The sequence below is a fragment of the Ornithorhynchus anatinus genome, chromosome 5, assembly GCF_004115215.2.
Source record: "Ornithorhynchus anatinus isolate Pmale09 chromosome 5, mOrnAna1.pri.v4, whole genome shotgun sequence".
Taxonomy (NCBI): domain Eukaryota; kingdom Metazoa; phylum Chordata; class Mammalia; order Monotremata; family Ornithorhynchidae; genus Ornithorhynchus; species Ornithorhynchus anatinus.
In genome coordinates, this window is record NC_041732.1 from 77,184,738 (window position 1) to 77,328,916 (window position 144,179).

The 144,179-nt window shown below is 50.0% G+C and overlaps 1 protein-coding gene across 1 annotated transcript; it reads left to right on the plus strand.

Moving 5' to 3' along the window:
- The first annotated feature begins 10,363 nt into the window (after positions 1-10,363).
- Positions 10,364-97,514, plus strand: VWA5B1 (von Willebrand factor A domain containing 5B1). Its single transcript, XM_029065748.2, has 21 exons — positions 10,364-10,527; positions 12,546-12,707; positions 14,447-14,663; positions 15,782-15,927; positions 18,262-18,393; positions 21,939-22,063; positions 28,033-28,209; positions 41,963-42,073; positions 43,203-43,405; positions 44,872-44,986; positions 51,085-51,270; positions 52,603-52,798; positions 60,589-60,782; positions 62,726-62,960; positions 63,750-64,064; positions 68,332-68,469; positions 69,451-69,585; positions 88,545-88,619; positions 90,943-91,009; positions 93,357-93,483; positions 94,093-97,514. Exons 1-21 carry the CDS (start codon positions 10,389-10,391, stop codon positions 94,777-94,779), a joined length of 3,882 nt encoding a protein of 1,293 aa, XP_028921581.2. The 5' UTR covers positions 10,364-10,388; the 3' UTR covers positions 94,780-97,514.
- The last annotated feature ends 46,665 nt before the right edge of the window (positions 97,515-144,179 follow it).

Consider the following 144,179-nt stretch of genomic DNA (forward strand, 5'->3'; position numbering starts at 1 on the left):
TGTTGCCCCCGCAGACACTTGATGGCGTGCTTGACCCAAACCGCAGTCAGAGTGGTTCCATTCAGATGGGAGCCGCAGCCCGAGGCCGGCTAGGGAAGCTCCCGCCAGCTGCCCAGCTGCGCTTCTCTTGAGAGGATTAAGGAAGGGCCTTTGAAGGTGAGGCCTGGCTTGGCACTTGCCTCTTTTTTCTGAGGCCAACTTTGCTCCGGTCTGTCTGGCGGCCAGAGCCTTAATGCAGGGCCGATGAGGTGGCCTAAACTGGTTCCGAGCCCCTTGGATTAATCGTCCTGGGGAATTGAAAGCTTCCGGGCCCTCCTGGCTCAGAAGAAACAGGCCAGAAGGGGGGAAATCTAAAGCAACCTCAGCAGCCCCAAATAAGGTGGCTTAGTGGGTAGAGCACAGGCCTGGGAATCAGAAGGACCTGGGGCTGGTCTGCTGTGTGACCTCGGACAAGTCGCTTCACTTCTCTGTGCCTCGGTTGCCTCATCTGTAAGATGGGGATTGAGAATGTGGGCCCCATGTGGGACAGACACTGTGTCCTTCCTGATTGACTTTTATCTACCCCGGTGCTTAACTATGCCTGGCACATAGTAAGCACTTAAAAAATACCATTATTATCATTATTATTATGATCCAAGTCAAATTTTCTGAAGTGTGGGCAGGATCAAGTGTCTTGTACCCAGGGAAGGGGGTTTTCTCTGTGAGAATTAGAGCATTCTCCCCAAGATTTCCCCAGGCTGACATTAATTTTGGATTCCCCTGTTTCCACCTGGCTGAATTCCATTCAGTCTGAAGCTTTGATTAGAGAAGCAGCGTGGCTCAGTGGAAAGAACCCGGGCTTGGGAGTCAGAGGTCATGGGTTCGAATGCCGGCTCTGCCACTTGTCAGCTGTGTGACGGTGGGTAAGTCACTTCACTTCTCTGTGCCTCAGTTACCTCATCTGTAAAATGGGGATTGGATTAACTGCGAGCCTCACGTAGGACAACCTGATTACCCTGTATCTACCCCAGCGCTTAGAACAGTGCTCTGCACATAGTAAGCGCTTAACAAAGACAAATACCAACATTAGGACACCAGAAGGCAGGGAGACCCAGAGGCTAAGAAGCACTCTAGAGCTTTTTGAGTTTGAATCATACTGGCCCATGTTTTCAGAGTGGTACCTACTAAGTGCCTACCCTCTGCTAAACACTGTATTAAGCCTTGGAATAACTATATGATAATGAGGTCGGACACAGTCCCTTTCCCACATGGGACCCCCTGTCCAAGTAGGGGGGAGATCGAGGAAGCAGTGTTGCCTAATGGAAAGATCACAGGCCTGGGTGTCCGAGGACCTGGCTTCTAATTCCGGCTCTTTTACTTGTCTGCTGTATGACCTTGTGCAAATCACTTAACTTCTCTGTGTCTCAGTTTCCTCATCTGTAAAATGGGCATTAAATCCTACTCTCTTTACTTATACTGTGACCCTTCGTGAGGGACAGGGACTATGTCCAACCTGAATATCTTGTATCTACTCCACCGCATAGCATAGTGCTTGGCACATAGTAAGAGCTCAACAAATACCTTTTTTTTTTTTAAAAAAAAAGAAACCACAGGGATTGAATCCCCATTTCCCCTCTGCAAAATGACCACCCTCTGATCCATCATGCTGTGACTGAGGGATCTCCTAAGGAGTAACACACTTACGCGAAGAGAGCCAATTTCAGTGTCTGCACCAGAAATGATACTCTCCACAGTTCCAGAATGCCAGCACTGAAAAGGATCTCAAGAGATCCTGGTCACCCGAACCATCCCCCTCCCTCTGGGCAGGACTGTATTTAAATCTGCCCGGACAGATAATAATACTAATTGTATTTGTTAAGCATATTTGTTAAGCACTTACTATGTGCCAGGCACTGTACTAAGCACTGGGGTGGAAATAAGCAAATCAGGTAGGACCCAATACCTGTCCTGCTCCCAGTCTTAATCCCCATTTTAGAGATGAAGTAACTGAGGCATAGAGAGATGAAGTGACTTGCCCAAGGCCACCCAGTCGACAAGTGAGGGAGCCAGGATTAGAACCCATGACCTTCTGACTCCCAGACTCGGGCTGTGTCTATTAGACCACGTTGCTTCCCTAATTATAATTGCTGCCATATTTCGAAAGACCCACCCGAGAAGGGAACTCCAAAATCCCCGTTGTTCTTCTTCTTTTCTCTGCAGACTCGCATTTCCTCCCGCCTACAGGACATCTCTACTTGGCGGCCTGCTGCCGCTTCTAACTTAATTGTCTAAAGCAGAAATGGTCATCTTCCCAAACTGAATCCCGGACTTTCCCATCACTGTAGACATCACCATCCTTCCTGACTCACAAGCCTGTAACCTTGGCATTATCCTCCATCTTTCTCACTCAACCCACATATTCAGTCTCACTAAATCCTGTCAGTTCTACCTTCCATACGCTGCTAAAATCTGTCCTTTCTTCTCCATCCAAACTGCTACGATGCTGATCCAAGCACTTATTCTAGCCTGCCTTGACTACTGCATCTGCCTCCTCACTGACCTCCCTGCCTCCTGTCTCTCCCCGCTCCAGTCCATACTTCACTATGCTGTGTGGATCAGTTATCAACAAAAACATTCAGTTCATGTCTCCCCACTCCTCAAGAACCTCCAATGACTGCCCGTCCCCCTCCATGTCAAACAGGAATTCCTTACTCTAGGCTTTAAAGAACTCAATCAGCTCGCCCCATCCTTCCTCACTCACAGCCTGCACACTCTTCTCCTAGCTCCAGCTTACTCACTGGCCCCCGTTCTCGTCTATCTCGCTGCTGACCCCTTTCCCCCATCCTCTCCCTAACTTAGAACTCCGTCCTCCTCCATATATGCCAGACCACCATTCTCTTCCCCTTCCAAGCATTATTAAAATCACATCATCTCCAAGAAGCCTTTCCTCATTAAGCCCTTTTATTCTCCGGCTCGCTCTCCCTTCGGCTTCATCTATGAATTTGGATCTGTGACCTTTAAACATTTGATATTCGCCCCGTGCCCTCCCCCACAGCACTTATGTACATATCTTTAAATTATATGTTATAAATTATTCATTCATTCAATTGTATTTATTGAGCACTTACTGTGTGCAGAGCACTGTACTAAGCACTTGGAAAGTACAATTCGGCAACAGAGAGAGACAATCCCTATCCAACAACGGGCTCACAGTCTAGAAGGGGGAGACAACAAAACAAGTAGACACGCCAACAAAGCAAGTAGACAAATTATTTATACTAACTTAGACGGGTTACTTATACTAACGTCTGTCTCCCCCTCTAGATTGCGTATCTACCCCAGCGCTTAGAACGGTGCTCCAGTAAGCGCTTAACAAATGCCATTATAAAAGAGGGCAGGGAATATGAGTTCGAATCCCAGCTCTGCCACTTGTCGGCTGTGTGACTGTGGGCAAGTCACTTCACTTCTCTGTGCCTCAGTTCCCTCATCTGTAAAATGGGGATGAAGACTGTGAGCCTCACATGGGACAACCACATTTCCCTGTATCTACCCCAGTGCTTAGAACAGTGCTCTGCACGTAGTAAGCACTTAACAAATACCAACATTATTATTATTATTATAAACGGAAACTTTCTGAGGCCGGGATCTTTGTTAGAATTGGAGGGGTTGCAATTCATTCAATAGTATTTATTGAGCGCTTACTATGTGCAGAGCATTGTATTAAGCACTAGGAATGTACAATTCGGCAACAGATAGAGACAATCCCTGCCCATTGACGGGCTTGCAGTCTAATCGGGGGAGAATGGAATGAGAGGAGTGATCTCAGGGCTAAAACTGGGTCAGTAATGAGAAGGGCAACTAGGGAGGTGCAGTATGTTTGTGAGATCTTGGGTGGCAGGGTCAGGGACTGGTGGTGAGTCTGATGGCTTAAGACCTGCAGCATGATTGAGGAGTCTAGGGTGTTGGGGATGGGAAATTCTCCAAGTGAATAACAAATTGAATTCAAATAAGACCTGTTGTCCCTTCATATGTTCACCTCATGTTTTACTCTGTTCCCCCGGTTTGCAGATGGTGACCCTGAGGCCAGTGAGAGAAAGTGTCGTGGGTAATTTGCTTTTTTAAAATGGTACTTCACAGATGGGCATAGTGAGGCACAGAGGGGAAATTGACTTGCCAAAGATCACCCAGCCAATCCATGGGCTAGTTACTAGGCGCTTAACAAACACCATCATTATTATTATAATGCATAGAGCCCAGGAATCCCGAGTCCCAGCCCAACATCCTTTCTTCCTGACTACTCAAAGCCACTTTTTCTGGGTGGTCTCCCAAAGGCCTCCACTCTCTGAACTGCCCTATGGGCAGTAGGAGGCAGTGGCTGCAACCTCCTCTTGGCAGGTGGAGAAACTGAGGCCAAGAAGAGAAGCTGAGTGGCCTAGCGGAAAGAGCACAGGCCTGGGAGTCGGAGGACCTGGGTTCTAATCCTGGCTTTGCCATTTGCCTGCTATGTGATCTTGGACAAGTCACTTCACTTCTCCTGGCCTCAGTTCCCTCATATGTAAAATGTGGATTAAATCCGTCAGCCCACGTGAGACATGGACTGGGTCGAACATGACTAACTTGTATCTATCCCAGCACTTAGTACAGTGCTTGGCACATAATAAGCGCTTAACAAATGCCATTAAAAAAATAACGTGAGCCCCTTGTGGGACAGAGAAATGTCTGACCTCATTGCAGTGTATTTACTCCAGGTCTTAGTACAGTGCCTGGATCATCAATCAATCATATTTACTGATCACTTACTGTACGCAGAACTCTGTACTAAGCGCTTGGGAGGGTACAATACCACAATATAACAGCCACATTTCCTGCCCACAGTGAGCTTAAAGTCTAGAAGGGGAGACAGACATTTAATAAAAATGAGTACATTACAGGTATGGTAATAATTATGGTATTCGTTAAGTCCTCACTATGTGCCAAACATTGTTCTAAGTGCTGGGGTAAATACAAGGTAATCAGGTTGTCCCGCGTGGGGCTCACGGTCTTTATCTCCATTTTACAGATGAGGTAATTGAGGCACAGAGAAGTGAAGCGACTTGCCCGAGGTCACACAGCAGACAAGTGGCAAAGCGGGATTAGAACCCACTGCCTTTGATTCCCAAGCCCGTGCTCTTGCCACTAGGCCATGCTGCTCCTCTTCGTTGTGGGACTGGGCGGGGGTGGTGGTGAATCAAGGAGTCAGGGTTACGCAGAAGGGTGTTGAAGAAAAGGAAAAGAGGGCTTAGTGTAGGCCTCCTGGAGGAGTTGCGCCTTCAATCCATCAAGTGGGGGGAGAGTCATTGTCAGACATAAGTAAGTGCTTAACAAATACCATAAAAAGAATGAAGTGATTTGCCCTCTCTCTACTCCAGCTCTCACACCAGAAGCCGCAGCGCTGCCACTTGTAGGAGGAGAGACAAGAGCCCTGGCTGGAAGGTTTTTGAGGGAGCGTTGTCTAAAGACAGTGTGAAAGAGTGATTCCCAGAGAGAGTAATTGAGCCACTGAGAGTACCTCAAGAGTCCCGACAGCCAGCCGCACCAGGACTCAACAGCAGGGCAGGCTCAGGGAGCTGAGGCACACGTTTCACAGGGAAATGGCAACGACAGGAGAACTGAAATCCTCAGGCTACTAAAATGTGTGGGGTTTTTTCCAGTGGTATTTGTTAAACCCTTACTATTTGCCAGGCACTGTGCTAAGCACTGGGAAAGATACAAGCCAATCAGATCGGACATGGTCCCATATTGATTCATCTCTGGCTCTTGCCTATCGGGCAGATCATTTCATACAGGTAACAGTGACGCCGAGAGACATCCCAGGACCGGGGAAACTCCGGTAGGCACCTTCTATGGGAAACGGCGTGGCCTAGGGGATAAAGCAATAACCCGGGAGCCAGAGGACCTGCATTCTAATTCCGCCTCCACCACTTGCCTGATCGGTGACTTTGAGCAAGTCACTTCATTCATTCATTCAATTGTATTTATTGAGCACTTACCGTGTGCAGAGTCCTGAGCCAAGCACTCAGAAAGTACAATACAGCAATGAAGAGAGACGATCCCTGCCCACGGTGGGTTTACAATCTAGAAGGCGGGGTGGGGGAAGACATCAAAACAAGTAAATGGGCATCAATATAAATAAATAGAATTATAGATATAATATACATAAGTGTTGGGTGCGGGGGAGAGCAAAGGGAGCGAGCTGAGGTGACGTGGAAGGGAGGGGGAGCTGAGGAAAAGGGGGTCATAGTCTGGGAAGGCCCCTAGGAGGAGGGCTTTGAAGGGGGGAGAAGAGTGATTGTTTGGCAGATGTGAGGAGGGAGGGCGTTCCAGGCCAGAGATAGGATGGGGGGCAGGGGTCGATGGCGAGACAGGTGAGATGGAGGCACGGTGAGAAGGTTAGCAGCAGAGGAGCGGAGTGTGTGGGCTGGGATGTAGGAGAGAAGGAAGGTGATGGAGAGATTTGAAGCCAATAGTGAGGAGCTTATGTTTGATACGGACATTGATAGGCAACCGCTGGAGATTTTTGAGGAGCGGGGGTGACATGCCCTGAACATTTCCGTAGAAAGATAATTCGGGCAGCGGAGTGAAGTAAGGACTGAAGTGGGGAGAGGTAGGGGGTTGGGAGGTCAGAAAGGAGGCTGATGCAGTAATGCAGTCGGGATAGGATGAGTGATTGTATAACGTGGTAGCGCTTTGGATGGAGAGGAAAGGGCGGATCTTGGCGATGCCGTGAAGGTGAGACCGGCGGGATTTGGTGACGGAGTGGATGTGTGGGGTGAATGAGAGAACAGAGTCAAGGATGACACCAAGGTTGCGGGCCTGTGAGACAGGATGGCTGTGCCGTAAACAGTGACGGGAAAGTCAGAGAGAGGACTGGGTTTGCGAGGGAAGATAAGGAGCTCTATCTTAACTTCTCTGTGCTTCAGTTCCCTCAACTGCCAAATGGGGGATTCAATATCTGTTCTCCCTCCTACTTAGACCGTGAGCCCCCAGTGGGAGAGGGGCTCTGACTGACCTGATTAACTTGTATCTACGTTGTACTTGTATTAACATTGCTTAGAACGGTGCTTGATACATAGTATGTGCTTAATAAATGTTGTTATTTTTAGCAATAATAATAATATTGTTCTCTGGATCTCCAGACTTCCTTTCAGGGTCCAGTTGCCAGGGAGTCTGACAGCCACAAGGGGAGGAGATGAGCTTGGGATGAGATAAGACAGGGAGAGAGAGGAGCTGCAAGGACAACGTAATTAAAGAATCACCAGCAGTGGGGGGATGCGGGGGCGGCAGAACAACAAGGTATGCGCGGAAGAAACTGAGGATGAGGCAGTGAGCTGCAGGAAGAATCTCCAGCTCTGTGAGATGGTAGAGGAATCATTCCCTATAGCTCAGCCTTGCAAACAAATATAAAAATTCCCAGGCAACAATTTTACCAGCTCAACCTCCCTGCAGGAGGAAATCCAGGGAGTAAAAGAACGGAGATTGTTTGGGGGTTTTTTTTATTACCTAAAATCATCTCATTCTGAGCCACTGGACTTTAAGATTTTCACTATCGGATGCTGATTAAAGGAAGCCTTCCCACATGTCTGCTGTGTGACCTTGTGCAAATCACTTAACTTCTATGTGCCTCATTTACCTCATCTGTAAAATGGGGCTCAAGATTGTGAGCCTCTTGAGGGACAAGGACTTTATCCAGTGTGATAACCTTTTATCTACTTCATTCATTCAATAGTATTTATTGAATGCTTACTATGTGCAGGGCACTGTACTAAGTGCTTGGAATGTACAGTGTTTGGTACATAGTAAACACTTAAATACCACAATTATTATTATTATTATCTCGGGGAGTTGGTCCCCCTAGAAACTGGGGTCTTCCCCGCATCAGGGTCATCTCAACATTAAACAATGAATCATATTTATTGAGTGCCGAGCACTGTATTAAGCGCTTGGGAGAGTACAACACAGCGGCGTAACAGACACATTCCCTGTCCACAGGGACATAGTGAGGGCAGAGGCAGGTGAGGGCTCTGGTGGACCCTGGCCAGTGGGGAATGTGAGGGGCTTCCAGGTCAAAACCCACCTTGACCCTTGCTTTTCCTGGAACATGTATGCCCCTCAGCTCATTAAACCTGACTTCTAATAACGGTAACGGGGTGGAGCAGCTTTAAGTCATCCAACGGTGAATGACACCTGTTGTGTGAACAGAACTCAGTTGATCTGCCTGGATCCCTCGCAAAACTTTATTCCCCAGAAGTGAGCCCCTCTCTGTCGACAGACCCAAAGCCCAAGACACCCCAAGCCCCAGCAACGAGACCCAGGTGTCTGCTGAAATAAAACCACCATTTTTCGGTCTCACATTTTCATTCATTCAATCGTATTTATTGAGCGCTTACTATGTGCAGAGCACTGTACTGAGTGCTTGGAAAGGACAATTCAGCAACAAATGGAGACGATCCCTACCCAGCAACATGCTCACAGTCTACCTGCGATGGGTTCCCACGAGCTTTGCTCATAGGGCAGAGCGATATTGTCCACGTCTTTCTCTGTCCTCACCCTCTGCTGTGCAGGATTAGCGGGCGCTTGCGTGTTACAGACGGTTGGTGTGACCCTTCAGATGAATTTCTTGCTAGGTAAAAATCGTGGTAATAATAATTACGGCATTTATTAAGTGCTTTCTATGTATTAAGTACTGTACTAAGCTCTGCGTAGATACGAGACCCTCGGATCAGACACAGACCCAGCCTCACGGGGGGTTCACAGTCTAAGTAGGAGGAAGAACGGGAATCGAATCCCCATTTGGCAGGTGAGGGAACTGAGGCACGGAGAAGTGAAGTGACTTAATCCAGGTCATACAGGAGGCAGGTGGCACTCTTGAGATTAGAAGCCAGGTCCTTCCGACTTCCACGTCCTGTGCTCTTTCCACTAGGCCACACTGCTTTCCAGTGTTAGGGTTTAGGACTGCCTCCAGGTTGACCTGAAGGCTGACTGGCTCCATCTACATCCCAGCTGGGTCCTTGTCAATTTCCATTTGGCCCCAGCCGGTCTCTCTTGGCATTTTCGGCAGGCATCCCCAGCTCTCTCAACACAGCCCTGCCATTAGAGCAAGCAGCATGGCCTAGTGGAAAGAACACACCTGGGAGCCTGAGGTCGAGGGTTCCCTGCTCTGCCAACGTGTCTGCCGCGTGACCTTGGGCAAGTCTTATAACTTCTCTGTGCCTCAGTTACCTCATCTGTAAAAGGAGATCAAGACTGTGAGCCCCATGAGGGATAAAGACTGTGTCCGACCTGATTATCTCGTATCTACCTCAGTGTTTACAAGAGCGCTTGGCACGCAGTAAGTTCCTAATAAATACCACAATTAATATTATTATTATCTTGGGGGGTTGGTTCCCCTCGTAACTGGGACCTTCCCCGTATCGGGGCATCTCAACATTAATCAATCGTATTTATTGAGTGCTTACTGTGTGCAGAGCACTGTGGTAAGCGCTTGGGAGAGTACAACACAACAGTATAACAGGCACGTTCCCTGCCCACGAGTTTACAATCTAGAGCGGGAGACAGACATTAATATAAAAAAAAAATTATGTCTATGTACATAAGTGCTGTGGGGCTGGGTGAGAGTGAATAAAGGGAGCAAGTCAGAGGGACGTAGGAGAGAATGGGAGACTAAGGAATGAGGGCTCCGTGAGGGAAGACCTCTTGGAGGAGATACATCTTTAGGAAGGCTTCGAAGGTGGGGAGCTTAATTGTCAGACATGAAGGGGGGGGGCATCCCAGGCCAAGGCAGGACACAGGCGACGAGATAGACAAGATTGAGGTACTGCAAGTAGTTTGACACTAGAGGAGCGAGGTGGGCAGGCTGGCTTGTGGTAGAAAAGTAAGAGAGTTTCTTCCCAACACCAACTTTATTGTACCCCTCCAAGGGTTTAGTAGAGTGTTCTGCATTTACTATCTGCTCAGTAAATACTGTTGATTGACTGAGTTGTTTTGGTGCCTGCTGTGCATATCGAAGCAGTGTGGCTTAGTGGAAAGAGCACCGGTTTGGGAGTCAGAGAACGTGGGTTCTAATCCCAGCTCTGCCACTTGCCTGCTCTGTGACCTTGGGCAAGCCACTCCACTTCTCTTTGCCTCAGTTACCTCATCTGTAAAATGGGGGTGAAGACTGTGAGCCCCACATGGGAAAACCTGATCATCTTCTACCTACCCTAGTGCTCAGTACAGTGCTTGGCACACAGTAAGCGCTCAATAAATACGATTGAATAAATGAATGAATGTTGGGGTAGAATTTGTCAGGGTTTGTACTGGGGCATCGTCCCAGCTTCTCCCAAGGTCCTTCCTGTCTCCGCCAGGTTCCAGAGTCCGAGCCGAGCGGGAAGATGCCTGGTCTGGTTAACCGGAGCAGCGGTGCCTCCCTCCCACTCACGGCCTCCGAGGTCACATCCTGCGTCAGCGGGTACGCCTTCGGCATGACTGCCTCCCTGACGTACGGCAACCTGGAAACTCATCCTTTCGAGGGTAAGAGCTGGTCGCGGGGCTGGGAATAGCAGTCGGTCTCATGTAGGTGGGTCTCATTCAGGGTTAGATGGTCCAAACCTTCTCCTAAACGAGATAGTTGGAGATCAGCTGTATAGACACGTGGCTGGATCCAGAATCAAATGGTCGAGTCCTAAATCACAAATCCTGTATTTTCTCAATTTTCTCCTACAGTTCATATTCTAGCATCAAAACTATACTTAGCTTAATACAGATACTCTGGGCGGGATATGCGAGGACAATGAGTGACAGCAGGATACCCGAACAGCTTCCGTATGGAGGGCTGGGACTGGGGAATCGAGAGCAAGGAGAGCAGAGGAAGCATTTTAAAAATGGTAAAAATGAGGTCTGCATCCCAGACGAAAACTGGGAGTCATTTGCTGAGGATGGACTTGTGTTATCAAAAGGGGAGGGGCTCTCTTAGAGTAAAAACTTTGTGTGGGAAGAGAGGTAATGAAGTAAAATAGGCAAAAGCACCAAGCGCTAAGTACAGTAGTCACTCAGTGATATTTATTTCGGGCTCACTGGGTGCAGAGCACTATCCTAAGCAAGCAATAGAAAGGACAACTTTATTGTGTGCTAAATGTGGATGGGCCCGTGGATGGTACATGGACCTTTTCAGTCACTCATAGGTGAGCCTCACTGGCTCCTTTGAATAGGAAAGACAACTAAATACTGGTGGTCCTAGGATTCCTTTTCAATCAGAGATGTGGGGAAGAATAATTCTAACATGGCTTCTTTAATTCATTCGCGTGGTCATTCAATCATATTTATTGAGTGCTTACCGTGTGCAGAACACTGTACTAAGCACTTGGAAAGGAATTTTTATTAAGTGCCGTCAAGTCGTTTCCAATTCGTAGCGACTCCATGGATATACTTTCTCCAGAACGTCCTGCCCGCTGCCACAGTCCACAACCTTTCTAGTGGTTCTCCTGTTGTCCCGGAAAATTCATTCAATAGTATTTATTGAGCGCTTACTATGTGCAGAGCACTGTACTAAGCGCTTGGGATGAACAAGTCGGCAACAGATAGAGACAGTCCCTGCCGTTTGACGGGCTTACAGTCTAATCGGGGGAGACGGACAGACAAGAACAATGGCACTAAACAGCGTCAAGGGGAAGAACATCTCATAAAAACAATGGCAACTAAATAGAATCAAGGCGATGTACAATTCATTAACAAAATAAATAGGGTAACGAAAAAATACAATTCAGCAATAAAGAGAGACCACCCCTGCCACACCGGGCTTACGGTGATAGTCATCTGAGCAAACCCATGCCCTTTTTCCCATTAATAATAATTAAAAATAATAATTCTGATATTTGCTAAGTGCTCATTATGTGCCAAGCAGTGTTCTAAGCACTGGGGTAGATACAAGGAAATTCATTCAATTGTACTTATTGAGCGCTTACTGTGTGCAGAGCACTGTACTAAGCGCTTGGAAAGTACAATTGGGCAGTGAATAGTGACAATCCCTACCCAGCAAAGGGATCACAGTCTAGAAATCAGGTTGGACACAGTCCCTGTCCCTCATAAGGCTCACGGTCTCGATCCCCATTTATCAGATGAGGTAACTGAGGTAACAGTGAAGTGACTTGCCCTAGGTCACACAGCAGACATGTGGCAGACCTGGGATTAGAACCAGTGACCTCTGACTCCCAGGCCTGTGCTCTTTCCACTAGGCCATGCTGCTTCTCTACTTTAGACCATAAGCTCCCTGTGGGCAGGGAACATATCTAACAACTCTGTTTTACCATACTCTCCCGAGCACCTAGTTCAGTGCTCCACACAGATTATTCATTCAATAAATAGTATTGATCGATTAATTTCCATGCTCCGTGGAATGGTGGAATTGCAGAAACCTAGTCCCGAAAAGAATCTCAGGAAGTCACCTGGTTCCAGTCGGGAAGTGTCACCAGGTCGGGAAATTCCTGGGAACGGAGGGCAGATGGGCACCAAGGGAGCGGCTTGTACCAATGCCTGTGTATTTCCCTTCACAGGCCTCTTTGTGTACCCGCTGGATGAATTCACCACCGTGGTCGGGTTCGAGGCCGTCATCTCGGAGCGGATTGTCACCGTGCAGATCAAGGACAAGGCCAAACTTGAAGACGGCTATTTTGACCACTGCAGTCTCTCTGATGGCAGTGCCCTTGACGGGACCGGTAAGGAGGGTGGAACAAGTAGGACTTAGGACCGGTCGAGGCAGAGACAGCCCAGTGAGTTTCCTGGGGCCTAAAGCAAAGGATCTGAAAAGGTTCTTTCAAAGTCAGGAGGTCTGGTCTGCCCCTCCCCTCCTGCCTGGGATATAGTTTGGAAAGATGGTGATATAACAATAATAATAATTATGGTATTTGTTCAGCTCTTACAATGTGCCAGGTGCTTTAGTAAGCGCTGGAGTAGATACAAGCAAGTTGGTTGGACGTAGACCCTGTCCCAGGTGGGGCTCACAGTTCCAATCCCCATTTTACAAATGAGGTAATCGAGGCACAGAGAAGTAAAAGGACTTGCCCAAGGTCACACAGCAGTCAAGTGGCGGAACCGGAATTAGAATCCGTGACCTTCTGACTTCCAGGCCCATGCTCTGTCCACTAAGCCACGCTGCTTCCCAAATGATTGAAAAATGATGCCCGTCTTGCTTTGGGCAGGCGAGACATCAAAGCACCATTCTCTACTCTGAAAGTTCACAAGGGCCCGGGGAGCTGGTTCCAGCGGCAGAGATTTTCAGACGTTCCCTAAGACACAGGTCTCCTGCCACCTCTTTAGATGTAGCATTCCTTCCCTGAGGGGCCAAGACAGCTTTATTTTTTTTTTTTTATGTTTTCTGGACTTGGCTGGTAGGGCCCAGGAAGAGAATGATGCAGAGTTCTAATGGTTCAGTGAAGTGGAGTTCCCAAAATAGTATGTTTGGGAGAAGCACTCGGGTCCAACATGAATTCCTTGTCCTATCTCGAAGTCCATCCCTAACCCTAGGCCTCCTTTCTCCATCCCTTTATCAGCAGTGTAGAATGTGAGCTAGGGGGTTGTTGAGTGGTGGAGGGAAGGGGGATGGAAACAGCTTGGGGGTCGGTGCTGGAGGCGGTCAGGGAGGTGGGCCATGGAAAACAAGACAGGGAGGTGGGTGAGAGAGGTGGGCCATGGAGGGGGGGGCAGTGAGACACGCCGGAGAGGCAGGGCAGTTCTTCTAAAGAGCATAATAATAATAATGGCGGTGGTATTTGGTAAGCACTCTGCTATGTGCCAAGCACTGTTCTAAGTACACTGAGGTAGATAATAATAATAATAATTATGGTATTTGTTAAGCACTTACTATGTGCCAAGCACTGTTCTAAGCGCTGGGGCAGATACGAACAATCAGGTTGTCCCTCGTGGGGCTCCCGGTCTTAATCCCAATTTTACAGATGAGGTAACTGGGGCACAGAGAAGTTAAGTGGCTCGCCCAAGGTCATACAACAGACAAGTGGGGGAGCTGGGATTAGAACCCACGTTCTCTGACTCCCAAGCCTGGGCTCTTGCCACTAAACCACACTGCTCTGCACACAAGGTTATACAAGTGTTTATACAAGATACAAGGATATCAAGTTGGACACAGTCCCTGTCCCACAGTGGGCGTCCGCTCTTAATCCCCATTTTCAGATGAGGAAACTGAGGCACGGAGAAATGAAGTGACTTGCTCAAGGCCACACAGTAGACGAGTGGCAGAGCTGGGATTAGAACCCGGGTCCTTGTGACTCCCAAGCCGTAGGCAATCCACTAGGTCTCGCTGCTGCTTCTGTGTAGGTTGCTTGAAGGGGCTTTTACAGGCTTGCAGCAAGCCCCGGGATGGAATCACAGCGTTACCCCGGGGGTCGTTCTCGGTCTGCCCCTGAGCGCATCTGATCCATGAGGGATTTCCTCCCACCAGCCCGGATCGTTCTGGACGAGGACCTGGAGCGGATCGTGTTCGTGGCCAACCTTGGCATCATCACCCCCTTGGAGAGCGTGACCATCTGCATCAGCACCTCCTCGGAGCTCCAGACCCTGCCCAGCGGGGCGGTCCAGGTCGTCCTCCCAGCCGTGTGCGTCCCCCCCGTCCCCCCGTTCTGCACCGACAGCTCCGGCTTCTCCGCTCAGCTCCGAGGGTAAAGGACGCCGCGGCGTCGGAGAGGGTGGTGGCGTGAGCCGCTGGGGCGATGAGAGTCCTCTTCGTCCCCGGGAATCCGGAGGACCCTAGGTGGGAGGAATGCGAGGGTCGGGCGTCGGGGCCAAGAGTGCTTTTGGCATCCCCCTGCAGGAGAGGGTGCCATTTCTCTGCTGGGTGGGATGGATCCACCTCCTCTCAGGGTGGTCATAGTATTTATCTATTCAGTCGTATTTATTAAGCGCTTACTGTGTGCAGAGCCCTGTACTAAGCGATTGGGAAAGTAAAATAGGACAATAAACGTATTAGAGGATGATACTAGAAGAGAGAAGTGTGTGAGCTGGGGGATAGCGGAAGAGGAGCGAGAAAGCTAGTGGATAGAGCAGGGGCCTATAAAGTGCTTACGGTGTGCAGAGCACTTTACTAAGTACTGCTGAGCTCAAATAGGGCTGGCCGGGAGAGGGAAGGGGCCAGAGTGCTCATCTTGGTTGAGCCAGTGAGGTCTCAGGTGGCATCAGAACAATCCAGAGTCCTTGGCAGCCCAAAATCGGCCTGAAAGGGAAGGGAGGAAGGGCCCAGATCAGGGAGTTCATCTCGTCAATCGGTCGATCCGTGGTATTTATTGGACACTTACTGTGTGTAAAGCACTGAGGTAAGAGCTTGGGAGAGTACAACACAGTAGAGTTGGCAGACATGATCCCTGTCAATCGGTCATATTTACTGAGTGCTTACTGCGTGCAGAACACTTTACTAAGTGTTTGGGAGAGTACAATATAACCGACATAATCCCTGCCCACAGGGAGCTTACAGTCTAGAGGGACTGTCACTGACTCGAACCTCTAAAGTTGTCCTGGAGATTTACTTGCTGGGGAGTTATTTGACCTCTCTCTGGGGTCTGCCGGAGCGAGTCAGGGTGACGCAAAAGGGATTGGGAGAAGAGGAAAGGAGGGCTTAGTCAGGGAAGGCCTCTGCGAGGAGTTGCGCCTTCAATGAAGCTTAGAAAGGGGGGAATGTCTTTGACCTGGGTCCCTCTGCCTGGAATTAGAGTCTCTCTCGTGCCCTCCTTACTTTCACGCCACACCCTGGCTCTGGTCTAGCAGTCTGGTATCTCCTCATCAGCAGAGACAGAAATTACAGTGGACCCAAGACTCCAGATCAGAGCTCCAGGTTATGCCTGGCCCGGCTTCTGGAGAACGAGGTGGTGAACCCCATGGAGTACGAATTCAGCTTCCAGCTAGAGATCAGGGGACCGTGTCTTCTTGCAGGTGAGAGACCCAGTTTGGTCTAAACTGGCAATTTTTCCCTCCCGGGGACCGCTAAAGAAGAGAGATTCCGTCGAGGACGACGGATGAGTCTCAGTCGGCAGGACCGAGAACCAGGGCAGAGGATTCGATGCTACCGATGGCGATTGGCACAGCGCCGCTCTCGCTCTGTGGACCCTGGAGATCGTGTTCTCACTGGGGCACGGTGTATAATAGAAATAATAATAGCGATATTTGTTAAGCGCTTGCTACGTGCCAAGCGCTGTTCTAAGTGCTGGAGGAGATACAAGTTAATCAGATTGCCCCACGTGGGGCGCTCAGCCTTAATCCCCATTTTACAGATGAGGTATCCGAGGCCCGGAAAAGTTAAATGTCTTGCCCAGAGTCAAAGAGCAGACAGGTGGCAGAGCCGGGATTAGAACCCATATCCTCCGACTCCCCGGCCCGTGCTCTGGCCGCTAGGCCATGCGGAAAGACTAGGTGAGCGGGGGTGCAGCACATGGAGATGGGCATGCAAACATTTCTTTTTTTTACACACAGGTCCCAAATTCAGCTGGAATGACTGCAGCCCGGTGGCCAAAACAGTAGTGCCACGGCTTGGTGGTAGCCTCGGTGGCCAGGAGGGTAGAGATTGGCTCACTGTATCTCAGCAAATAAGAGCAGGAGTTGAGTCTGTTCCTATTCTCATTCTTTCTGAGAATTCTCATCGTTCTCGCTGATGCCTTGGCCGCTGACCTTCGGCTCTTGGGTACCAGCCTGGTGCGGGTGGCGGGTGGCATCCGACGGAGATGGAACCTGCCGAATTTCCGTGATGCCAAACCTATAGGTGGAACTCCTAGTGGGTGGGACTGCCAGGGTTTGGTTTTTTTGCTATTCGTGGTGCCAGTTAGCAGGCGGTGTTGGGATGAGCGAGGGAACGCTGCACTTGGCCGGACATCTACAAGGCTCTCAGAGGCCTCGGACAAATGATCAAATGTCTTCCGTGGCGGGATAACTTTGATCCCTATTACTTTGATCTGTTCCCCTCACCCTAACCCTGGTAAGCAGCATGGTTCTGTGGAAAGAGCAGGGGATTGGGAGTCAGAGGTCATGGGTTCGAATCCCTGCTCTGCCACTTGTCGGCTGTGTGACTGTGGGCAAGTCACTTCACTTCTCTGGGCCTCAGTTACCTCGTCTATAAAATGGGGATTAAGCTTGTGAGCCTCACGTGGGACAACCTAATTACCTCGTATACCCCAGCGCTTAGAACAGTGCTCTGCACATACTAAGAGCTTAATAAATACCAACATTGCAGAGTGGCTCAGTGGAAAGAGCACGGGCTTTGGAGTCAGAGGTCATGGGTTTGAATCCCGGCTCTGCCACTTGTCAACTGTGTGACTGTGGGCAAGTCACTTAACTTCTCTGTGCCTCAGTTACCTCATCTGTAAAATGGGGATGAAGACCGTGAGCCCCACGTGGGACATCCTGATTCCCTTGTGTCTACCCCAGCGCTTAGAACAGTGCTCTGCACATAGTAAGCGCTTAACAAAGACCAACATTATTATTATTGTTATCTACAGGTTTGCTTCCCTCTCTTCTGCATCTCTCTCCTTCCTAATAACAAAATGGTACTTGTTAAGCACTTACTATGTGCCGAGCATTGTTCTAAGTACTGGGGAAGATACAAGCCAAGCAGGTCGGACACCGTCCCTGTCCTAACGTGGGGCTCTCCTTGGCCCTTGACTCTTTTTTTCAAAGGTATTTGTTAAGTGCACGGCATAGTGGATAAAGCACAGGCCTGGGAGTCAGAAGGTCATGGGTTCCAATCCTGACCCTGCCACTTATCTCCTGTGTGACCTTGGCCAAGTCACTTAACTTCTCTGTGCCTCAGCTACCTCATCTGTAAAATGGGGATCGAGACTGTGAGCCTCATGTGAGACAGCGACTGTGCCCAACCTAACGGGTTTGTATCCACCCCAGTGCTTAGTCCAGCGCCTGGCACATAATAAGCGTTTAACAAATACCATAATCATTATTATTATTATGGGCCAGGCACCGGACTGAGCACCGGGAAGATACAGCTAATCCAGTTGGACACATGCCGTGGTCCACATCGGGCTCCCTGTCTTAACCCCCACTTTACATATGAGGTAACCAAAGTCGGAGGCTGTTAAGCGACTGGCCTAACGTCGCACGGCAAACAAGTGGCAGAGCTGGGATTAGAACCCAGGTCCTTCTGACTCCCAAGCCCGGACCCTATCCACTGGGTGATTACCGTCACCTGAGCTTCATTTCCCTGAGCTCTTATGCCGAGACGTGACCCCGTGCTTCTCGTTTATCATCTTCCTGTCTCTTCAGGGGTGGAGAGCCCCACCCATGAGATCCGTGCTGATGCTGACCCTTCCGCCCATTCAGCCAAGAGCATCGTGATCACCCTGGCCAACAGACACACTTTTGATCGTCCTGTGGAGATTCTCATCCATCCCAGTGGTAAGTCAGCTTCTCCATCTCCTCGGAATTTTTTAAGTGCTTCCTATGCGTAAGCACTGTACTAAGCTCTGTAACAACCTGGGGCTCACAGACTAAGTAGGAGGGAGAACAGGAATTGAATCCCCATTTTGCAGATGAGGGAACTGAGGCACAGAAGTGAAGTGACTTTTCCAAGGCCACACAGCAGATAAGCTGTGGAGCCGGGATTAGAACCCAGGTTAATCAATCCATCAGTGGTATTTGTCGAGTGCTTACTGGGCCGAACGCTGCACTAAGTGCTTAGGAGAGTACATCTTAGGTACTCTGTTTGCAGTTTACAGGCTCCTCCTCTGCCTTCCATCCTCTAGCAGTGGGGGTCCCTCAAGGCTTAGTTCTGGGTCCCCTTCTATTTTCCACTTACTCCCACTCCCTTGGAGAACTCATTTGCTCACTCACTCATTCACTCGATCATATTTATAGAGCTTACTATGTGCAAAGCACTGTACTAAGTGCTCGGGAGAGTACAATATAGCAACAGACACATTCCTGCCCACAGTGAGTTCACATTCTAGAGGGGGAGAGAGGCATTAATATAAATAAACAGGTAAATAAATGAATTACAGATATATACATATGTGCTGCGGGGATGGGAGGGAACATAAATGAAGGAGCAAATAAAAGCAGGGCAGAAGGGAGTGGGAGAAGAGAAGAGGAGGGCTTAGTCAGGGAAGGCTTCTTGAAGGAGATGTGCCTTCAATAAGGTTTTGAAGTTGGGGAGAGGAATTATCTGTCGCTCCCGTGGCTTCAAATTCCACCTCTCTGCGAGCAATTCCTAAATCTACAACTCCAGCCCTGATCTCTCTACCCCTCTGCAATCTCACATTTCCTCCTGCCTTCAAGACTCGGATCTGACACCTCAAACTTAACATGTCCAAAACAGAACTCCTTATCTTCCCACCCAAACCCTGTTATCTCCCTGATTTTCCCAAGACTGTAGACAGCACCACCATCCTTCTTGTCTCACAAACCCATAACCATGGTGTTATCCTTGATTCGTCTCTCTCATTCAACCCACATATTCAATCTATCCCTAAATTCTGTCGGTTCAACTTTCACAACATCACTAAAATCCACCCTTCTCTCTCCATCGAAACGGCTACCATGTTATTCCAAGTACTTAGCCTATCCTGCCTTGATTACCGTATCAGCCTCCCTGCTGACCTCCCTGCCTCCTAGAACTGCCCACTCCAATCACTCTGCTGCCCAGATAATTTTTCTACAGAACCGTTCATTCCGTGTCTCCCCACTCAGTAACCTCCAGTAGTTGCCCATCCACCTCTGCAACAAACAGAAACTCCTTACTGTTGGCTTTAAAGTATTCAGTCAGCTTGCCTCCTCCTATCTAACCTTTCTGATCTCTTACTACAACCCGGTCCGTACACCTCATTCCTCTAATGCCGACCTGATTCACTGTACCTCGATCTCATCTATCTCACCCCTGACGCCTCACCCACATCCTACCTCTGGCCTGGAACTCCTTCCCTCTTCATATCCTATAGATGACCACTCTCCCCACCTTCAAAGCCTTATTAAAAGCACATCTCCTCCAAAAGGCCTTCCCCGACTAAGCCCTCGTTTCTTCTTTTCCCACTCCCTTCTGCGTCACCCTGATTTGCACCCTTCATCAACCCTCCCTCAGACGTACAGCACTTAATAACATTCATAAAAATGTGTGTCTCCCCCTCTAGACTGTGAGCTCACTGAGGGCAGGGAATGTGTGTACCAACTCTGTTGTACTCTCCCAAGTGTTCAGTACAGTGCTCCGCACTCAGGAAGCACTCAATGAATACCGTTAGTTGATTGATTGAATTATCAATGCATTAAACTCCAGTCTGGGGGAAACTGCTTTAGTTATCAGGGAAGGGCAGTCTTCCCTAGACTGTAAACTCCATGAGTGCAGGGATCGTGCTGCCCGTAAAGTCCCCTGTATGACCAAGCACTCAGTACAGTGCTCTGCACAATAAATACTACTGATTGATATTCTGCTATATTGTTCGCTCCCAACGTGGCTTATTGGAAAGAGCACAGGCTTGGGAGTCAGAGGTCATGGGTTCTAATCCCGGCTCTGCCACTTGTCAGCTGTGTGACTTTGGGCAAATCACTTAACTTCTCTGTGCCTCAGTTCCCTCATCTGTAAAATGGGGATTAAGGCTGTGAACCCCACGTGGGACAACCTGATAACCTTGTATCTATCCAAGCGCTTAGAACAGTGTCTGGCACATAGTAAGTGCTTAACAAATACCATCATTATTATTGTGCACACAGTAAGCACTCAATAAATACCATTGGTTGTTGCCTCTAAGAGACCATCCTCTACACCCCATCTTTTAGGCAAATTCCAATAACATCTCTGTTTTCACTGCTCCTTTCTCACTGTAACTTGGCCCCTAGATTCATTCATTCAATAGTGTTTATTGAGCGCTTACTATGTGCAGAGCACTGTACTAAGCGCTTGGAATGTACAAATCGACAACAGATAGAGACAGTCCCTGCCCATTGACGGGCTTACAATCTAATCTCACCTCTGACGTCTCATTGACAACCACAGCCATATCGACCCAAGATGTAATAATAATAATAATAATGAAAAATCTTAGTTTTGCCAAATACTGAACTAAGCACTGGGGTGTATGCAAAGTAGTCAGAATGGACACCGTCCCTTTCCCACATGGGGCTCCTAGGCTAAGAAGGAATGGAAAACAGACATTTCATACCTATTTACAGATGAAGACACTGAGGCCTAGAGAGTGAAGTGGCTTGATGAAGGTCACACAGCAGGCAAGCCGGGGATCTGGGATTAGAAGCCAGGTCTTCTGACTTCCAGGCCTGAGCTCTTTCCATTAGGCCACACTTCTTCCCATGCCCTTCCAGCGGCCATTTTGTGTCCCTCCCATGTTACGTGGGTACCTACTACATGCTCACTCCCTCTCATACCTGTCCTTTCAACCTGTGCCTCACTGCTGGTGGGCTCAAGTTGCTGGCCTAGGTGTGAAAGCTTTATTTAGCCTGGCCCAGGCCACATTTCAGAGCAGACCCAGGAAGTTCTGTATTTGGGCAGTCAGACCAGTTATAAAACTAAATGACCCCACACCTTTCCAAAACAGTAATAATAACTGTGGTATTTGTTAAGCATTTACTATGTGCCAGGCACTGTATTCATTCATTATTCGATCGTATTTATTGAGTGCTTACTGTGTGCAGGGCACTGTACTAAGCGCTTGGAAAGTAAGCTCTGGGGTGGATACAAGCAAATCGGGTTGGACACAGTCCCTGTCCCAGGTGGGGCTCACAGTCTCAATCCCCATTTTCTAGATGAGGTAACTGAGGCCAGAAAAGGGAAGCGACTTACTCTAAGACAGACAACAGACAGGTGACAGAGCCAGGAATAGAACCCCTTACCTGCCGATTCCAGGCCCGTGCCCTATCCGCTACGAAAACCTTCCCCCGCATCACGACTCCTACATCTCCAGGTTGACCTTCTGACCGTTTGATCTCTGACCTTTTAGAACCCCACATGCCTCACGTCTTGATGGAGCAGGGGGATATGACCCCGGCAGAGTTTGAGCAGCACTTGAAGGGGAGAAGCGATTTCATTAAAGGGACCAAGAAAGATGCCAGCGCGGAGAGAAAGGTGAGACGGGGATTGCCGCTTCGGTTTCATCTACCACAACCTACAGGGCAGTCGGTCAGCCAGTCAGTCGTATTAATTGAGCGCTTACTGCGTGCAGAGCACTCTTCTAGAGCTTGGGAGAGTACACCATAACAATAAACAGACACATTCTCTGCCCGTGGTGTGTTTACAGCTTAGAGACTAGGGCTGGTAAGGTCTTCGGGAAAAAGAGCGACAGGAAAACTGGACAGCGGCACTAAGGAGCCAAGACTGAGGGCAGAGGAAGAGCGGTCCGGGGCCTAGATGGGTTCTGTCCCCACCTCTGTCACTCACTGCTGCCCCTCTCTGTCGTTCACCCTAGGTGGGTGGGAAAACGCCTACTTAGCCAGGTTGAAGACCGCTGGGCAGTGGGCACCTTTCCAGCTCCCCCTTTGACTATTCTTCCAGTAGGGAGGGGAGGAGAAGGCGGGGCATTGCAGCAGAGAGCAGCAGGTAGGCAGAAAGCACGATGGTGTCCTCAACTGGTGGTGTTTATGGATCCCTCAGATCTACCCTCACTTCCTGAGCCTTGGGATGTCCATTTAGTAACCGGGGTAATCGTTCCCTTCTCCAGTCTCCCTCATCTCCCTCTCCAAGATGCTGCAAGAGCATGGCCTAGAGGAGGGAGCGCAGGCCTGGGAGTCAGAAGGACTTGGATTTTAATCCCAACTCCACCACTTGTCCGCGGTGTGACCTTGGACAAGGCAAGTCACTTCTCTGGGCCTCAGTTACCTAATCCACAACATGGGTTTTAAGACTGTGAGCCCCATGTGGGACAGGAACTGAGTCCAACCTGATTAGCTTGTATCTCCCCCAGTGATTAGAACTGGGCTTGACATATATAGTTTAACAAATACCATTATCATTATTACTATTATTATTATTTTGTAAGAATGATGATGATACTACCTTAAATAGGCCTGGCCACGCACGTTCTCTTGGTCTGGTTTAGCGAGAGGGAGAAAAAAGATGCAGTGTCCTACTTGAAGCCAAACACAATAAGCTTTGCCACTTGATGCCCCGAACCGATTTAGTTCTTCCATGGGCAGTGTGCCCCAGGGGGTTTTGGGCGGGGGCTGACTATCCAAAAGACCCTTCACCCCGAGGAGTCATAGGAAGCAGGTCACACTAGATGGTTCAAGGGAGTCTTATTAAAATCCCATCTCCCCCAAGAAGCCTTCCCTGACTAAGCCCTCATTTCCCTTTCCCCTCTCCCTTCTGTGTCACCCTTACGCTTGATTCGTATCATTTATTCACCCCACCCTCATTCCCCCAGCACACATATACATATCTGTCATTTATTTTAATGTCTCGCTCCCCCTCTAGGCAACAAGCCCTTCTAATACACTGTACTCTCCCAAGTGCTTAATACAGTGCTCGGCACCCAGTAAGTGCCCAATAAATACTATTGATTGATTGAGGCTAGCTTGCTGTTCCATCGACAAAGGGCAGTTTGGTCTGGGTTCTCCCAGGAGATTCTCTGAGCCATAGAACAGTGACCCAAATCCCCGCCAGGACCCAAAATCGACCCAGAACTGACCCTGTCATCCTTGACCCTCCAGGCCCATTCCTAGTGAGTAGAGCCTCAGAGGCTGGAGTGATCTCCCCCATACCCCCCCACCCCAAACCAGATTGTTTGGGCAGTTCAGACCTTCCTTGGGTCTGCAGGGAGCTAAACAACAACCCAATAGCAACTGTCTCTTTTTTTAAAAATGGTATTTGTTAAGCACTTACTATGTGCCAGGCAGTATACTGAGCACGGCAGTAAATGCCAGCTAATCAAGTTGGAAACTATCCCTATTCCCACGTTGGGCTCACAGTCTTCATCCCTATTTTACGGATGAGGTAACTGAGGGTCAGAGAAGTGAAGTGATTTGCCCAAAGTCAGACAGCAGACAAGCAGCAGAGCCATTCATTCATTTCATTCATTCAAACTTATTTATTGAGCGCTTACTGTGTTTAGAGCGCTGTATTAAGCGCTTGGGAGAGTACATTATAACAATAAACAGACTCGTTCCTTGCCCACAATGAGCTTACAGTCTTGAGGGGGTGAAAGTCATTCATATACACAAATAAATTACAGATATGTACATAAGTGCTGTGGGGCCGGGAGGGGGGAGGAATAAAGGCAACAAGTCAGGGTGAAGCAGAAGGGAGTGGGGGAAGAGGAAAGGAGGGCTTAGTCAGGGAAGGCCTCTTAGAAGAGATGTGCCTTCAATAAAGCTTTCAAGCCGGGGAGGGTAATTGTCTGTCGGATTTGAGGAGGGAAAGTGTTCCGGGCCAGAGGCGGGACGTGGGTGAGGGGTCAGCATCGAGATAGATGAGGTCGAGGAATAGTGAGAAGGTTAGCTAGCATTAGAGGAGTGAAGTGTGTGGGCTGGGTTGTAGTAGGAGAGTAGCGAGGTGAGCCAGGATTAGAACCTTTGACTTCCAGGCCCTTACTCTATCCACTAGGCCACACAGTTTATCTCTGCCTCCACTTCCCTATGATTCAACCAGGCAAAGGACCATTAGGCCACTTGGTGGTGAGCAGGAGGGGCCGAGGGGCGATTCATGATTTCAGTTGACGGCAGACCGAGTCATCCGTGGGAGCATCGTGACACCTAGTTGGTTCCCCAAGGATGAGTCCCTGGACTGCCGGGAAGGATCGCCGGTGTGGATCTCCAGCCCCGGAAGCCTGACACTCCCCACATCGTTGCTTAAATTAATTAGCTCAGAAACTTCGGCAGCAAATGAGAATTAATTCGCCGTCTCTGGTTGGTTATGCAAATGCTCTGATTTCTCATTAGCTTGAAGGCTGCCAGGCCCTAAGGCCGGACTTTAGAAGCCACCGCCAGCTGCTGGATGGGGCGTTTATTGTAATCGGATTAGGCTGGGCGGAGAGATGTCGGCAAATGTTAAGTGTCGTCTCCTCCCCGGCTCAGTTCTGCTGGGCCCTCTGAACCCTTTTCCTATCCTGTCTTGTCTTATGCCGTCGAGTCGTCACTGACTCTTAGCGACACCGTGGACACATCTCTCCCAGAACGCCCCATCTCCACCTGCAATTGTTCTGGTAATGGATCCATAGAGTTTTTTTGGTAAAAATACAGAAGTGGTTTACCACTGCCTCCTTCCACACAGTAAATTTGAATCACCGCCCTTGACTCTCTCCTATGCCGCTGCTGCCCAGCCCAGGGCAATTTTGACTTGTAGCAAATTGCCTTCTACTCTCTAGCCGCTGCCCAAGCGAGGAATGGAACAGTTATGCCTCTGCTTGACTCTCCCTCCCGTAGTCAAGACTGGCAGAGCCCTGGAAACTCTCCTGGTGCGACCCTGAGAGGGGGCTTTTCCTTTCACAACCTTTTTTTTTGTGTGTGTGTGTGGTATTTGTTATGTGTTTACCAAGTGCCAGGCGTTGTACTGAGTGTTGGGGTAGATACAAGCTAATCAGGCTGCACTGTGTCCCACATGAGGGTCACAGTCTTAATCCCATTTTACAGATGAGGGAACTGAGGCTCAGAGGAGTGAACTGACTTGCCCAGCGTCACACAGCAGACAAGTGGTGGAGCAGGGATTAGAACCAAGTTGCTTTTGACTCCCAGATCTGTGCTCTATCCAGTAGGCCACGCCGCTTCTCGTGGACTACTTGGAGCCTGGAATACCATCTTCTCTGCTGCTGCCCACTTGATGAAATGGATGTTGTGATTCCTGGGCATTATTTTTAGAGAGAGAAAGGGGAAAGGGAGTAGTTTTTAGGTACAGCTCAAAGGCCTATTTATGGAAAGCTGAGAAAAGGGTTGATTTCCATGCTGGGAGCTCTGCCTGGGCCATTGCAAATCCATGTTTTTTGGGTCCTAGAGGAATCCTTTTCAGCCCAGATAGATTCCTTCCGTCACAAAGCCCAGCAAGGAACCTGGAAACAGACAACCCAGAAGACTTCCGCCATTTCCTCACTCTTGTGATGGGGAGTACATTTTGACCAGTCCCGATCGGATCGGTTTGGTAACAGACTGGCTGAATCTGGGTTGTTTGCACTGGCAGGCAACGGGCTTCGGGGTTCAGACTGGCCCGGCTCACTCCAGGCCTAAGTAGTCCCGACGGAGACCAGATGGAACTAAAAATGATGGTATTTAAGTACTTACTATGTGCCAGGCGCTGTACTAAACACTGGGGTGGATACAAGTTAATTAGGTTGGACGCAGTGCCCATCCTACAGTCTCATTTTACAGATGAGGCAACTGAGGCCCAGAGAAGTGAAGAGACTTGCCCAAGGTCACACAGCAGACAAGTGGGGGAGCCAGAATTAGAACCTATGACTGCTCAGGCCCCCAGAAGAGTGCCAAATCAACCAGCCCCTGGGGGCGGAGGGTCCCTCTGGACCAGTTCAGATTCTCTTCTTCCCCAAGACCAAGTTGGTCCAGTTCCCACCCCAGACCAAAAGTCTGGGCTAATCAGCTGGACAGGGAACATTTACTGGGGTCAACCATCTTGCCGAATCGTACATTCCAAGCGCTTAGTTCAGTGCTCTGCACATAGTAAGCGCTTAATAAATACTACTGAATCTGGCAATGTGCAGTTTTTTTGTTTGCTTATATTTTACAGTATCTGTTAAGTGCTTACTGTGTGTCAGGTCTGGCACTAAGAGCTGGGGTAGATACAAGCTAATGGGGTTGAACACAGTCCTTGTCCCACCTGGGGCTCACAGTATACATCTCCATTTTGCAGATGAGGGAAGTGAGGCCCAGAGAAGCGAAGTGACTCGCCCACGGTCACACAGCAGGCAAGTGGCGGAGCTGGGATTAGAACCCGGAGCTGACTCCCGGGCCCGTGCTCTACCCACTAGGCCACACTGCTTCTCGTGATAGTTCTGCGATAGTCTCCAGAATCCTCTCCTCTATAATATAATATATACTTATAGTATATTATCATAATACATTATAATATAATAATTATTAGATAAGTATTATTATTATGGTATTTGTTAAGCGCTTACTATGTGCCGGGCACCGTTATTATTATAAAATAATAATATTAAGGAATGGAGGAACTGTGGGTTTTATTCCGGGTGCTGAATCAGAGCCAAGTAAGGGTCATCTGGACTCAGGAGCGTCAAAAAGCACAGAAATGCAAAATCTGCCCCGAACTGCAGGGTAACGAGCAGCTTCCCTCTCCTCTCCCACAGAGCCTTGACAGAGCTGCTCAGGGTGAGCAAATCCGGCCCATTTGAGTTTCATCCCCTTCCCATTGGCCCGCTTCCCCTAGGGTAGAGACAAAATAGAGAACATCCCTGCTGCCGGAGGGAAGAGAAGCAGCGTGGCCTAGTGGAAAGAGGACGGGCCTGAGAGTCAGAAGGAGAGAATCTGAACTGGTCCAGAGAGATGGTTGATTTGGCACTCTTCTGGTTCTTATCCCAGCTCGGCCAGTTGTCTGCTGTGTGACCTTGGACAAGTCACTTCACTCCTCTATGCCTCAGTTACCTCATCTGCAAAATGGGGGTGAAGACTGTGAGCCCCAAGTACCCCAGGGACTGTGTTCAACTTGATTATCTTGTATCTACCCCATCTGTTTAGAAGAACACCCGCCACGTGGAAAATGTTTGACAAATACCATTAAAAAATAAAATAAAAGGCCAGGATCATCCAAGTGCTGGATAACAAAGAGATGGTTTATTATGCAAAACGAGCCAGATCCTCAGCAGGTCTTCCATTTCTCCGCTGGCCCAGCGGCGTGGGCTAGTGGATAGAGCGCGGGCCTGGGAGTCAGCTCTGGGTTCTAATCCCAGCTCCGCCACTTGTCTGCTGTGTGACCGTGGGCGAGTCACTTCGCTTCTCTGGGCCTCTGTTCCCTCATCTGTACAATGGGGATGAAGACTGTGAGCCCCAGGCGGGGTGGAGAGCGGCAAGGAAGTAGCTGGCGGGGGCTCCTCCGGCTTCGGCAGGTCAAGGGAAATACCCCTTTCCCTTTCATTTCAGACGGAAATCATCAGGAAGCGCCTCCACAAGGATGTGACCCATCACCCGGTGCTCATGCTGAACTTCTGCCCCGATCTGAGGACCGTCCAGCCGGACCTGAGGAAGACCCAGGGAGAGTTTCTGTTCCTCATAGACCGGAGCGGCAGCATGAGCGGTGTCAACATCAGTCGGGTTAAGGTAACGACCGACCCGGGGGCCTGGGGAAGGATCGCTTAAATAAGCTCGTCCTCCAGACTGTAAGCTCGTTGAGGGCAGGGAACGTATCTGTCGACTCTGCTCCGTTGTACTCTCCTAGTGCTTAGCACAGTGCTCTGCAAACCGTAAATGCTTGATAAATATCACTGAGGGAGGGAGGGAGAACAGGGGAGGAGATACAGATTTGCGTGTCATCTGCGTAGAGGTGGTAGGTGAAGCCGTGGGAGCCAATGAGTTCACCAAAGGAGTCGGTGTAGATGGAAAATAGAAGGAGTTGAGAAGCAGCGTGGCTGAGTGGAAAGAGCCTGGGCTTGGGATTCAGAGGTCATGGGTTCTAATCCTGGGTCCGCCGCTTGTCAGCTGTGTGACCTTGGGCAAGTCACTTAACTTCTCTGTGCCTGTTACCTCATCTGTAAAATGGGGATGAAGACCGTGGGCCCTATGTGGGACCACCTGATTACCTTGTATCTCCCCCATTGCTTAGAACAGTGCCTGGCACATAGTAAGCGCTTAACAAATACCAACATTATTATAGCCAGACAACCGATCATTCTGGGAAGCAGCATGGTTTACTGGAAAGATGATGGGCTTGGGAGTTAGAGGACCTGGGTTCTAATCCTTGCTCTGCCATTTGTCTGCAGTGTGACCTTGGGCAAATCATTTCACTGTCTGGGCCTCAGTTACCTCATATGTAAAATGGGGAATAAGGTCGTGAGCCCCATGTAGGACATGAACTGTGTCCAACCTGATTATCTTGTATCAACCCCAGTGCTTAGTACAGTGCCTAGCACATAATAAATGCTCAACGAATACCATGAAAAAAATAAAGTAAAAATCAATCAGTGGTATTCATTGAGTACTGAGTGTGTGCAGAGCACTGTACTAAGTGCTTGGGAGATTACAATAGCCAGAAGAGAGCACTGACATGAGAAGCAGCATGACTCAGTGGAAAGAGCCCGGGCTTGGGAGTCAGAGGTCATGGGTTCAAATTCCAGCTCTGTCACTTGTCAGCTGTGTGACTTTGGGGAAAGTCACTTAACTTCTCTGTGCCTCAGTTCCCTCATCTGTGAAATGGGGATGAAGACTGTGAACCCAATGTGGGACTACCTGATCAACTTGTATCCTTCCCAGCGCTTAGAACGGTGCCCGGCACATAGTAAGCTCTTAACAAATACCATAATAATAATAATGACACGGGAGCCAAGAAACCTGAATTGTCATCCCAGCTTTGCTACTGACTTCCTCTATGGCCTAGAACAAGTTAAGGGCTAACTATGTTCCAACCACTGTTCTAAGCGCTGACCACTGTTCTAAGTGCTGGTACAATTCAGCAATAAGGAAAGACAATCCCTTCCCACAATGGGCTTAGAGTCTAGAAGGGGAAGACAGACATCAAAACAAGTAAACGGGCATCAATAGCATTAATTGATCCGGACCTTTAACTCTCTCCTTAGGCCCCCTGTTCCTCCCCCTCCCCCATCTCTCACCCCTAATGATCTGGCCACCTATTTCCTCACAAAAATCAACACGATCAGGTCTGAGCTCCCCAAAGTCACCCCTCCGCCTCTCCCCTCCCCCCCAACGACCCCCTCCCCTACTTTCCCATCCTTCCCCGCAGTATCCTCAGAGGAGATCTCCTCCCTCCTCGCAAGTGCCACCCCCTCCACCTGCGCCTCGGACCCCATTCCCTCTCACCTTCTTAAAACCATCGCCCCTGCCCTCCTCCCTTCCTTAACTTCTATTTTTAACCACTCAATCTCCAAGGGCTCCTTCCCCTCTGCCTTCAAACATGCCCACGTCTCCCCCATCCTAAAAAAACCCGCTCTTGACCCCACTTCCCCCTCCAGTTATCGTCCTATCTCCCTACTACCCTTCCTTTCCAAAATCTTAGAACGAGTCGTCTACAATCGATGCCTAGAATTCCTTAACTCCCATTCTCTCCTAGACCCCCTCCGATCTGGCTTCCGTCCCCTCCACTCTACTGAGACTGCTCTCTCTAAGGTCACCCGTGACCTCCTTCTTGCCAAATCCAATGGCTCCTACTCCATTCTGATCCTCCTTGACCTCTCTGCTGCCTTTGACACTGTCGACCGTCCCCTCCTCCTCCATACCTTATCTCACCTTGGCTTCACGGACTCTGTCCTCTCCCGGTTCTCCTCCTACCTCTCTGGCCGATCATTCTCGGTCTCCTACGCGGGAGCCTCCTCCCCCTCCCATCCTTTAACTGTTGGAGTTCCTCAAAGGTCAGTTCTTGGCCCTCTTCTGTTCTCCATTTACACTCACTCCCTCGGTGAACTCATCCGCTCTCACGGCTTCGACTACCATCTCTACGCAGATGACACGCAGATCTACATCTCCGCCCCTGTCCTCTCCCCCTCCCTTCAGGCTCGCATCTCCTCCTGCCTCCGGGACGTCTCCACCTGGATGTCGGCCCGCCACCTAAAACTCAACATGAGCGAGACTGAGCTCCTCATCTTCCCTTCCAAGCCCGGTCCGCTCCCAGACTTCTCCGTCACCGTGGATGGCACGACCATCCTTCCCGTCCCGCAGGCCCGCAATCTCGGTGTCATCCTTGACTCGTCCCTCTCGTTCACCCCACACATCCTATCCGTTACCGAGACCTGCCGGTTTCACCTCTACAATATCGCCAAGATCCGCCCTTTCCTCTCCACCCAAACGGCTACCTTACTATTACGGGCTCTCGTTATATCCCGGCTAGACTACTGTGTCAGCCTTCTCTCTGACCTCCCTTTCTCCTCTCTCGCCCCGCTCCGGTCTATTCTTCACTCCGCTGCCCGGCTCATCTTCCCGCAGAAACGATCTGGGCGTGTCACTCCCCTTCTTAAACAACTCCAGTGGTTGCCTATCGACCTCCGCTCCAAACAAAAACTCCTCACTCTAGGCTTCGAGGCTCTCCATCACCTTGCCCCTTCCTACCTCTCCTCCCTTCTCTCTTTCTACCGCCCACCCCCCACGCTCCGCTCCTCCGCCGCCCACCTCCTCGCCGTCCCTCGGTCTCGCCTATCCCACCGTCGACCCCTGGGTCACGTCCTCCCGCGGTCCTGGAACGCCCTCCCTCCTCACCTCCGCCAAACTGATTCTCTTTCCCTCTTCAAAACCTTACTTAAAAATCACCTCCTCCAAGAGGCCTTCCCAGACTGAGCTCCTCTTCCCCCTCTACTCCCTCTGCCATCCCCCCTTTACCTCTCCGCAGCTAAAGCCCCATTTTCCCCTTTTCCCTCTGCTCCTCCACCTCTCCCTTCCCATCCCCACAGCACTGTACTCTTCCGCTCAACTGTATATATTTTCGTTACCCTATTTATTTTGTTAATGAATTGTACATCGCCTCGATTCTATTTAGTTGCCATTGTTTTTACGAGATGTTCTTCCCCTTGACGCTGTTTAGTGCCATCGTTCTTGTCTGTCCGTCTCCCCCGATTAGACTGTAAGCCCGTCAAACGGCAGGGACTGTCTCTATCTGTTGCCGACTTGTTCATCCCAAGCGCTTAGTACAGTGCTCTGCACATAGTAAGCGCTCAATAAATACTATTGAATGAATGAATGAATGAATTAATATAAATAAATAGAATTATAGATATATACACATCAAAACAAGTAACCAGGCATTAATGTAAATAAATAGAATTATAGATATATACATATATACACAAGTGCAGTGGGGTAGGAGGGTAGAGCATAGGGAGCGAGTTGGGGCAATGGGGGTGGGGGAGGAGCTGAGGAAAAGGGGTCTCTATCCGTCTAGCTGCTGGTCTGCCTCTTCACGTTTTCCCTAGACTTTGGCTCCTAGCATCGAGTGTCTTCTCCAGAGAATTAGTCCTCCCGATTTTGTGTCCAAAATATGCTAATATAAATCGAGTTAATCTAATCTAGACGAGCTAGTCCAGCTAATCTAAATCTAAATCTTCCTCTGCCCAATCCAGGCTATTTATTCCTTTTCTCAGGCTTTTTCACCCCCATGAAATAACAATATAGCAATTCAGCCATCTCCTTAGGACTACTCGGAATACTGGACTCCTCCCTCCCCCGTGCCCCAGGAACAATTCAACTAGAGTCCCAGGGCTCCCCTAAATCATTGGTCTTTTTGCACTGAAAGGCCCAAGGACAATTCAATCATCTCCTCTGTGTATCACTGGATTATGTTGTTACTGCTGATTTATATTAAAGGGTAATTGATCTTATTTACCTCGCCGACCTCACCGTGACCCTTCAATCCCCCTGTTCCTTTCTGTCCATCCCAGTCCTCACCTCCCCCACACCCTCTGCCACTCATCTCCTCATTCATCCATTCAATCGTATTTATCGAGGGCTTACTGTGTGCAGAGCACTGTACTAAACCCTTGAGAAAGTACACTACAGCGATAAAAAGTGGCAATCCCTACCCACATTGAGCTCACAGTCTAGAGGGAGGGATCTATACAATACAATACAAATTAACAGACATCAATCTAAATAAATAAAATTTTAGATATATGCATAAGCGCTTCCCTCCCTTTCCTGGAATCCCTCTGTCCCAGCACCACCCCTTGTCTTCCTCCCCCTGCCCAGGCCCCTGTCAATTTACTCCCATACAAACCCTCCCCCCACCACTCGCCGTCCCCCCGACACTCTTCCCCCTCCACATGGGCCAAGTGTGGCCTGTGGAACCCCCAGCTCCATCTTGGGGACGCTCCTCTTCATCCTTGACCTTTTCCTGTTTCAGTCAGTCTTCCTCCTCGCGGTCTCTGAAACCTGGCTCCCCCCAGATGACATGGTCTCTTCTGCTGCTCTCTCCAGCAGAGGCTTCTTCTCCCACTCCCCCAGACTCACTGGGAAAGGAGGAGGAGTTAGTTTCCTTCTCGTGCCCCTGTGCCGCTTTCGCACCATCCCGCCTGCCCCTTCCCTTTCTTTCCCCTCCTTTGCAGCCGATATCATCCTCATCTATCGCCCCCTCCAGATTCTAGTAGCTGTCACCTGCCACCCCCCAGGTCCCGCCTCCAACTTCTTTATCCATTTTAATTCCTTTCTCACATTCCTTCCCTCTTTCTCCATGCCCACTCTGATCCTTGGGAACTTCAGTATCCACATAGATGTTCCTATGACCCCTCTGCCACCCGCCTTCTATCATTCCTCAAAACTGCCGACCTCCTGCTCCACCCCACCTCTCCCACTCACCAACTTGGACATTCACTTGATCTCATCCTCTCTAACCGCTACACAATCTCTACCCTCACCGACTCTGGAATCCCTCTGACTACAACCTTCTCATTTGCCTTCTCTCCCGTACTCTTCCTCCCCATAAATCTGTGCTATTCCCCCACAGAGACCTCCAATCTCTTGACCCCATCCAACTCTCTCAACTCATCACGCCTCACTTAGCCTCCATATCCTATCTACCCACTCTTGATGACCAAAAAGATGTTCTCAACACCACCCACTCTACTGAACTCTAACTCACTCGCTCCCCTATCCCTTGGTCGCTCTCATATCACTAACCCGAAGCCCTGGATCACCTGCACAGTCCACTTCCTTCACTGTTGCTCCCGAGCCGCAGAGCGCTGCTGGTGAAAATCTAAATATCAGGCCTACTTCCTCCACTTCAAATTTATCCTTGCGTGATTTAACTCTGCCCTCTCCTCTGCCTGCAAAACGAATTCTCTTCCTTTATTGACACCCATGCCCATCACCCTCGCCAGTTGTTCCCGACATTTAACTCCCTCCTCAGGCCCCTTTTCCCCCTGCCTCCCCCATCCCTTGGCCCCAGTAATTGGCCATCTACTTTATTAAGAAAATTAATACCATTAGGTGTGAAGTCCCTAAAATCACCTCGCCACTCCTCAGTCCCTCCCCATCCCGGCCCCCTCTTCACCTTTCCCATCTTTCCCAGCAGTATCTCCAGAGAAGATCTCCTGCCTTCGCTCAAATGCCACCCCCTCCACATGCGCACTGGACCCCATTTCTTCGTACCTTATAAAAACTCTCACCCCCTCCCTTCTTTCCTCCCACTGGCTTATTCCCTACCGCCTTCACACATGCCCATGTCTTCCCCATCCTAAAAAAACCCTCCCTTGACCCCACAGCTAGGTCCAGTTATCACCCCATCTTCCTCCTACCATTTATCTCCAAACTCCTTGAGCTAGTCATCTACACCCACTGCCTCAAATTCCTCTCCTCCAATTATCTCCTGGAATCCCTGCATTCACTCCAATGAAATCACCCTTTTAAAGGTGACCTCCTTCTTGCCAAATCCAACGGCTCCTACTCCATCCTAATCCTCCTCGACCTCTCAGCTGCCTTCAACGCTGTGGACTACCCCCTTCTCCTGGAAATGTTACCCAACCTTGGCTTCACTGACTCTGTCCTCTCCTGGTTCTCCTCTGATCTCTCTGGCCATTCATTCTCAGTCTCCTTCCCGGGCTCCTCGTCTGCCTCCCACCCCCTAACTGTGGGGGTCCTTCGAGGTTCAGCTCTCGGTCCCCTTTTATTCTCCATCTACATCCTTTCCCTTGGAGAAATCTTGGCTTCAACTACCACCTCTATGCAGTTGACACCCAAATCTACATTTCCAGCCCTGATCTCCCTCACTCTCTGCAGTCTCCCATTTCTTCCTGCCTTCAGGTTATACTGTCTTGGATGTCCTGCCATCACCTCCAACTTAACATGTCTAAAACAGAAGTCTTTATTTCCCCCCCAAACCCTCTCCTTCCCCTGACTTTCCCATCACTATAGAAGGCACCACCATCCTTCATGTCTTACAAACCTGTAACCTTGATGTCATCCTTGACTCCTCTCTCTCATTCAACCCACGTATTCAATCCATTACTAAATCCTGTTGGTTCGACCCTCACAACATTGCTAAAATCCACCCTTTCCTCTCCAACCAAACTACTATCACTTTAATACAATCAATCATCCTATCCTGCCTAGATAACCGCATCAGCCTCCTTGCTGACCTCCCAGCCTCCTGCTTCTCCCCACTCCAGTCCATACTTCACTCCACTGCCCAGATCATCTTTCTACAGAAACGTTCAGGACATGTCAACCCCCTCCTCAAAAATCTCCAATGATTGCCGATCCACCTCCGTATCAAACAAAAGCTCCTCACCATTGGCTTTAAAGCGGTCCATCACCTTGCTCCCTCCTACCTCACCTCCCTTCTGTCCTTCTACAACCCAGCCCGCACACTCCACTCCTCTGGTGCCGCTAACCTTCTTACTGTGCCTCCATCTCATCTGTCTTGCCGCTGATCACTGGCCCATCTCCTGCCTCTGGCCTGGAATGCCCTCCCTCCTCAAATCCACCAATTACTCTCCCCTACTTCAAAGCCTTACTGAAGACACATCTCCTCCAAGAAGCCTTCCCATACTAAGCCCCACTTTTCCTCATCTCCCAGTCCCTTCTGCGTCACCCCAGATTGCTCCCTTCATTCCGCCCCACCCCCAGCCCCCAAACACAAGTATATATCTGTAATTTTATTAATTTTATTGATGTCTGTTTATTTGTATTGATGTTTGTCTACCCCCCTCTAGACTTTGAGCTCTTTGTGGGCAGGGATTATCACTCTTTATTGTTGTATTGTACTTTCCCAGGCACTTAATACAGTGCTCTGCACATAGTAAGTGCTTAATAAATACAATTGAATAAATGAATGAATGTGCCAAGCACTGTTCTAAGCACTAGGGTAGATACAAGTTAGTCAAGTTGGACTCAGTCTCTGTCCCACATGGGGTTCACAGTCTTCATCCTCATTTTACAGATGAGGTAACTGCGGCCCAGAGAAGTTGAATGACTTGCCCAAGATCACACAGCTGACATATAGTAGAGCTGAGATTAGAATCCAGATCCTTTTGATTTACTGAGTGTTTATGCAGAGCACTGTATTAAGCTTTGGGGAGAGTACGATGCATTAGAGTTGATAGATAATAATAATAACGATGATGGTATTTGTTAAGCACTTACGATGTGCAAAGCACTGTTCTAAGCGCTGGGGGGGATACAAGGTGATCAGGTTGTCCCATGTGGGGCTCACAGTCTTAATCCCCATTTGACAGATGAGGTAACTGAGGCACAGAGAAGTGAAGTGACTTGCCCAAAGTCACACAGCTGACAAGTGGCGGAGCAGGGATTAGAACCCATGACCTCTGACTCCCAAGCCCGTGCTCTTTCCACTGAGCCACACTGCTTCTCATTATACATTCTCTGCCCACAAGGAGCTTACAGTCTATAGTCCAGACCTAGATGCAGCTAGACCCATTGATCAACAAAGAGCAGACAAAAATAGGATGAACATGTAGGTCGTATTAGATGTATTTGATCGTATTAGATGTCTGGGTGTCCAAAAAAGGAATTTAACACCCCGGATTTGTCCTATCCTTAGCCTTGGGATCAGCAGGAGCTGGTTCAGACCCCTGAAAAGAGACCCTTTAAATCAGTTCTATTCTGACTGGGCCCTGAGACAAACCTCAAGGGATTGGGGTGAACTACGTTAGACGGGAAATGGCAACCTACCACTCACCACTTCTCTCTACCTACACCATCCCACTAGGCAGCCATACCTTGATCTTGCCTATCTCACCGCCAACCCCTCACCCACATCCTCCCTCTAGCCTGGATCTCTCTCCCCCCTCATATCTGACAGACGCCCACCCTCCCCTTCTTCAAAGCCTTACTTAAATCACATCTCCTCCAAGAGGCCTTCCCCGACTAAGTCCTCACTTTCTCTTCTCCCACTGCCTTCTGCATCACCCTGATTTGCTCCCTTTATTCACCCCCCACCCCCAATTAAAAACCCACAACACTTATGTTCATACCCAAAATGTATTTATTTGTATAATGCCTGTCTCCGCTCTAGATTGTAAGCTCCCTGTGGGCAGAGAACATCTCTACCAGCTCCATTATATTGTATTCCCCCAAGAGGTTAGTATAGTGCTCTGAGAATAGCTCAAGCCCATTGTGGGCAGGAATGTGCCTGTTTGTTGTTATATTGTACTATTCCAAATGCTTAGTACAGTGCTTTGTACACAGTAAGCAGTAAATAAATACGAATGAATGCGTGAGTGAATAAATTTCATTGATTGATATTTAGAGAGCTCTGGGAGCTGCCTGGGATTCTGAAAGGCTTTTCATACCCGCTATACTAACAAGGACTGTTTCAAGTGACTTCTTCCTCTATCAGTGTCTCTGTAGCAGGAAAAGGGAGAGGTTAGCTATAATAATAATAATGGTATTGGTTAAGCACTTACTATGTTCCAGGCACTGTTCTAAGGGCTGAGGTGGATACGAGCAAATCAGATTGGACACAGTCCCTGTCCCACATGGGGCTCACTGTCTCAATCCCCATTTTACAAAAGAGGAACCTTAGGCCCAGAGAAGTGAAATGACTTAACCAACATCACACAGCAGACAAGTGGTGGATCCAGGATTAGAACCCATGACCTTCTGACTCCCAGGCCTGTGCTCTATCCACTACATCATGCTCCTCCTCCCTAGGCCCCTCTGTCTTCTTTAAGAAAACCCGTTAGAAGACGATGTCTCCCAGGCCCCATTCAGGGACTGATCATTTCCCTCTGTCTTTGATCTTTTGGAAAGAGCCAGAGAGACTCTGGGGCCAGTAAACTTGCAGGGGTGGGCGGTCCTCGCTCTCAACAGCGGAGTAGGGGGCTTTCTGGAGCTCTCAAGTAGCCTCCGTGTGGTGCCCTGGAAACCGGGCTCCCAGGTGAGACTGAGGATGGAGCGGGGACGAGGGAAACACAGGCAGAAATAGCTGGGGCGGAGGCAGTTCAATCAGTTTAATTTCCCGCAGCTGGTCCCGCTCTCCTGCTTCTGCTCCCTGCCAAAACCATGGCAGAGACAAACACTAATCGGCGTGAGCAGAGACAATCTGTACAGATCTGCAGAAGTGAGGGTAGCGAGAGCATACGTCAGTGACTAATGGAAAAATAAGCAGATATCGACTTCTTTGGAAGTGAGAAACAAGGTATGTTGGCCGACTCAGTGAACAGAAGAGAGGGAAGGCTCAAGTCAGTATTTCCAGGGGAGGAGGGGAATAAATAATGGTACTGTTCTAAGGGCTGGGGTGGATACAAGCAATTCGGATTGGACACAGTTCCCTGTCCCACATGGGGCTCACGATCTCAATCCCCATTTTGCAGAGGAGGAAACTGAGGCTCAGAGAAGTGAAGTGACTTGCCCAACATCACACAGCAGACAAATGTGCAAGACTAAAGCGTAGTCTGGCTGGGGATGGTTCTGAATGTGGTCACTTGGCATGTCCAGACGTCTTTCACTCTATGGGTTGATGGTGTTATCGAACACCTAATCGATCAATTAATTATATTTGCTGAGTGCTTACTGTGTGCAGAGCACTGTACTGAGCGCTTGGGAGAGTACAATATAACAGAGTTGGTCGATGCTTTCTCTAACCACAGTCAGCTTAGAGTCTGGAGGGGGATACAGGCACTATTGTAAACTAATAAGTTATAGATAGGCACATAAATGCTACGGAGCCGAGAAAGGGGTAATTAAAAGGTGCAAATCCAAGTGGAAGGCGGACCCAGAAGGGAGTGGAAGAAGATCTCTAGGAGGAGATGTGGTTTTACTAAGGCTTCCGGCAGGGACATTGCGAAACCAGTAACTGCCATCGTTGTCCATAAGGAGATGCAACTCTAACTGGGTAGACACGGCATGAAATTATTTGAAAATACAGTAATAAGAATAAATGAAGAATGAGGAAAAACAAAAATGCACGAATGCTAAAGGTGGCCTTTAGGTCGGTACGACTTGAGATGTTGGGAGCTAATCAGGGAAGGCTTTTCGGGCGAAGTGGGATTTTAGGAAGATTTTGGCAAGAGAAGAGATGTAGTCTGTTGAATTACTGGAGGAGGGCAGAGTTCCAGGTCAGGGAACGGCGAGAGTAAGGAGTGAGGGTGGGAGAGTTGAGAGCGATGGACGGTTAAACGATGAGTTTGGAAGAACAAAGAAAAAGCCTGAGAGTGGTGGGGGAAGAGAGCTGAGATCTAAGATGGGAAGAATTGATGGAGAGCCATGAAGCAGATTGAGAGGAATTTTTCCTTTATACAGAGGCAAATGGGAAGCCATTAGAGCATTTCCAGGTGAGAGGAGGTGTGTGCTGGTGACCCTGAAAGATGATCTGTGCATCAGCATGTAATATAGGTAGGAGGAGGGAGAGGCTGGAGGCAGGGAGGCCAGCGAGGAGACTGATGCAGTAGTCACATGGTGGTATGACAAGAGCTTGGATTAGGGTGGTAGCAATAGGGTGGGGAAGAATGAAAAGTAGATGATGTCGCGTGTGTCTGTGGCTTTGGCCGCAGGCTGACTGGGGTTTGGCCGTTAATTCAGTGTTGGGACCATCTTCCAATGAGGACGAGAGCCTTGGGCTCCCAGGATCCTACGCTCTGGCTCCAAGCAAGAGCACTGCACTGGATAGAGAAGCAGTGTGGCTCAGTGGAAAGAGCACGGGCTTGGGAGTCAGAGGTCATGGGTTCGGCCGCTTGTCAGTTGTGTGACTTTGGGCAAGTCACTTCACTTCTCTGGGCCTCAGTCACCTCATCTGTAAAATGAGGATCGAGACTGTGAGCCCCATGTGGGACAACCTGATCACCCTGTATCCTCTCCAGCGCTTAGAACGGTGCTTTGCACATAGTAAGTGCTTAACGAATGCCATCATTATTTCGACAACTGAGTCCAGTTCCCATCTCTGCTGGAACGTCATCTCAGGCGGTCCATTGTCTTTCTCTCCCTGTGATTTGATTTTCTCATGTGTAAAATAGAGGTGATGCTCCCTACCTCCCCCACTGCCCCCCAAACCACGTCCCCAGCTCACAGATGGCGTAGGGGTGGATAAGATCTTTCCCATCATGGGGTTTGGTGCTCTGGGAAGCAGCGTGGCCTAGCGGAAAGAACGCAGTCCTGGGAGCCCGAGGACCTGGGTTCTAATCCCGACTCCACCACCTGCCTGCTGTGTGACCTGGGACAAGTCACTTCTCTGTGCCTCAGTTTCCTCAACTGCAAAATGGGGGATTCAATACCTATTCTCCTTCCTACTTTGACTGTGAGCCCCAGGGGGACTGTGTCCAAACTGATTCATTTGTATTTACCCCAGTGCTTAGAAGAGGACTTGCATTTGCATCCTTTATTCACCCACCCTCAGCCCTACGGCACTTATGCACTTATCCATAATTATGTTAGACACGTAGTAAGTGTTTACCCAATATACTTATTAGTATTAATAATGATAATGATAATGATATCTGGTTCCTTTGCTTTGACAGTCCCTGCTTGTAACTAGAGCAGTGAGGGAAAACTCCCAAACTCTTCCAAAAGTGTGACTAATGGGTTGGCCGAAGTGATTTGACAGCTGCCTCAGACAGTCTGGAGAGATGTTCTAAAAAGAACTCTCATCACTCAACTGTTCTGCCTCTCTGGAAACCCAGCTCCCTTTGGGAAAGCTGCCCAGTGGAAACCCCCTCCTCTTATTGCCACTGTTCAGCTAATGACTGGGAAACTGGGGTTTGGGGCTGTAATGAGGGGACATTAGTGGGGTGGGAAAAAGGATGGAGGTAATGGGGTTCTTTCAAAGATTGGAAAACTTTACCAAGGGAGAGCCAGCGGGAAGATTAACTGTCTGTGTGGCACAGTGTACGGTGACGGAGAGAAGGCAGGAAAGTCCCACTGGAGTGTCCGTAGCATGCCCTCTCGGTTCAACTTTCACATCATTGCTAAAACCTGCTCTTTCCCCTCCATCTAAACTGCTTCCCTGTTGATCTAGAAACTTGTCTTATCCCACCTTGACTACTGCATCGGCCTTCTTCCTAACCTTACTGCCTTCTGTTTGTCCCCACTTCTGTCCATACTTCACTTTGCTGCCTAGATCGTTTTTCTGCAAAATCATTCAGTCCACGTATCCCTACTCGGGAACCTCCGGGAGTTCATTCAATCGTATTTATTGAGCGTTTACTATGTGCAGAGCACTGTACTGAGCACTTGGAATGTACAATTCGGCAACAGATAGAGACAATCCCTGCCCAGTGACGGGCTCGCAGTCTAAACGGGTTGCCCGTCCACCTCACAACGAACAGAAACTCCTTCAAATCGCCTTGCCCAAAAAGCCTTCCCTGATTGGCTCCCAACACCTCAAAGTCATACCAACCCAACAACCACCTTCAAAGCATTTTAGTCTTTAAACTATTCAGTCACCTTGCCCCCTCCTACCTTACCTCTCTTATTTCTTACTACAGCCCAACCCACACAGTTCACTCCTCTAAGGGCCACCCTCTCGTCGTCATTTTCTCTCATCTGTCTCACCGCTAACCCCTCACCCTTCCTGCCTCTCTTCTGGAACTCCCTCCCTCTTATCTGAGTCACAGTCACTTTCCCCACTAAAAGCACATCTCCTCCAAGTAGCCTTCCCCGACTAAGCCCTCATTTCTTCTTCTCCCACTTCCTTCTGCATCACCCTTGCACTGGATTTGCACCCTTTATCCCCCCCACCCGCAACCCTCCAGCACTTATACACAGATCCGTGATTTATTTATATTAACGTCTGTCTCCCCCTCTAGACTGTAAGCTCCCCGTGGGCAAGGAATGTGAATACCGCCTGTCTTATCGTACCTGTTTTAGCACAGTGTTCTGCACACCGTAAGTACCGAATACGATTGATCGATGTCCTCTGGGAACCCGCACCTCGGTTCTCTAATGACTTTTTCCCTTCCCCTCCCAGGATGCCCTGCTTGTCATTCTGAAGAGCCTCATGCCGGCTTGTCTGTTCAACGTCATCGGGTTCGGCTCCACTTTTAAGACTCTCTTCCCTTCGAGCCAGACCTACAGTGAGGTGAGGGACAGATTGTACTAGCTCCCGAGGCCAGGCTTCAGATGACCGTGGCGGGACTGAGACTGACCTGACCGGTCAGGAGGAGATACCGGGGTGGACCGGACCTAGGATCTGAAGTCCCCTGTAGGTAGGGGGATGGGGATGGGACAGAGGAGGTGGGGAGCTACAGACTGGCGGCTCCATTCACTAGCTACTAGTCCAGCTCCTTCCATTTCCTACCCGGCGAGCTCCTCTGGGTCCTTGCTGGCAACAGGGATTACTTGAAGCAGATGAAAAGTTCCTTAGGGAAGGGACACCCAGAGAGTTGTCTCTGAGATCAAGGAGAGAACATGGGAGGAGTGGGATTCGTCTCCGCAGTGTAAGCTCAGGGATAAAATCCGTTCAAACCTATTTACTGAGCGCTTACTGCGTGCAGAGAACTGTACTAGAGAAGCGGCATGGCTCAGTGGAAAGAGCACGGGCTTTGGAGTCAGAGGTCATGGGTTCGAATCGCCGCTCGGCCACTTGTCAGCTGTGTGACTTTGGGCAAGTCACTTAACTTCTCGGTGCCTCAGTTACCTCATCTGTAAAATGGGGATTAAGACCGTGAGCCCCACGTGGGACGACCTGATTCCCCCGTGTCTACCCCAGCGCTTAGAACGGTGCTCGGCACATAGTAAGTGCTTAACAAATACCAACATTATTATTATTATTACTAAGTGCTTGAAAAGTACAATTCGGCAACAGATAGAGACCATCCCTACCCAACAACGGACTCGCAGTCTAGAAGGGGGAGACAGGGACAACAAAACAAAACAAGTAGACAGGCACCAATAGCATCAAAATGGATAAATAAAATTATTGATATATACACATCATTAATAAAATAACTAAATGGGAAAGCCTCCACTAGGCACCTTTGGGACGTGCCGTTCCTGGGGTCAAACTGGCTGGTCAGCCTGATCCCATGGGATTGACTGGGGAGACCCTCAGCGTCTTCTGTTTCTTCCCCGCTCGGCTGTTGGCGTGCTCCACGCTCCCTGGGAGGGGGCGGGAGATGGTGACTTGGTATCCGAGAGTCCGGTCTCAGAGATCTCTGCGTCTTAAGGCCGAGTCTCCGCAGGGTCTGTCTGTCCCCCTCCCCCCGCAGGAGAGCCTGGCCACCGCCTGCAAGAACATCAAGCGTCTGCGGGCTGACATGGGGGGCACCAACATCCTGTCCCCGCTCAAGTGGATCGTCCGCCAACCCATCCACCGGGGTCACCCGCGCCTGCTCTTCCTGCTCACCGACGGGGCGGTCAGCAACACCGGGAAGGTCCTAGAACTGGTGCGGAACCATTCCTTTTCCACCAGGTGGGGACCCCCAGTAAAACTCCGTCCGTTCGTTCGTTCGTTCATTCGGCGTGGCTTAACGGAAGGAGCCCAAGCTTGGGAGTCAGAGGCCGTGGGTTCTAATCCCGGTTCCGTCACTTGTCTGCCGTGTGACCTTGGGCAAGGGCAGGTTCTAGAGAAGCAGCACGGCCCAGCGGCCAGAACATGGGCTTGGGAGTCGGAGGACGTAGGTTCAAATCCCGGCTCCGCCACTTGTCTGCCGTGTGACTTTGGGCAAGTCACTTAACTTCTCGGTGCCTCAGTTACCTCATCAGTAAAATGGCGATTAAGACTGCGAGTCCCATGCGGGACAACCTGATTACCTTTTATCTACCCTAGCGCTTATAACAGTGCTCGGCACATAGTAAGCGCTTAATAAATACCATGATTATTATTATTATTACCTCATCTGTAAAATGGGGATTAAGACTTGAGCTCTACGTGGGAAAACCTCATTACCTTGTATCTACCCTAAGGGCTTAGAACAGTCCTTGACAGATAGTAAGCACTTAACAAATACCATAATTATTCAGTATTATTATCACTCATTCATTGTAGTGTTTATTGAGCACTTACCGTGTACAAAGCACTGCACTAAGCTCTTGGGAGAGTATAATAGAACAACAAACCGACACATCCCCTGCCCACAAGGAGCTGACATGTCCGGGCCGGGGCTGAGGAAGGAGTGGCTCAGAGTCCAAATCGACCGTGGCCTTCGTCTGACCGTCCCCACTGCAGAAATGAAGGTGGATTTGGGGAGTGTTGGGGTAGGAGGATATGGAGGGAAGCACTTGGGTTGTGAGCTCCATGGGGGCAAGGACTGTATCCAGCTTCAGTTACATGAAGCTACTCACTGGATAGCGAGTACGGTCCAGTACAGTGCTGGACTCATAGTAAGCACTTAACAAGTACCATAAAAAAAACCCAACACTGGTAAGAGAAGGCCAGCGATTTTTGAGGTTCTGTAGGGGTCCCTTGGATGCTTAGATTTCCCTGTTCTCCCCTTGGTGTCCAGAAAGGAGTTGGCTAATGACCTCTTGATCATCACCCCCATGCCTTCCCTGCCAAGAGTTTCCTGCCTGCCAGATTTTCACTTAAAATCCTAGAGGCCATCTGGTCTGGGCTCAGGTTTCAAGCCAGGTGAGTGACTCGACCATCCAAAGCGGGGTTCATTCCAACCTCTCCAGGGGAGACAGAGCTCCCCCCCGACAGCTTTCTCTCCCTCGCCCCCACCCCCTCCCCAGCCTCCGGACGAAGGAGCTGGAGAATGGCAGAAGGCCCGGGCGAGGGCAGAGGGCTGGCTGTTCCTCGGGGCCCTAGGTTAAAGCTGGGAAACTAGAAGAAACTGACTCCGGGATGACTTTTCAGAGTCGGGGGTCTTCGCCGTCCTCCTCCTGAGCAAGAGGGGTGTGCCCAGGAAACACCAACCGTTCTCCGTCCTTCCCCAGGTGCTACAGCTTTGGGATCGGGCCGAATGCCTGTCGGAGGCTGGTCCAGGGGCTGGCGGCTGTGTCCAAAGGAAGCGCCGAGTTCCTGGCGGAGGGAGAGCGACTTCAGCCAAAGGTAAGCCAGGGTGGGCCGCTCCCCCCAGTCAGCCCAAGGATGGGCAGGGAACCAGTCTACCAACTCTGTTATATTGTACCCTCCCAAGCGTTCAGCTCAGTGTTCCACACAACAGTAAGCCTCAACAGAAACCAAAAATCATATTTACTGAGTGCTTACTCTGTGCCAGCCACTGTACTAAGCACCGTCTCCCCCACTAGCCCGTAAACTCGTTACGTGCTAGGAACGTGTCTGCTAATTCTGTTGTACTAAACTCCCCCAGGGCTTAGTACAGTGCTCTGCACATAGTAAGCACTCAATAAATACGATGGATCGACTGACTGGGGCAGACACAAGCTAATCAGGTTGGACACAGTCCATGTACCACGTGGGGCTCACAGTCTTCATTCCCATTTTCCAGATGAGGTAACCGAGGCACAGAGAAGTGAAATGACTTGCTCAAGGTTGCACAGCAGAGAGGTGGCAGAGCTGGGATTAGAACCCGGGTCCTTTTGACTCGTACTCTATCCACTAGAACCCGCTGCTTTTTAATTCACTGATTGATGGTGATGATGGTATTTGTTAAGCACTTACTTCGCGCCAGGCACTGTACTAAACGCTGGGTGGACACAAGCAAATCAAGGTGGACACAGTCCCTGTCCCCTGTGGGGCTCACAGGCTCAACCCGCCATTTTCCGGATGAGGTAACTGAAGCACAGAGAAGTGAAGTGACTTGCCCAAGGTCACATAGCAGACAAGTGGCAGAGCCACGATTTGAACGCACCACCTTCTGACTCCCAGACTCGTGCTCTTTCCACTACCCCATGCTGATTTGTAGTGACTGCTGTTCTAGTAGGGTTTGGGTGACTTTGGGCAAGTCACTTAACTTCCCGGTGCCTCAGTTGCCTCATTTGTAAAATGGATTAAGACTGAGAGTCTCACGTGGGACAACCTGATTGCCTTGTACCTACCCCAGCGCTTAGAACAGCGCTCGGCACATAGTAAGCGCTTAACAAATACCAACGTTATTATTATCATCATCTCTTCTGGGTAAGCTGACTGATGCCTCTTGTAGTAGTCTCTGGAAGAAATTGCTCTCCCACATTCTGCCTTTACCCCACGTCAGATGGCTCTACCTAGCCCCCATCACAAGGGCAGATCTTTGGTGCACTTGACATCCCTCCTCTCCAATCTCAAAAATCCACTTCCTATAGGGGGAAACCGAGACTCAGAGCAGGAAAGGGGTTGGGCCTAGATCTCAGGGGGAACGAGAAAGAAAGTTACAAGTATGAACCCAGAATTTCCGATTCCCTGCCGGAGAGATCGTCGACGCACCTCCTGGGCCTTGGTGGCAGTAAGTGAGGGAAGCAGGGTGGCCTAGCGGAAAGAGCATGGGCTTGGGAGTCAGAGGACGTGGGTTCTAATCCCAGCTCCGCCACTCGTCCGCTGTGTGACCTTGGACAAGTCACTTAACTTCTCTTTGCTTCAGTTACCTCATCTGTAAAATGGGGATTAAGACTGTGAGCCCCACGTGGGACAACTTGATTACCTTGTATGTACCCCAGCGCTTACAACAGTGCTTGACACATAGTAAGCGCTAAACAAATACCATCATCATTATTATTATTAATAGATTTGGTTGATTCGATTGACTGATCCACAATCTCAGCAGAGATCTCTCCTGGAACTCTTCCTCTTGGGATCAAGGGCTAGCGTTCTTCCCAGACTCGTCCCCGTCAGACACTAAAGGTGGGGAATGAGAGGTCAGTGGTGCCCGGCTCCTGGGAAACCAGCCTCAGTTGGCCCCACGTTCTAAAATACCCAGATCCCTTTGCAAACCCACATGGCATCTTGATAACAGCTGGGACTTGGATCCTCCCATTCCCTCTTCCTCTCCCTGCCTGGATTTTAAACACAGCTGGGTTCGCCGTGCCCCGTGTTCCACTGCTAACGAGGGGGAAGCCACGATCAGAGCAGAGCGGGACCCTCTCCCGACTCCTCCCCGCCTCCTGCTCCCCCCTCCGACGCCCCACATCGTACCACACATACTCTCGCTCGTCCCAGCTCGGCCTCGTGGGACCTCGGCGGGGAGATAAAAGCTGATGTCCGTCTTTCAGCGGTTGTTCCTGACGGAAGCCTCTCTCGGTCCCCCGGACGGATGACTCTTTGAGATCAGGGTCCCAGACCCCGGGTCGTCTTATGACATTGTTATGTTATGCCTCGTACAGCCGAATGCCTCCGGCCACGGGGGACGGGGCTGAATAATCCTGAAAATATGTCTGAGTCGGCAGTAGGAGCCGCTAACGTGAATGCTGAAAAAGAGAAGAAGACGTTCCGCTTGGAAGTCCGTCGGGCTTTCAGACCTGAAAATAACCCGCGGAAGAAAGGGGGAACTGCAAAATCATGTAGAAATGTTTACTCCCCAAAGCGAGTGGGTGTTTGCATCCGGTGTTTGTGTGGTCTACATTGTGTTTATGTCATCCTTAGTGGCGTGTGCCGCCGTCTGACCGTGCTGTGTGTATCCGTTGCCGATTCTGCGTGGGTGTGGAGAAGCCTGGGTGCCTCTCTGAATGAATGTATACCGCGCCGCAAAATCCACTTGGTGTGTCTCCCTGATGGACCGTGGGTCCGGATGATGACTCGATCCAGTGGGGAGAATGGGCGGTCACGATCCAAGAGGTCTGGGTCCGGGGTGGGAAGACGTGGCAGGTTACAAGGCTTCCACTGTTCCTTCGATCCTAAAGGCATTAGGAGGCTACGAGCCTAGAGCCAGCGTGGCCTAGTGGATAGAGCACGGATCTGGGAGTCAGAAGGTCACGGGTTCAGATCCCTACTCCACCACTTGCCTACTGTGTGATCTTGGGCAAGTCACTTCATTTCTCTGGACCTCTGTTCCCTCATTTGTAAAATGGGGATGAAGACTGTGAGCCTTATGTGGGCTCAGATATTGTGTCCAACCCAATTATCTTGTATCCATCCCGGTGCTTAGAACAGTGCCTGGAACATAGGCAAGCACTTAACAAATACCATGATAATAATAATGATAATAATAGAGCCACCTGAGTCCTGGGACTGAGTTTTGCTGTCAAGGTCCCTCTGGCCCCCGGGGGCCACCTGGACCATCAACCCGATGGCTCGCCCAGGTTCCGCTCCTCAGCCTGACAGCCCCGGGGCCTGAGCTTAGGGAATTGCTGGGCTTTTCCACTGCAGATCTTCATCTGATGGACAGAGGTCATCACCCTGCTGACCCTCCAGCTACCTCCCCTGCTTACTCCCCTGCTCTCTTTCTTCCCTCCTCACCCTCCTGCTCCTAGTGGAAAGAGCCTGGGCTTCGGAGTCAGAGGTCATGAGTTCGACTCCCGGCTCTGCCACCTGTCAGCTGTGTGACTGTGGGCAAGTCACCTAACTTCTCTGTGCCTCAGTGACCTCATCTGTAAAATGGGGGTTAACTGTGAGCCTCACGTGGGACAACCTGATGACCCTGTATCTACCCCAGCGCTTAGAACAGTGCCCTGCACATAGTAAGCGCTTAACAAATACCAACATTATTATTATTATTATTATTACCCCTGCTCATTTCTCTGCTCTCTTCCTGCTCATTCCCCTCTGACTCTCCAGCTCCCACTCCCGCTCTCTTCCTTCGCTGCTCTTTTTCTTCCTTGCTCACTCCCCTGCTCAGCCTCCAGCTCCCACCCCTGCTCATTCCCCTGCTGACCTTCCAGCTCCTACCCCTGTTTATGCCCCTGCCCTCTTTCTTCTCGGCTGACCCTCCAACGTCCTCCTTTCCTCACTCACCTGCTCTTTCTTTCCTGCTTTCTCCCCTGATGACCCTCAAGCCCCCAGCCCTGCTCATTCCCCTCCTCTCTTTCTTCCCAGCTCGCTCCCTCCCCTGCTGACCCCTGCGGGCCGGGTGCCATGGAGGCCAGCGGATGAGTCCTCAAAACCTCCTCGGTCGGTGCTTCTTCTGTCTGCTTCTGAGGAGCCGCTGGGGAGACCCCGATCCCCGGGCCCTGGGCAGTGCCCGTCTCCCTGGATCGGGAGCAGCCGTGGGATGGGGCAGCCCAGTTGCAGGGCAGGAACCAAGCTACCGTCAATTTCTCTGGGCCTCGGTTACCGCATCCGAAAAATGGGGATTAAAACTGTGAGTCTTAGGTGGGACAGGGATTGTGTCCGATTACATTGTGTCTGCCCCGCATTTGGTACGGTGACTGACGTACGGCACTTAACAAATACCATTATCATTACTATTATTATTATTTTGCGGGGAGACCCACGGAAATGACGTTCCAGACCCACCAGAAGCAGAAATCATTTGACGAGCATTTCCTGGAAGAAATCGCAGTCCTCATGACTCATTCCCACCCTCGCTTTCCCCGACCGTTTATTCGGATTTGCCAAGTGGGGAAACGGGGACACGGCAAATGGGGACCTCTGGCGCTAGCCACTCTCATCATCCCTGATCTCCTGGCTGTGGGGGGAGAAGTGTTTTGTGATGTAGTTACCATTCCCTTCTCCCTTCAGCACCCTCTCCCCTCCACCGTCCACCAGCCGATGATTTTGGCAGGAAGAGTCAAGGGTGGGGGGGGGGGGGCCTAACAAGGGCAGGTCTCCCACAGGAAGGCAGTTTTATCACAGAGGCATTATTGCTATTGTTCTTGTCTGTCTCCCCCGATTAGACCGTAAGCCCGTCACAGGGCAGGGACTGTCTCTATCTGTTACCCATTTGTTCATTCCAAGCGCTTAGTACAGTGCTCTGCACATAGTAAGCGCTCAACTGGGAGTCAGGGGAGCAGGGTTCTAATCCCGGCTCTGCCACTTGTCTGCTGTGGGACCTCAGGCAAATCACTTAACTTCTCTCTTCTTCAGTTACCTCATCTGTAAAATGGGGATTAGGACTGGGAGGCTTATGTGATGAAGGGACTGGCTCCAACCAGTTTATCTTGTTTCTATCCCGGCGCTTAGAATTTGCCCCAGGTCCCACGGCGGACAAGTGGTGGAGCTGGGATTAGAACCTAGGTTCCTCTGATACCATTCCCGTGCTCTATCCACTCAGCAACACTGCCTGCATTTTGGCAGCCGAAGAGAAAATTCCTAGTGGTGCCAGGAGGGCCGGCCAATCCGTCAATCAATCTATCATATTTATTCATTTATGCATTCAATGGTATTTATTGAGCGCTCACTATGGGCAGAGCACCGTACTAAGCGCTTGGAATGAACAAGTCGGCAACAGATAGAGACGGTCCCTGCCGTCCGACGGGCTTACGGTCTGATCGGGGGAGACGGGCAGACGAGAACGACGGCGATGAATAGAGTCGAGGGGAAGAACGTCTCGTAAAAACGATGGCGACTAAATAGAATCGAGGCGATGTACATCTCATTAACAAAATGAATAGGGTGATGGAAATATATACAGTCGAGCGGACGAGTACGGTGCCGAGGGGACGGGAAGGGAGAGGGGGAGGAGCGGAGGGAGATGGGGGGAAAAGAGGGTTAAGCTGCGGAGAGGTGAAGGGGGGGCGGAAGAGGGAGTAGAGGGAGAAGAGGAGCTCAGTCTGGGAAGGCCTCTCGGAGGAGGTGAGTTTTAAGTAGGGTTTTGAAGAGGGGAAGAGAATCGGTCTGGCGGAGGTGAGGAGGGAGGGCGTTCCGGGACCGCGGGAGGACGCGGCCCGGGGGTCGACGGCGGGACGGGCGAGACCGAGGGACGGCGAGGAGGTGGGCGGCGGAGGAGCGGAGCGTGTGGGGTGGGCGGTAGAAAGAGAGAAGGGTATTTATTGAGTAGTTACTCTGGGTAGAGCACCGTACTAAGCGTTTGGGAGAGTACAATACAACAGAGTTGGTAGACATGTTCCCTGCCCACAAGGAGCTTACGGTCTAGAGGGACCTCAATGTGGTATCGTGGCATAAAAATAAATCCAGTGTATTAATCAAGCGTAAGTTCTTCGGCCTTCAGCTTAGCTACGATCGGGGAATCTATTTTTGGTCACCTGTAGTACGTCACGTGTATGTTTTCTCCCTACGCCCGTGCCTTCCATGCGTACATTTTCTCTGCACATATATTTGCTTGCACATATGCGCACCTGGACCGTGACCTCGTGCGTTGTTCCCTTCTCCCGTCCCAGATGATCAAGTCTCTGAAGAAGGCCATGGCTCCTGTACTGAGCGACGTCACCGTGGAGTGGGTCTTTCCCGAAAACACGGAGGTCCTGATTTCTCCCGTCAGTGCCAGATACCTCTTCCCCGGAGACCGGCTGGTGGGATACAGTATCGTGTGCGACACTTCCCTGTACTTCTCCAACCCCAGATCTGTGAGTAGCCTGGATCCCGCTGATATCTAAGCCACCGTAACCGTGGGCTCGGCATTACCAGAGAAGCAGCGCGGCTTAGTGGAAAGAGCACGGGCTTGGGAGTCCGAGGTCGTGGGTTCTACTCCTGGCTCCGCCACTTGCCACTTTGGGCAAGTCACTTAACTTCTCTGTGCCTCAGTTACCTGGTCTGTAAAATGGAGATTAAGACTGTGAGCCCCGCGTGGGACAACCTGATTACCTTTAACCACCCCAGTGGTTGGCACATAGTAAGCACTTAACCAATACCATCATTTTTATTACTAGCACACACTGTTTTTTGAGCTGAAAGTCCCTCCCTTCAGCTTCTGGCTTCTAGGGAGGGGTGGGGTGGTCTGGAGGGCATACGGGAGAGAGAGAGGTTTTCATCTCAAGTGAGGCGGCTTGTTGGGGGGTTGTGGGATGGATCGACGCTGGGTAGAAGTAATATCCACTATGCCCTTCCCGCTGCTACAGAACCGGAGGGAAGCCGGAAGGGAGGATCCAGGATAATGAGAATTCTTGCAGCACTGGCGGCTGTAAGGGGTCTCAAGAGGTCATCTAGTCCAGCCCCCTGCCTTTAAGTCAATCCCTTTTAAATTTTCCCAGGTGATGAGGCTTGCCCTACTTCTTTTCGAAGGCAACAAGCCCTTTGAGAAGGGGATTGTTATTATTAAAACAATAATAGTAATATTTATGGTACTTGTAAGAGCTTACTATGTGCCAAGCATTGCTCTAAGCGCTGGGGTAGATACGGGTTGATCAGACTGGACACGGTCCCTGTCCCTCCCGCGGTTCCACTCATCCCCATTTAACAGATGAGGTAACTGAGGTACAGAGAAGTGAGGAGACTTGTCCAAGGTCCCACGGCAGACGTGTGGCAGAGCCAGGATTAGAACTCAGGTTCCTCCTGACTCCCGGCCCGTGCCCTTCCCGCTGAGCCTGGTGCTTCCACCTACCACCTTAGAGAAGCAGCGTGGCTCAGTGGAAAGAGCCCGGGCTTGGGAGTCAGAGGTCATGGGTTCGAATCCCGGCTCTGCCACTTGTCAGCTGTGTGACTGTGGGCAAGTCACTTCACTTCTCTGTGCCTCAGTTCCCTCATCTGTAAAATGGGGATTAACCGTGAGCCTCTCGTGGGACAACCTGATTACCCTGTATCTACCCCAGCGCTTAGAACAGTGCTCTGCACACAGTAAGCGCTTAACAAATGCCGACATTATTATTATTACCAGGACAGCCTCCTTCACTGATGAGTTGGTCTTCCTTTAGCCTAACCTGACTCCGGGGCACGTTTCTCTCTCGCCCCACTTGTTGCAGGATAAGAGGCGTTGCTACAGCATGATGCACTCCCAGGAGTCGGGCAGTTCTGTGTTCTTCCACTCCCAGGAGGAGGGAGCCGGGCTGGACGGCGGAAGTGTTTCCAAGGAGTCCGATGGGCCGCTCCATTCCGAGAGGACTCCGGACCTCCCAGCCTTCGGCGGAGATCTGGGGAGAGACTCGGACCCCGACACCGGTCAGTCCTAGCAGGGACTCCTCTTCTTCGAGGCCCCCGCTCACCTGAGGCTATTTTTCGACCTTGTCTTGCACCTGAGATGTCAGGAGGGAGCAGAGAGAACAGCAGTGCCCAGCCTCAGTGCTTCCTGGGCCCTCTCACCGCCTGCCTTGTGAGCGGGATACCGAACTCATTCAATCGATCGTAGCTGTTATTAATTTGGTATTTTTAAAGTGCTAACTATGTGCCAAGCACGGTTCTGAGCGCTGGAGTAGATACAAGGTAATCGGGTTGTCCCACGTGGGGCTCACGGTCTTCATCCCCATTTTACAGATGAGATAACTGAGGCACAGAGAAGTTAAGCGGCTTGCCCACGTTCACACAGCGGACAGGTGGCGGAGCGGGATTAGAACCTGCGTCCTCTGACTCCCAAGCCCGGGCTCTTGCCGCTAAGCCATGCTGCTTCACTTGCCGGGTACAAAGCACTGTACTAAGAGCTTGGAAGGGTACAGTCTAACAGTAAACGTGCCTTCCCCGCCCGCAACGAGTTCAGTCTAGCGGGGGAGGCGGACATTAATAGAAGTTAATAAATTCCAGATATCTACGTAAGTGCCGTTGCTCTGGGAGCCGGGGAAGAAGGGAGCAAGTCAGGGTGCCGCAGAAGGGTGTAGGAGGAGAGGAGGGCTTAGTCGGGGAAGGCTTCTTGGAGGAGATGGGCCTTCGATAAGGCTTTTGAAGCGGGGGAGAGCAGTCGTCTGATGTGAGGAGGACTCATGTTTGGCTGAACGAACCAAGACCAGTTCTTGGAACGGCTACTGCTGGGTTAGACCTAAAGCTGAAAGGCCCTCTAGACGGTAAACTCCCTCTAGACTGTAAGCTCATTATGGGCAGGGAATGTGTCCATTAGACACTTAGTACAGTGCTTTGCACACAGCTAGCCCTCAGTAAATATGATTGAATAAACGAATGAATGGACAGGGCCAAGTGGCTCTGGCCCAACTCACTTTCCCTGGGACCTCTGCTCGTTGTGGGCAGGGAGTGGGTCTGTTCTATTGTTCTACTGAACTGTCCCAACCGCTTAGTACAGTGTTTTGCACACCGTCAGCACTCGATAATTACGATGGACGGACTGACCTCTGAAAGATGAGGGAGTCGTGAGCTTCTCGGCCAAAGGGTCAGGCGAGACTGGTCAGGCAGCGCGTCAATCAGTCGTATTTATTGAGCGCTTACTGTGTGCAGGGCTCTGTACTAAGAGCTTGGGAGAGTACAATATCACTAAAAACAGACATATTCCCTGCCCACAGCGAGCTTACAGTGTAGAGGGGGAGGCAGACGTTGATATGAGTAAATGACGGATATGTACAAAAATGCTGTGGGGCTGGGAGAGGGGATGAATAAAGGGAACAAGTCAAGGTGATGCAGCGGGAATGGGTAGAACTTGGTGTTGGCCCAGGCCTTGTCAATATTCCGGCCTCTGCAACAGCAGATTATGAGGGTGAGGGTCAGGTCCGGTTCGGGTCAGGGTCAAGTGGCCACCCCACCAGGAAGCCTGGTGGCCAAGGGACCAGCTCTCACGCACTTCGTCAGTCAGCCGCTATTTATTGAGCGCTTACTGTGTGCAGAGCACTGCACTATGTGCTTGGGGGAGTGTAATAATTCAACAATAAGCAGACACATTCCCTGCCCACAGTGAGTTTACAGTCTGGAGGGGGAGACGGACATTAAAATACATATAGATGACAGCTACGGACCATCGTATGTGCCTCATCCTAGGTCAGGCTGTCCAAGCTGGGTCACCGGGCAAGGTCACAAGTGGTGTGGCTTCAGGGGTGGACGTTTAGTTTCTAAAGAAAGGTCGCAAAAAGAGGGATCCTTTGATAGGTGTCGTATAAAACTTAGACAAAATTTGGTTTGGTGCAGCTAAAAATGGGATTTAAGTAATGATTACAAAGATTTAGGTCCTTGTTTTCATGGGGCCTCTAAAATCCACGATTGGGCCGCAGAATGTTCGTCCCTGTTCTATAGAAAGCTGGTTCGGCTGCAGGTCCCTGATTTTAGCAGCCAGCGATTCGTTCACTCTCTGTCTATCCTCTGACATTCTCTACTTTCTCCTTTTTTAAATGGTATTTGTTAAGCACTTACTATGTTCTAAAAACTAAACACTAAACACTGTACTAAACACTGGAGTAGATAGAAGCTAATCAATTTGGACACAGTCCGTAGCCCACGAGGGGCTCACAGTCTTCATCTCCGTTTCAGATGAGGTAACAAGGCGCAGAGAAGCGATTTGCCGTAGGTCACTAAGCAGACGAGGGGAGGAACCAGGTTTAGAACCCAGGTCCTTCTGACTCCCGGGCCCGTGCTCTATCCACTAGGCCACGCTGCTTCTCCTCTTTCAATTACTTGTCCACGTATTTGCTCCCAGATCTTTCTGTTGCCTCCCATTTCCTGTTCCTCTAACGATTCCTCTACATAGCCTTTCTCTTCTTGTTTTCTCTGTGCTCTTTATTTCTACTTGCCTTTTCTTTTTCTTCCCAGATCTGTCTCTCCCTTGGCATTCCCATGCTCTGGCATATTCCTCCTTTTAGTTCTTTTCCCTTGGGACCCCCTGCATGGACTAGTTGACTGAGCATGGACCCGGGAGTCAGAAGGTCGTAGGTTCTAATCCCAGCTCTGCCACTTGTCTGGTGCGTGACCTTGGGCCAGTCACTTCATCACTTCTCTGGGTCTCAGTTACCTCATCTGTAAAATGGGGATTGAGACTGTGAGCCCCACGTGAGACAGGGACTGCGTCCAACCCAGTCTGCTTGTATAAACCACAGCACTTAGTTCAGCGCCTGTCACACAGCTAAGCGCTTAACAAATACCGTAATTATTATTAACTATTATTTCTCCTCCTCCCACCTCTCCTCTTTCCTGCTCTATTATTTAGCTTCCTTCTTTGTTCTCTTTTCCCATCCTGGTCTGTCCCCTCTTCCTTTTTCCTCCTGTTTTTCCCCTTTTTCCTTTATGGGGGCTTCTTCATTTTGTAAGTAAAACTCTTCTCTGCAAAGGAGAAATCCTTTGAAAGGGGATGGGAGGAAGGAACGGTTGAAAGAGAAGAGAAGCAGAACAGACAGTAAACTCACTGTGGGCAGGTAACACATCCACCATCTCTATTGTATTGTGCTCTCCCAAGTGCTTAGTAGTCAATTGTCTTTATAGAGCACTTACCATATGGAGATCACTGTACTAAACGTTTGGGAGAGTACGATATGACAATATTCATTCAATCGTATTTATTGAGTGCTTACTGTGTGCAGAGCATTGTACTAAGTGCTTGGAGTGTACAATTTGGTTCAGACACGCTCCCTGCCCACAAGGAGCTTACGGTTTACAGAGAGAGAGAGAGAGACAGACATTAATATAAATAGATAAGTACAGTGCTTTGCACATAGCACTCAATAAATATGATATTACAGCTGCACGGACTCGTAGATAGAGCACGGGCCTGGAAGTTGGAAAGACCTGGGTTCTGATCCTGGCTCTGCCACTTGTTTGCTGTTTGACCTCGGGCAAGTCACTTGACCTCTGTGACTCAGTTAACTCATCTGTAAAATTCATTCAGTCGTATTTATTGAGCACTTACTGTGTACAGAGCACTGTGAAATGGGCATTAAGATTGAGAGCCCCTATGGGACAGTGATTGGGTCTAATCCGATTTGCTTGTGTCCACCCCAGCACTTAGTACAGGGCCTAAGAGGCTCTGATCAGACATGGGTCATTCACCCGGAGGAGTCCCCAACCTGAGGCAGAGGGACAACCGAAAGTGTCTGCCCCTGGCCCTGGGCCAGCAGCCTGACAAATGTCAAATATGAAACTGAGAAGCAGTCTGGCCTGATGGAAAAAGCACGGACCTGGGAGTCAGAGGACCTGGGTTCTAATCCCAGCTCCGCCACTTGTCTGCTCTGTGATCTTGGGCAAGTCATTTAACTTCTTTGGGTCTCAGTCACCTCTTCTGCAAAATGGGGATTAGGACTGCGAACCCCACGTTGGACACGGACTGTGTTCAGCCTGATTAGCTTGTTTCCATCCCAGTGCTTAGTACGGTGCCTAGCGCATAGTAAGCACTTAACAGATACCATTAAAAAAAAAAAAGCCAAGGTCAAAGTCTTGGATTCTTTTCTCTTGAGACGGGCACAAGTTTCCCAAATTCTCATATTCTCCAGGCTTAGCAACAGGTCAAACCACCACCTCACGTGCCCCAAGAGAAAATAGCACGTAACTTTCCCTGCTACCTTCCTCCGAGGCTTACGCTTTAACGATATATCCCAGCAAACTCCAGACACCCCCTTAACTCAAGCACTTCGCAGGCTTTCCCTAATCCAAGCATAACCTTGGGCGGCCTGGAGACCTGTCGAACAAAAGCTTTGTCCTAAAATTCCTTGGGAAGCGGCATAGAATTTTGTTTCATTTTCCTTTGCTAAGCCTTAGGGACTCCCTGCTCCTTAAGGGCAGTTTGCCAATTCTGTTGTATTGCATTCTCCCAAGTGCTTAATACGGTGCTCTGCACACAGAAGCGCTCAATAACTTCCACTGATTGATTGATTGGGGTTGGGGCTTGTACTGGGCCCTGGTGCTTTTGCATGTGGAAGTGTGGCCTTGTTGCTAGGGAGACCGGATGCACTCCAGCGGGGGACGAGGAGGATGCTCAACTAGAGCCTGATGCTGGCTCCTCTGGCTTCCTCCAGCTTGTTTCTTTCCTCCTCTCTCTCTGTCTCCCTCCCTCCTTCTCTCCCCCCTCCCTTCTTCTCCCTCTCTTTCCTTCTCCCTCTTTCTCCATCTCTCTCTCTCCCCCTCTCTCTCTTCCTCTCTCCCTTTTTCCATCTCTCCCCTTCTTTCCCTCTTCCTCCCTTTCCCTCTGCTTCATTCAATAGTACTTACTGAGCGCTTACTATGTGCAGAGCACTGTACTGAGCGCTTGGAATGTACAATTCGGCAACAGAGAGAGACAATCCCTGCCCAATAACGGACTCTCCTTCTCTCCCTCTCTCTTCCTCTCCTCCCTTCCCTCTCTCTCCCTCCCTCTCTCCTTCTCTCCCTCTCTCTCCCTCCCTCTCTCCTTCTCTCCCTCTCTTCCTGTCTCTTTCCCTCCCTCCCTCCCTCCCTCCCAGTTTCAAGGAGGGAATAGACCAGTAGCTCCCAGTTGTTTTTTTTTAGCCTCAACCAACAAGAGGAGGATTGATTCTCTTTTGAGCCGTTGGCCGCGCGGGGCTCCCGTCACTGTCTCCCCGCCACTGCTGCTGCTATTAGGGTCCAGGGCAGCTCTGCTCCCACGGAGGGCAGTTCTACAGGTAGATGCCCCCCCAACCCTGTAGAAGGGCAGGTTGGCTCAGACAGGGCCCAGTGGGCGGATGGTCCTGCTCTACGTAGCAGGAGAGGCATGGACTACTTTGGGTCGATCCGGGTAACAACGAAGATGATGATTTTATCTGTGGTATTTATCGAGCCCTTACTCTGTGAAAAGTCCCGTACTAAGAGCTTGGGAGAGTGCAATATAACAGACCTGGTAGACACATTCCCTGCCACAGTGAGCTTAAAATCGTCAAACGAGTTTACAGTCTAGAAAATGAGGATGGAGTCTCCCGAGGAGAAAACGGGCAGTTTCTTGGAGCTGAGCCTTCGGCCCCCAGAATGGACATGAAGGAATTGATTCTAGTCTTCCCTCACAGTTTCGACCCTTCCAGACGTGGTCCCTGGGGGGCAGGGAGGACAACGAGAAAATAGGCGGGCGGAGGTGAGGCTCAGTTCCGACCGCATGCGGAGGCCCGGCAAACACAGACCCACCGATGGCCGTAGTGACTACAGCACAGTGCCGGGGCTGAGCCGTAATGTCACAGCCCAGGACGTGGTGGACTTGGTAGCCGCTGTGGTCTTTACTACCCCCATTACCCAGCCTTTTTTAATATTCCCCCGGGGCTGTCCATCTCATGAAATGCCTTTGGTGGTTTCATTCGGTCGGCAACCTTCACCACTGATGTGGTGAGGTGGAAAGAGCACTAGCCCAGAAGTCAGAGGCTCTGGGTTTCCACCCCAGTTCTGCCACTTGCCCGCTAGGTGAACCTGGGCAAGTCACTTCACTGTGCCTCAGCTTCCCTATCTGGAAAATGGGGGATGAGATACTTGTTCTCCCTCCTTGTGGGACAGGGGCTGTGTCTGACCTGATTATCTTGGACCTACCCCCGCGCTTTCCCCTCTCAGGATGGCACCTGGAGAGTTTCCAGTCCTCTACCAGTCTCGGCGGTGGGAGGGAGAGTCAAGCAGAGGCCCGTCCATTCCATTCCCAGCTTGGCCAGTGGCTAGCGAGTGGCAGGCCGTCTGCTACGAGTCAAAACTCACCTGAGCTGGGCAGCAGCGGCACGAGAGAGAACCGAGGGCGGGGAGACTCAAGTCGACCGTGTGGAAGGAGGCAATGGAAAATCACTTCCTTATTTTTACCACGAAAACTCTATGGATCCACTACCAGAATGATTGCAGATGGACTGCGGGGCCTTCTGGGAGAGAGGTGTTCGTGGAGTTGCTGTGGGTCGGAAATGACTCGACAGCATAAGACTAAACCCCAACACTTAGTACAGTGCTTGGCCCAGGGTAAGCACTTAAAAATAGTTATTACTATTTTAGGCTTTTGAGGAGGCCCTACCTTCTGTCAACCCCTCCTTCCTTTCCCAGTTGGTAGTTTCCCAAGGAATTATTCAGTTCAAAGGAATAAGATTGCAAAATCTTGCAAGGTCTCCTCCCAAACCTGATTCGGCCAAACCATTGGCATCGTCCTTCTGGCGTAGGGCTAATAATAATAAGGATAATAATAATTGTGGTATTTGATAGCCTCTTACTATGTGCAAAGCACTATCCTAAGCACTGCAAGATCATCAGGTCCCACATGGGGCTCAGAGGGAGAACAGGTATTGAATCCCCACTTGGCAGATGAGGGAACTGAGGCACAGAGAAGTGAAGTGACTCGCCTAAGGTCACACAGCAGACAAGTGGCAGAGCAGGGATTAGAACCCAGGCCCTCTGACTCCCAGACCTGTGCTCTATCCACTAGGCCTTGCTGCTTCTCGGTTCCGCCAAGGTGCAGGTTGCAATGGGGGTGGAGAGGCTGGGACTGACCTGCGCAAAACTGTCTTCAGGAGAGCCTGGTTTGAGACTGGGGAATCTGCTACTGCCTCAGGGTGTCCCAACGGCCAGGGTTCTATCGTGGGGGGGCGGTTCCTGCTGCCGCGGACCCAAGGCGGGTGAACCCTTCCTCCTTCACTTTACTTTCTTTGCCTCCCAACCCCTCTCCCCTGATAAACTGACCCTCCTCCCTCTAAGCAACACGGCCTAGTGGATGGAACCCGGGCCTGGGAGTCAAAAGGACCTGGATCTTAATCCTGGCTCTGCCACTTGTCTGCTGGGTCTCCTAGGGCAAGCCACTTCACTTCTCTGGACTTCATGTACCTGATCCGGAAAATGGGGATTGAAACCGGGAGCCACATGTGGGACAGAGACTGGGTCCAACCCGATTATCTATCCCAGTGCTTAGTACAGTGCCAGGCCCATAGTGAACATTTAGCAAAAACCACAGTTATTATTATTATCCGCTTTTCTGGGCCCCACTGTCCTCATCTGGAAAATGGGGATTGAGACTGGGAGCCCTATGTGGGACGGGGAATGGGTCCAACACGATTATCTCGTATCTACCCCAGCGTTTCGTACAGTGCCGGGCACAGAGTAAAAGCTTAAGAAATATGACAGTGATGATGATTATCATCCCCTTCTCTGTCCCTCAGAGCCGGACCCCTGGCTGCACCGGCGGGCCTACAGCACCAACCAGATCAACGACCGCGAGCCCTGCAAGCGAGTGCCCACGGCCAGCGACCCCAGCGCGGCCGCAGCGGGGAAGAATCCCCTCCGAAAAGCCCGCGTACAGGACCTCCTGGGCCAGCCCAGCCCTGAGCCCCGGCCCTGGCAGACAGAGCTCCAGGTAATGCTGATGATAATGATGATTATGGTATTTGTTAAGCGCTTACTCTGAGCCAAGCATTATTCTAGGTACTGGCAAACCTCACACTCTGGGCTCATTTAACAGGGGGCCCGGGAAATACACAAGTCCCCAGAGACACAAAGATTCAGGGCAGAGTGGATAGAGCAAGGGCCTGGAGCTCAGAAGGGTGGCCCTTTGGATGCAGGCTGAGATTGGGTGGGCTGGCACGGAACTTTAGGCTAAAAAATCCTTACCTGTGCCAGGCTATGAGAGAATTATCCATGGCTAATCGTCCCTTGCTTGGAGGCCTCGCACGGGACCAGGAATCGTTCACATTCTGTTGTACTGTACTCTCCCAAGCGCTTAGTACAATGCTTTGAACACAGTAAGCACTCACTAAATACTATTCATTGTTCGACTGATAGGAGATCAGAAGATTCCTCCCATTGGACAGACTTTGGCAATAAGAATATAGTAACTTCTAGTTTTTTGTATTTTCTCTCAGGAAATCAAAGCTTTTCACTGACCCCTTCTCCCCCCAACCCTTAGGAAAGAGGCTATGGGAATGAATAGTCCTGCTCCATTTGACAGATGGAAAAATTATGGCATAAAGAGGAGTAGGGTCTTAGGCAAGGTCTCGTAGCAAGTTGGAATTATAACCCCAGTCTCTCTTTTTTTCTTTAATAATATTTGTTAAGCACTTACTTGGTGCAAAGTACTATACTAAGCGCTAGGGTCGATATAAGCTAGTGAGGTTGGACCCTGTCCCACATTTGTTTTTATCTGTCTCCCCCGATTAGACCGTAAGCCCGTCAAAGGCAGGGACTGTCTCTATCTGTTGCCGAATTGTCCATTCCAAGCGCTTAGTGCAGTGCTCTGCACAGAGTAAGCGCTCAGTAAATACCACTGAATGAATGAATGAATGAATAAGGCTCGCAACTTAAGAAGGAGGGAGAACAGTTCTGACTCAGATCTGCTAGGCTAGGGCTCAGAAGTTAAGTCCAGAACAAGGAGGGGACATCTTCACAGCCTCGGTAGCTGGCCACATAACTAAGACATCTACTTCTCAAAACCCCAACCATGCAGGGCCCAATCCCAGCCTAGCGTTCTTTGGTCCTTTTGCAGTTTAGGGTTTTTTTCTGAATCTGGATGTGAAATGGGAGGGGAGGGTAATGACGGAAATGGCAGAAGCTGCAGTCGTTTCCATGGTGACGGAGAGTTGGAAGCATCTGTTGACCAGCGGTTGGGGGGAATGGATTTTGGGGAAAGAGGGACAAGACCAAGAGATGGAGGGAGAAGCACTGTTCTGCCTGCGAGTTGAAGACAGTGAGCTGACAGTGAGCTAGGAGTTGGTTATGTCCTTCCAGATGGGTCAGAGGCCGTTTTGCTTCTGCCCGAGTAATACTGATAATACTGATAACTGTGATATTTGTTAAGCTCTTACTATGTGCCAAGCACTCTAGCAAAACCTGGGATGAATTCAGGCAGTCAGGTTGGACAGAGTCCCTGTCCCACGTGGGGCATACAGTCTCAATCCCCATATTACAGATGAGGTAACTGAGGCCCAGAGAAGTGAAGTGACTTGCCCAAGGTCACACAGCAGACAAGTGACGGAGCCTAGATTAGAACCCATGACCTTCTGAGTCCCAGGCCTGGGCTCTCTCCACTACACCATGCTGCTTCTCTGAGTCCCTGAAGACCCCCTGGAGACCCATTTGGGAAGGGTCATCCCACAGTCCCCTGGGTGATGTTGGCCTAGGCAGATCTTCAAACCCAAGGATTTTTTGGAAGTGGCATCCAGACGCTGGCACTAGTAGTTCGGGAACCAGGAATCCAATCGGCTCGGGGCCTCGCTGGCACGCTTGGGCCTTTGCGATAGCAGCCCCCATGCCGAATCCCAGAACCGAGGTTGACCCGGCCCTTCCTGGCCTCCCCTTGTCCAGTCTCTTGTAGGTGACCGCGCTGCCTCCGGCTCCAGCTCCAGTTCTGGGTCCAGCCCGATGCCCCGCGGCTCAGGGGCCAGGAGGCCCTCTCTGCTGCCCTACAGCTGCACGTCCTTCAGCCGCAACCCGGACCCCCAGGAAGGGCAGCGCAGGACGCCCTGGAGGGGCTGGGACCAACTGGACACCAGCCCCGGGCTGAAATCCTCCTCCGACAGTCGCAGCCCCGGAGATCTGGGTGAGCCACCGGAGGGCCTCTCTCCAGGCGGCTACTGCCTTGGTCTTTGCGATTCAGGTCTGCTGGGGGTCAGAGGAAGAGCTGGATCCTGCACGAGGATTCGCACTCTGGGCATGGCTCCGGGGATAGGGGACGATCGGGCCCAGGGGTGAGAGCTGGGTGGGAGATCACTAGGCCGTCTCTGCCTCCTGGGGAGGAGTGATGATTGAAAGTGGATGGGGATGAGAGAGCGATGGCTGCCGTCAGGGTCTGCCACAGGGTGGGCAGCAAGGCCCCAGAGACCTGCTTGGTGAAAGGGGAAAGGAGTCTGGCCCATTCATTCACTCGTATTTTTTAGGCGCTTAATGTGTGCACAGCACTATATTAAGCTCTGGGAGAGTACAATAGAACAATAAACAGTCACATTCCCTGCCAACATGGCCCTGGAAAGCTTCCCCAAACCCTTAGGCTCATGGAGGAAGGAAAGCAGAGAAACAGGGACGAAGGAAATCGGGGTCGATTCGGACAGGGTAGCAGATGCTGCGGCGTTTCTCTTGAAATGCCGGGAAGGTCCTGGAAATTCTGATTCCTCTGGCAGGGAGAGGGGCTTCGGCAGGGATCTGGGGGGAGACAGGCGGGCGACGGGGATTACGCAGGAAGAAGGGGCTACGGCTGGCTGGGCGGAGAGGGAGTTAGCGCGCTTCGGGCCGAACCGACCTGGGGCAGGTCTTCCCCGGCCCGCCGCTGCCAAGAGCCCTTTCAGCGGTGACCTCGGGTGTGTCTGTCTGTCTGTCCCCGCCTGTCCCACAGAGTCGACCCAGCACCCGCCCTTCACCTTGGAGACGGAGACGCCGTCAGATTGGGAGGCCGCCGAGCGGGAGCGCGGGCCAGGCCGGGGCTGGGCCAGCCGGCCCTCCGCCTGCCGGGCAGTGGTGAAGGGCCTGCGGAACAGCGAGCCGCTGCAGTGGGAGGTGGCCTTCGACCTCGGGCCCCTCTTCCGGGGGCAGGAGGGTCGCCCGGGGGCCGATGGAGACCTGTGGAACGAGACCTTCCACCATCTGGCCTCGAGGTCCGTCATCCGGGATTTTGAGCAGCTGGCAGAGCAGGAGTGTGAAATTGAGCATGGTAACTGGCTCAGACTTCTCCCCTTCCCCCGCGGAGATCCCACTCAACCTCCTCCCCTTCCCCTCAGGCTCCTCCTCTTTAGACTCCTCTTCTCCTCCTCGGCCCCTACTCAGTCTCCTCCCTTCCCCCCTCCATTCATTCATATTTTTTGAGCGCTTACTGCTTGCAGAGCACCGTTCTAAGCCGTTGGGAGCTTAGCAATATAGTATAGTGTAGCAATAAAACAGACACATTCCCTGCCCAGAATGAGCTTACGGTTCAGAGGGGCAGACAGACATCAATATAAATGAATAAATTACATCCCCTGTGCCCTTAGATGTAGACAGTACGCATGTATTGTATAAAGCCAGGAATTATAAAGGGACTTTTTTGCATCATAAGGATGAAGAAACACCTCTTCTTCCATGAAATCTAGCATTTACCCTGCAAAATACAGTCTTTTCCTCATCTGACTCCTCCCCTCCCCTCAGGGTCTTCCCCTCCCCCTATGGATCCGCCCCTCCTCTTCAGGCCCCTCCCCACCCCAGGCTTCCACCTTCCATTCATTCATTCAGTTGTATTTATTGAGCACTTACTGTGTGCAAAGCGTTGGACTAAGCTCTTGGGAGAGTACAATACAACAGACCCATTGCCTGCCCACAGTGAGCTCACAGTCTTAGAGACCACTCCTCCCTCTCTCGTTCGTTCATCATTCAGTTGTATTTACTGAGCGCTTATTGTGTGCAGAGCACTGTACTAAGTGTTTGGAAAGTACAATTCAGCAACAATCACCCCCCAAAACAAGCTCACAGTCTAGAAGGGGGGAGACGGACATCAAAACAGGTGAACAGGCATCAATAGCATCAATATAAATAAATGGTATCATAGCTATATACACATCATCGGCCTCTAGTTTAAACCACGCGCGGCCTCCCACTCTTTTCTTGCTTCTGGGATTGTACTGAGAGTCAGCTGGGTTTTGGGGACACAGATTCCAGCACCCAAATTGGCTCAGTGGAAAGAGCCTGGGCTTCGGAGTCAGAGGTCATGGGTTCGACTGCCGGCTCCGCCACTGGTCAGCTGTGTGACTGTGGGCAAGCCACTTAACTTCTCTGTGCCTCAGTTACCTCATCTGTAAAATGGGGATTAACTGTGAGCCTCACGTGGGACAATCTGATTCCCCTGACTCTACCCCAGGGCTTAGAACAGTGCTCTGCACGTAGTAAGCGCTTAACAAATACCGACATTATTATCTCCCTTGCACTTTCACTCTTATCCTTCTCCGAACATCCTGGAAGGGGATCGGAGATCCTCCGCAGTGGAAAGCAGCCGACCGCAGGAAAAGGGAAAGGTGAATCTTTGGGAAAAGTGATTTTTTTGTCGGAGTCCCTCCGCGACCTCCCTTTTTACCCTGACCCCATGGCTTTTGATTTGGTCAGTTGATTAGACCTTGTTCCCTGCTCTCCCCAGCCACCCCATCTGCTTCTTTGAGGAGGCTCTGGCTGAGCCTTCTCTGCCCAGTGCCCACGGGGTCCCCAGTGGATTAGGTGACACTTCTCTGGCCCAGGATGTCTGGGATTTTGGTCAGCTGGAGCAAATTAAGCCAAAGCGGTCTTTGGAAGGCCTAATGCCTCGATTTAGATGAGCATATGTTGGACACATAATCAGGAGAACTGATTCTCTGGGGAAGAAACTACGCTAGGAAAAGTCCAGGGAAAACACGGAAGAGGGAGACCAGCAGCTAGATGGACAGAGACCATAACAACGATAACGAAAGAATCATCGGAGAGGTTACAGATTATGGCAGAAGACGGGACGTTCCGGAGGAAATATATCCATAGGGTTGCTATGGATCAGAAACGACTCGATGGCACTTGGTAATAATAATAATCATTCAGTGAGAGTTAGTGAGCGCTTACCACGCGCAGAGCACTGTACTAAGAATTTAGGAGTGTACCGATACAACATAATTGGTAGACACATTTCCTGCCCACAGGGGACGCAGCACGTACAGTGGATAGAGCCCCAGCCTGGGAGGCAGAAGGGCCTGGGTTCTAATCCCAACTCCACCACTTGTCTGCCGTGTAACCTTGGGCAAGTCGCTTCACCTTCTTTGTGCCTCATCATCTGTAAAATGGGAATGAAGACTATGAGCTCCAATCGGGACAGGAACTGTGTCCACCTGATGAGCTTGTAGCTATCCCAACCCTTAATACAGTGCCTGGCACATAGTAAGCGCTTAACAAATACAATTTAAAACATGCTTAACAAAGCGCTTGCTGTATTATACTTTCCCAAGCGCTCAATACAGTGCCCTGCACACAGTAAACACTCAATAAATACAAATGAATGAATGAATGAATGAACAAATACCATAGAGGGAAAAAAAGGAGCTTACAATCTGGAGGAAGCTGTCAGCGGCTGTGTCCCTACTGTGACTGAAACCGCTAACAGAGTCCCTTGGCTGCACTTAAAGGGCTTTTCCACTTTGGAGAACAGAGAGGGGGAAGCAATTTTCAAGTTATGTGGATTATACTCCCGGAACCGAATCCTCAAATTTTAGGGGAGAAGCGTCCTATAGGTGTCAGACTGCGGGAAATGCCCCATGTCCGTCAGATCTGGTGAGACTCTCCGGGACTCCTGCCCCGAAATGGAGATTCAAACCGATCGACGAACTTCAGTGCTCCAATGCTCACGGGATTTATTTTTTCTTTAATGATATTTGTTAAGAATCCTCATCGTTTTTGTGAGGATGCCGCAGGGGCTGTTGTCGACTGCCGGCCCTGAACTCCCCTGCCGCTTGAATTCTCTGCAGCTATTTGAATCACACCCACGTATTCCTAAATACCAAAGTCAGTGGCCCGCGTTGGTTGTTTTTTAACTCCCCGCCCTGCCGACCTCGAGGCCGGGCCCTAGGGTGTCAGACCAGCAGCTCTCAGTCGATCCAAGCCCAGGTGGAGATGTTTCCCAGGATCTCAAAGCACTTTTCAAACTTTATCGCTCTTCCCCACGTTGTGGGAAAGGAGGGAGAGGGTAGGGAATCTTCCCCTTTTACAGCTGGATCAACGGAGGTAAGGCGACTTGCCGTCGAATGTGTAGAGTCGTCTTGCGGTTGGCTGCTTCGATGTCCACCGTGGCAATTGGACTCAGAGTAGGATATGGAGTGTTCTGGGTTCCCGTGTCAATTCTCCCCTGCAGGGATGAACAGAGCAGCCGGACCCCGAGTCTTCTTACCGATGGCTTCTGTCCACTGATGGCTACTGCCCATTGATAGCTACCGCCTATTGATGGCTACTTGAGAAGCAGCATGGCTCAGTGGAAAGAACCCGGGCTTGGGGGTCAGAGGTCATGGGTTCGAATCCCGGCTCTGCCACTTGTCAGCCGTGTGACTGCAGGCAAGTCGCCTCTCTGTGCCTCAGTGACCTCATCTGTTAAATGGGGATTAAAACTGTGAGCCCCACGTGGGACAACCTGATCACCCTGTATCTACCCCAGCGCTTAGAGCAGTGCTCTGCACATAGTAAGCACTTAACAAATACCAACATTATTATTATTACTTCCCACTGATGGCTCCTGCCCAGTTTCCTTTTCCGCTGATGCAGATTCACGCTCTTCAGGCCCCAGCAGGAAAGCAGCAGCGGTGGTGGGTTAGGAAGGATATCTTATCAGCTGCCTCTTCGATCGATCAATGGTATTTGAGCGCTCACTTTGTGCGGGGCACTGTGCTAAGCACTTGGGAGCGTACACTAGAAGAGGGTTGGTGGACAAGTTCCCTGCCCCAAAGGGGCTTCCAGCCTAGAGGTAGAGAGAGCTTCACCATAGAGATCAGGGATCGGGGCTGGTCCACACCCAGATGGACAACGAATGTGGTGGAGCCGGACGAGAGTTGTTAGCCCTATTGGCTGTTGCTGGTACCCAACCAGAGGTGGCCCCAGGGTGTTTGGGAGCATAATAATTATGGTATTTTTTAAGCGCTTACTATGTGCAGAACACTGTTCTAAGCGCTGGGGTGGATACAGAGTAATCAGATTGTCCCACGTGGGGCTCACATTTTTAAATCCCCATTTTTACAGATGAGGTAACTGAGGCACAGAGAAGTTAAGTGACCTGCCCAAGGTCACACAGCAGACAAGTGGCAGAGTCGGGATTAGAACCTACGACCTCTGACTCCCAAGCCCGTGCTCTTTCCACTGAGCCACGCATAGCTGGAGTGCCGGTGGTGGTGGGGGTGGGCATCTTGTGGGGGTGGGCGTCTTCCGGACCACCGTCTTGGTGTCTTGCTTGGCAGGATCTGGACGCAGGTACCAAGTCAACGCAGTGCACACCAGCAAGGCCTGCAACATCATCAGCAAGTTTACGGCTTTCGTGCCCGTGGACCTGAGCCACAACAGCTACCTGCCCACCGTGGTGGCGTATACCGGCACAGGTAGGTGGGCGGGCACTGCGTCCAGACGGACGTCGGAGGTGGGGGCGGTCGGGGGAGCGGGCAATAGGCCCAGCCGTGGGAAAGGTCACGTGGGGGACTGTAAATAGAAACTCTAGTGAGGGTATTTACTAGATACGTATGATCTGCCAAATACCCTGCTAAGCCCCGGTGTAGTTACGAGATCGTCAGCTCTGACGTAGTCCCCGTCCCACAGGGAGCTCGCGGTCTGAGGTAAGGAGGGCAGGTATCTTATCTCCATTTTACAGATAAGGAAACCGAGGGCTAGATAGGTAGAGTGACTTGCCCAAGACCACGCAGCCAGTCGGTAGCAGAGTCGGGACGAAGATCCATCAGTTGAGCGAACGATCCATCAGTGATTTTTACGGAGCGGTTCGGCGTCCCCCAGGAAGAGAAGGGGATGGGCCCCACCCTCCCCACCCCTCAAGATAGTGGGCAAGTGGCTTTTGCAAGCCTGGACTGGTCCTACCTGTCTCCCATGTGCTGGTCTGTCCATCTGTCAGTCAGTAGTATTTATTGAGCTCTTACTGTTTGCAGAGCATTGTACTAAGTGCTTGGGAGAGAACAAAATAACCACATAAAGTCCACAACAAAGTTATAGTCCACAGGGGGAGACAGACATTAATATAAGTAAATGAATGACAGAGATGTACATAAGTTCCGAAGGGCTGGTGGTGGGGGGGTGGCGATGAATAAAGGGAGCGAGACAGAACGACACAGAAGGGAGTGGGAGAAAAGGAAAAGAGGGAAGGCCTCTTGGAGGGAACATGCCTTCATTAAGGCTTTGAAAAGGGGGAAGAGCAATTGTCTGTCAGATATGAAGAGGGAGAGCTTTTCAGGCCAGAGGCAGGACGTGGGAGAGAGGTCGGTGGCAAGATAGATGAGATCAAGCTACAACGAGAAGGTTAGCATCTTTCCTGTGGGGTGCTGGTATACCGACTGTCCCTGTTCATTCATTCCAAGGTGTGGCATCCAAAGGAAGCAGCCAGCGTGGCTCAAGCACCGGAAGCAAGAAGTCCCGGGGATTCTCCATTGGATTGGGGCGATCCCAGTCGATCTGCGGCCAGGTTGCACTAGATGATGGATTTCACAGCCTAAGTAAGAGTCCTCTCCATGCCTGACCCAGACTCTGCCACTTGACTACTTTTTTTTTTTTATGGTATTTGTTAACCGTTTTCTACGTTCCAGCCGCTGTTCTAAACACTGGGGTAGATACAAGCTAACCGGGGTGGGCACAGTCCATGTCCCACATCCCCCATTTTGTAGATGAGGCCCAGAGAAGTGAAGTGACTTGCTCGAGGTCACTCAGCAGACGAGTGGCAGAGCTGGTGGGATCAGAACCCAAGTCCCCCTTCCTGACGCCCAGGCCCGGGCTCTATCCACTAGGCCATGCTGCTTCCCTGGCCCTGGCAGTGCTCTGGGCAGGGTGCAGGGACCAGAGAGCATCCGTCGAATAACACATAATAATTGTGGCATTTAAGTGCTTACTAGGTGCCAAGAATTCTGCCAAGTGCTGAGGTAGAATCCAGGAAAATCAGGTCGGACCCAGTCCCTGTCTTAGTTGGGAGCTCACAGTTTAAGAGGGAGAACAGAAATTTAATCCCCATTTAACAGATGAGGAAATTGAGGCACCAAGAAATTAAATGTCTTGCCCAAGGTTACCCAGTAGACAAGTGGAAGTGCCAGGATTATTTATTTATTTATTTATGCATATTTTTTTTTTGGTATTTTGTTAAGCACTTATAATGTGCCGGACACTGTTCTAAGAGCTGGGGTAGATACAAGATAATAATAATGATAATGGTGGTATTGGTTACGCGCTTACTGTGTGCAAAGCACTGTTCTAAGCGCTGGGGGGGATACAAGGTGATCAGGTTGACCCACGTGGGGCTCACAGTTTTTAATCCCCATTTAACAGCCGAGGGAACTGAGGCCCAGAGAAGTGAAGTGACTCGGCCGAAGTCAAACAGCTGGCAAGCGGCGGAGCCGGGATTAGAACCCGTGACCTCTGACTCCCAAGCCCGGGCTCTTTCCACTGAGCCACGCAGATAATAAGGTTGGACCCTGTCCATGTACCACATGGGGCTCTAACTCGTAATCTTCATTTTACAGATGAGGTAACTGAGGCACAGAGAAGTGAAGTGACTTGTCCAAGATCACACAGCAGACAAGCGGCGGAGCCGGGATTAACAGAGCTGGCTCTGACTGCCAGGCCCATGCTCTTTTCACTAGGCCATTTTGGCAGCATATTAGTTGCCATGATTCCCTGAGTTCCCGCAGTTTTCTCCAGGATTTTCCCTCACCCAGAGACACAGTGGAAAGGGGGGAATTCCATTTCCCTCGATTTCGACATTTCCCTTGGATGGCACAAGTCAGAAATGAACAATTATATGCCCTCAGCAGGCCTGGTGTGAGAGAGGTTTGGCTCTGTCTCCATTCCCCTACTCCCTTCTACCTTTTCTGCATCCCCAAGCGGCCTGCCACAAGCATATTCACAATACTACTACTACTACTACTACTAACTGTGGTGATTGTAAACTGCTTTTTATGTGTCAAGCACTGTTCTAAGCCCTGGGAAGATACAAGATAATCAGGTCAGAAACTGCTCCTGTTCCATAAAGGACTCACATTCTAAGTAGGATGGAGAACAGGTATCGAATCCATTAGGGGAAGCAGCGTGGCTCAGTGGAAGGAGCCCGGGCTTGGGAGTCAGAGGTCACACGTTTGAATCCCGGCTCTGTCACTTAATGTTGATATTTGTTAAGCGCTTACTATGTGCAGGGCAGCGTTCTAAGCGCTGGGGTAGATACGGGGTCATCGGGTTTGTCCCACGTGAGGCTCACAGTCTTCATCCCCATTTTACAGATGAGGGAACTGAGACCCGGAGAAGTTAAGTGACTTGCCCACAGTCCCACAGCTGACAAGTGGCAGAGTCGTGATTCGAACCCATGACCTCAGATTCCCAAGCCCGGGCTCTTTCCACTGAGCCAGCTGTCATGATGTTATAGTAATAATAATAATAATAACAACAATCTGTGATATTTGTGCGAGTTTACCTGGGAGCTCACAGTTTATGAGGGAGTACAGAAATTTGATCCCCCTCTAAACTGTAAACCTGGTGTGGGCAGGGATTTTCTCTATTTCTGAATTGTACTTTCCAAGCACTTAGTGCAGTGCTCTGCACACAGTAAGTGCTCAATAAATACGACTGAACGAATGAATTTGACAGATGAGGAAATTGAGGCAGCGAGAAATTAAATGACTTGCTCAAGGTTACCCACTAGGCAAGTGGAAGTGCCGGGATTGTTCATTTATTTATTTACTAATCAATTTATTCATTTTATGGTATTTATTAAGTACTTACTATATGCCAACCCCCTTCCTAAAAACTAGAGTAGATACAAGATAGTCAAATGATGAGATGTTCATCCCCTCGATTCTGTTTATTGCTATCGTTCTCGTCCGTCCGTCTCCCCCGATTAGACCGTAAGCCCGTCAAAGGGCATGGACTGTGTCTATCTGTTACCGATTTGTACATTCCAAGCGCTTAGTACGGTGCTCTGCACATAGTAAGCGCTCGATGAATAAATACTATTGAAATGAGACACAGTCCCTGTCTCACATGAAGCTCACAGACTAAGGAGAAAGGAGAATGGGTATTTAAATCCTCATTTTACAAATGAGGAAACTGAGGCACAGAACAAGTAAGTGACTTGTCCAAGGTCACACAACACACAAGTGGCAAAGCTGGCAATTGAATCCAGGCCTTCTGACTCCCAGGCTTGGGTTCTTTCTACTAGAATACTCCGCTTCAGCCTGAGTTTTCAGTTGCAAGTGGTGAGTGGTCACCACTGAAGCTCCCTGCCTAATTCAGTCTCCTTCCTGAACCGAGGGATGAAAGAGGGAGAATCCATCAAGGGTATTTATTGAGCGCTTACTGTGTGCAGAGCACCGTACTGAGCGTTTGGGAGAATGCAATACTGTACGGAGTGTTTAGGTGACTGCAAAGTAAGTAGAAGACTCAGGCTCACTTCTCGAGGGGTTTAGAACAGTGCCCAGCGCTTAGAACGGTGTCCAGAGCTTAGAACAGTGCTTGGCACATAGTAAGTGCTTCACAAATACTCAGTGGAAAGAGCACGGGCTTTGGAGTCAGAGGTCATGGGTTCGAATTCCGGCTCTGCCACTTGTCAGCTGACTGTGGGCAAGTCACTTCACTTCTCTGTGCCTCAGTTCCCTCATCTGTAAAATGGGGATTAAGACTGTGAGCCCCACGTGGGACAACCTGATTTCCCTGTGTCTACCCCACCGCTCAGAACAGTGCTCTGCACGTAGTAAGCGCTTAACGAATACCAACATTATTATTATTATTATTATTATGATCTAGCAGGGGAGACAGACACTTCCTAATTTACAGGAAGTTCGTAAACTCGTTGCGGGCAATTCTGCTATATGGTACTCTCCCAAGTACTTAGTACAATGTTCTGCGAATAGTAAGTGCTCAATAAAAACCGTAATAGCTATGATATTAAAATAGCTATGATATTTAAGTGCTTATTACATGCCAGATACTGTATTAAGCGCAGGGGTAGATACAAGTTAATTAGGTTGAAAACAATCTCTGTTTTCAGGGTCCTCACTCTTAATCCTATTTTACAGATGAGGTAACTAAGGCACAGAGAAGTTATGTGACTTGCCCAAGGTAATAATGATAATGATAATTTTAGTATTTGTTAAGCGCTTAATACGTGCCAGGTACTGTACTAAACTCTAGGGTGGATATAAGCTAATCAGGTTGGACACAGTCCCTGTCCCATGTGGGGCTCACAGTCTTCATCTCCATTTTAGATGAGGTAACGAGGCACGATAATAATAATAACGATAATGATAATTGTAGTATTTGTTAAGAGCTTATTACGTGTCAGGCACTGTGCTAAACTCTAGGGTTGATACAAGCTAATCTGGTTGGACACAGTCCATGTCCCACGTGGAGCTCACAGTCTTCACCTCCATTTTAGATGAGGTAAGGAGGCACAGAGAAGTGAAGGGATTTGCCAGAGGTCATGGAGCAGACAAGTAGCAGAGCGAGGATTAGAACTCGTGAACTTTGGACTTCCAGGCTCTACCCATTACGCCACACGGCAGACAAAAGGTGGAGCCAGGATTGGAAGAATAGTAACAGTTGTGGTATCGAAGTGCTTATTATGTGACAGGTACTGTTCTAAGCGCTGAGGTAGATACCCGATAATCTTCAGTCCCATTTTATAGGTGAGGTAACCGGGCCCAGAGAAATTAAGTGACTTGCCCAGTGTCACACAACAGACAAGAGACCGAGCTGGGATTAGAACCCGAGTCCTTCTGATTCCCGGGCCCGTCCTCTTTCCGCTTGGCCAGGCTGCTTCCCATTGATTGAATGATTGATGGGGGGAGTGATAGAGTATATTAAATGGACATAAGCGATAGGGAGACCTTGGAAATTTACAGGTGGCACAGAAGGGCAAAGGTGACAAGATGGGGAAATGAAAGATTTCTCTGGGAGGACCTCCTGGAGGAGATGTGGTTTGAAGGAGAAGGACTTTGAAGATAGGGAGAGCAGTGGTCTGCCAGATATGAAAGAGGGAGTTTCAGGGAGGGCGAAGTGAGTAAAAAAGTGTCAGTGGGAGAGGGGAGAAGGAGGCACAGTGAATAAGTGAATTTGAGGGAAATGAAGATTGTGATCTGGGGTGTAGTGGGGAGAAGCCAGAGGGAGAGAGCTGACGAGCGTCTTAAAGCCAGTGGTCAGGAGTTTCTGCTTGATGCAGGGGTGGATGGGCAACAACTGGGAGGATTTTGAGGAGTGTGGAGATGTGGATTGGACTTTTTTTTAGGAAACTGATCTAGGCAGAAGAGGAAATATGGACAGGAGTGGGGAGAGAAAGGAGACAGGGAGTTTAGCGAGGAGACTGATCCAATAGTCAAGACGGGATATGACAAATACTGGAACCGGCGTGGTGGCTTGTTTCGATGGAGAGAAAAGGACTTCCTGTTTTAGACAAAATCAAGACACAGTCCATAATATTTATTGAGCACTTATGCTCAATAAACCCTTGGGAGGGTACAGTACAACAGAGTTGGTAGATATAATTCCTGTCCACTACGAGTTTACGGGCAGCGGGGGAGACGGTCTTCCTACTGAAACTCTTTGGATCAAAGCCAGATGGATCAAATATTGACACTAGCAAACTTGTGACATCCTGAAAGAATAAACCTGGGGAATTCCGATGCATAAAAAACCAAAAAAGAAAGGCTGTGTTTGTGGTTGGTTTTTGTATATCTCCCATGAGGCCTGTTAGCTGGTTTGGAGTGGAAGGATGGGAGGGAGATTTGATTTCCTCCAAACCGGCTTCCCCGTCCCTGGCCTGAGCCTTCCCTCAGATCCTCCGCCATTCTGCCCCGAGCGCCGGTAATGATGTTCAGTCGGGGACATTGCCATCATTTCCGTGGCAACGGACTGTGCTGTGATAAACGGTTTTATGGCTTCACTGCAGGCTAGAGCTGGAGGAGTCTTTGGGCTGCAGGAGGGAGAGTCTGCTAAGCAAAAACAGAGTTAAGCTAACCCCAGGAAAAAAAAGAAATTAAAACCAGGAGTGGCAGATTCCCCCCGCCATTCCTTCAGCTCTGCTGAGGGGATGGCAAGTGGAACATTTGCCTGACTCTCTCTACCCTTAGAGGTGCAGACATGGGGCCACTGCTCCCCACTTTTTTACAGGTGTAGGGGTGGGGAACAGACTCTCTCAACACTGATGACCTGCTTGTGGTGATAGTAGCCAGAATAAAGCGGGACCTTTGAGTTAGAGGAGAAGGAGGTCCAACTTGGGGGTAGAGGCTCAAGCCGCCCCTTCCTAAACAAAAATAATAGTAATTATGGTACTTGTTAAGCACTTACTATGTGCCAAGCGCTGTTCTAAATTCACAAGTTCATCAGGTTGGGCACAGTCCCTGTCCCAAATGGGGCTCATACTCTTGATCCAGCGTGGCTTACTGGCAAGAGCACGGGCTTGAGAGTCAGAGGACATGGGTTCTAATCCTGGCTCTGCCACTTGTCTGCTTTGAGACTTTGGGCAAGCTGCTTAACTTCTCTGTACCTCAGTGACTTTATCTGTCAAATGGGGATTAAGACTGTGAGCCCCACGTGGGACAAACTGATTACCTTGTATCTACCCCTGCGCTTAGAACAGTGCTTGGCACATAGAAAGTGCTTAACCAATACCATCATCATCATTATTATTATTATAACCCTCATTTTACAGACGAGGTAACTGAGGCCCAGAAAAATGAAATGACTTTCCCGAGATCACACAAAAGGCATCCGGCAGAGCCAGGAGTAGAACCCAGGTCCCTCTGTCACCCAGGGCCAATGCGCTATCCACTCAACCACACTGTTTCTCTCTTGATCTTATCTCCTCCTTCCCATGTTCTCCCTCTTGAACCCAAGGTTAAGAACCACAGGAAAAGCAGAAGGAAGTTGGAGGGGGATTGTAAGATTGAGCGTCACTTCAGGACTGCAGAAAAATCGAATAAAGCCCTCACTCCACCTTCCTTTGATCGCACTTCCTGTCTTCTTTGATTTTATTGTGTGTCTTACCTCCTTCTTCCTGAATTATTTTCCCCATCCTATGTGTGAGTCAGAGAGTTAGTCAATCAGGACTAACTAAGTCCTATTAAGCCCTTCAGGATGCAGTGTCCTGAAGACATGGAGACGTGGGCATTTCGGGCCCATGTTAGGGGATAAACTCGGTTCCTGAGCTCAAGTACTTGAAATCTAATGGGAGACAAAGCAATGTGGCCTAGTGGAAATAGTACCGACCTGAAAGTCACAGAACCTGGGTTCTAATTCCACCTCTGCCACTTACTGCTATGTGACCTTAGGCAAGTCACTTCACTTTTACGCGCTTCAGTTCCCTCATCTGCAAAATGGGGATTCAGTACCCGTTCTTCCTACTTAGACTGTGAGCTCCATGTGGGACCTGGTTATTTTGTATCTACCCGATTAGTCGGGAAGCAGCATGGCTCAGTGGAAAGAGCCCGGGCTTGGGAGTCAGAGGGTATGGGTTCGAATCCCGACTCTGCCATTTGTCAGCTGTGGGACTGTGGGCAAGTCACTTAACTTCTCAATGCCTCAGTTACCTCATCTGTAAAATGGGGATTAAGACTGTGAGCCTCACGTGGGACAACCTGATTACCCTGTATCTACCGCAGCGCTTAGAGCAGTGCTTGGTACATAGTAAGCGCTTAACAAATACAAACATTATTATTGTTATTACGGTGCTTGATGCGCAGTAAGCACTTTTAGCAAATCTCACGATTATTATTATTATTTTCATTATCGGAGAGACCCACAGATGACTGAAAGAGAGGACAACCACAGGGCTGGAACGATGAAACTGGGAAAGGGGTCAGATAGTCCAGAGACGGGAGCTCCAAAAAGAAGATGCCTGTGAATGTGGAAAGCTAAGCAGAGGTGGAGAGATAGGCAGGGATTGTCTCTATCTGTTGCCGAATTGTACATCCCAAGTGCTTAGTACAGTGCTCTGCACAGAGTAAACGCTCACGATTGAAGGAACAAACGAATGAGACGGGAAAAAGCAGCCGAGATGCTTTGCGAGTTTCATTAAGATTCAGAAATTAAGAGAAGGAGAGAAATGGGCCAGGGATTGTGAGGGTGGATGGGAGATAAACAGGGCGCAGTTGCTTGGAATAGCTCATATGGCAGTAACTCAGAGGGTCCAGGCTCCCAGCTCAGGGCATGGACTACAGAGGTTGGCGGGAACTATATTCCCTTTCGGACGTTTTCGCCTCATTAGTGTGTCTCACTAAGTGTACCCTGGCTCTTTTAACACCACTGAAAGAAGGCTTTTGACAACCGACAGCTACATTATTTACTCACATGTGGACTTCGCCTCTTATCGAACGCCAATCGAGGGAGCAATAATTTCTGGTTTTAGGAAATTGAATGATACAATAGTTATTGTAATGACCACTAGATGGCAGAGCTAACATCTAGGTGCAGTTTTCCGTTGGTGTCCAAAAGAGTAACAAACTGGGATATTTGTTAGACGCTTACTGCGTCTCAGGAACTGCGGTAGATACAAGGTAAGCAGGACCCACATGGGGCTTACGGTCAAAGTAGAAGGGAGAACAGATATTGGATCCCCATTTTACAGATGAGGGAATGGAAGCGCGGAGAAGTGAAGTGATTTGCCCACTGTCACGAGCGGGCAAAAAGCCGAGTAGGGATTAGAACCCAGCTCTTCTGACTCCCAGGCCCATGCTCTTTCCTCTAGGCCATGCTGCTTGGCGCGTCCATCCAAACATGCTTTACCTCTTCCTTTTTCTAATCCCAGTTCCACCACTTGTCAGCTTTGTGACTTCGGGCAAGTCACTTGACTTCTCCGTGCCTCAGTTACCTCATCTGTAAAAGGGGAATGAAGACTGTGAGCCCCACGTGGGACAACCTGATCATCTTGTATCCCCCCAGTGCTTAGAAGAGTGCTTTGCCCATAGTAAGCGCTTAACAAATGCCATCATTGTTATCATTATTATTTTTCCTTTTTCCAGAGAAGCAGCGTGGCTCAGTGGAAAGAGCATGAGCTTGGGAGTCAGAGGTCATGGGTTCGAATCCCGGCTCTGCCGCTTGTCAGCTGTGTGACTGTGGGCAAGTCACTTCACTCCGGGCCTCAGTTACCTCATCTGTAAAATGGGGCTTAAGACTGTGAGCCTCATGTGAGACAACCTGATTACCCTGTACCTACCCCAGCGCTTAGAACAGTGCTCTGCACATAGTAAGCGCTTAACAAATGTCAACATTATTATTATTATTATTTTTCAAGCTGCCGAGGAAAGAAACGATGAAGTGTGGTGCTCCCGCGATACTGTTCTGTGGGTTTAGATCCCACTCTTCACAAGCGGCTTGATTCCCCCTTCTGAATCTTCTGAATCCAATCAATCAATGAATCAGTGGCATTTACTGGTCACTTACTGTATACAGAGCACCTTCTCCTCCACTAAAATGGAGAATTCAGAGTAGATTTCCACCCCTCGGTTCTCAGGGACGACCTCGGGGTCCTTGGACAGGCTTCCTCTTGGCCCTTCTTGCGGCCCACCGATCTCTTCCTCAGATTCTGCTCCATCTCCTCTCTGCTGGGCCTGAGGTGAGGGGGCTGCCGGCCCCCGGAGAGGGAGAGAAGGCCGAGGTTGGATCTGGTCTCAAAGTTCACCACCCTCCCGAGCTGGGTTCTGTAGTTCCACTGCCATCAGCAGTTCCACCCGCTGATTCTCTCAGACTTAATTGCCAGCCGGAAGGAATGCAGGGGGGCAACGGGTATTTGCTTGCCGGGAAAGCTCTCGTTAATGGAGATAAATCTAGTCTGCTTCATCCCATGCCCGCTGCTGCTGTCCGCTCTGGGCTGGTGAGGGAGGTCACGTCTGAGCCCTGTCCCAGGGGTGCTGGGCCCATATCCTTTTGGGCTAAGTCAACCCAATACCTAATCAGGTCGGGCCTCAATTCTGGGGTCGGAAAAGGGTCAGGAATCTCTTCAGACACCGTGTGACTTGCAGGGGCCCGTGGGCCTCTGGGATTATTGCAGTGAATTGTCTATGTGTGAGAGCAGCAGAGCTAAAGTGTCTCAGGAGCTAAAGTTCTCTCCCCCCTTGGGCTTCCAGTCACTTATTAATAATAATAACGGTGGTATTTGTTAAGCGCTTACTATGTACAGAGCACTGTTCTAAGCGCTGGGGGAGATACAGGGTCATCAGGTTGTCCCACGTGAGGCTCACAGTCTTCCTCCCCATTTCACAGATGAGGGAACTGAGGTACAGAGAAGTGAAGTGACCTGCCCACAGTCACACAGCTGACAAGGGGCAGAGTCGGGATAGTATTTCTTGAGCACCGAGAGAATCGATCAATCAGTGGTCTTTATTGAGTGCTTACTAGGTGCAGAGCACTGTTCTAAGCACTTGGGAGAGTACAGTGCGAAAGAATTAGCAATCAAGTTCCCTGTCCATATTGAACTCGCAGTCTAGAGGAGGTCCTAAATAATAATGATGGTATTTGTTACGTGCTTACTCTGTGGCAAGCACTGTTCTAAGCGCTGGGGTAGATACAAGGTTATCAGGTTGTCTCACGTGGTGTTCACAGTCTTAATCCCCATTTTACAGATGAGGATCCCCATTTTACAGTTAAAGCTTGGAAGAAATTAAGGTCACTCCCCAGTGCCCCTCCGGCCTAGCCGGAGGCGAAGGAGAGAACCGTTTATTCCCGCATCTATCTGCCCCAACCTCAAAGCTGAGAGGGGCATCTCTTGAGTTCTGGGTGGAAACGGAAGCTGGGGAAAGAATGAGCCGGGGAGGAGCAGGGACAGGTGCAAAATAATGGAAAAATCAGGAGCGGGAGAAAGCCAATGAGCGGAAATGCAAAGGCAGTCGTGCAGACTCAGCCAGGCAGTTGAAAACGATACCGTGATTAACTTGCCGCTCTTGGTGCTGGTTCGGATACATTATCCTCCAACTGCTTGGGCTCGTTCCTAAATTTGACACCATTAGAGCATGGGGGAGAGGCGACTGGCGTTTATAAATTATACAGTGTTTTTTTCTTCTAGTGAATAATAACCCACTCTAATTATAATGCTTATATACTTCTACAGCACCTTCCCGGCAAGGCTCTCAAAACATTTCACTTTAGCAAGTTAATTGAGCTTCACCACCCTCTACTGAGACCGAATAGGATGATTATCACTAATTTGGGGAAACTGAGGCCGGAGGGGGCGAGTCGAAGCGTGGGGCAGAAAGGAGGGGAGCAGGAGGGAAGTCAGACCACATGTGGTCCCCGGAAAATCCTATTTGGAAGGATTACAGAATAGGATGGAGAAGCAGGGTGGCCTACTGGAAAGAGCAAGGGCCTAGGGCTCAGAACCTGGGTTCTAATCCCGGCTTTTTGCTTGTCTGCTGTGTGACCTTGGGCAAGTCGCTTCACTTCTCTGTGCCTTCGTTTCCTCAACTGTAAAACGGAGGTTCGGTTCCTGTTCTCCTTCCCTCTTAGACTGTGAGCAAGTGGACAGGGACTGGGTCCAACCTAATTTACTTGTGTCTACCCCAGTGCTTAGAACAGTTCTTGAAACATAGTAAGCAATTAATAAACAATAATAATAATGATAAGATGATGATTCCTGAGGAAAGAGAAAAGACACTGGAATTGTTAGTCTGGAAGGGAGAAGGCTGAGGAGATTTAATAGCAATCAAATCACCCCATTATCCCCCCAGCTCTCAGGATTTAATAGCAGTCAAATCCCCCCATTACCACTCCTTTATCACCCCAGCTCTCAGGATAGACTAATGGACAGACACTTGCTTATTGTACTTCTTAGGCCCCACAGCTTTATCCTAGAGCTTCAGTTTAGAACGGGGAAAGGCCTGATGAAAAGGGCATGGGCCTGGGAAAATGAAATCCAAGTTCTAAACTCAGCTTGCCATTTGCTGGCTCTGTGACCCTGGATAAGTCACTTGACTTTTCTGTGCCTCAGTTTTCTCTCTGCAAAATGGGAAGTTAATCCTCATATCATTTCCTCCCTCCTCATATCAAACAGATAACTACTCTCCCCCATTCCAAACCCTGATTGAAGGTACATCTCCTCCAAGAAGCTCTCCCTAAGCCCTCCTCTCCTCTTCTCCCACTCCCTTCTACACCTCTCTTACTCGCTCCTTCCCATCCCAGCTCCGCCACTTGTCAGCTGTGTGACAGTTGGCAAGTCACTTAACTTCTCTGTGCCTCAGTTACCTCATCTGTAAAATGGGGATTAACTGTGAGCCTCACGTGGGACAACCTGATTCCCCTGTATCTCCCCCAGCGCTTAGAACAGTGCTCTGCACGTAGTAAGCGCTTAACCAATACCAACATTATTATTATTCCCATAGCACATATACATATATCTGTAATTTATTTATCTATTTATTTATATTAATGCCTGTCTCCCCCTCTAGAATCTGTTTATTGTTATACTGTACTCTCCCAAGTGCGTAGTACGGTGCTCTGCACACAGTAAGTACTCAATAAACGATTGAATGGATGAATAAATGGATCAAGCAGTGGTATTTATTGAAAATGACTGTGTGCACAGCTTTGCACTAAGCACTGGAGAGAGTACAACTACAGAGAAAGTAGGCATGATCCTGGCTTTCAAGGAGCTTAAGTAATGGGGGAGACAGAAATGAAAATAAATTATGAGTAGGGGAAGCAGCGGAGTACGAGACTGTGTACGTAAGTCCTGTGGGGTTGGAGGTGATTATCAAAGAGCTTAGGTGATATAAACTCAAGTGCAAAGATGATGCAGAAGGGAGGGAGGGAGGAGAGGTTGGGGAGATGAAAGGTTGGGGAAAGCTTCCTGCAAGAGATGTTATTTTAGTAGGGTGTTGAATCAAACAATCAATCATATTTTTGAGCGCTTACCTTGTGCAGGGCACTGTACTAAGCTTTTGGGAGAGTACAGTTTAACGGAGTTGGTAGACATGTGAAGATGAGGAGAGTGGTGGTCTGTCAGATGTAAAGGGGGATGGAATTCCGGAAAACAGGGAGGGCATGGGTAAGGCGATTGAGGAATAGATGAAATTGAGGTACAATGAGTAGGTAGGCGTTAGAGGAGTGAAGTGTGCATGTTAAAGTTAGAGGAGGAGAGAGGATAGGGAGCAGGGAGAAAGCTGACTGAATGCCTTCAAAAATCGATGGTGGGGAGTTTTTATGCTAGATGCAGAGGTAATAATAATAATGTTGGTATTTGTTAAGCGCTTACTATGTGCAGAGCACTGTTCTAAGCACTGGGGTAGAATCAGGGTAATCAGGTTGTCCCACATGAGGTTCACAGTTAATCCCCATTTTACAGATGAGGGAACTGAGGCCCAGAGAAGTGAAGTGACTCGCCCACAGTCACACAGCTGACAAGTCGCAGAGCCGGGAATCGAACCCATGACCTCTGACTCCGAAGCCCAGCGTGGCTCAGTGGAAAGAGCCCGGGTTTTGGAGTCAGAGGTCATGGGTTCCAATCCCTGCTCTGCCACTCGTCAGCTGCGTGACTGTGGGCGAGTCACTTCACTTCTCTGTGCCTCAGTTCCCTCATCTGTAAAATGGGGATTAAAACTGTGAGCCCCACGTGGGACGACCTGATCACCCTGCATCTCCCCCAGCGCTTAGAACGGTGCTCTGCACATAGTAAGCGTTTAACAAATACCAACATTATTATGATTATTACCACTGGTGGGTTTTGAGGAGTAGGGAGACACGTGCAAAATAAGTTTTTAGAAAAATGGTCTGGGCCTCAGAGTAGGCTGGAGGCAGGGAGATCTGCTAGGAGGCTGATGCAGTCGTCGAGGCGGGACATATATAACAAATATCTGGACCAGCGGGGCGGCAGACTGGGTGAAGAGGAAGGGGTTTATTCTGGAGATGTTATGAAGATTTGGTGACTGACAATGTGGGGACTGAAAGAGAGTGATGAGTTGAGAATGATGCTAAGGTAGCCCGCTTATGAGTTAGAGAGGATGGGTAAAACCTGTTCTTCCTCCCCCCTTAAAACCGTGAGCCCTATATGGGACAGAGACTGTGTCCAATCGGATTACCTTTTATGTAGGTGTAGGTGATAGAGTCTGAGCCGGGGAGTCAGAGGTCATGGGTTCTAATCCCAGCTCTGACACTCGTCTGCTGCGTGGCCTTGGGTGAGTCACTTTACTTCCTCTGGGCCTCAGTTCCTTCATCTGGAAAACAGGGATGGAGACCGTGAGCCCGACGTGGGATAGGGACTGTGTCCAAACCGATTTGCTTGTATCCACCCCAGCGCTTAGTGCGGTGTCTGGCACGTAGTAAGCACTTAACAAATACCAGTATTATTATTATCTACCCCAACACTTAGTATAGTGTTAGCACTGAAATAATATTATTATTATCAGGAAATTGGAGGGCTGCCCAGTGAACTCTGAGTTGCAGAAGGTGGAGAGAGCACCAGCTGCTGGTCTGCAGAACCAGAGAGAATGAATTTGTGGTCAGTACTGGTCCATCAGCAAACCACACTATTATAGTGATGAAGATCTCACCCCAGAGCATTCTAAGCATTTCCACCTCCAAATCAATGTTTGGCTCAAAAACGGCCTGGTTAAGTGCCCTTTCAGAGAAACATGAGTAGTTTGTAGCGTTGGAGAGAAAGAGAGAGAAAGAGAGAGAGTGTATAAACCCGGGATTCCTTGAATTCCTAGGTATGTTCAATCAGTAGGTCTGATGACAATCCTTTCTGCAGTGGGAAACTGAGGCACAAAAAGGAATAGGCAGGGCAGTTGATTGTGCTGTACCACCTCTGTGCCTTGGAGGAAACTCGATGTAATTATCTAGCTCAGGTCACTGGTGGTCCCAGGACTCTGTCTGCCCCCGTAGACTTTTTCCACCGTCATCATCAACAGGCCCCACCCAACTGAGAAGTGTTAATAGAAGAGGATCTCTCAAAAGCCACCCCCTTCACATGGGCATCAGACCCCATTCCTTTGCACCTTTTCAGAACTCTCGCCCTCTCCCTTCTTCCCTCCCTAGCAGCTATCTTCAACAGTTCACCCTCCAATGGCTTCTTCCCCACCGCTTTCAAACATGCCAAAGTCTTCCCTACCCTTAAAAAGACCTCCCTTGACCCCACAGTTCCCTCCAGTTATTGCTCTCCTCCCTCCTACCGTTCCTCTCCAAACTCCTTGAGTGAGTCTTTCTTACCTGCTGTCTCAAATTCCCTTCCTCCAATTCTCTCCTTGACCCCCCCGCCCCGATCTGGCTTCTGACCCCCTCACTCCAGAGAAACCATCCTCTCAAAGGTCTTCAGTGATCTCCTTCTTGCCAAATCCAATGGTCTCTACTCCATCCTAATCCTCCTTGAAGCTGCCTTCGACATTGTGGACCACCCCCTTCTCTTGGAAACTTTATCCAACCTTGGCTTCACTGACTCTGTCCTCTTATCTCTCTGGCCTTTCATTCTCAGTCTCCTTCACGGGCTCCTCCTCTGCCTCCCGCCCAATAACTGTGGGGGTCCCACAAGATTCAGTTTGGGGTCCCCTTCTATCCTCCATCTACACCCACTCCCTTGGGGAACTCATTCACTCCCATGGCTTCAACTTCCACTTGTATGCAGATGATACCCAAATCTACATCTCTAGCTCTGATCTGTCTCCCTCTCTCCAGCCTCGCATCTCCTCCTGCCTTCAAGACATCTCTACTTGGATGTCCTCCCATCACCTCTAACTTAACGTGTCCAAAACAGAGCTCCTTATCTTTGCCCCCAAACCCTATCCTCCCCCTGACTTTCCCGTCCCTGTAGATGGCACCACCATCTTTCCTGCCTCAAAAGCCCATAACCTTGGTGTTATCCTTGACTCCTCCCTGTCATTTAACCCACACTGTGAATCCGTCACCAAATCCTGTTGGCCCCACCTTCACAACATTGCTAAAATTGGCCCTCCCCCCTCCATCCAAACTGCTACCTCATTAATACAATCACTCATCCTTGTCTCGCCTGGATTACTGATCGGCCTCCTCGCTGACCTCCCAACCTCCTGTCTCTCCCCACTCCAGTTCATACTTCATCCACTGCCCAGGTCATCTTTCTATAGAAACGCGTTCAGGACGTGTCTTCCCCCTCCTCAAAAATCTCCAGTGGTTGCCTATCCCACTCCGTAGCAGCCAAAAACTCCTCCCCATTGGTTTTGAAACACTCCATCCCCTTGCCCCCTCCTACCTCATCTCGCTTCTCTCCTTCTACAACCCAGCTCTCATACTTCGCGCCTCTGGTGTTAACCTTCTCTCTGTGCCTCAATCTCACCGCCAGCCCCTATCCCACATCCTGCCTCTGGCCTGGAACGCCATCCCTCCTCAAATCTGCCAGACAGTTACTCTCCCCTGTTTCAAAGCCTTATTGAAGGCGCATCTCCTCCACGAGGTCTTCCCAGACTAACCCCCAGTTTTCCTCATCTCCCACTCCTTTCTCCATTATCCTGACTTGCTCTCTTTGCTCCTCCCCACTCCCAGCCCCACAACACTTATGTAAATAACTCTAACTTTATTTGTACTGATGTCTCTCTCCAACCCCTCTAGACTGTGAGCTGTACTGAGCACTTACTGTGTGCAGAGCACTGTTCTAAACACTTGGGAAAGTACACAACAACAATAAATGTTGACATTCCCTGCCAACATTTATTGTTATAGTGTACTTTCCCAAGCGTTTAGACGAGTGCTCCGCACACAGTAAGCACTCAATAAATACGATTGAATGAATGAATATTAAATGCCTACTCTGGAGCGAGGGGGGGGGGGTGGTAACTATCAAGTGCTTAAAGGGTACTGATTCAAATGCATAGACAGTGCGGAAGTGAGAGGGAGTAATGATAATGATTAATAATAATGACGGTATTTGTTAAGTGCATACTATGTGCCAGGCACTGGATACAAGCAAATCGGGTTGGACACGGTCTCTGACCCATGTGGGGCTCACAGTCTCAATCCCCATTAACAGATGAGGAAACTGAGGCCCAGAGAAGGGAAGCGATTTGCCCAACGTCATACAGCAGACAAGTGGCAGAGGCAGAATTAGAACCCCTGAGCTTCTGACTCCCAGGCCCGGGCTCTAGCCACTACCCTAAGCTGCAGAGGCTCCTCGCCAAAGGGAACGTGTCTATCGACTCTGTTTTATTGGAAAGAGCATGAGCTTAGGAGTCAGAGGTCATGGGTTCTAATCCAGGCTCCGCCACCTGTCAGCTGTGTGACTTTAGGCAAGTCACTTAACTTCTCGGTGCCTCAGTTAACTCATCTGTAAAATGAGGATTAAGACTGTGAGCTTCACATGGGACAACCTGATTACCCTGTATCTACCCCAGCGCTTAGAACAGTGCTCAGCACGTAGTAAGTGCTTAACAAATACCAACATTATTATTATTATTATTACAGTGCTCTGCACACAGTAAGCACTCCAGCTGCTCTGGATCTAGGCAAGGCAGGCAGCACAGTGCACACCCTGGACCAAGCTGGAAAGGGCAATGGCAGGGAGGTTTTGGGGTGGCAAGAAACAAATAGGCAGAGGCTGATTAGTAACTGGGGGGGGGGGGGGGGGACTCCTGCCCTGTGATGATCCCACCCGGAGTTCCGCTGCTCAGTTCTAGCCTCTAGACTGTAAGCTTGTTGTGGGGAAGGGGTAAGTCTTCCAACTCTGTTCTAGTACACTCTTCCAACCCACTCAGTATGGAGCTCTGCACTCAGTAAATGCTCAGTAAATATGTTTGATTGGTTGATTGATAGCTCAGAGCAGCACTCTCCCCTGGCAAGAACCCAGCTCAACCTGAAGCAGTTGTCAGAGGCGACAGTATCCTGAACCCAGGATCTGCATGGTGCAGGGATCCAAAGGAGTCTCCTGTGACCCTTCAGTCTCAATGAGGCAATCGGTGGGATTTATTGAGCGTGTACTGTGTGCAGAGCACAGCACTAAAGCCTTGGATGAGTACAGTTCAACAGAGTTGGTAGACGCGTTCCTTGTCCACAGGAGCTTAAAGTCAAGAGGGGGAGACAGACATGGAAATAAATACAGATGGGGGAAATGTCAGGCTATAAAGATATGAATGTAAGTGCTGTGGGGCTAAAAGTAGGGTGACTATCAAATGCTTAAAACATACTGATAAGAATAATAATAACAGAGTACTTGTTAAGCACTTATTATGTGCCAAACACTGTTCTAAGCTATGGGGTTAGGTACAAATTAATCAGGTTAGACACAGTCCCTGGCCCACAGTCTTAATCCCCATTTTACAGATGAGGTTACTGAGGCCCAGAGAAGTGAAGTGACTTGCCCGAAGTCACGGAGTAGACAAACGGAGGAGCTGGGATTAGAAACCAGGTCTTCTAACTCCCCAGCCCATGATCTATGCACTAGGCCATGTTGCTTCTCTGGCTGCATAGACAATCATAGGCAGTGATTCAAAGTTTGTAGTCTGTAAGATTGTTGTGGGCAGGGAATGCATCTATTGTTGTATCGTACTCTCCCAAGCACTTAGTACAGTGCTCTGCACGCAGTAAGTGCTCAATAAATACAACTGAATGAATGTACTCTCCCAAATGTTTTTTTTATAGTACTCTGCACATAGTAAGCACTCACTAAATCCGACTGACTGAAATGAGGATTTACTCTCCTCAGCCAACTTTAAGGTCCCTTTCACACCTATCTCTTAGCTCCTGTCTCACCTAGGGATTGCTCAGCTGTTGTGTGACTCTTGACATTTATGGAGGATGTAAAGGAGATTTTTCTCCTGGGTTCCAAGAATCTGAGAGAGTCAGGCTGTCAGGGGTATCCTGCAGAGCAAACTCTTTCTGGAAAATGGTCTGGAAAACACTATAGGACTGGGAGTCAGAGGATCCTGGTTCTAATTCCAGCTCTGCCACTTGTCTTCTGTGTGAGCTTAGCCAGGTCAATTCACTTGGTCTCAGTTCCCTCATCTGCAAAATGGGGAATCAACACCTGCTTTCCGTTCTACTCAGACTATGAGCCCCATGTGGGACCTGATTATTTTGTGTCTTTTCCAGTGCTTAGAGTGGTTGACATATAGTAAGCACTTAATATTATTATTATTCTTTGGCAAGATGCTGGGCCTCAGAGTCAAAGGATCTGGGTTCTGCTCCCGGCTCCACCACGTCTGCTGTGTGACCTTAGTCTAGTCACTTAACATTTCAGTGCCTCCATTTCCTCATCTATAAAATGGGGATTAAATTCTCCTCTCTTCTTCTTAGACTGTGATCCCTTTGTGGGACAGGGACTGTGTCCAACTTGATGACCTTATACAGTGTCTGGCACATTGTAAGAGCTTAACAAGCGCTGTTTTTAAAAAAATGCCCAGATTGCATGTGCCTGGAAGGTCCCAGAGGACTGATCTTATTTGTCTCGGAGCGGGAGGGGGGCTGTCAGAGTCGAGCGGAGAGCAGCAGGGACCCATGAAGGAATAAAGAAGTTGAATGCATTTCTGCTTTGCAGATCTGGAGGAGAACAGCGAGTCCCTCTGCAGTTCCCCCTCCTCTTCCAGCTGGGAAAAGTGCAGTTTTCCAGATGGTAAGTGACCATCCATTCACCTCTGCCATTTATCTCTGTCATTCCCTGGCCCCATTGGACTGAAAGGCACAGGTCAAACTGTCTCTATTGAGGTCCAAGTTGTTTTGTTTTGTGTTTTCTTTTAAATGGCATTTGTTAACCACTTAGTATATGCCAGGCACTTTATTAAGCTCTGGGGTAGATACAACTTATTATTAATAGTAATAATGTTAAGTGCTTAGTATGTGCCAAGCACCGTTCTAAGCCCTGCGGTAGATACAAGGAAATCAGGTTGTCCCATGTGGGGCTCACAGTCTTAATCCTCATTTTCCAGATGAGGTAACTGAAGCACAGAGAAGTTAAGTGGCTTGCCCAAGGTCACACAGCAGACAAGTGTGAAGCCAGGATTAGAACCCACGACCTCTGACTCCCAAACCTGTGCTCTTTTCACTAAACCACGCTGCTTCTCGTAGTCGTTCCCAAAGAGGGACTGATGGCTGAGAAGGAAAGTGGTTTTGGACCCATTTTGCAGAGAGGGAAACTGAGTCCCGAAGAAGTTCAGGAGAAAGTCTGGAACAGAAATAGAAGCAAGGCATTCACCCTTCCACTACTTCATTCTACCCATTAGGGGATTATGTCAGTTCTGAAATGGGGCTGCCACAGTTTGATCAGGGTGGGAGGTACACAGGTCGGGTGGAGGGGCATCTTAGAGAAAATGACCTCAGAGTATCTTTTAGACATGGAACTTTGGGTTTTTGAAACCAAATAAAAAAGCAACAGTTCCCAAGCCCGGTTTGGTCCCAGCAGACATCACTCTCCCTTTCGCTAAAATGGGGCAGAGACTATCAGGAGCCCCAGACTAAGGGATGTTGAGCCCTTACGTACTTTCCTCATGCTTACCTACAAACCCAAGACATCACGGGGCCAAACGTGACCTGAAGAGTCGAGGGCAGAATCCAAGTCTTCCCCAGCTCTAGCCCAAATCATCTGTGGGGAAAAACAGACCCCCAATCTCTCAGGGCCCCTAGCCGCCCCCCCCACCCCCTACCCTCCAACTCCCCAGCCAAGCTGAGAAACCCAACTTGTCTTGAAAGAGCGAAGTGAGCCGTTGGGGGAAAAGAGGCTGCAGTGGGGCCTAGGCCAGATCTGCGCCGAACCTTCACCTCCCCAGGACCCAACTAAGGACGCTCCCTCGGGGGGTTGCCCCATATCTGTGACGCTTGTGGGCGTTACACCGGGAGTGCAACCTACTCTCAGGACGTCACATGGAGCACGCTGGAGAAATCAGCCCTTATCTGTCCAAACCTATGTCAAGATGACAGTAATAGTAAGAACAAGTGATGAATACAATGTACTAACGATTTAAATCTTGCAGTCAGTCAATCATATTTACTGAAGACTTACTGTGTGCAGGACACTGTACTAAGCACTTGGTAAGATATAACAGTATAACAGACATTTTTCCTGCCCATAATGAACTTACAGTCTAGAAGGGGAGACAGATGTTAATATAAATAAATTGCAGATATGTACTTCAGTAAGGTGGGGCTGGGAGGGGGAAAGAATAAAAGTAGCAAGTCAGGACGCTACAGAAGGGAATGGAAGAAAAGGAAAAGAGGGCTTAGTCAGGGAAGGCCTCTTGGAGGAGACGTGCCTTCAATAAGGCTTTGAAGATGAGGAGAGTAATTGTCTGTCGGATATGAATAAGTAAAATAAATGTTGGTATTTGTTAAGCACTTACTATGTGCCAAGCACTGTTCTAAGCCCTGGGGTAGATACAAGGTAATCAGGTTGTCCCACGTGGAGCTCACAGTCTTCATCCCCATTTTACAGATGAGGGAACTGGGGCACAGAGAAGTTAAGTGACTTGCCCAAGGTCACAGAGCTGACAAGTAGCGGAGCTGGGATTAGAACCCATGACCTCTGACTCTCAAGTCCGTGCTCTTTCCACTGAGCCACGCTGCTTTTAAGAGGGAGGGCGTTCCAGGCCAGAGGCAGGTTGTGAGCGAGAGGTGGGAGGTGAGATAGATGGGAACGAGGTACGGTGAGAAGGTTAGTGTTAGCGGAGCTAGCGGTACACAAAATGGTGTGCTTCAAAAATTCTGAATCAAAAATCCACAATGCCACCCCTCTCTCTGGTTCTGGAGCTTGAGACCACTGCTTTCCTCGCTTACATTCTGAACCCGGCCCAGCTCAGCCCCATCTACCTAACCCCGCATCACCAGAATCAGTGACCGTTCATCCCTCTCCCTCCCCAGCCACCACCCCAAGACTGATGTAGGTTGGCTGCGGAGGCCGAACCCCCATCTGTGCCATCTCATCTTTGCCTTCTGTTTCTTTCCAGCTCCTCTGGGCAGTCCATCCATCTCCACTTCCTCTCCCAAGTCCTCAGAAATCCTCTTTGCTGCCAGGTAAGCGACCAGAAAGTGTTTCCATCAATGAAGGAATTCTTGTCTCTTTCCTTTGAACCCCGGGGCTGAAATGGGCATCAGGGGTGGGGCAGACCAGTGATGGTGCCCAAAGCCCCAGATGCCCTTTTGCCAATCCAGAAGTAAGAGATATACGTTATCTCAGGAGCATTTGTGGTTTATACGATGTCAAGTTACGTTGTCACACACAATCTTCAAGCAGAAATCTAGCAAAACTAATGTGTATCCCCTGGGGGCTCCTTTGCCCATCCGTCTCTCACTCCAGAACCACTGCGTACCCCTCCCAGACCCCTCCCTTCTAGACTTTAAGCGAAACTGTACTATTCTAGACTGTAAGCTCATTGTGGGCAGGAAATGTTTCTGTTTATTGCTATATCGTACTCTCCTAAGCACATAGTACGGCGCTCTGCATTCCGTAAGCGCTCAATAAATATGATTGACTGACTCCCACAGATACCACTTCCAAGCAGATTGAGCAACAGGAGCTAAGGCAGAGGAAGGCTGGTACTTACAAGAAAAAAAAAAAAGGACATAAAGACTTCCAGTGTCATGCCAGTCCTGGACGGGGATCTGAACAGCGGAAGAAACAGACTGTCCAATTTAAGATCAGATGAATAGCTGCCCTCAGGCAGGGAATTCTGGAAGATGGGGGACAGTCCCAGAGGTGGCAGAGTTGGCTCAGTCAATCAAGTGGATTTACTGAGCACTTACTCTGTGCAGATCACTGTACTAAGTGCTTGAGGGAGTACAATATGACACCTTTTCTGCCTTCAGTGAGCTTACAGACTATAGGGGAAGACGGACATTAAAATAAAAAATAAATTACATATATCTATCTGAATATCATGGGGCTGAGGATGGGCTGAATAAATGGGCCCCAGACATAGACTCATAGGGGAGGGGGTTGTCGGCTTTCAAACTGGAGGTTGCTTACTGAAAGTCACCTCTCCAGCCCCTAACCATGCTAGACTTTCTATGGGGAAAAACCAGAGTTTTTGACTGAGAAATGAGCCTGTGATAATCAGTCAGTCAATGAATGATACCAATAAATCAATCAGGGAAGCAGCATAGCCTAGTGGAAAGAGCATGGGCCTAGGAGTCAGAGGACTTGGGTTCTAATTCCGGCTCCACTCCTTGTTTGCTGTATGACCTTGGGCAACTCACTTAACTTCTCTGTGCCTCAATTCCCTCATCTGTAAAGGGGATTAAATCCATTCATTCATTCATTCATTCATTCATTCATTCAATCGTGTTTATTGAATGCTTACTGTGTGCAGAGCATTGTACTAACTGCTTGGGAGAGTACAGTACAACAATAAACAGACATTCCCTGCCCAAAACGACCTTTAAATCCTTTCCCTCTTACTTAGACTGTGAACCCCATATGTAACAAGACTGTGTCCAATCTGATTACCTCATATCTACCCTAGTGATAATTATTATTCTTTATTATGTACTTACTGTGTGCAGAACAGCGTACTAAACACTTGGAAGAGTACAATACAACAGAGTAGGTAGACGTTCTGTCTGCCTAAAAGGAACTTACAGCCTAGAGAGGGAGACAGATACTAAAATAAATTACAGATATGTACATAAGTGCTGCGGGGGCTGAAGATGGGGTGAATATTAAGTGCTTAAAGGGAATAAATCCGAATGCAAGGGTGATGCAGAAGGGAGAGGGAATAGGGGAAACGAGGGATTAGTTGGGGAGGGTCTCTTGGAAGAGATGTGGGTTTGGAGCTAATTTGCAGCAGTGTCCTGCAGCAGAGAGAGAGATGTCGCCCTCACCCTGGAGGTATGGTCTAGGCTCTTGCCCTTCAAATTTTGCTCCCCACCAGAGCAACTGAGAAAGAGGAATGGGAGACTTCTGAACCCCGTTGTCATGCATGTATTCTCTCTCCCCCTGCCCCCCCACACATACACGTCTTCCTCATGGATAGGGACTTGTCTGTACCCCCTATTGATAGTCATCTCTGACAGATGTCATACTTGCTATATTCTTGGCCCAACTCTTCACCCAGCTCCTGAATTTGGCTCCTCTCCTTCCTTCTGGCTAAGCCAGGAAGACTCTGTAAGCCCCACGGAGGGAGGACGGGCCCGTAGGGGGTTGCTCGGGAAGGGACAAGGGCAAGAGTCGGATTCCCGGGGGAAGGGAAAGGGGCCCACCGGGGGAGGCTGAGGCTTGGAGGCGAGCACACAGGAGAAAAGGAAAGGGTTTGTCTCTGGGTGAGCAACGGCTCCTAAATTGGAAGGAGAGGGGAGGGAGGAGAGGGGATGCCATTAGAGTGGACCTCCGCTGCCCATCCCGACCCCGGCTGTGTTTGCCCAGGTTGAGCCTGAATAAAACCAGGCTTCTGACTCGAGCCGCCAAAGGGTTCATGAGCCGATCGCCAACGAAGCCCACTGAGCCGCCAGCTGTCGAGAGCGAGAGTGAGAGCATGGATTATTTACCCCTGGTGAGTAATAGAAGGTGGTCCCGGGGAACCCCCGGGAGGCCTGGAGGGGTGGGGAGAGGGTTGATGGGGGAGCTCGGACCAGATCGGACTGATCCACTGGCAGCTGGGAGAATCCCTGTGCTTGTGTGGGCTGCTCCAGTCCCAAGCGGCTCAAAGACCTCCAACCCTTTCCTCTTTCAACTGGCTCAGGGCAGCGCCAACCCTCCTTGGAGCTCAGCTCAAGCCAGCAACCTCGGGGGGCTGGGGGGAGACTTCTGCTCCTCAAACGCCACCCTCAACCCCCAGACTTCTGCTCCTCAAACACTCCCCTCAACCCTCACGCTGTCGACATCTGGACCGAGATTTCCCAGTGGCGAGTTTTGGAGTCAGGCCAGTCCTGTCTTGAGCTCTCTGCTGTCTCCTCTTCAAACACCAAAGCCCTGGGGACTGAGAGTCTATCGACAGAGGCCACCTTTGCTGTGGGTTAGCTCCACAAAGGTTCTGCTGAGTGGACAGGTCCTCGGAAAAACTCCAGGAAGATGGATTTAGGAGCTCCTCCTCCCCCCCCTTGGTTGTTCTGAGGGCTCTAGGCCCCGGGAGGGAGGCTCCAGCCCATCTTATCGCCCGTAGGTGACCCTGCAGCTGGCCTCAGGCGCCTTCGTGCTCGACTCGGCCTTCTGCGGAGCCACCAGCATCCCCATGGAGAAGTTGAAGTGGACCTCCCCGTTCCTCTGCCACCGGACCTCCCTCACATCCTGCTCCCACAGCAGCTCCTGCAGCGCTAGCAAGCCTCTATCGGGGCGGCCCAAGAGCCCGGGGCCCAGCGAGCGGGAGAGCTCCCCCATCCCAGCTGCAAGTGGACCCCCTGAAGGCCCCAGTCCCCGGCACTGGTCAGGCAGCGCGGCCGAGAGCCTCCCCCGGGGTCTCAGGGCCGAGGATGGACATTCCCCCGTCCCCCTCCCCGGCCGCCGCATCTCCTCGCCGGAGAGACCCCGGGCGGCTTCCGCCGACAGCGGGCGGGGGTCCGAGGCGGAGAGCCCGGAGCCGGGGCCCGGGCTGCTGGGGATGGAGCAGGAGGGGAGGCTGTGGGCCACGGCGGTGGCTCTGGCCTGGCTGGAGCACAGCTCGGCCGCTTACTTCATCGAGTGGGAGCTGGTGGCGGCCAAGGCCAGCACCTGGCTCAGCCAGCAGGAGGTTCCCGAAGGCCGCACTCTGGCCGCGGTCAAGGCCGCCGCCCGGCAGCTCTTTGTCCTGCTGAGGCACTGGGATGAGAACCTGGAATTCAACCTACTCTGCTACAACCCCAACAGCGTGTAGGGTGTGGTGGAGGCCCCGGCGGGAGGGGGGCCGTCCGGGGACCCAAGTCTCGGTGAGACGCTCAGGGCTGCCCCGCGAATTAGCCGGCAGCTGCTGCAGAGAATTTAGATGAACCATGGAGTGTTTCCCAGAACCGCCCTCACCCTGACCCCACTTCCTGGCCGGCAGAGTCTCTGGCCCCTGTGACTCAGCAGGAGCCTGGGGGACTCACCGCCAAAAAGTGTCCTCAAACCACCCTTATGTCTCCCCGTGGGCAGCCCGAGTAACCTCCACCCCCGAGGCCTTGAGGTTTTTGAGAAACTGGGCTCCGGCCTGGAACCTTCCGCCTTTCGAGACGGGGCAGATGGCTCGGGGAGGCTCCCTGTTCACCCCAGTCCTGGAAGGACACTGGGACCCCACCTACTACTTTTCCTCATCTTCATCCCTGTTTCGGTGCAAGTGTAGAGTGAAGGACCCTGGAAGATTCTTAGTGGGGGCCAGAGACTGTTAGAGAAAAGGAGAGATTATGAGGAAACCCCACCCCTCCATGCACACCAGAGTGCACTGTGGGACTTGGGGGGCTAGGGGAGCATGGGGTGATGGGCTAGAGGCCCACAGTGTGGAGGCATGGAAGTCCCCCTGAAGGTCACCTCAGTTCGGAAGTGGTGGAAGGGTGGAGACTGAGGCCAGGAGCTTCGTTCCTCCCGGCCCCGGCGCTCTTGACCCTCCCGCCTCTGTGGACTAGCCACAACCCAGCTGTTATTTAATCCTCACCATCCGGGGTTACTGCTCCCCTCGGACCCAGTCCCCAGACCCTCTCTTGGGTGGTAACCCTGGGGCTTTCCAGCTCTGAGCTCCTGCAGTCACTAGTCCTTAGCAGAGGTCCGAACAGTGCCTGGTAGCCCTGGTAACACTTTGTCAAGGGCGACTCGCCACCCCACAGAGTGAGCCCTAAGAAATAGGCCCATAGGCCCCCTCCTGGGCCAAGGATGGGAGGAAGGAGCCTGGGTTGCTCCATGACCCCAGCCTTGCAGAGCCCCATAGAGCTCCTGGCCCTGGAGTCCCAGCTCCCAGACCTTCAAGCCCCACATTTCCATGATTGATCACCCACCCCACCCCTAACCTTGGGCTGGGAGCTTTTCATTCAGAATCCCCCGGGAGCCACCCCGAACCGGAGGCCGAACGAGGGAGATGGAATCTCCCGCCCTTTGCAAGGGGAACTGGGGAACTCCCCTTACCCTCACCCACGTCTAGTTTTGTCACCAAAGGGTCCAATGCATTCGATAAGGCCAGCGGAGGGAGGAATTAGCCCTTCCTTCCCGAATGCTTTCTGGAGAAGCAAAGACACCTTCAAATCCCTGAATGGGCTTGAAAAATCTGCCCACAGGTAGTCAGAGAAGGCAGCCTGCAGAAGTTTGTCTTGGGAAACAGTCCGGCCGTCAAGTCCTCCCAGAATGATCCAACAATTGGGGGCTGCCAGGAGTCCCAGAGCTGGCTCCTGTAGGACACATGGGGGCAACGGAGTCGGAAACATTAAGCCTGGAACAGGCTGATTGTTTACCGGAACTTGGGTCAGGCCCCTGCAGCGGCTCTGAGCCCGCCCAGGACCAGTTCCCCAGGAGGTCCCTGACCCAGAGCGGTCCAAGCAGTAATCAAGTCCAGGGGGCTTGCTGGCTGACCCCCTCACTCACCCAGAGGCTTTCCAGGGCTCAGCAGTCCCAGCTCCTCGAGGCGGGCCAGGGTCTGTGAGAGGTCGAGCCCCGCCTCCAGCAGAGCCGAACGGCTGAAGCTAAGCAGCAATGACCCGTTGCCCTGGTCGGGGATGGGAGCGTGGAAGCCGGAAGCCTTCCAGAGGCCATTTCCGGCTGGGCCCTTTTAGACCTCAGGCCCTTTTCCCTTCCGATCCCTTGATCCCGTGCCTCCCCATCTCCTCCATCCACGGGTTCTCCTGCGAACCCTGACTCAGGGGCTCCGGTCTCTTGCCCTAAGGCCTGACTGTGGCTCAAGTTCAGCTCCCTGGGGCCCGTCCCCCTCAAGCAGATGTCTCGGCCCCTGAGGAAGGCCGTCTGGGCAGAGACCCTCCCCGGCCAGCAGGAGAGTGGGCCGGAGGTTGGCGGGAAAGCGGATGACAGAGCGTGGGCTTGGGGGACGCTCTGGCCTCAGGGGGCTGGCAGAAGGGCACCCCAGCCCTGCCTAGTTTGCCCACTATTGCTGCAGTATCGCCCAGAAGCTTATTTCAATGCACTCCAAGCACTTTCGAGGTTTTCATGAAAATCCAGTGACCTTTACGCCAGGGATTTGGTAGGTGTTTAAGATGTAAGTCACATCCCAGTTCCTCATTTCAATAATAAGCGGAACCTAAACTTCCATCCAGAATGCAAATCGGGGATTAACCTAGTTACCCGCCGTCACCCTCTCCGTCACCAAACAGCCTGCTCGACTTGGCTTGTTCCCGGAAGAAGGGCCATCGATCAACCAGGCAACAGTATCTATCCGGCGCTTAGCGTGCAGAACAAGTACTGAGTGTTTGGGAGAGCGCAATAGAGTTGGTAGACATGATCTCTGCCCTCAAGGAGCTTACAACCAACGGAACCGTACGTGCCACCCAGCCTACCTGTATCGACCATCTGGCCGTCTACATGGCCATTTGGAGGAACGGGGGCTTCTCCTGTAGAATGGATGGAATCTAATCCAACGGCAAGCAGATGGAGATGGTAGAAAAGACCTTAGAGAAAGCGGGGAGATCCCAGCCTGACTGATGGATGGAACAATTCAGGGAAATAATGACTTTCTACCGAGTACCAGTCATCCTTCTAAGAGCTTGGGGGAGAGTACAATAGCAGACACCCAGTCCCTGCCCTCAGTTAGCTCACAGCCTAATGGGGGAGGCGGGCAGACCTAAACATCACAAGGCAATGAAATAAGTCCACTGCAGTGTTTTGTGGCTTATTGACAGCAGGCGATCAAACTGCAATCCTTACCACACAAACGGAATTAGCTTGGTGGTTTTGGACCTACCTGGACCTGTCCAAACTGGCCTAAGTTGGTCCATCCTGTGGACGGGGCCGGTCCCACAGCCCGAAGGGCCAGAGTTGGGTCCCGCATTGGCCGCTGACCCAGAAAGGGGACCCTTGGAGGGAGGGAGTGTGTTCCCTCCAAAGCAAACACTACCTCTGCCCCTTTTTGTCTGCCTTCCTCCAGCCTCCATTGGGGCCGTCCCTCTGAGACACTTGGCCAAGTCCAGAGCCTGGTCCAGAAAAATAACGCTTTGGGCTCTTCTTGGGTCTGGGAATCTCTAAACCCAATCTGATTAACCTTCACTCCAAGCCAGAGAGGTAGGTGGAACCTGTCCCGCTTTCCCTAAGGGGCAATTTATACGCATTTGGGATAGGGTCATTTGACAAGAGGAGATCTGATTTCAAGGCGCCAGCAGTTCCCAGTCAATAATAATAATGGTGGTACTTGCTAAGCGCTTACTACAGTGCCAAACAGCGTACCGAGTGCTGGTGTAGATATAAGGTAATCAGGTCAGACACAGTCCCTGTACCCCATGGATCTCTCTGTCTTGACGGGAGGGAGAACAGGTATTTAATCCCCATTTCGTACCTTCTCTGAGGTACAGAGAAGTTGTGATTTGCCTGAGGTCACACAGCAGGCGAAGGACAGAGCCGGGTTTTAGAACCCAGGTCCTCTGTCTCCCAGGCCCTTGCTCTTTCCCCTAGGCCACGCTGCTTCTCAAGTTCCCCCCCGAGGACCCGATGGCTCTGAATGGTAATTTCCTCCAAACTCTTGAGTTTGATGCTTCTCTTGACAAACTCTTACCAACTTGATCTTCACTTCCAACTATCTGGAGTCACCTGCCGGCATCTGAAGGCCCCACAGGGAGGGCCTCTTGACCCCTGGGGGTTCATAAACACATTTTTCTGTCTTTCTGAGGCCTGGCCTTTTGCCACCCAAAGCGCTGCCCTCATCAAAACTGCCCTTCAATGCTGCCAGACAGGTCTTCTTGGAGACTCAAGAAACGGGAACGGCAAGGGTGCTGTTGAGAGCATCAGATAGAGGAGCCCTCTCCGGGGTCATCGGCTGTCGATGGCATCTCCCTGGCCACCGAGAGATAGAGGTTCTGTTCTATCTCTCTCACTCCGACTTCAAGGAGGGTTCCACGCTACTTGCCAGACAAGCACGTTGCTCCAGGGAGAGGGGCAACTGCTGGCTTGTGCCTGGAGCTTAGCTAAAGGAAAGGAATCAAGCGGCCTCTCAGGCATCCCCACACTGGTCCAGAGAGAGCGGCGGAGTGAGGCCAACAGGACTCTCTGAAGACCCTGGGGTTCAAGAGGTCACTCCAGCCCAACCGAGCCGGAGGGAGATTCAGTAGGAGCCCAAGGCCGTCTGACCCTCCCACCCCCTCTTACCTTAGTGCAGGAAAGTTGAAATGCATTTCAGCTCTCTAAACCAGGTTTTGAAGTAAATGACCAGCCCTCGCCGGTGGTCATACCTGCAGAATACCCTCTCCTTGGCACTGACGGTGACATCAGTGCCATGTACAGGTCTCTCCTCCGTCCATCCCTCCGACGGCTGCCTCAGCTGTATGCAATATCCAGTGAAGACGATTCCCTCCTCAGGCCTAGGGAAACTGTAGCTGACACCTAGCCTCACGGTCAAAAATGGCTTCCCCGTTTCCCTTATGGGGGCTCTAATCGATCAGGAAAGCTTCCTGGCCCTCAGTCCCAAAGTCAAGCTTTGTCTTCTTTGCTTCTCCTTCTGTGCTCCCCTTTGGCAGAGACCCCCGCTGACCTCCCTAAGGGCCATTCCCTTTCTTGGGCCAGGAGGGGTTCAGGGAAGGAATTTTCCCAGTGAGGACACTAGAAAGGAGCCTGGATCGGAGCTCAGATCTCCTGTTTGGAGCTGGCACGAGCCCCAGGATCCCCTCAGGGGATACTGCCGTTGCCTATGCCTCATTAATTGGAGGATCTCGGGGTGCTCTCCTCCACATTGAGCTCCCCCATAACCTGGAGGGGAAGCAGAAGGCACTTTCAACACAGGCCAAGCGAGATGTATTTTTTGCCCAAATGCTCGGTGAATATTTTCAGAATGCCCTGGTGCCCTTGCCAAATGCCCCCAAGCCTGAGAAAGCCCTTATATTGCCTTGAGTTTTGGAAAAAAATATTCCACATTTTTCCAGAACAGAAACGATCAATCAATGGCATGTACTGAGCTCTTACTGTGTGCAGAGTACTGCACTAAGCGCTCAGGAGACTGCCAAGCAACTGAGGTGGTAGACACGTTCCCTGCCCACAGGGAGCTCACAGTCCACAGGGGGAGACGAGCGTTAAAATAAATTACAGATATGTGCGGAAGCGTTTTGGGGGCGAAGGTGAAGTGAATATCATGTGCTTAAGGAGTATAGACGCAGTGGCCCCATTGTACAGATGGCTAAACTGAGGCCTGCCCTGAGGTAAGTCAGTGGCAGAATCTAGCAGGATCAGAACTCCTGACTTCTCAAACGCCCCCCAGCCCATCCCGCTGCAGCCTCTCAACAGCACTGTCTCACTTCTCCCTCGACAACGTAGGATTTGTCCTCCACGCTGCTGTCAACTCCGCTCAGAGCCGATCGTGCGGGTCCCACGTCGGGTAAGAACTGGGGCTCCGTCTCGATGTCCCGATGGCTACGGCGTGTACGGCGTCACGCGAGTGTCCCAACTGGGTGGCTTCCCGATGTCTGCTTTGGTTCGAGTGACTTGGCTGGTTCTTGTTCTCCAGACCCTCAAGTGCCTAGAGACATCGATATCCCCATTCCCGCTCGTGAGCAAGGTGACCGGTTGTGGTGCCCGTGGAGCCGCCCGTCTTTGAGAACCTGTTGCCTTTTGCTCCGTGTCCAGATATAGAGACATCATTCCGCCTCGTGGTCCGGCCCACGATCGCTCGCGCGGGGGCGGGCCGGGTCCGGCCGGGCCCGCTGTTGCTGCGTTGGCATCTTCATCTTCTTGGGTCTGTAGTTCCGTGAGCCCGTGGCAGTTTCTTGGCAAGAAACAAAGCTGCTTGATCGTCTCCTCCGGTTTCTCATAGCTGCTGAGCCTTCCGTTCTCGTCGCTTTGTTATCCCAGTAAAGTGAGATGTGTTTCAACAGCACCCGCCTGCCCGTGTGTGAGTCCTTTGAAACTGTGGGGGCCCTGCAGACCCCCTCCCCCGGGGGGTGGGAGCTTGGTGGTGGAGAGATTCTACTCGTCTGCTCTTGTCCAGCACGGAGAAGGGGCAGACTGAGAGGAGAGGGCCGCCCCGGAACGCGTCTCTGTCCCTGATGGGCACCACCCCTTCTCACCTGTGGTGGGTCGGCAGGCCGCTGGAGCTCAGAGGAGTTCAGGTGTGGAACGGTAACTGCTTCTGCAGAGGGGCTCAGGATCACCTGGTCCGCAGGGGTGGAGGACATTTGACTTCTCGCCCTTGTTCTCCAAGTCCCTGAGGACGCCTAATCTTGTAAACCATTTCCCAGTTGTTTTCACCGGCTGCTCCCCTCCTCTCGGCCAATGTCAGGGTGTTAGTCCTCCCTTTTCCTCCAGTTCTTCCTCCCCACATCAATCAGTGACATTTACTGAGGGCTTACTGTGTGCAGAGCACTGTGCTAAGAGCTCGGAAGAGTGCAGTATAACAGACACGTTCCCTGACCATTCTGAGCTTCCATCTGGAGGATCACTTTTCCCTCCCCTCTTGCCCTTTTACTAGCTGGAGGGTGGTGGGAGAGGGAATCGGTCCGTCAGTCGTATTTGTTGAATGGGCACTGTGTGCAGAGCACTGTACTAAGGAATTGGGAGACTACAATAGAATAATAATGTTGGCATTTGTTAAGCGCTTACTATGTGCAAAGCACCGTTCTAAGCGCTGGGGAGGATACAAGGTGATCAGGTTGTCCCACGTGGGGCTCACAGTCTTGATCCCCATTTTCCAGATGAGGTAACTGAGGCCCAGAGAAGTGAAGTGACCTGCCCAAAGTCACACAGCTGACAAGCGGCGGAGCCGGGATTTAAACCCTTGATCTCTGACTCCCCAGCCCGTGCTCTCGCCACTGAGTCACGCTGCTTCCCTAACAGAGTTGGTGGGCACGTTCCCCCCACACCAGGAGTTTACGGTCTAGAGGGGGTGAGCCTCACTCGAAGGATAGGAGGAGAGTGGGTTGGGCTGATCCCAGCCGGTCTCTGAATATCAGACACCCCAGCTTCATCCTATTTGCCAGTAACAGTAATAATAATAATGATTACGATATGATGTGATTTGCCAAGAACTGTACTAAATGCTGGGATGGATACAACGATAATCAGTTTGGACACAGTCCCTGTCCCACTGGGGGCTCCCAGTCTAAGTAGGAGGGAGTAGGATTTAATCGCCATTTTACAGATGAGTAAACTGAGGCACAGAGAATAATAAGCAAGAGGTATTCGTTAACTTACAGAGAAGTGAAGTGACTCGCCCAAGGTCACACAGCACACTAGCGGCGGATCCGGGATTAGAACCCAGGTCCCCCGCCTCCCGGGTCCATGCCCTTTCCAGTCGAAGTAGGAGGAAGAACAGATATCGAATCCCCACTTCACAGGTAGGGATACCGAGGCACAGAGAAGTGCCTGGCCCCAGGTCGCCCGGCAGGCAAGTGACAGAGCCAGGACTAGAACCCAGGTGTCCCGATTCCCAATCCTGTTCTCTCTGCACTCGGTTGGGCGGGTTCTCAGACCGCTCAGGCAGGGGTCAGCGCGGACTGGCCGCAAACTGGTGCCAAGCGGCTCCTGGACCGGGCTACGGTCAGCCAGAGGAGGCAGTGCGGCTGGATACTGCGCTCTCGATAAATAAATCTGATCGATTGATTCTCCCACAGCATCTGCTTCCTCAGTGTTTGGAGGGCTGCCTCTGCGGACAGAAAAGATCTTGGCAAATGAAAAGGGATCAGACCTGGGGTCCTGAGAGGGGCAGGGAGCCGGTGAGAGCAATTCACCCACAAGGCTCTACCTCGTTTCGACCCCAGCGCCTAGTACAGTGCTTGGCATATAGTAAGCGCTTGACTAATATTATTATTAGTATCATTATTGTTGTTAGTAAACCGGGAAAAGAGGACTGAGCTGAGCCCCTAGGGTAAAAGGGTGGGAGCAATTCTTTCATTCAGCCAGTCATACGTATTGAGCTCTTTCTGTGTGCAGGGCACTGTACTAAGCGCTTGGAAAGTACAATTCGGTGATAAAAAGAGATCATCCCTGCCCACAACGGATTTACATCTAGAAGAGGGGGAGACAGACATCAAAACAAGTGAGAGGAACTGAGGAGCAGTCTGGCCTAGTAGAAAGGACACGGGCCTGGGAGTCAGAGAACATGGGTTCTAATCCCGCCTCCGCCACTTGTCTGTTATGGGACCTTGGACCCATCTATCTTCTCTGTGCCTCAGTCACCTCATCTGCAAAATGAGGATTAAGACCGTGAGCCCTAAGTGGGACCAGACCTATTTCCAACCTGATTATTTTGTATCTAACCCAGCGCTCAGTACAGTGTCTGGCACAGAAGCACTTAAAAAATACCACAATTATTATTACCATTAACAAGTACCATTTTAAAAAATGGTTCTTCAGGTTATCTCTAAACCCCCAGGGATAAACCTGCATGGTCTATTGGAAAGACCATGAAAGTTGGGAGACAGGAGACGTGGGTTCTAATCCCAGCTCTGCCACATGTCCTCTTTGTGGCCTTCGGCAAGTCACTTCTCTGGGCCTCAGTTACCTCATCTGTAAAATGGGGATTAACTGGGATCCTCACGTGGAACAACCTGATTACCTTGTATCTACCCCAGCATTTAGAACAGTGCTCTGCACATAGCGCTTAACAAATACCAACATTATTATTATTATTATGAATAAAATGGGGATTATGACTGTGAGCTCCATGTGGGACAGGGACCCTGTCCAACCTGATTACCTTGTTTCTACCCCAGCGCTTAGAACAGGGCTTGGCATATATTAAACGCTTGACTAATGATATTATCATCGTTATTATCGTTATTATTCTTAATAAAGCAGGAAAAGAGGACTGAGCCGAGCCTCTAGAGTAAGAATGGGTGGCTGGGGGAGAGGGAAGCATCTTTGAACAGCCTCAGACCTAGATCAGGGTCCTCCAGGTCAGGGGCCAAGCGGGGCTGCAGCATTCTTGGGCCACCCCAGAGATGGAGCCCAGACTGGACCGGTGGTTGGTGGTCTCCTGAGGGGGATGGGGATGGGAATGGGGTTGGGAATGGGGTTGGGGATGGGAATGGGAATGGGGATGGGAATGGGGTTGGGAATGGGGATGGGAATGGGGTCGGGGGGTCACAGTGGGATTCTTGGGCCATCCCAGAGATGGAGCCCAGACTGGACCGGCGGTTGGTGGTCTCCTGAGGGGGACGGGGATGGGAATGGGGATGGGGATGGGAACGGGAATGGGGATGGGAACGGGAATGGGGATGGGGATGGGAATGGGGTCGGGGGTCACAGTGGGAGCCGGCCCAGCTAGGGCTTTTCCTTGTAGTACTGAGGCTCGCCGGCAGGGGGCGCTGGGAGCATACGCAGCCTGGACCCAAATCTGGAGCTCGGCCCAGCTGCTTCCATGACGGCTCCAGGCTTCTCCCTGGGAATTTCTGCTTCGCCTCCCTGAGGGCTTTCCAAGCGGGAAATGATATTTGGGTCGGGATTGTTAGCAGGCCCTGCTGCTACCAAATACCATAATAATAATAATAACAATAAAAAAGACTGGGCTCAGGTCACAAGAGGCAAACCCCTGTCGTGGTCTCCTGGGTCAAGCTGAAATGAGGGCTGGTTTTTCATCGTTATCATCGTCACACTAATGACCGTGTCATTTGTTAAACTCTTACTACGTGCCAGACTCCTCATTTTTCGTGGTATTTGTTAAGCCCTTACTGTGTGCTTGTCTCCCCCGATTAGACTGTGTCTCCCCCGTTTAGACCGTAAACCCGTCAAAGGGCAGGGACTGTCTCTATCTGTTATCGATTTGGACATTCCAAGCGCTTAGTACAGTGCTCTGCACGTAGTAAGCGCTCAATAAATACTATTGAATGAATGGATGAATGCTAGGCACCGTGCTAAGCGCTGGGGTAGATGCGAGTTAATCGGGGGGGAAACAGTCCCCGTCCCACATGGGACTTACATTCTTAATCCACACGTTACAGTCGAGGTAACAGAAAAAGGTAAGTGACAGGTCACAGGATAGACAAGTAGCGGAGCTGGGATTAGAACCCAGGTCCTTTCATTCAATAGTATTTATTGAGCGCTTACTATGTGCAGAGCACTGTACTAAGCGCTTGGGATGAACAAGTCGGCAACAGATAGAGACGGTCCCTGCCGTTTGACGGGCTTACGGTCTAATCGGGGGAGACGGACAGACGAGAACGATGGCAATAAACAGCGTCAAGGGGAAGAACATCTCGTAAAAACAATGGCAACTAAATAGAATCGAGGCGATGTACAATTCATTAACAAAATAAATAGTCCTTCTGATTCCCAGGCCCGGGGTCTATTCACTAGGCCACGTTGCTTATCATCATCATAATCGTCAGTGGTATTTATTGATGCTTATTATGTGCACTGTGCTAAGCACTTGGGAGAGTACAATTCATTCAGTCAGATTTATTGAGTGCTTGCTGTGTGCAAAGCACTGTACTAATTGCTTGGGAGACTACACTATAACAACCAACCGACACATTCCTGGCCACGACGAGCTCACAGTCTAGAGCTCTGAATGAAGTGCCCAGAAGGCACAAAGATAGCAGGACGGACCCAATTCCTCACCCACTTGGGCCCTGCTCTTTGAGGAGAAGCCCACTTTAGGGACATGCCCAAGGGATGGATGGCCCCAGGACTAAGTGATGAGGTCCTTCTCCCAGTGGGACAATTGACAGAGTCTCCATGGCCTTAAAGATCCGCCACCTCTTCCGTCCTCCTGAGTCACTCTGGTCCTCTGGAGAACAGAGGGCAGACCAACCCGGAATCCCATCCCGCCTCTGGCCTGAAACACTCTCCCCTTTCACATTCAACAGATGATCACTCTCCCCACCTTCAAAACCTTATTAAAAGCACGACCTTTCCAAGAGACCTCCAACTAATCCCTCGTTTCCTCTTCTCCCACTCCCTTCTGTGTTGCCCTAGCACTTGGATTTGCACCCTCTATTCACTTTTCCCTCAGTCCCTTAGCACTTATGCACATGTCTGTAATTTATTTTATTTATATTAGAGGTTTTCTCCCCACCTACCTCATAAATTCACTGTGGGCAGGGAATGTGTCTAACAACTCTGTTATATTGTACACTTCTAAGTGCTCAGTACAGTGCTCTGCACAGAGTAAGCGCTCAACAAATATGATTGATTGATTGATTGATCTGTATTCCACATCCTGCACCCGAGCCCACACAACCATGCCACCGTAACATCTGGAATGTCCATCTAAGTGGACATAGGCCCAGCTGCAGCCAGAGAATCAACCAACTGCCACCTGAAGTCCCTTTTCAGGGTGGGATAACCGGTCACTCAGAAGGAAGAAACAGAGGACTAGGGGGTTTTCACCTGGGCCTGAAGTAACCCAGGGGGCAAACGGGCCTCTCCTCCAAACATCTGCCCAACCTCAAATCTACTCGGGACTCCAGAGCTCGAGGAAAAGCAATCACCTCGTCCCTCCTACCTTACTTCGCTTCTCTCCTATTACAACCCAAGCAAACCCAAGCCCACATACTTTGCTCCTCTAATGCCAACCTTCTCACCGTACCTCCATCTCGTCTAACTCACTGCTGACCTTTCGCCCATCTCCTGCCTCTAGCCTGGAAAGCCCTCCCTCCTCAAAACCAGATGACAATTATTCAATCGTATTTATTAAGCATTTACTGTGTGCAGAGCACTTTTCTAAGCACTCGAGAAAGTACAGTACACCAATAAAGAGAGACAATCCATGCCCACAACGAGCTCACAGTCTAGAAGGGGGGAAGACAGGCATCAATGTAAGTAAACAGTTATCAGGACATCAATACAAGTAAACAGACATTAATATAAATAAATAAGATTATAGATATATACACAAGTCCTGTGGGGTGGGGGGAGAGAGCAAAGGGAACAAGTCAGAGTGACGCGGAAGGGAGTGGGAGATGAGGAAAAGTGGGGCTTACTCCGGGAAGGCCTTTGGAGGAGTTGCACCTTCAGCAAACGTTTGAAGGTAGGGGAGAGTGACTGTCTGGCGGATTTGAGGAGGGAGGGCGTTCCAGGCCAGAGGTAGGATGTGGGCCAGAGGTCAGCGGCGAGACAGGCGAGATTGAGGCACCAGAGGAGAGAAGGGTGCGATCTGGGTTGTAGAGGTAGGAGGGGGCAAGGTGATGGGGTGTCTTAAAGCCAATAGTGAGGAGTTTTTGTTTGATACTTAGGTGGATAGGCAACCACTAAAGGATTTTGAGGAAGGGGGTGACATGCCCTGAGCCTTTCTGAAGAAAGAGAATCCAGACAGAGGAGTGAAGTTTGGACTGGAGTGGGGAGAGGCAGGAGGTTGGGAGGTCAGAAAGGAGCCTAATGCAGTAATCTAGGAGGGACAGGATGAGTGATTGCACTAACGTGTTAGAGGTTTGGTTGCAGAGAAAAAGGGCAGATTTTAGCGATGTTGTGAAGGTGAGAGCCTTCAAAGCCTTACTGAAGGCACATCTCCTTGAAGAAGTCTTCCCTGACTAAGCCCTCTTTTCTTTTTCTTCCATTCCCTTCTGCATCCCCCTGACCTGCTCGCTTTATTCATCACAGCACTCATCTGTAATTTATCTGTACTTTAGTTATTTATATTGATGTCTGTCTCCCCCTCTAGACTGTAAGATTATTGTGGGCACAGAGTGTGTCTGTTATATTGTCGTTTTGTACTCTCCCAAGCGCATGGTACAGTGTTCTGCACACAGTAAGCACCCAATAAATACAACTGACTGATTTACTGCCACACAAAATGGGGCCAGAGATCTCTCTCTCCTTCTCGCTGCCTCCACCCCAAGCCCCTAAGGCTAAAGAGGGACGAAAAAGTGGGCTTACTGCATTCTAATCAACCTGTCATTTTTTTTTTTTACTGTATTTGTTAATTGCTTTCTATGTGCCAGGCACTGCGCTAAGCACTGGGGTAGATAGATAGGTTTATCGGTTTTAGACACAATCCAAGTCCCACCTGGGGCTTACACTCTTAATCCCCATTTTACAGACGAGATAACTAAGGCGCAGAGAAGTGAAGGACTTGCCCAAGGTCACAGAGCAGACAAGTTGCAGAGCTGGGATTAGAACCCAGAGCCTTCTGATTCCCAGGCTCTTGCTCTATCCACTAGGCCACACTTCTTACTAGACCATGCTGCTTCTCAATCAATCAATCAGTGATTTTTTTTGAGCACTTCCTGCTCAGAGGTTTCTTCTGAGCACTTACCGTCTACAGTATCCATAATCGCAAGCCCTCGAAGACTTTATAATCTAGAAGGGGAAAGAGACATTCAAATAAATAACCAGTAGAGCAGAGTAGAATAATAATAATAATGTTGGTATTTGTTGAGCGCTTACTATGTGCAGAGCACTGTTCTAAGCGCTGGGGTAGATACAGGGTAATCAGGTTGTCCCACGTGAGGCTCACAGTTAATCCCCATTTTACAGATGAGGCAACCGAGGCACCGAGAAGTTAAGTGATTTGCCCAAAGTCACACAGCTGACAGGTGGCGGAGCCGGGATTAGAATCTATGACCTCTGACTCCTAAGCCCGCAGTCTTTCCACTGAGCCACGCTGCTTCTCTAAGAATACGGACCTAAATTCTGTCAGGTTGGGAGTGAGGAGAGTATCAAATAGCGTAGGGGGCCCAGGCCCAAGTGAAAAAACGATGTAGAAGGGGTACAACATTCTTGTCCTTTGGCCTGCTACTCTCAGGGTGGTGCCCAAAGGGGGAGAGGGAGTTCTCGGGTGGGCACCTCGCTGGAGAGGGTCTAGTTTGACCAGAAGAACTGACGAATGATTGTTCTGACACCACTCTGGCTCCCAGTTACTATTTATTTCTATTAATGTCTACCTCTCTATCTAGACTGTAAGCTCACTGTGGGCAGGGAATGTGTCCGCGTATTGTTATATTGTACTCTTCCAAGCATTTGGTAAAGTGCTCTGCACCCATTAGCGCTCAGTAAATACAATGGACTGACTGACTCGATTTTGGTCTCTAGACTGTGAGATCGCTGTGAGCAGGGAATGTGTCTGTTGTTATATTGTACTCTCCCAAGTGCTTAGAACAGTGATTTGCCCTCGGTAAGTGCTCTATAAATACGACTGACTGACTGACTGACTGACTGACTGACTGACTGACTGAATGAATGAATGGTCAGTCAGAGGTGCAGTCCCTGGTTCAGTTCCTGTTTCTGCCCATTGCCCCCCAGCTGCTGCTGAGGCACTGTGGCTTAGTGGCAAGAGCACGGGCTTGGGAGTCAGAGGATGTGGGTTCTAATCCTGGCTCCACCATTTGTCTGCTGTGTGACCTTGGGCAAGACAATGAACTTCTCTGTGCCTCAGTTTCCTCTTCTGTAAAATGGGGATTAAGACTGTGAACCCCACGTGGGACAACCTGATTGCCTTGTATCTACCCCAGTGCTTAGAACAGTGCTTGGCATATAGTATGTGCTTAACATATACCACTATTATTATTATTATTATTATTATTATTACCTCTTAAGGACAAAACACAAAGTAGAAGCTTGGCTCCCACTGGCTAATGCTGCCTCTGCCCCTCAGCCATTTTCTTTCCATTTCCGGCCAGGGCACGGGAGGAGGAGTGATGGAGAGGTCGGAGGACCTTTACCTCGGTTCCTTTCCCCCAATTTGCCTGTAGCTTTTCAGCTGGGCTTCCCACTCCTTCCTTCTCCCCCCACCCTCCACCCGCAGCACATTAGGTAAATATAGCGCCTGGGTTTTTATTTTCTCCTTTGCTTCTGGGGCGAGGCAGCTGTAAACATGGGTATTTCCGATCCTGGAAGAGAATTAATTATGATTTTTTTTTGCTGTCTCACCACTCATCATATGCCATTCATTTGATCCATAATTATATCGCTTTGCTTTTTTTTAAAAAAAAAACCCACAAATTCCTCTTTTCATCTCTCCCCTTAAGCAGCGGCAAAGGAAGAGCGGAGCCCTGATCTACGGGGCCTACTGTCCTGCTAACGGCCTTGAGCCCCAAAACTACAGCCAAAGGGCAATCTTCCCTGGTGGTTTGGAAAGTTAACAGTGAGCTTTCCCTACCCAGGAATGGCCCAATACAAGATGGACGCACCTGATCCATCTGAACCTGGTCCCCTGTCAGCCCACCAAGGAAGAACAACTTGGACTGAGGTCGATAAATACCGTCGAAGATAGGTTGTGGAAGGGTCAAGGAGGTTGGGAGAGGTCTCCGGGGCTTGGGGGACAGTGGTTTCTTGGGGAAGGAACTGGGTCCAGCAGGGGCTCAGACAGAGAACAGCGAACTTGAAGGCAGAGACGACATCATTTTGTGCTACACAAAATTTGCCGCCCTGAGACTCGACTTTTGGTCCTAAGTTGTCTCCAGTCTCACCGTTTTCACAGGGTTCCTTAGAGGACTTTTCAAAGCTGGGAGTCATTTGTCTTTGGCACGGTGGATAGAGGCAGCAGGCAGGTAGGGAGAGGGGAATTGCTTGGCACTGTCTCCCCCTCTAGGCTGTAAGCTTGACAAATTGACAATTAGGCAGGGAACATGCCTAATTGTGGTATTTGTTAAGCGCTTAACAAGAACCATAATTATGACTATTTGTCAAGTTTTTACTATGCGCCAAACACTGTACTAAGTGCTGGGGTGGATACGAGCAAATCAGGTTGGACGTAGTCGCTGTCCTGGATGGGACTCACGGTCTTAATCCTCATTTTATAGATGAGGTAACTGAGTCATAGAGAAGTTACGTGACTTGCCCAAGTGGGAGACAAGCAGACAAGTGGCAGAGCCGGGATTAGAAGTCATGACCTTCTGATTCCCAGGCCCATGCTCTATCCTCTATGCCATGCTGCTTCTCCAATGCTTTTATTTTGTACTCTGGACACAGTAAGAGCTCAATAAATACGATTGACTGATTGATTGACTTACTTGGGCTCAGCCGGCAAAGACCGTGTCAGAACTTCCCTCACTCAGCTCCACCTCCTCCCCTGTTCTCTGAAGTTTCTCAGAGAGCACATTTGCTGAGCAGGGCCGGGTTAACTGGCGTCCCAGGTTGGGGAGTTGCAGGAGCCCCAGTTTCCCAGGGGGCAGGGATGGGGGGAGAAAGAACCGCTATCTGAGGAAGGGCCAAATTTTTCTGGCCAACTTGAAGACTCCAATGCAGATCCCCCTCAATAAGCAGAAGGATGGAAGGAGGGAGGACTTCCCAGTTGGTTTGTTTCAGAGGAGAGACTCCTTGGGTCCCCAAAGTCTGGAAGAGGGGGTAGGTGAGGGTAGATCAGAGCGGTGAGGGCAACCAGGATTAGAGGGGAGGGCAGAGTTGACTCTAGGAGGATCCATACTGACTCACAAGCCGGTTCTCCCTTTTGGGGGGATGCTGCCACAAAACCATTGATTTTGGCAGTGTGGACTACCTGCCTGGCAAAAATAGAACTAGTTTTGGGCCAGTCGGTGGGTGGCCACTGCCAAGTCTGGATTAGTGGAAAGGATTCCCGGCTACTCCACTGTGAATCGCTAAGCCTTCCATCCAGCCACGGGGCTGAGAAATGAGCTCCGAGGCTGGTTAGTTATCAAATCTGTGACCAGCCCGACCAAAACATGCTCCATCCCTGTAGACTCCAGCAACAGCCAAACCCAGGATTAGTAATAATAATAATCATAACTGTGTATATGTTAAGTGCTTACTATGTACCAGACACTGTACTAAGCACTGGGGTAGATACAAGATAATAGGGTCAGACACGGTTCCTGTCCCAAACAGGGCTCGCAGCCACCCCAGCTGAGTCCAACAGTGAAAACCCCCAGAATCTACACAAGATGTTCAAAGATGCTCTAATGGCCTGGAGCCACGCACAGTTTCCCTCCAGCTCCAAACTAATTAGGGCCTTACTGCATCCAGCCTGGTGCCATCAGGTGTGAGTTGTCAGTTGCTCGCATCAAGCTTCGGAAGGGCTAGTTAGAGCAATTCCATCGGCCTCGTAGGCACTCCCTCCCTCTCTCCCTCCGTTTCTGCTTCCTGCCTCCCTCGCTCCCCCCGCCTCACCCATGCACATCCTCCCATTCGGGCGTAACAACATCTGTCCTTAAACCCAAATCCTGCCAATTAAACTTTTCCCTGTGGCTACCCACCTCTGATCATGACGTCTGGAGAAAGATGAAGCATGATGTTGTCTGGCCGGGGGAGGGGAAATGGGGGCGGGGAAGGGGATATAGGCTCATGGGGGTGGGGGAGGGGGACAGTGGAGGAAGGGCAGCTCCCAATTCGGTGGGACAGAAAGGAGATTTCTGCCTACGGGGGGGGGGGGGGAGGGGGTCTTACTGCCTGCTCCTGCCCCATCCCTCAGGATTCCTCCAGTGGCCACTTTCCGCGGGCTGCGGTACCCAGTCAGCAGAGATCCCTCTGGTTTCATTCACTCAGCACTGGAGGGGATTCTTGGGTGGGTAATTTGTTTTCATATTTGCAATAACATTAACACGGAAGCCACAATGGAGTTACCATGGCAACCAGGAGGAGCTTATTAAGGGTAATTAGTCTGCATACGGTTGGCAATGATACCTTAATAAATAATACCCTTAAAGTCATGTAAATAAATATTACCCCATATTATGTCAGTGTGGAGGGAGGGGGCCGGCAGGCCCTCGGTTATGATGCATTAAGGCTTTGATTGGCATCCGGATTCAAAAGAAGACAAGCGAGAGAAACGGCAGCCAAACAACTCACTCCCCAAGGAAAAAGAATTAGAAAACAAGGGGTTGGAGAGGAGGATGTGGGAATCTTCCCTGGGTCTGGGGAGGTAGGAGATGCAGGGAATAAGTAGATGGGGAGACAGCACAGGGCAGGTAGATCCCTTGTGATTGCCCCCAACTCAATCCAAACTCTGTTGACTGGGTAGCCAGCCACTCAATATGTCAGCCTGACAGTCAGTCGGTTGGGCTGTCAGCAAATCATCCAACCAGTCAGTCAGTCAGTCAGCTTGCCAGGCATTCATTCATTCATTCATTCATTCATTCAACAAGTCAGTAAACCAATTATTCATCCAGTCAAGCCATCATAAGGTCAGCAAGACAGTCAGTCAGTCAACCACCCAGGCAGTCAATCGGCGAATCAATCACCCAGTAAGTCAGTCAGTCAGTCACTCTGTCAGTTAGCCAACCGATCAGTCACTTTGTCAGTCAGGCAGCCAATCAGCCACTCTGTCAGTCAACCTACCAGTCACTTTTTCAGTCAGCCAACCAGCCACTCAGTCACCCTGTCTGTCCACCAACCAGTCACTAAATCACCTAGACAGCCAGTCACTCACTCACCCTGTCAGTCACCCTGTTAGTCACCCTGTCAGTCAGCCAGCCAGTCGTCAAGTCAGTCACCCAGTCAGACAGTCAGATAATCAGTAAGTCGGTCACTCGGCCGGCCAGTCACTCACTCAATCACCTAATCAGTCAGCCGGTCAGGTAGGCAGTCAGTCAGTCAACAGCCTATCAGTCAGGCAGTCAGCAAGTCAGTCATCCAGTCAGTAAGTTAGCCAGGTGGTCAGCAGTCAGCCAACCAGTCAGCCAGTCAACCAGGCGGTCAGCTAGCCAGTCATTCAGCCAGTCAATAGGCCGGTCAGACGGAAGCCTCTACTGAGGTCACTGGATGCTGACCTTTGAACCAGTCTGAATCTCAAAGAGCTGCCTGCATGTGAACACTTTCTCCAGCTCCCCCGTTGGAATATTGCCCACGTAACACTTATCATAGGCCCTATCCCAACAGAAGCATATACACATAGGAACCGGCATCATATCGGATTATTCTAGAAAGACTTCATGGAGGAATAGGGTTTGTGATAGAGTTTCGAAGTGATGGAAGAATGATTTAGTGAGGAGAACGAGGGAGGGCATTCCAGGGGCAGGGAATGGCATGACAACATCTTAAGACTAGTGGAGGGGAGGGCAAGGAAAGGGGAGGTAGCATGTGGAGAGGAGAAGATACGACCACTTTGTCGAAACTGGGAAGACTAGGAGAAGCTTAGAGAGCACAAGCCTGCCTCGAACCCTCCAGGAAGCTCACATGTCTATCACCATTTTCTGGCTGGGCCCACTGAGAGAAAAGATAACCTGTATTCTTTACTTACTCATCAGACGGACTCTCAAGTCTGCAGAAATTGCACCTGCCTTCCATCTGCAATCTTTCCCCTGGTATGTCTTTCTATGGCCCTAAGATCTAATGCTGACCACTTGGATTTAAGTTAACTCCAGCACCCACCCCTACCTTACCTCTGTAACACCATCCCCAGAGACTGCATTGATTTTTCATCTATTCTGGATTTGATTCAAGGAGCCGGTTTGGAGCTGTCGAGAGCGTCGGGGCGCCAGGTTCAATTCATAGGCCCGGTTTGAGGCCGATGAGACAGCCAGCATCTTAGTCTTCTTGCCCCAGCTCAACAGTTGAGATCGAGGAAGAATCTCCCTCGGAGACTCCAAAACAGAATGTAACCTTGTTGGATAGGTGGCTCAACATAGCCTTAAAATTTGATTTTACTCCTCCTCTAGGCTAAATTAAACCTGGCTGGGTGGATTTCTTAGTCTACCACCTTCTGCTCCAGCTTTTATATAATAGAAGGGTGGGAGAGAAATTGGGCACGGTGAGACTCTGCCAACACTGAATCTCACCCAGCCTTGTAAGTAGCCCCTGGCCCATTTCACTCCCAAGGTGAGTGATGATTTAGAGCAGAAGAGGGGTGCAAAGTGATCCTGGTGATTTCCACAGTTGCCACTGGGCCACCTAGGATGCGGTTAGGCTGGTAACCCCTATTTGTAAGTGGTAAATCTTTTGCTTCTATTATACCCTTGGAAGTGCTTAGTACAGTTCTCTAAACTCAGTAAAAGTTCAATAAATGCCATTAACTTCTAAACCCCACAAACAATCTCGGCTTATCGACGAGGCAGGCGGCCAGCTGGTCAGCCTGCCCGGAGGGGCCAAGTATTCATTTATTCTGGTTAGAAATAGAGGAATGTTATTCACCAGGCCCTTGGCTTGTCCAGACCGAGATGGCCCCAAGGGACCCATTCTGGGCTAAGGGCCAGCTCCAGGCATTCTGGTGCCTGGGCAAAAGGAAGGGAAGCAGCTCAATCTAGCAGCCCTGGGATTCAGAGGACCTGGGTTCTAATCCCAGCTCTGCCACTTATCTGCTGTGTGACCTTGGGCAAGTAGCTTAACTTTTCTGTGCTCCAGTTTTCTCATCTACAAAACGGGGATTAAAAAAACAATAATAATAATCGGGATATCTGCTAAGCATTTACTATGTGCCAGGCACTGTACTAAGCACTGGGGTACATACAAGGTAATCAGGTTGGACATAGTCCCTATCCCATGTTCATTCACTCATTCGTATTTATTGAGTGTCTACTGTGCGCAGAGCATTGTACTAAGCGCTTATGTGAGGTTCACAATCGAGATAACTGAGACCCAGAGAAGTGAAGTGACTTGCCCAAGGTCATACAACAGACAAGCGGTAGAGCCAGCACTAGAACCCATGACTCCTAGGCCCGTGCTCTGTCCACTGTCCCGTGCTAATCTTACTCCCTCCTTCCTAGACTGTGAGCTCCATGTGGTTCAGGGACTGTGTCCACCCTGATAGCCTTGCATCTACCCCAGTACTTAGAACACTTTTTTTCACCTAGCAAATGCTTAACAAGTACAATAATAATAAAAATAATCATATGTATTGAGTGCTAATTATGTGAGGAATACTATGCTAAGCACTTGGGAGAGTGCGATACAACAGAATTAGCAGATACGTTCCCTGCCCATAACAATAATAATACTAACAACAGTATAATAATGATATTAATAGCAGCTAAACCACAGCGTGACAGATAAGAATTGGATAGAAGTCAGACATCTGCCTGAATAATAGCAACAATAATGGTGGTATTTGTTAAGCGCTTACTATGTGTTACACTGTTCTAAGCGCTGGGGTAGATGCAAGGTATTGAGGTTGTCCCACTTGGGACTCACTGTCTTAATCCCCATTTTACAGATGAGGTCACTGAGGCACAGAGAACTTGCCCAAAGTCACCTAGCTGACAAGTGGCGAAGCCGGAGTTAGAACCCATGACCTCTGACTCCCAAACCCTGGCTCTTTCCACTAAGCTAAACTGCTTCTCATTGGTGCCCTAAGCAATTGTCCAGTTGTCTGCATGGTAGAGCCAGCCTTCCTGGCCTCCACCGTTCTGGGATTTGTGTCCAGGCTCCTCTCTCTTGGTTGCGGACGTTCCGGAGAGCCATTCAGGGGTGCCGGCAATCAGGGTGGGGAGGTGTCTACTACCCAGCCCGCACACTTCCTTCTCACCGTGCCTCGCTCGCTTCTCTTTTGCTGCTGACCCCGTGTTCGCACCTTCCCTCCTGCCTGGAGCTCCCTCCCCATTCATATCTGAGACCATCTCCTTTCCCAGCTTCAAAACCCCACAAAAATCTTGTCTTCTCTAAGAGGTTTTCCCTGATTAAGGCCTCATCTCACCTATTTGCTCTCCCTTCTGCACTGCCCAGGCGCTTGAATCTCTACCACTTCAAAGTTTTGATATTCTCCCCCTCCACGCACACAGAACATATGTGCATATCCATCTGGAATTTATATTAATGTCTGTTTCCCCATCTAGTTGCTAAACTCCTCGGGTACACGAATCATGTCTACCTATTCTAATAATAATTATGGTATTATTGAAGTGCTTATTATGTGCCAAGCACTGGGGTAGCTACAGGGTCATCAGGCTATCCCACCTGGGGCTTGCAGTCTTAATCCCCATTTTACCGATGAGGTAACGGGCACAGAGGGGTGAAGTGGCTTGCCCAGCAGACAAATGGGGGAGCCGAGATTAGAACCCACAACCTCTGACTCCCAAGCCCACGTTCTTTCCACTAAGCCATGCTGTGTATTCTATTGTATTGTCTTCTCCCAAAAACTTAGTCCAGGACTCTGCACACAGTAAGAGCTCCATCGGTACCAATGATTGACTGATGTCCATATCGTTATAGTTGTTTTCCTCCCCTACCTGTAATTTATTTTAATGTCCGTCTCCCTTGCAGACTGTAAACTCCTTAAGGGCGGGGATCATAGGTGATTGCTCTATCATACTGTCCCAAGCACATAGTACAGTTCTTGCTTCATAGTGAGCTCTTCGTAAATATCATTGATTGACTGATTGATTGATTGGTCTGCATGGAACCAGTTCTCCCACGATCAGAAACTCTTGTGCCCATCCGGTTCCTGGGGGAATTCAAAATTTCCCCAGTCTCTGTGAAGACGTCAGACCCGGAGTTAGCCCAACTCAGAGTGGAGGTGCTTCCTTGCCCTCCAGGGCCCAGAGGGCTTTTAAGATAGTGCTGGGTTCCTCCTAACTGGGGATGTCAGTATAGCATTTGGCCAGTGGCGACACAGTCGGACCGCAGTTTCTGAATCCTTACAAGGAAATGGGACTCAAGCTGAGAGAAGCAAGGAAAAGTTCGTGAGGATGGTAGAAGGTGAGCAGGGAAGACCATGCCAGGGCTGGGAGCGAGGGGCGAGAGTCCTGAGGGCTGCTCGAAGGCCCCAGGAGATTATAAAATTCTTGATTTGCTTAAGCAGCATGGCTCAGTGGAAAGAGCCTGGGCTTGGGAGTCAGAGGTCACGGGTTTGAATCCCGGCTCTGCCACTTGTCAGCTTTGTGACTGTGGGCAAGTCACTTTACTTCTCTGTGCCTCAATTACCTCATCTGTAAAATGGGGATTAACACTGTGAGCCCCACGTGGGACAACCTGACTACCTGTATCTACCCCAGCGCTTAGAACAGTGCTCTGCACACAGTAAGCGCTTAACAAATACCAACATTATTATTAACGGAATTTGTTAAGTACTTCGTGCCAGGCTCTGTACTAAGCACTGAGGTACATACAAGACAATCAGGTTGGACACAGTCTAAGTTCCACTTGGGATTCCCGGTCTTAATCCCCATTTTACAAAGGAGGTAACTGAGGCACAGAGAAAAGAAGGGACTTGCCCAAGCTCACACAACAGACAAGTGGCAGAGCTGGGATTAGAATCCAGGTCCTTGTGACTCCCAGGTACGCGGTCCATCTACTAGGCCATGTTGCCAACGTGTTCAATTCTCTCTTCAAGAGAAAAGCCCCTCAGCCCCAAATGAACTGGGCAGGATCTCACGGGCAAAGGAAGCACACAGAGTCAGCATGAGCTCCTGCAGCCACAGGTATCTGGGCTTTGATGGAAGATTCTTTCCCTCCAAACCCAGGCCCTGTGACACCCAGATTCTACGGTGAGGTAAGGATGGGGGGCTGGCGGCTATCAACCGTCATAATCGATCAGTTGGAGAGTACGACGCAGCGTGGCTCAGCGGAAAAGAGCCCGGGTTTAGGAGTCAGGGGTCATGGGTTCTAATTCCGGCTCCACCACTTGTCAGCTGTGTGACTGTGGTCAAGTCACTGCACTTCTCTGGGCCTAAGTTCCCTCATCTGTAAAATGGGGATTAAGACTGTGAGCCTCACGTGGGACAACCTGATTATCCTGTATCTACCCCAGCGCTTAGAACAGTGCTCTGCACATAGTAAGCGCTTAACAAATACCAACATTATTATTAATAGAGTTGGCAGACACTGTGGCCACTTCTTCTCCAAGAGCCCTTCCCCAGTTAAGCCCTCTTTTCCCTGGCTCTCCCTTTCACTTCGTCTGTGAACTCGGATCTGGGACCTCTGGACATCTGACTCTCGCCCCACCCACAACGCCACAGCACTTTCGTACAGATCTTTAAACTATATATTATAAAATTTTTATTTATTCACATTAATGTCCATCTCCCCAACTAGACTGTAAGCTCGTTATGGGCAGGAACGTGCCTGCTAATTCTGTTGTATTGTACTCTCCCAAGCACTTAGTACAGTGCTCGGCTCACAGTGAGTGCTCAATAAATACCGCTGATTGACTGATTGATCGACTGACACAATCCCTGGCCTCCAGTCTAATGCTATACACCGTTTCCTCGGCACCGCCACACAGCATCGTAATTACGCCACAGGTTTTTCGTGAGCCGGCATGGCCGCTTCTTACCTAGCATCCCGTGAGGTGCTCCGTCTCCCACGTTGGGCCGGGCCCGTGGCCGTCCCTTCTGCCCTTCCCCAGTTGCCGCGGGCAGAGTCCCAACTGAGGCTAAAATCTACCCCTTCCTTTCCAACCAAACTGTACCACATTAAAGCAAGCACTCATCCTATCCTGCCTTAATTACGGTATCAGCTTCCTTGCTGACCTCCCAGCCTCCTGCCTCTCCCAACTTTAGTCCATACTCCACTCTGCTGCCCGGATTGTTTTCCTTCAAAGATGTTCGGGCCATGTTTCTCCACTCCCCAAGAAACTCCAGTGGTTGGCCATCCTCCTCCAACAAAAACTTCTCACCATTGGCTTTAAAACACTCAATCACTTCGCCCCTTCCTACCTCACCTCCCTACTCTCCTACTACGATTCAGCCCGCATACTTCATTTCTCTAATGCTAACCTTCTTACTGCGCCTCAATCTTGTCTATCTCACCACTAATCTCTCGCCCACATCCCATCTCTGGCCTGGAACATCCTCTCCCTTCATCTAAGGCATTTAATTGCTCTCCCCCACTTCAAAGTCCTATAGAAGGCACATCTCCTCCAAGAAGCCTTCCCTGACTAAGCCCCTCTCTCTTCTCCCATTCCCTTCTGTGACGTCCTGACTTGCTCTCTTCATTCATCCTCCCTCCCTTCCCCACAGCCCATATATAATAATAATAATAATGTTGGCATTTGTTAAGTGCTTACTATGTGCCGAGCACTGTTCTAAGCGATGGGGGAGATACAGGGTCATCAGGTTGCCCCACGTGAGGCTCACAGTTGATCCCCATTTTACAGATGAGGGAACCGAGGCACAGAGAAGTGAAGTGACTTGCCCACAGTCCCACAGCTGACAAGTGGCAGAGCCGGCATTCGAACCCGTGATCTCTGACTCCCAAGCCTGGGCTCTTTCCATTGAGCCACGCTGCTTCTAATATATATATATATATATCTGAAATTTATTTCTTCATTTATCTTCCCTTCTAGACTGTGAGCTCGTTCTGGGCAGGGCATGTCTGTTGTTGTACTGGACTCTCCCAAGTGCTTAGTACAGTGCTTTGCATGCAGTAAGTGCTCAATAAATACAATTGAATGAATGAATTGAATGAAGGCAGATGGGCAAGTCCACAGCCAGCGGCGTTTGAACCCCCAGGCTAAGAGGCATTCCCAAGGGAAGCACAGAGAAAGATGCATAAAAAGGGTGATAGATGCTACCTAAACCTAAAGGGTCCACTTCATTTGTGCACATGGAGCCGGGTCGCAAGGTTCTCCAGACTCCGCTGGCGAGACACGCTCTTGATGATGAGCATGATGGTAGTCGTTAAATGCTTCCTATGTGCCAGACACTGTACTAAGCACTGGGGTAGATACAAGCTAATCAGGTTCATTCATTCAGTAGTATTTATTGAGCGCTTACTATGTGCCGAGCACTGTACTAAGCTCTTGGGATGAACGAGTCGGCAACAGATAGAGACGGTCCCTGCCGTTTGACGGGCTTACGGTCTAATCGACACAGTCCCTGTCTCACTTGGGGCTCACCGTCTTAATCCCCATTTTACGGATGAGGGAGCCGATGCCCAGAGAAGTGAAGTGACTTGCCCAAGATTACACAGCAGACGTGGTGTAGCCAGGATTAGAACCCAGGTCCGTCTGACTCCCAGGCCCATGCTCTGCCCCCTAGGCCGGGGCTCTCTCTGGAAGGGCTTCTCCTCCCATAGGAATTCTTGGGGCCAGATCAAAGATCTCGCTGGCATGGAGCTTCGCATACAGGGGGAAGCACCCACAGTAATTAGAGGTTGTACCCGACTAAGTGGTAATTAGACTTGATAAGTCCAAAAGTAATTACCGGGCAGGTTGATCTCTGCTTGGGCAAACAGTAACGGAAAAAGACCTTTAAGGACTTTGGTTTCTGGATCATCTCTTGGATGCCACCTTTGGCGTCAAGCACAGCTGGTAGCCGGGACAAGGGGACATTGGGCAAGAGAGATGGGATTTGGGGGAATGGCAGGGTGGGAGGGCAAATCCCCAGCCATACCATTAGGGAGCAGAATTATTGGCTAGAGGGGCAATTGTCAATCAGCATCTGGAGCTCTATTTAGCTTGCAGATTGGCAACTCTCTGTCCAAACACATGTTGGGCTTCTTTACCACCCCAAGTCCCTAGATGGAGCGGTATCCCGGATTTCCCGGTCACATGAAGGTGAACAGCTCCCCATTCCCCATTCCCATTTTACAGTCGTGGGAACTGAGGCACAGAGAAGTTAAGTGATGAAAACCAGACCACACAGCAGAATGGGAACGTCCTGACTGCTTGAGGCCTGGGGCTTCCTAAAGGCCAGGTTTTCCCTCTAGAAGCACTCCCACCCAGTCCCGAGGCTGCAGATTTCCTGAGAAAACACTGGCCTTCGGCAGCACCGGCGGGCCAGGAGTGCCACAGCAGATTCCGGAGCCGCAGGCATCAGAGAAAGCATGAAATCCTCAGAGAGCCCTTGACAACTACAATTAACTCTCGGATACAAACGGCGGCTTTCCGTGAGGCACTCGGCGAGATGGTCCCCCTTCGTCTGGCCGGACCTGGAGAGAGCCAGCGTCTTTCCCAGCATCCCACAGCGGGCCTGGGAGTCAGAAGGTCATGGGTTCTAATTCTGGCTCTGCCGCTTGACTGCTGTGTGACCTTGAGCAAATCCCTTCATTTCTCTAAGCTTTAGTTACCTCCTATGCCAAACGGGGGCTAAGACTGTGAGCCCGACGTGGGACAGGGACCCTGCTCAACCCGATTTGCTTGAATTCCCCCTTAGCGTTTAGGGCAGTGTCTGGCACAGAGTAAGTGCTTAACAAATAACACAATTATTATTATTATCATTATTATTAAAGGAGGTGGTGGAGCTGGGAAACCCATAGATGTCTCTGCCCTGTGGGAGCTGGGGTAGCTAGGAAGGACTTCATTCCAGTTCAGGTTTAGAGCGGGGGCTCTATATCAAGCCTGTAGCCTGGAAAACTGGAAGGAAATGCTACAGGAGACGGGGAGCTGAAAGAAAGATCCGATCCGGAGCAAGAAGAGGATTTCCATCTCCCAGCCATCGGCTTTAAGGAACTCAATCAGCTCACGCCCTCCTACCCTACCTCACCCGATCTACTACAACCCAGCCCGCACACGTCACTCCTCTAACACCAACCTACTCTCCATGCCTTTGTCTCGTCTGCCTCACCACTGACCTCCTTGTCCACATTCTCCATCTGGCCTGAAACTCCCTCTCCCTTCATTTTTTTTAAAAATAGCGTTCGTTAAGTGCTTACTATGTGCAAATACTTTTCGAGACACTGAGGCAGATACCTGTTTATCAGGTTGGACACAGTCCCTGTTCCGCATGGGGCTCACAGTCTAAGTAGGAAAGAGATTAGATATTGAAACCCCATTTTGCAGTTATGGGAAATGAGGCACAGAGAAGATAAGCGTCTAACCCCAGACCACACAGCAGGCAAGCTGGGATTAGAACCCAGGTCCTCTGAATCCCACATATCCCACAGCTATCTGACAGATCACTACTCTCCCCACCTTTAAAGCCCTCCTAAAAAATCACATCTCCTCCAAAAGGCCTTCCCTGATTAAACTCTCATTTCCTCTATTTGCTTTCTCCTCTACGTCGCCCATGCACTTAGATAGGAATCCCTTAAGCGCTTGATATTCATTCCACCCTCAGCCCCACAGCATTTATGTACATATCCGGACACCCCCAATCCCCCTCTCTGTCTCTTTAAGGTCTGTCTCCCCCTCTAGACTGTAAACTCCTTGTGGGCAGGGATACTGCCTACCAACTCTATTGCGTTATACTTTTGCAAGCTCTTAGTTTAATGCTCTGCACATAATGAGTCCTCAATAAATACCACCGATTGATTGATTGATTGATTTAAGCCAGGCGACATCCAGGTCCCTGAGGGATTACGGGAGTTAGAGAGGGGTTAGTGGGAGAGTGCCTATGACCGACCCCTCAAATGTGAAACGTGGAAGGTACACCAGTCCCCCCACAAACCACAGGTCGCTATATATTGTCACCGTGTCCCCGCCATCCCAAAGGCCCAGTGTGGCTCTCTGAGCCGTGTCCGCTCGCGCCCCGCCTCCCTCCCTCCCTCGCTCTGTCCTAGTTACGAGTCTCATTATTCTTGGCAGAATATTTAATGCCGGAGTTTTTCTGCAAAGGTTTCTCCTCTGGGTTTAGTGAGATGTGTCTGCAATAGCAATTACCACACTGCAGGCTCTTCAGCCCTGCCCCGCCAACGGTGCAGTGCAGGAGACGTGGAGCAAATTAAAATAATTAAACCCGCGTCCATCCCTCTAAATCAAAGGGCTGCCATCTCCGTTGGAATGAGAAACGGAGCGTGGGGGCTATTTGGTCGGGCTGCGATTTGGGCTGGGCATGGGGGAACGGGAGAGAGGGAGGTCTGCCCCATTGGGTGGGGAGAGATTGCCTCTTCTTTCAGGGAGGCTCCCTTAGTGAAGACTGGAATGGTAATGCTTGGCTGGGTAGGGAGCCGGGACAGGAAGGGGGAAGCCGCCTCTGGGGAGCTGAGCTGAATGCCGCTTCTTGGCAGCGTGACTTAGTGGATAGGGCACGGGCCTGGGAGTCAGAAGGACCTGGGTTCTAGTCCTGGCTATGCCACTTGTCTGCTGTGTGACCTTGGGCAAGTCACTTCACTTCTCTAGACCTCAGTTACCCTATCTGGAAAATGGGGAATAAGACCGTGAGTCTTATGTGGGACAAGGACCGTGTCCAACCCAACTTGCTTATATCCACTTCCGTACTTAGTACGGCGCTTGGCACATAGTAAGTGCTTAACAGATGCCACAATTATTATTATTATTATTTCATTATTATTATGTAAGATCTTATCCTAGCCTTGTAGATAGGTCCCAGTTACCCACCAGCCTGCAAATTTTTTTCCCAACCCATCCATCCTTTCTATTATCATTATTAATATTATGATTACTACTATTATATTTGTTTAGCACTTAGTGAGTGTCAAGCACTGTTCTAAGCTCTGTTCAAGATGCAATTTTACCAGTTTGGACACAGTCCCTTTCCTACATGGGGCTCTCAGTCTGTGTAGGCGTGAGAGCAGGTATTTAATCCCCATTTTACAGTTGAGGAAACTGAGGCACAGAGAAGTTATGTGATGTGCCCAAGGTCACACAGAACCAGGATTAGAAACCAGGTCTTCTGCCTCCCAGGCCCATGCTCTTTCCACTGGCCCACGCTGCTTCTCTGAAAATATACAACGTGAAAAATACCCTAAGGGCTGTGGGTTATTTTTTCTTAGTTTCCAGCAACTGAGGGAGCATCAGAAAGGCCAGCGGGTAGGGGGGAATGGCAAGGAAGCTAATCCCCCATGCCACCCTACCTTATCCCAACATTCTTCCTGTCCCACCTCCAGAACATTTTGGGAGTCCTGATGGAGGTTGAGAAGAAGCCCAGGACGATCTCACATTTGGTACGGTTTTTTGGAGCTAGTTGGTCTAGTCTGTACAAGACTCCTTCCATTCCGACCCACCCAGCCACTCCTTCCCCTTGTCTCCTAGTGACCCATACCTAGCTACCTTCTTTCACCATCCATCACTACCTCTCGCCTACCCAGGCACTTTCTTCTATAAATCAATCAATCAATCAACCAACAGTATTTACTGAGTGCTTACTAGGTGTAGACCACTTACTAAGCACTTGGGAGAGTACAATATAATAGTTGGTAGCCCTATTCTCTGCCCACAGTGAGCTCACATTCTAGAGAGGAGTCTTCAGTTGACAGTCTTCACCTGTTGCGTTGCTTTCTTTTTTCCCTCCTCATGTTATTTTGTTTCTCTCATCAGTGTGCATATGAGTGTGTGCATATACAGGTGTGTGTGTGTTTGTGTGTTTTGGTATGTGCGCACGTGTGTGTTAGGGCTTTCCCAAGCCCCTCCCTTCCACTAGGCGTAGATGATAAATGTGGTATTTGTCAAACTCTTATTATGTGTCATCACTGGGGTAGATTCAGGATAATCAGAATGGGCACATATTTAAATCCACAGTCTAAGGAGGAGAGAGAACAGGGATTTAATCCACATTTTACAGAGGACACTGAAGCACAAAGAAGTTAAGTAGCTTGGCCAGGGTCCCTCGGCAGGCAAATGGTAGATCCCGGGTTAGCACCCATATCTCTTGCCTCACAGTTTCCTCCCAGACCTGAAAATGTTCCCGGATCCCTCTTGTTCTGCCCTCAGAGGGACTTTGCCCTCTTAGTTGGCTGGCATGAGGCTAGGGCTGCCAACCAGTGATCTCCTGAAGGGGGAAGTGGTCCAAGGTTGCTCTTTGGAACTACCGGCCAGGGTCTAGACCTGGCTTGCAGAGTGTGGAAAGAGCTGGGACGGAGAGGTGGAGCAGTCATCCATCAATGTGGTTATAGATGCCACTGAAAGGGATGAGGAGGAGAAGAAGCATAGCCACTGGAAAAAACACAGACCTGGGAATCAAAGGCCTGGGTTCTAATCCAAGCTCCACCACTGGTCTGGGTTCTAATCCAAGCTCCACCACTTGCCTGTTGGGTGTCTTTGTGTAAGTCACTTGGCTTCTCTGGACATCGGTTTCCTCAACTGTAAAATGGAGAGTCAATGCCCGTTCTCCCTCCACCTTAGACGGCGACCCCCATGTGGAACAGGGACTGTGTCCAGCCCAATTAACTTGCATCTACCCCAGTGCTCAGTACAGTGTTTGGGCACATGATAAATACTTAACAAATACCACGATTATGATCAGTACTATTATGGTCATGCGGGTTGAGGTTGTCAGGCATTTGCTTCTAATTTTGGTCAGAGACCACAGCTGAGCCAATCAGAATGCAGTGCCTGGAAGGGTTTTCATTAAGCCGAACACTCACAGGTACAAACCAGGCATTGACCCGGGAGTAAGGTGGTATCTAGGAAAATAGAATTTAGATGAAAACTCATCCTGGCCCATTGCCTGGTTTCTATTAGGCTCAGCCTAGCGATATGAGTCCTTGGTGATTGACAGACTAATTCATATTACCAAGCCAACATATTGCTTGTGAGACGCTGAAGGCAATCCATCAATAAATCAATCATGATTACTGAGCACTTAACATGTGCAGAGCATTGTACTAAGCACTTGGGAGAATACAGTATAACGATACATCAGACGCCATTCCTTGTCCACAGTGAGTTTACTGCCTAGAGGGAGGTAGGGAAAGGGATGGAGAGTCCTTTAGTCAGTGCAAGATGTCTTTGGCTTTCTTTCATCTTCGTTGTTGGAAAATTGTTCTTTCTGGGACTGGGGAACAGTGAGTCACCTCAACAGCCTCTTCCAAGAACCAGAACCAAGAACTATTTGCAGCGTGGCCTAGTGGATAGAGTGTGGACTTTGGAGTCAGAAGGACCCGGGTTATAATTCTGGGTCTGCCACTTGTCTCCTGAATGACCTTGAGCAAGTCACTTCGTTTCTCTGGGCCTCAGGTACCTCATTTGTAAAATGGGGATTAAGACCGTCAGCCCCAAGTGGGACATGGACTGTGTCCCTCCAGACTAACTTGTATCTATGAGGGGACTGATAGGCCTTTGCTCTGTGGCCCCAGATCCAGGCTGGTTGGTGAGGCCACAGAAAACTGTAGGTTGTAGAAATGGGTATGCCAGCCTTTTCCTTCTCTGACATCCTTCCTCCTCACTCCACGGCCCTTAAGATCTACTGTGATGCCGAGAGGGGAGTGGGCCTTCTATGGGTGTTGGGGAGGCCGGGGTGGGGGGAGGAGATTTGGGAGGCTCCTGGTTGAGTCCCACTGGTCTAAGATGATGAGGGGTTAGTGAACAACAAACTAGAGTCTGGAAGCAAAGGATTGAACTAGCTGACCTCAAAAGATCCTCGGAACCCTGGATCTCATGACTTCCCCCTTAAAACAGAGGAGAGGACCCTGCTCTGAACAAGATTTTACTTTATGTTATTTTTTTTGGCATTTGTTAGCCACTTATCATATACCAGGCATCACACTAATCGGTAGAGTGGATCCAAGATAATCAGACTGGACAAGGTCCATGTCCCACATGGGCTCAGGCTAAATCTCCATTTTAAGATGAGAGAACTGAGGCACGGAGAAGTGAAGTGACTTGTCCAAGGTCACACAACAGACAAGTGTTGGAGCTGGGATTAAAACCCAGTTGCTCTGACTCCCAGACCCGTTCTCTTCCTCCTAGACCATGCTGCTTCCCTAAGATGGAGAAGGAATTCCCCTAGCCTACCTCCTGATTGCATTTCCAGGGAAGGAAAAGGAGCAGATCAGAACAGGTGAGAAGCCCTGGCCCTGGCTAGCCAATCCCACAGGTGGAAGGTCCCAAAGGAATCCATCAGGTGGAAGGTATAGGAGCTGGGCCTCTGAGCATCCTGTAGAATAGTGCAGAGGCGGGAACTGAGGTCTGAAGATGAATCTTCCGTGAGTCACCGCGTTCATTAAGGGATTGACATTTATCTTGTTGTCACTCTAGTCTATTTAAGGGGGTTCTTTAGAGCCTCTCCCCCTGAACTGAAGTTATATATATAAAATATATATTTATATATAAAATATATAAATAGATGTACAATGTATAAAAATATAAATATATGTGGAAATAGAGATATACATATATATAGCTATAGATATAGATATATGCATCTATTTACCTTCTTGGAGCCAATTTTTGGAGTTTACTCTTTCCCCTTGAGATTTGGGAGTGAGGAGAATCCCCTATAGTAAAACAAAAATTGTTTTTGGCTATAAACATGGTGCAGGTTGGGAACTTTCATTTAAAGGGGATGAAAATCCAAGTGGAGTTCGGAAATGCATATCAAGGTCACCTTTTGTCCCCCAGTTTGGGGTTGAGAAACACGAACCTGTTTCTCATTGTCCTTTGAGGTTGTGGCATTTCCGATTTTCAAATCTGTGAAGAGGTTACTATGTGTCAAGCACTTTACTCAGAGCTGGTGTAGATCTACAAGATCATCAGGCTGAACACAGTCCCTATCCCACATGGAGTTCTCAGTCCAAGCAAAGGGAGAACAGGTATTGGTTCCCTATTTTGTAGATGAGGGAACTGAGGCCCAGAGAAGTTCAGTGATTTACTCAAGGTCACACAGCAGACAAGTGGTGGATCTGGGTTAGAACCCAGGTCCTCTGTCTCCCAGGCCCATTCTCTTTCCACTAGGCCACACTGCTTCTCTATCTGGAGCTGGGAAGACTTCTGAAAGGTCATCTTGTCCATCCCTCTACCTCCTGTCCGCACTAGATCTAAAACAGAGTAACGAGGGTGCGGCTTATTCACTTGGGTCTCCCAAGTCCATTGAGCAAACTGAGGCAGAGAAACTTCTCTTGCTTTCTGCCACTTTTCCAGTTGAATGATATCCCAGGGTGAAGTACCTCTTGGGCCCAGACTAACAGGACTGTGGTGAAATGAATTTTATAGCTACAAAGAGCCTCTCTCTGCCTTCCCTGAGCTTCACTGGGTCCCCGGTCCCCCAGTCAAACTGGGGCAGAATCGGCTTTTGGGATCAAACGGTTCTTAGCAGGGGAGACCCTAAACTCATTTTGGGCCTGGGACAATCCACAGCCAACAAGGAGTTCTTCATTGATCAAATTCACTAGATAATTGCTCAACTCTCCTGTGTAGGCACAGAACAGAGTTATTTTTAAAAATCTCACCATGGGAAACCAAGCTAAAAAGAGGGCGAAGGAGAGGGATAATATGTTCTACTTGCATAGCAGTTTTATGTCTAAAGAACTTCCTTGTTTCTGATCTCATTCATCGGTCAACCCTGCCACATAGAGCTTATTCTCCCAATTTTATGGATAGGGAAAGAGAGGCACAGAGAGGTTAAGTGAATTGTTCTGGGTGCATTCGGTCAGTGCATCCAACCTCCCAGGCTGGTTCTTTGTCCTAGCCAATACCGCCCGGCCATGAGGGCGGGAGAGAATCTTAGTGTCTAATCCTTAGATGGTCTGAACCCAGCCTACAGCCAGACCCGGTGGCAGTGTTACTGAGGAGGTTAAAGAGAATTGGGGATGTTAAGGGAGGCAGGACAGAAGGAGGAAGTATGATGAGAACAACCCCCGCATGAATTTCCTTCCTAATTGGGTCCCGTGGGGGAAGCTAGCAGCCTCTCCCCCTACCCTCCTGTGAGAGGGGCTGGGCTAGCTGGCTCTGGAGCAGCCAAGCAGAGAGAGACTACCCAGGGACGGACGCACTGTTAACAAACACCCTTCACCAACCCTGGCCTGCGGGCGCTGGTGGTGGGATTCGCTCTCCCTGGCACTCTTGCCGGCTCTGGCTTAGGCTCCTGGCATAGAACCTCCAGCCCAGGTTGCCTCTCTGCCACATTCAGGAAGTGGGGAATGGAGACTAGCCACCTGAAAGTGCTCATACCTCTCTTGGGAGTGAGGCTTCTTGGAAATCAGCCGGAGGATGATCACCGGCCACCCTCCTGAATGCCGGCAGAGCAGATCGTTGTGATATCAATCAACCCATCAATGGTATTTATTGAACACTTACTGTGTTCAGAGCACTGTTCTGAGCGCTTGGGGGATTACAATACAACAGAGTTGTATGGTATGTTCCCTGCCCACAGTGAAAACTTACAGCCTAGAGGGGGAGACAGTAATATAAATAATTTTTAGCTATGTACATAAGTGCTGTGGGGCTGAGAGTAGGCTGAATACCAAAGGGTCAATGTCTAAGTTCATAGAGGACACGGAATGAAGAGGGAGCTGGGAAAAGAGGGCTTAATCAGGGAAGGCCTCTCTGAGGAGATGTTATTATTAATAATAATGATAGCTATGGCATTTGTTAAGCACATACTATGTGCCAGACACTGTACTAAGTGCTGGGGTGGATACAAGCATATCAGGGTGGACACAGTCCCTGTACCACGAGGGGCTCACGTTCCCTATTTTACAGATGAGGTAACTGAAGCCCAGAGAAGTGAAGTTACTTGCCCAAGGTCACACAGCAGACACTAATAATAATAATAATAATGGTATTTGTTAAGCTCTTCTTATGTCCCAAGCACTGTTCTAAGCAATGGGGTAGCTACAAGGTGATCAGGTTGTCCCATGTGGTGCTCACAGTCTTAATCCCCATTTTATAGATGAGGTAACTGAGGCACAGAAGTTAAGTGACTTGCCCAAAGTCACACAGCTGACAAGTGGCAGAGGCAAAATTAGAACCCACGACCTCTAACTTCCAAGCCCATGTTCTTTCCACTAAGCCACGCTGCCTCTCTATGGTGGAGCTGGGATTAGAACCCATGGCCTTCAGACTCCCTGGCCCGTGCTCTAGGAGATGTGACCCTAATAAATCTTTAAAGTTGAATAAGGTTTCGTAACATCAGAGGTGCCACACCGGGCACGGAGCATAGCAAGATGATTTCGAAGCTGCCATTTTGCAGAAATGAAAGCTGGAAGGTGGCCGGTGTCATGGACCCTAAAGCTTTTCTCCAGGGGGACCCTGAATCCCCTACTTGCTCCGGAACCTTTGCATTCCCCTCCCGGGTCATTGTGTCAGTCACGTTACCCCCTCCTATCTTACTTCCCTGATTTCCTACTACAACCCAGCCTATACACTTCACCCTTCTAATACCAACTTACTCACTGTACATCGATCACTTCTCTCTCGCCACAGCCCCCTACCTCACGTTCTGCCTTTGGCCCGGAACGTCAGCCCTCTTCATATCGGACGGACGATCACTCTCCCCTTCAAAGCCTGACTGCAAGCATGTCGCCTCATTGAGGTTTTCCCTAAGCCCTTATTTCCTCTTCTCCCACTCCTTTCTGTGTCACCTTTGGCTTGGATTTGCGCCCTTTATTCATCCCTCCCTCAGCCCCATGGAACTTATGCACATAGCCGCAATTTGTTTATTTTATATTAATATAAAATATAAATTTATATTTTGTCTCCCCCTCTAGACTGTAAGTTCATCGTGGGCGGGGAACGTGTCTACAGATTGTTTTATTGTACTCCCCCAATGGCTTAGTACAGTGCTCTGCATGCAGTTACCATTCAATAAAAACTATGGATTGATTGATTGGCGTGGAGAATAAAGAAATGACCACAGAATTGTTTACAGACAGGGGACTACTTAGCTGAAAACCGGACAATCTGGAATGAACCCAGATGTCTGGCCCCTTAAAGGATATGGTTTAGGCAAAACAGTTGAAGGGCCCAAGAAGCAAAGAGGCAAAATTCTAAGCAATTTTGACTCTGTCAACAGGCAGTTAGCTCCAGTTTCCGCCTAAAAGATTCGATGTCTCACATTACATAATATTTGGCACATACACTGTCAGTCGCAGCACCTTAGAAGAGGGAAGACAAGGCGTGTGTGTGGTTTGTGTATGTGTGTGTGTGTTCTTAGGAAAGAGTTTAATGGTAAGTGTTGAATCAGTGCAGAATCAGGACATGGAAGGGGAAAGAAAAGAGAGAAGAGGGTCTCCGTGGGATAGGCAGCCCCAAAAGAGTAAGTGCCAGAAAAAAACCATCAGCTGCCTCTGTGGGTTGGATGCCAGGATCTGGTTTCAGTCAGACTCCTCTTCCCAGAATGGCAGCCCAAGAGCTCAGTATAAGAAAGCCCGAGCCAGGCCCAGCCCCCTGAGCCAGGGCACTGACTCCAATGGGATCCCATTAACCAGATCCCATTATCAACCTGCACCCCCAGAATCCAGAGGGGGAACCGAGGCTGTTTAAATTAGAGTTGAAAGAAACCCAGTGTTTTCCCTCTCTTTTTCTGCAGTCTCCTGCCTCCTCCCTCCACCCTCCTCATCCACCCCTTTCCATTTCCTTCCTTCTCCGGACTCCTCCTCACTTCCCTCTTCTACATTCCTTTCCCCTGCATCCACCTGCCTCTTCTGTCTTCCATCCTCCTCCTCCAGCCTCCATTGTCCTTCTTCCCCGCCTGCAGCAGTTCTCCAGGCTGTAAGATCATTATGGGCCGGCGACACGTCTACCGACCCTCTTATATTTGACACTCCAAGCACTTAGTACAGTTCTCTGCGCACAGTAAGGGCTCAATAAATACGATTGATTGACTGATTCAACACGGCCCCTCCCCATCTCAATCTGACCCTTGTAATCTTAAGGGTAATGTTGCACCGTTCCCCTCTCCTGGTACAGCTCTTGAGAACAGAGCAATCCCTTCCTTCCCATCCGTCGACTTTAAATACAAGGCAGGAAGTCCATCTTGTACAGGATGCCTGTTGTGCACCAGCAGCATGGCCTAGTGGCAAGAGCGGGGGCTTGGGAGTCAAAGGACACGGGTTCTAATCCCACGTCTACTTCTTGTCTGCTGTATGACCTTGGGCAAGTCACTTAAATTCTCTTCGCCTCAGTTACCTCAGCTGTAAAATGGGGATTAAGACTGTGAGCCCCATGTGGGACGGGGAATGTGTCCAACCTGATTACCTGGTATCTACCCCACTGATTAGAACCGTGCTTAGCACATAGTAAGTGCATAACAAATATCATAATTATTATTATCATTATTCCCTGTAGATGGCCCCCAGGGATCATTTGACCTATAGTTGGGAGGGTCTCTGACGGGTCTGCTACAACCAGGAGGTTTTCAGTGGGGTTGGAATGTGTCCATCACCCATCCCGACTGAGGAAATGGACAGGAAGGAGGAATCTCCTGAACATAAAGGGTAGAACTAGACTCTCTGTCTGTTCCCATCTGTCTGTGCATCTGTTCTCCTTCCTCCACTGGCCTATAAACTCCTCAAGGGCAAGAATTGGTTACACACAACAGATCAGTAGCTTGCTAAACTACAACTTCCACACCAAATGATAGGCTTCCAGGTCAGGTGGCCTTTCTTGGTCAGAGTCCACCACCTCAACCCCTGCTTTATGAGCCACCTTTCCCCTGAGCAGCATCTGATTGGCGGGCAAAGCTACCTATGGCCTGTTGAGCGCCCTCAGGGTATGTGAGAAATTTGCCAAACAAGAGGATGTCTGTGCATTGGTATCATGGGATGATGATGATGATGACGATGATTACAAATTATTTATAATGTCTGTTCCTCCCTCTAGATTGTAAATTCACTGTGGGCAGGGAACGTGTCTACTAACTCTGTTGCATTAGTACTTAGCTAATAATAATAATAATGATGGTATTTGTTAAGCACTTAGTATGTGCAGAGCACTATTCTAAACGCTGGGGTAGATACAGGGTAATCAGACTGTCCCACATGAGGCTCACAGTCTTAATCCCCATTTTACAGATGAGGTAACTAAGGCACAGAGAAGTTAAGTGACTGCCCACCAGTCACACAGCTGACAAGTAGCAGAGCTGGGATTTGAACCCGTGACTTCTGGCTCCCAAGGCCAGGTTCTTTCCACTGAGCCATGCTGCTTCTCTACCATGCTCTGTATATAGTAAGCAGTCAATAAATATTGTTATTGATGATGATGATGATACGCCTCTTCTATGGTGAATGAATGAGCAAGAAGACACATGGAGAGAAAGACACACCCAAAGGATCAACTATTATCTGGTTCCTAAAAAAATCAATCGATCAATAGTATTTATGGAGTGCTTACTGTGTGCAGAGGACTGCACTAAGTGCTTTGAAGAGTAAAGAAGAGAAAGCAGACACGATCCTTTGTTCAAGTGTCCCACCATCTTACAACCCTCGCTGTCAGCTGCTCTTCCTACGGTGTCACCTAAATCCTTCCTTCTGTAACTAAAGCCAATTTTCTCTTGTTTCTTCTACACTGAAACAGCTGACCCACCTCTTTGCGATGAACATGGAGAGAGAGTATGGGAGGGGTTGTAGCCAGATAAAAAGAAACCACAGGAAAGAAGAGGAAGGGATCGGAGGTAGGAGAGGCAGGAATTGAGGATACTGGAAGGAAAAGTGGGTAGGGGTCAATCCCATGAGCAAATCCAGGAAGACACTCAGGATGATTTCCTAGGATGACAGCAGCCCAAGAAGACCACAACTAGTGCAGCCTGGGCGGTGCCCCATACCCCAAGACCAACCTAGCCTCAGCTGCTATGGAGAGCTCAGGAGTTGTTCAGTTGTCCAGCGGCTTGGAAAAGCTGGGGAACTGTACCAAGGGGTTATCAAGAGGTGGGTTTGGAGGCTGTGCTCTCGGCCCATTTTTCCGGCCTCACCTTGGAGGAGGAAGGAGAGACAGAAGTCGGAGTAGGACGGGGCCGTGCCAGATTAAGGACCAGGTCCGGCCCAGTCCCTAGGGCCCAGATTGGGGGCTGACCTGGCTCCCTGCACTTCCTTTGCTCTTGGCCCCCAAGCAAGTGGATTTCGGTTGTTGCTTGGATTGGCTCTTGTGTGGGCGTCACGCAATCCTGGCAATTAAACTGCCACCCATTCCCACAAAACACTCATTATTCCGTTAGTTCCTCGGCTCCTCCTCCTTCGCCCACTTTAACGTCAGTGACGATGCCGCCGATGGGAGTCACGCCAGCCTCCCATCTGGGCCTCTGAGAACTGGGAATGGGAAGAGGTGGTGAGGAGAAGCTTCATGTCCCCCCATTCTTCCAAAGATGTCAAAACCGTGTCCCCCGCCTCAACTGCTGGAGGCCGCCCCTGCCGGGTCTGGAAGCTTCTGGGGTGGCTTGTTGTTCCGCGAGACAGTGAAGAGTCAGGAGACATCACTCAGGAGCTGGGCCATCCATCCAGAGTTAGCCGGTGTCTAGCCAACTGTCTAGCCAGTTGGATCGCATTCCCAAGATCTCAGACCAGTGGATGGTGGCCCCAGGGATGAGGCTTCTGGCAGAGAAGCTTTGAGACCTGGGTAGGATCCTGTGTGATGTCACTACGTGATGTGGCAAGGAACGGGAGCTTGGCCTCCAGCGGACTGCCTGGAAAAGTACGTCCCATCCAGCGGTCCGTGAGCCAGTGAGCAAAAGCAGCATGGCCTAGTAGATTAAGCACGGGCCTGGGAGTCAGAAGGATCTGGGTTCTAATCCCGGCTCTGCCATCTCTCTGCTTGTGACCTTGGGCTAGTTATTTGACTTCTCAGTGCCTTCGGTTGCCTCATCTGTAAAATGGGTTTTAAGACTGTGAGCCCCATATGGGACAGGGTCTGTTGTCCAACCTGATTAGCTTCTATCTACCCCAGCGCTTAGAACAGTAGTTGACATACAGTAAGCACTTAACCAATACCATCGTTGTTATGTACTCTAGAGTAGCCTGACCCAGGTGAGATCTGAGAACTCTCAACCCCAGACAAGATGCCCTTCTATCCTTTAGAGAGGTAGTACGGCCTAATGATGAGAATACAAGATTGGGAGTCCGGAGTCCGGGTCCTAACCCTCGCTCCGCCTCTTTCCTGATGTGGGAACTTGGTCAAGTCATTCAACTTCTCTGGGCCTCAGTTACCTCACCAGTTAAAAGGGGATTCAAAATCTGTTCTCCCTCCTACTTGGGCTGTGAGTCCCATGTGGTACAGGGACTGACCTGATTATCTTGTATTTGCCCCAGTGCTTAGTACAATGCCTGGCACATAGGAAGCACGTCGCAAATACTACAAATATTATCAGGCAGCCTCCTGGACAGTTTTGTAGAGTTGCTCAGATGGGGAGGGGACCCTAGGGGAAACGGATCTCGGTTATTTTCTGAAGTAGCTTTTCTTGGAGAAGGGGTCGTGACCCTAGCTGAGAGCGCCCCCGGGGCCTGGGATGTCAGGGGACTTCATCGTAAGCAAAAGCAAGAAAGAGCAATTCTCACGTGCCCATGGCTCTCTGCCAGGCCACTCTGACATTCACTTGCCCATCTGGAGCATGGGCACGGGCCTGGTCTTAGCCGGTGGGGCTTGTCCAGGTTTCACCTACGGGCTGGATCCGGTTGGGCTCAGAGTCAGTTGGGAGGGCTGAGAGCAAAGCTACCAGCAAGTCTAGTGTCCTGCTGGGCCAGTGGCCAGGTGCAACTCTCAGCCCTTCTTAGGAGTCCAGGTGCAAAGGGACATGAGACCAGGACTGACCAATAGAAGATGAAGGCTCCATCTGGGGAAAGGCTTCCTGCTCTTCTGGTGGGGCTGAGACCGGGGCACGCTATATGATTCTAGGCAGTACAGACTTCTTCCCTGTGGCCTGGCTACCTGTGCGGTTCTATTCCGGGCCACCTGTTTCTCGGCTGGCCCGTCCAATGGAGGTTCATTCATTCATTCATTCATTCAATAGTATTTATTGAGCGCTTATTATGTGCAGAGCACTGTACTAAGCGCTTGGGATGAACAAGTCGGCAACAGATAGAGACAGTCCCTGCCGTTTGACGGGCTTACGGTCTAATCGGGGTCTTTTGTCCCTTGGTCAGTGCCGAGCTCCCCTCCACGGGGGCTTACGTTTCTGAGTCCTGCAGATCGGCCATGATGCTGGATTTCCCATGGACCTGGGGTGCAGCGGGGGGAATGTAAGTGAAGCAAGTGGGAGGTTCAGGGGTCCGGTGTTCCCCCTGGAGAACTATTTTAGGAACACAAAGAATATGTGTTCTTCCAAAAAACGGTGCATGACATCAACGTGCAAAAATAATACAACAATAACAATTATGGTACTTGTTGAGCACTTGCTATGTGCCAAGCACTGTTCTATGTGCTGGGGTAAATGCAAGTTAAGCAGGTTGGACACAGTCCCTGTCCCACACGTGGCTCACGCTCTTAATCCCCATTTTACAGATGAGATAACTGAGGCCCAGAGAAGTTATGTGACTTGCCCAAGGTCACCCAGCAGACACGCGGTGGGACCGGCATTAGAACCCAGGTCCTTCTGACTCCCAGGCCTGTGCTGGGTCCACTAAGCTACACTGCTTCTCTAAGAAGCCTATCAGTGTAATGTGCGCAATATCACCTAAGGGTACCCGTTCAGTGTTGATAGGGCCATCAGGGATCACCTTATTTCAATTAATTAATCAATCAGTCCGTTCCATAAAGGACATCACCCCAGAGAGGCCTGACTGAGGGAATGCAACTTCTACACAAGTCTGTTGTCCTCCCCGGGGCTGATAACATTTCAATACTGTACCCAAGTCTCCTAGTCCTTTTATAATAATAATGTTGGTATTTGTTAAGTGCTTACTATGTGCAGAGCACTGTTCTAAGCGCTGGGGTAGATACAGGGTCATCAGGTTGTCCCACATGAGGCTCACAGTTAATCCCCATTTGACAGATGAGGTAACTGAGGCGCAGAGAAGTGAAGTGACTCGCCCACAGTCACACAGCTGACAAGTGGCAGAGCCGGGAGTCGAACCCATGACCTCTGACTCCCAAGCCCGGACTCTTTCCACTGAGCCACGCGGCTTCCCCCGCAGGGCTTTAGGAGTCCTGCGAACAGGAAATCTCACAGGAGAGCGATCGCCAGGTCCAGTGTGGGGCCCCTGGGCCACATGCACACAACTTCTGACCTCACCTTGCTCTGTAACCAGACAGATGCACGTTTTCAGGAGGGCGCTCCCCGATTCCGCCATTGCCTTCTCCCCAAAATGTACAGTGAAAACACGCTTTTAGTCAATACTGGTTATATAGTAGAAGCAGTGTGGCCTGCTGTATAGAGCTCAGAGAATGTCTGTTTATTGTTTTATTGTACTCTCCCAAGCACTTTGTACAGTGTTCCACACACAGTAAGCGCTCAATAAATACAATCGACTGACTGACGGGCCTGGGAGTCAGAAGATGTGGGTTCTAATCCCAGCTCTGCCACATGTCTGCTGTGGGACTTTGGGCAAATCACTTAAATTTTCTGTGCCTCATTTACCTCATCTGTAAAATGGGAATTAAGACTTCGAGCCCTATGTGGAACAGGGACTGTGACCAACCAAATTATCTTATATGTACCCCAGTGTTTAGTCAGTGCCTGGGGCATAGTAAGCTCTCAACAAATATCATAAAAAAGTACCTCACATTTGCTTAGTACTTTTCTCTGGCCGAGCGCATTCCCAATATCCTGGTGAAATTGAAAGCAGGCATCGATAACCCTATTTTATGGTGGAGGAACTGAGGTGTAGGTTTTTCCAGAGGAAAAACACATTAGCAAGCTACAGGGAAATTGCTGCTTTCCTGCGGGCATCAGGCCCATTAAGCTCTCTCTTGCCCCTGGAACTGAGTGAGTAAGGTGCTCTATAGATGGACACACAAATTCCCTGCCCACCCTCCATTACAGTTGCTAATGAACCGTGACCCGTTTACAAGACAAGAGGAGAAGCAAGGAGCTGGGGAATCTTTTTCATGTTTTTTTAAAAGTATTTGTTAAACCCTTCCTATGTGCCAGATACTGTGATAAACGATGGGGTAGATACAAGATAATCGGGTTAGACATTTCCTCCCATATAGGGCTCACAGTCTTAACCCCCATTTTGCAGATGAGCTGAGTCACAAAGAAGTCAAGTGACTTGCCCAAGGTCACAAAGCAGACAAGTGGTAGAGCTGAAATCAGAACCCAGGTCCTCTGAATCCAGACGCGTGCTCTTTCCACTAGATCTTGCTGCTTCATCACACTGGATATTCCGCTCCTTGGTTATTATTAATAGTAATAACAACAACAATAATTTTGCTATTTAGAAAGCCCTTACTATATGTCAAGCCCTGGAATTGATACAATTGAATCAAGTTGGACTCAATCCCTGTCCCACTTGGGGCTTAGAAGCCAAGTAGGAGGAAAGATGAGGAAAATGAGGCAAAAAGGTTTAAGTGACTTGCCCAAGGTGACACAAGGCAAGGGGTCCATTCAGGATTAGACCCCAGATCCTCTCCCATCCGGGCTGTGCTCTTTCCAATTGGCTACACTGCTACTCAACAGTTGGCTGAACTTTCTCCTTCTAACCCCCAGCTCATCATTTCCCTCTAAAAATAGGGAACTGGCAGCTTGTAGAAAGCTGTGTGCTTCTTGAGAGCCACGGGAAGAAGAGTTGGTTTTGAGCCAAGGGAGGAAGAGGACAAGAAGGAGGAGGAGATGTAGTAGGAGGAGGAAAAGGATATTCTCCCCACCCTCAGTCACACAGCTCTTATGTAAATATCCATTATTTATTTATATATATATATGTATATTTATTAATTTCTCCCTCTAGGTGGTAAGCTCCTTGTGGGCTGTGAACGTGACTGCCGACTCTGCTGTAGTGGACTCTCCCAAGCACTTAGTACAAGGCTTTGCACAGGGTAAGCACTCAATATGGAAACATTAAAAAAAGAGAAGAAGAAGGACATCACCTTTCCCCCATATGCACCCATACGACCCTGCCTTTGAGAATATAAAAGGGGAAGCAGGTGAGACAGCTGCCTTTTCAAGTGACTCGCTGTGGAGAGTTTCTCACAGAAACTTTCATGGTCAACACAGGTGGATTGGCCAGGTGGTGAGTTATTGGTCTTGCAGAGCAAAATGCCCACATTTGAATCCGGTCCCTGTCTGATTCGGGTATCTGCTTAGTCAGTAAACCTTCTCTTGAGCCGTATACTGTTGCTTGGACACCCTCTCAGGATGAGAGTTTCCAGGGCTCTACCAGTCTTAACTTCCATGGGGCGATCAAGCAGAGGCATACCCATTCCATTTCTAGCTTGGGCAGTCGGAAGGCCATCTGCTACAAGTCAAAACTCACCTGTGCTGGGCAGCAGCGGCACGGGAGAGAATCGAGGGCAGAGATTCAAATTTACTGCACGGAAGGAGGCAACAGTAAACCACTTCTGGATTTTTACCAAGAAAACTCTACGGATACACTACTGCAACGATTGCAGATGGAGGTGGGGCGCTCTGGGAGAGATGTATCCATGGAGTTGCTATGGGTCAGAGATGACCCGACCGCATAAGACAAGACGTGCTTAGAAGCAGAGGGGTTGGACCAGCTAATCTCTCTAAGTTCCTTCCAGCTCTTGGATGATTACGTGACAGGCCTTCCAGAAAAAAGCTCACCTCAAAGACATCGGCTCTTACCCAGAGGCCTTTGCAGGCAGGGGAATCTGAGGTTTGAGTTACATACTGTCTCACAGAGAGATGAAGAGGACAAGAAGGAGGAGGAGAAGGAGGAGGAGGAGGAAAAATCTCGCCCACAAGGCTACTGAGTTGTAGCCCTAGGTAGAAAGAGCACAGGCAGGTTAAGGAGTTCTCTAGCCCCTTGCTTTTTCTGTCATCCACCTACAAGGGGAGAGGCAGGTGGAGCCACAGTCATTCTCCCACCCTAAAGAAGCACCTTTGAGGCGGCGCCTTGCTTTCTTTTTGTATTTTTTATGGTACCTGGAAAGCACTTACGGTGCGTCAGGGATTGGGCTAAGCACTGGGGTAGATACAAGATAATCAGGACGGCAGCAGTCGTGTCCCACATGCGTCACGCAGTCTAAGTTGGAGGGAGGAGGATTTAATCCGCATTTTACAGATGAGGTAACTGAGGCTCAGACAAGTGAAGTGACTTGCCAAAGGTCACACAGCAGACAAATGGCAGAGCCAGGATTAGAATCCAGGTCCTCTGACCCCCAGGCCTGGGTTGTTTCCTCCAGGTCTCTCTGTTTTCTCTGCTCCTTGACCTCTTGAGCTTGGTCGCCAGCTATGTCTCACACCCTCAACCCTAAGCAGGGGGCCGATCAGACGCAGAAGCCCCTTGCTCCCCATGGAGGGCTGCTATCTTCGACTGCACACTCTGATGGCTCCTTTCCCATCCCCTTCAAACAAATCCATGACTCCCCTTTGATAAATAATCTTTGGATTCCCCTGCATAATCAAGGTATCATCCCACCCCCCTCCTCCCATTTCTACCCAAACTCCTCAAACAGGTGGTCTACACCACTGCTTCCACTCTGTCATCAATATCATCATCATCACTGGTATTTATCGAGCACTTATTGTGGGCAAAGCACTGTACTGAGCACTTGGGAGACGACAAGTAGCATGGCTTAGTGGATAGCGGGTGGTTCAGGGACTCAGAAGGACCTGGATTGTCTGCTAGGTGACCTTGGGCAAGTTACTTAACTTTTCTGTGCCTCGATTTCCTCATCTGTAAAATGAGGATTAACGTGTGAGCCCTATATGGGCAGCGCTGTGTCCAACTCAATTACCTTGTATCTACCCCGGTGCTTAGAACAGTGCCTGACACATAGTAAGTGCTTAGCAAATGCCATAATTATTATTATTATAATGCAACAGAGCTGCCCACAACAAGCTTATAGCCTAGAGCGGAAGACAGACATTAATTAAATAAATAATTTATGTTATATAATTCCACTTCCCCAACTCCCTTCTTGACCTTCTTCAATCCAGTTTCTACCGCCCTTCGCACCTCTTGGACCGCTTTCTCTTCTTCTTCTTCTTCTTGCCCAGTCTAATGAACTCCACTCTGTCCTAATCCTCAAGCTCCTAGCTGCCTTCCACGCTGGATTACTCCCTTATCCTGGAATTATTTCTCAGCTTTGTTTTTCAGACTGAGATCTCACTAGGTTCTCTGTAACTCTCCGGCCAATCCTTCTCAGTCCGATGGGCAGAAAGTTCTTTCCAGTGCTTGATTTGAAAAGAAAGAGGTGACAGAGCTCAAGGGATGTTGTGATGCATTTTATCTTTGACAATGAATTTGAATGTACTGCGGGGTTGTTTTCGTTATTAGCTGTAATGTATCTATTCTGATCTCCTGCAGCTGAACCTGGGAAGCTGGGCATAAATGAAGCATTAATCCTTCTGCAGAGCTAAGATACATTCAGCAAGCAAGCAAGTAATGGAATTTATTAAGCACTTATAATAATAATGGTTATGGCACTTGTTAAGCACTTACTATGATCTAAGCACTGGAGTAGATAAAAGTCATTCAGATTGGACCCAGTCCCTGTCCCACATGGATCTCACACTCTTAATCCCCATTTTAAAGATGAGGTAACTGAGGCTCAGAGAAGTAAAGTTACTCGGCCCCGGGCGCACAGCAGACATGTAACAGAGCAGGGATTAGAAACCAGGTCCTTCAGTACAATACAACAGAGTTGATGGATATGTTCCCTGCTCTCAAAGAACTTGCAGTCTAGAGGGGGAGACAGACACTAATATGAATAAATAAATTAATTAAGGATGAGGTACATGAGTGCTTTGGGGCTGGGGCTGGGATGGCCCAGGGCAATGCCAGGATCGGGTTTTCCCCTCCTTTGATAATAATCGTGGTATTTGTTCAGCACTTAATACATGCTTTGAAGTGGGGGAGAGTAATTGTCTGTCGTTATGAAACGGGAGTCTGTTCCAGGCCAGAGACATGACCTGGGTGAGAGGTAGACAAGGTCAAGGTATAGTGAGAAGGTTGGCATTAGAGGAATGAAGCGTGCAAGCGGGGTTGGAAAAGGAGATTAGCGAGGTGAGGTGGGGGGGGACAAGATGATCGAATCCTTTAAAGCCAATAGTGATGAGTTCCTGATATAATGGAGAGGTGAGCTGTGCAAGATAATCCAACTGGACACAGTCAGGTTGGCCTCCTCTCAGAGGCCTGTTACCTGGCAAACCTGCCCATGGCTGGTTAACCAACGGGACTGTCTCTCTTAGAGATGCGCTAACCCCAGCCCTCTGGTCTCTCTCTGCCTCAACCTCCTTTCTCCTTAGGGGGGGGTCTCAGTGGGCAGAAATTGGCTACCCCCTCCACCCCCAACCCCGAGCAGGCTGAAGCATCATCTCTCTCTCTCTGATTCTCCCACCGGAAAGCTCCACCCGCTACAAGGATTTGTCAGTCTGTCAGTCGATCGTACTTACTGAGCGCTTTACTATGTGTAGAGCACTATACTAAACATTTGGGAGAGAACAATGGAACAATAAACAGACACATTCCCTGCCCGCATTGAGCTGATTTTTCCTTCCCACCCTCTTTCCCAAACAGGAAAAGGGAGAGCACGAGCGCAGCCTCCACCAGCTCCCTCTCACCCCGGCCCTGAGGGACCAGAGAGCCAGAACTGGACAGAGAAGCAATCGCATACTGTGAGAGATTTGAATGACAGAGTTCCTCTGGTCTCCCCTGTTGATCGTTCAGAAGGAGGTGGCTCATTTAGCCGGGCTGCCTGGGGGAAACCTGCCCGAGCTGCCTGCAGCCGGTTGGAGCTGCAGTCTAATAAGCATCGCTTCCTCAGCCCCGGAGCTGTGGGGGCTCTCTGCTCTAACCCCTTAATTAACCTGGTCCCTGGGCTGGCCTGGGCTCCCCTGCAGAGTGGAGAGTTCCCTTGCTGGGCAGCAGGGCTCCAGCTGGTGGGTTGTTGGTGTTCTGTTAATGAGCTGGGAATCCACTGGAGACAAATAGATGTTCGGGCGAGAAGAACGGGTCCGGAGATATGGGTACCCTCCTCCCCGGGCCTAAGTACGAAGTCCTGACTTGGGCAGAGGGTGGGGTTGTCTGTGATGTTGGGAGGAAAGGACTTCTGAGTAGTCGGTCGGTCATATTTAGTGAGCATTTACTCTGTGCAGAGCACTGTATTAAGCACTTGGGAGAGTACAAGTAGAACAGTGAACAGACCCATTTCCTGCTCACAGTGAACTTTCAGTCTAGAGAGGGAGACAGACATTAATATAAATAAATGAATTAAAGATATGTACATAAGTGCTGTGGGGCTGGGAGGGGGGATGAATAAAGGGAGCAAGTCAGGATGACACAGAAGGAAATGGGAGAAGAGGAAAGTAGGGCTTAGTCTGGGGTTTGAATCTCGGCTCTGCCACTTGTCAGCTGTGTAACTGCAGGCAAGTCACTTCCTTCTCTATGCCTCAGTTCCCTCGTCTGTAAAATGGGGATGAAGACTGTGAGCCTCACGTGGGACAACCTGATGACCCTGTATCTACCCCAGCACTTAGAACAGTGCTCTGCACATAGGAAGCGCTTAACAAATACCAACATTATTATTATTAGTCAGGGAAGCCTCTTGGAGGAGATGCCTACGGCTTTGAAGTGGGGGAGAGTAATTCTCTGTCGGTTATGAAAAAGGTGTCTGTTCCAGGCCAGAGATAGGACCTGGGTGAGAGGTAGACAAGATCAAGGTATAGTGAGAAGGCTGTACATTGGCTGTGTGTCTCTGGAGCAATTCCTCACACTCTCTGGGATTCAATTGCCCCATGGCAAAACAACCCTAATCCACTACTTCCGTTTCCTGGATAGCATTCTGTGGGCTGTAGGAGTGGCACG

Coding starts and splice junctions, on each gene's coding strand:
- VWA5B1 (XM_029065748.2), top strand. CDS start 10,389: ATGCCTGGTCTGGTTAACCGGAGCAGCGGTGCCTCCCTCCCACTCACG. Junction 14,664..15,781: donor TTCTCCGCTCAGCTCCGAGG/GTAAAGGACGCC, acceptor TCTCCTCATCAG/CAGAGACAGAAATTACAGTG. Junction 69,586..88,544: donor TGATGGATTTCACAGCCTAA/GTAAGAGTCCTC, acceptor TCTGCTTTGCAG/ATCTGGAGGAGAACAGCGAG.